Consider the following 113,855-nt stretch of genomic DNA (forward strand, 5'->3'; position numbering starts at 1 on the left):
GCGCTGGGCAATCACATCATGGGGACGCATGGCTATTTGTACCGGTGAATGCTACATGTCACGGGAAAATCAATACCAAGTACTTGCACTCTACTTATCAGACGGGGGATGAATGGCTGGGGGTGGGGGACGACAGCAGGCTCTGGTGAATGTAGGCATGACCCAACTTGACTCTAATAAGTAACTCAGCATAGACCTGGTCGGGGTGCACAATTCTTTCCGCCTTGGGAGTCTATCACCGGCGGTGTTGGAGCAGAGTCGCTTATCTGGGCCAGTAAGCTTCGGTCTAGATCAAGATACAGGTGTAGATACTGGTGCGAATCCATAGGCAGGAGCTTTGCCACCCTATCATCGTGAATGAGCCTCTTGACCCTGGTCTGCGCAAACCTTTTTACCCCGCAAATAGAATGTCTTTTTTATCTCGGTTCCTCAGCCTTGCTGCTGAGGAATAAGTCTCACCGTTGTGCACGTGGCATGTAGCGTGAAGTTCTTGGGAGGCTTGCCAGGAAAAATCTGATCTTACGTGCTCATACGACCATGAACTTTTTCTGATTATAGTTTCGCAGCCGCTCGCTTTTTAGAAGCGCGAACATTATCAAGCACACCTTCACTGTAAAGCATGCTCGCTCCTGAAGGCGGGAATTTGACCCGGAGATGGTGATTAAAGCGGTTTTGAAGGTAACAAAAAAAACAGTAAAACATCAAGAATATGTATAAATGGTTGACGTGTACGAGGATTGCCCATCAGCACCTTCCCTGTCGTTCTGTGAAGTCTGCCGAGAGGATTGATCGTATCAACCTCCAAACGCGATGGTGAAGCCCAGGAAATTTGATACTCGGGAATGAAGTTGCGTTTCCGCCTTATATCCATCGAGAGTGGACAGAGCTAGTCATTGTAGTCCGATCGGCTGAAGGTTCATGCTTCTGTGACGTTCCATGCAACTGCCTAGTCGGCTGTACGGCGCGTAAACCAGATGACAGGTCTATTAGTATAGCATACATGCTGCAAGAATTTGAAACCTTTAAAAACCAGAGAATAAGCAGTGATGGGAAAGACAATTGTGACTAAAATTGTTGACGCTCTGCAGTGCAGTTATACGTCGTTGCTGCAGAATTTCGACTCGTTCAATAGACGAGGCAATTGTAGAGGCGCTAAGCTAAACGATAAAATGAAGTCTACATTATTAGGGCTTTTTGACAATATATTGCTTCTGTTCAATAGCTGCACGAGTTCCACATGCCGGTATCCGTAGAATGTTGGCCCGTTACTGGCCCCTTGCCTAATTCTTCATGCATGGGATCGCCGTGCAGATGGAGGCAGGGCTTTCGAAAAATGCAGGCACTTCTCTCTATATCTGGACTGATGTAAATAATGCTCTCGGTCGGGAAACTCCTCTTCTTCGTCACAGCATTCGGAATATCAACTGAAAGGTTGAAACTGAACAAAGTCTATGATAGCCTGCTACATCCAGGGTAGACAGTGGGTGATTTTTGGTGGACCGTTCAGGCCGGTAGGCTGACCGATGGTCATGGCCATCTGCCAATCACCATGTCTGCTGAACTAAAGATGTATCATTGAAAACTACTTGAAGATATTTGTAAACCGAGACGACGGGGGGGATTTTGGCGTTAGCAACGACGTGCACCACAATAGGTGCGGTGCGCAATATAATTATCAATCCGTAACTTGGACTTGGCTAGAATGAACGATTTGCTAGTCATGAGTTAGCTTGGTGCGGGTTTGTTCGACTCAGTAAGTTATGAGTCCTTGGCTTTCTGTTATTCATATATAATAGCAAGGTGTGATGTTCCATCATTAATAAGTCCCGCGTGCTTGTGCCAATCCACCCAAAGACTACCCTTGTAATCGACAAGCTTCCCAAGTGTCTGCTCATTCCTGACTGCCATGTCCACTGCTTTTGGAATACGGGGTTTCGTTCTCTCAACATCGTAAACACCCATTGCCAGCCTAAGAGTGGGGGCGTAGCCTCGGAGCTGCTACTTTTAGTCGGTAGGCACCCATCTGGTCCGTATGTGGAAATTGCAATGGCAATGTGGGTTAATATGCCCAGAAAGTATCTGGCCAGGGGTATGCTTGCAGTCCCCCCCTGTGAAGGTGGCAAAAGCCCTGGGCGGAATGCAAACTTGAGCACAATTCCCTGCCTTCTGTCTCGAATGGATTGACAGGAGTCGTTAGTCCAAGATCCAGCGAGCAAAACATCACTAGCACAAAAGCTGGTGAAGACTGAGTATCCTTTCGATTGTCTCTTTGACAGGTGGACCCCTCATCAACCCGTAGTTTGTACCCAGTAGTTTGGAGAGCATGAGAATGACATCCAGGAAGATCCACCCATAGTACGGAGTACAGGCTACGGAGTACGGATACGGATTACTGTCGAGTCCGGCAGAGGTTTCCAGATCGGAGGTTGGCGGCCTTGACACGACCTGGCTCTTACTTGTCGACCACCAAAAATGTCCCACGGGTCTCATCTCTCTGGGCATATCTATCTATTTTCATCCGTAGTACCTACAATGACCATCTGTCCGTGCATGCTTAGATATAGACATTAATCGTAGAAAAAATTGACTAAGTAAGCCGTGGGCCAAAAAGGGGGCTCCGCCCCGAGGGTGCATTAGCTTGCGCGGACATTCAGCCCTGACTCGGACTGGAACCTGAGAGCCTCGTAATATATTTGTTTATTATTAGTTGTATGATGGGCTCGCCATTGGGGTAAATTACCAAACAGTACATGACTTTGCCATCTAATTATAGCCCGGATACCTGCCAGTCACGAGTAGTTGGTAATTTTGGTATTCGCGGTTGATAAACAGGCCGGCTTCTACAGTCCTCTCGTTGCCGCCGAAGCCGAAAGGAGGAAAAGTGTTGTTAGTACCAAGGCATGCGAGTCTCCCGGATCGTGTCTACTACTGCACTCGTAACCGCCTCTCTGGTACGCACCTTGTTACTTATGGAGCATAGCTGAAGGGTGCCAGATTGCCACTGTCCAGAACAAAGAACCTGGAGACCCGTTACCAGCGGGCATGAGTGGGCCATTGTGAAAGCCTGGTGGCCAATGCTCTTTGGTAGCGCAGCCTAAGTAGATGGAATATACCATCCGAATAATACACTATTGAGCGCCACCAAAGGTCTATTTTGAACTAGAAAGTCCCTGAGAAGTGAAAATCTGCATTGCGGGTCAGGGGCTTCCACGCGGAGAGCATTGTAATATAACTGGCACGTGCCCTCTTACCAGAAGCGTGAAGCGTACTTGCACCAGATGAGGTTGTGCTGACGGTTTTCTATCCCAGCACTGCGTACTGTGTGATATCTCTGTGTTAGAATCCTCTGTGTCGGAGTCAGAAACATGCCTTCACTAGTGTCTTGCGTTGTGGCAGCGCTCACTATTGCCGGCCGCGCCGCGAGTCGAAGCTATTCCCTGTCCAAGACTTACGATGCTTCCAACTTTTTCAACGAATTCGACTTTCAAACGGTGCGTGAGCCAGATACTATTTCGAGTTACCGCGATATGCGAAACTGACCTCGATCCCAAGACTGGAGTACATACAGGCCAGCCAGATGACAATTGGTCCTGGGTGACGTACCAGACTAAATCGGACGCCATTAACAAGGGACTTGCTGCGATCAAAGACGGTCAAATCTATCTCGGCGTAGATTATACGAATCAATTGCGAGGGCAGCCCGGTGATCCAGGACGACCGACACTACGCGTTCAATCTAAAACCTCGTTCAAGCACGGCCTCGTCATCACGAGGTTCAGCCACCTACCTAAACCTGTCTGCGGCGGTTGGCCAGGCTTGTAAGAATAGGATATCCGCTATAATGAGATGATTACCGGCTAATAAGACATAGCTGGACTGTCGGCACCGGGAATTGGCCCAAGGCCGGTGAGATTGACCTTTACGAGGGCTGGCATCTTGCACCAGCCAATAAAGTTGCGATTCACGTTGGTCCTAGTAGCGCGATCGGACAATGCGTCTTGGAACAGTCTGCGCAAACGGCACAAGTTCTTACCGGAAACTGCGATAATGACTTTGAAGACGGCGTTCATCAATGGAAAAATCAAGGCTGCCAGGCTGAGGAGGTTCAAAATGGAATTTGGGGATCTTCACAGGGTGGAATCCGTAAGTTTAACTGCAACGGCACAGCATCCTGCCTATTTCTAACGCAATTTGTCATAAACCAGAGGCTCTTGAGTGGACAAGCGATTACATCAAAATATACACTTGGCCGATCGGCGCTGCACCAAAGAACATTGTGGATGAGAAGCCTGATACTTCTTCTTGGGGCAAACCATCCGTGCAGCTCCAAAAGTCTTCTTGCGATACAGAGACTGCATTTTCGGATCAGAAGCTTCTATTTACACTGCCGTTCTGCGGCAATCCTCCTGGCAACGATCAGTTCTGGTCCTCGCTGGCTGCGGACGGTAAGAGCGGGCCGACCTGCCAGAGCATCACCGGTGCGCCGAGCTGCGTCGATTACGTGGCCAAAAACCCACAACAGTTCAAAGACTTCTACTTCCAAATCAAGGATATCCGAATCTTCCAGGAAACAACCCAGAACAAGCTTTCACTAGACGGCAACAGCCCTTCGTTTACTTTCGACTATGAAACTAGCCAGCCCGGAGGTGGAAGCTGGATCGGGATCTGGGCCGACAGCGACGCGCAAGCACCCCAGTCTGGTAGCATCGTATGGGCTTACGCAGACAAGAGCTCGGGTTCTATCCGTCTTGCACCCACCAGTTCCATGAGCTCTGGTTATTATAAAGCATATCTGTTGTCCGAGGACAGAACCATCCTTGCCACAGTATCCCGCTTCAACTACAATGGCAACTCGCAAAGTGGCGCCGCATTTAGCGTCAAAACTCATTACAACACCAACTGCGCCGGAGATGTAAACAACAACGTCGAGATCCAGCCGGGCTACGGCACCTGCGTGAACACGAACTGTGGCGTTGGCAGTCTCGAAATCGCAGCGGCAGGAAACTGCCCTAGCGGCCAAGTCCGGATCAGCTATTGGCAGAATGCTAATTGTCAGGGCGATTGGTATGGCTATGGCTATGGAAGCCGAGGTACTTGCCGTGGATTATGGTCGAACGGGTGGAATTTCCAGTCCATGTGGCTGTCGTGTGCCGATCCGAACACCGACTGCGTCAAGCAAGGAACCTGCACGTACGCCCCCGAGCCTGCGGTGGGTGTCTGCCGCGCCGCTTTTCAGCTGAAATCCCGGAGCGGCGCAGACTGCACCGGCAATGTTCACAACGATCTCATCGTCCAGCCGGGCGAAGGCAAGTGCATGGACACGGACTGCGCTGTCGGGGGCCTGGATATCGCCGCGACGGGCAACTGCCCTGACGGGCAGGTACGGATCAGCTATTGGGAGCAGGCTGGATGCAGGGGCAAGTGGTTTGGTTATGGCTATGGCAGCAGGAACACTTGCCGAACCCTATGGTCGGGTGGCAGGAGTTTCAAGTCCCTCTACGTCAGCTGTGCCAAGCAAAGTGACGACTGCGTCAGCCAAAAGACTTGCACATATGACCAGGTACCAAGCTATGCCATTTGCTGATATATCCACACCCAGACATTGCATTCATTGTGATAGCCCTCACGGTACTTTCATATTGCTTTGTGTCGTCAGCGCTGGCAGGCTTAGTCGACGCTGACGTTTTGCTGCAGAGAGGCTCGTCTTTACCAGAAACAACTGTTTATAATAATTGTACATTACATGAGAATAATATGGACATTTCTTTGTCAACGTTGCGCGTAGTGAGCCTGTATACATTGGTAGTCGAAGAGCAGGGCGGCCGTGTCTCTGGCCAGAACGGCCTGGGCTTACGCACTGGAATACCAGGATTGATGCGGCAAGATGGCAAAGTAATCTTCCACCGTTAGACTCGGGCGGAGATTATCCGCAAATTAAAAGGCACGGACTTGGAATGAGGCCGTGATTCATGAGGATCGGAGAGACTGTAGTTGTTGTAGACGGTAGTGCTGCAGAGAAGCGGCGCTTTGGAGGTAAAACACAATTTGGGAGTTGGAGCGACGGAAAAAAAGAAGAAAAAAAAAGAAGAACCAAAGGCTGCGGTGTTGATGTATGGAGACAAGCAGGATTTTTTGTTCTCGCCAACGCTGTGTCAACCCTGCAATTAGAGAGGTGTGTTGGTCGTCTCTGTAACAAGATGGAACCATGCAACCAAGGCGAGGGTCGGTTGCAAAGAGAAACAGTCGAGCCACTGGAGGGTACATGCTCTTGCACGCTAAGTCGAGTGAATCTTTGTTATGTATTTACCATGATCCCGCGCATAATACTCATATCCCGTTGCGGAGGTTAGTTGCGACGATTTGTTCCTCCACCTGTCGACAGCTACGTACGTAAGAGAAATCACCTTCAGACCAGCGTCATACGCCGCCTTTGCATAACAAGAGACGCATATTAGAGGGATCTTTCACCCAAAGAATAATAAATATTGTTCTACCTAGAAATGAAGTGTATTTGTCCAAAAGCTCTAGCATGCATATTTTTTTGATCTTCTCATTTCTGATGGTTTTAAGCGGGTTCTAAGCGGCTCCGCTTCACGCAGTAGGGGCGGCATCAAGAGTGGTTGTAATGGTCGTGGTCTATTGCATCGCGTGAGCAGGAGTGGATTCGGAAACCAGGAACAAGCAAAAAGAAAAAGAAAAAGTACAAAAAAAAATAGCAGGGAATTCGAGGCAGGAGGCCTTACAGGTGTGACGGTGACGACGTCGCCAGGGATGCCCCAGCACGAGCAGGCGCTAGCATAACGGACAGAACCCGAGCAAGCAGAGGCGTACGAAGGAACGACAACGGTGGAGGTGACGGTGCTATGAAAGCAAAGTGTTAGCCAGGTCAATAGGGCGAGGGTGATCATCATCATCATCGGGTTGCTTACACAACAGGGGCGGTGGAAGTCTTCTGCATGAATTGACTGCAGTCGCTTTGAGCCTGAGTGACGGCCAATTCACCACGACGGGTGCCAGTTACTGCTCTGGCGCAGTTGTCGGCGTTGCAGCCCCCAGTTCCAGTTGCGAGAGCGGAAGGCAGCAGGGCCAGTGCAACGAGTCCGAGAAGGCGAGACATGGTGATGAAGAGAGCTGAAGATGATTTGAGAGTTTCAATGGTGTGTAAAGAGAAAGATTGGTGGGATGCAGAGGTTCAGAAGATGGGTTGAATGCGTCGATATTTATATATAAATGTTGATACTCAAGAGGCCCATCATGTCCACATGAGTGTTTGCGCTCCCCGTTGACACGAGGCCGCCGGGGCCGCCCAGGCTTTCCCGTATTCCGCTAGCTGAATTCGCATCGGATGCGTGATAAAAGTCCAATCGGAGTATAAAAATATTTCGTGTTCAAGGATCCTGCCATTCTCCTCGATGCCCTCTCAGCTCAAGCCATGTACGGACAGAAATGTTGTTGCCCAACGGGGTGGGGCTCTCATGCATTGAGACTTTCAAAGTCTAGAACAGGCAAGATTTCATGGGCTGCGCTCTGGAAGCAGGGGATAACAACTGGCAGCAGTGACGGGGCTGGTTTTCAAGGCTTCTCAGCTGGGCTTGATAAAGGGCCCAGGAGAGGGCGGGCGACTACAGATTAGTTTAGGTGGAGCCAATAGTCTGTTTGCGCCTCATCAGCTCACGGCCTGCTCCGTACAATTGCCAACATCACGGGCGGAGTTGGCGGAGCAAACATTGTGCGCCAACGGCGCATTGTGACAGGTTCGTCTGGCGAGGGGTTCGAGCCAGCCAATGAAGAGCGCAGCGCACACACTGCCTTGTCTCTTGTTGGGCCTACGAATCTCCTAGTCAACTCCTAGGAAAAGCGCCGCTTCCAAGTATGGCAGCGACGGACCGAGCGGTGGTGGCGTCCCCTAATAACTAATAACTAACTGCTAACAAAGAGAGGCAGCCACCGCCATGACCCAGCCCGGAATCAAAATGTTGATGAACCACCTGGCGCTGGGGCTGTTGATGATACCGTGCTGAAAGTCGATGATTGCCCGAAATCACACACAACCTGCTTGTAAAGCCCGAACCCTGAGAGACAAATCATCTCACAGAGACCAACGCCTTCAAAGAGCCCCTCCCTCAGTGGCTTCGGCCATGAGCCCAAAATATTGGTGATGGCGGTCAGGCCCAGACTTCGGAGAGTTTTCGTACAACGTGGCCAGCCTCCTTCAGCCACAATATCCAATTGGATTCAAGATTCAATTTTTACTTCAGCCGCTTCCTGGTGCCAGGGCCAGCCGGAGCGATGTGTTACATTGATTCGAGTGCATGCATACGATGTGCGCAGTGATGGATCAAGCCGACGTCACCAGGCATCCAGTTTAAAGTTCGTGATATACTGAGTAGATGCGTACATGTTTCACTCATTTCCACAGACGTGTGGCAAAAAGTCGGGAAATTACCAGTATTATTACATTGAGTCTTTTTTACCTCACTGAAGGTAGTCCTCCTTGGTCTCATGGGCAATCAGGTCAAACATGGGCTTGGCGGAGAACCAGGCGGTCGCGTGTTGGCCGAGCGTCTCGTAGGTTTCCTGCGCCTCGGCATGGCCAACCTCCTTGAGCGTGGTGCCCGGGTGCGCGCAAGCGGCCATGGCGATGAGCTGGGAGTGGCAGAGACTCTCGAGGGCGACGAACCAGAAAACGGCCGCCTCAATGGACGCGCCGGCCGTCAGCAGCCCATGGTTGCGCAGGATGGCAGCCTTCTTGCCGCCGATGGCATCGGCAATGGCATTACCTTCGCTGCCGCCCAGCACAATCCCGTCAAATTGGTCGTAGAGCGCAATGTCATTGTAAAAGGTGCAGGCGTCCTGTGAGATGAATGCCAGAGGAAGGCCGAGGCCGGAAAAGGTCCGGCCGTAGAAGGAGTGCGCATGCGCCGCACATATGACGTCCGGGCGCGCGCGATGCACTGTTCACGAGTTGTTAATAGCTTCCCTGTCGGTCATTCGATTTTGCAGTGTTTCTGGAGGCGCTGCTCACCAGCCGCGTGAATGAGAAAAGCAGATTGATTGACGAGCTTGCAGCTTCCGTGATCAATGACCTTTCCCTCGTCGTCCAGACGTACGAGGTCAGACCGCTTGATCAGTGCGAAGGAGACGCCCAGAGGGTTCACCCAGAACGTGTCGGGCTCGACCGGATCCTGCTCGTATGTATGCGCGTCAGTTTCGGCGGCGAACGAATCCGCTTATAGCTGTGGTAGTGGTCTGCTTTACTCGGAGGGTAATGTGGCCGGCAACGCCCTCGTTGAGGCCGTACTTGGCAAAGATGCGGAAAGCGGCCGTGAGACGGCCCTTGAGGTACTCGCGCTCCTCGTGCTTGTCGTCAAAGGTCAAGGGCTGCGGGAAGCCGCCCTTTGCGGAAAAGTCGTAGCGAAACTTCTTCTCTTCGCCGTCTGCGACCTTTTCGGGGTTGACTGAGGGAGCCATGATGGATTGCGATGCTGCGTGAACGTGTGATGGTGTTTGTGAGGGGTTGCCGCCCGTCACATTGCAGGTGAAGGCACGTCAGCTAATAAGTGATCTAGTAATAAGCACTAATCTATTTGTCGACGACCTCGGGCGCGCACGGCCTCACGGGGGAAAGATTGACAACGAAAGCGGGGTCGATGCTTCGGTCCTGGGGGAGAAATAGACCTGACTCTGCTCTAGAGGCTAAGTGTGCTAGTTCAAAGGAAGGATAAGTACGGAGTAAAGCCGCAGGATACGAAGCAGGTCGCGATCGTCAATAAATGATCTTCATTCACCATGTCTCATTCCGGGGTGACAGGTGGAGATGGAGACCACTCCTGAGTCCTCACAGTCATGGCATTGAGACAATGATAGGCGGTGACCGTGCTGCGAGTCAGCCATATGTTAATAGGAAAGATGGCTGTTATGGAGCTTTACGCCACATTGGTCAAAAATATAGAAGCATTTTGGTCGAGCGCTGGCACTCCAAAGTCTCGAGCCTATGCATCTACATCACATATTACAAGGATAATTAGCGTGCGGCCCCAGAATTGTCATCACTGATTTTAAGAGAACTCGAATTGACTCGTGAAGAGCAGCGGATTATTTTGGGGCCATTATTCAGCGAATGCTAAACCTATCGAAATTATACATCACCCTCTGTGGGAATAAGACATTCCCTCGCTGACCATGTAATTGTGATGGTGACAGGACATTGCATTGTGCACTACGCCGCATAGCATGACTCGTATGTGTGAATGTTCCTGAGAAATAATTTGAACGCTTCGGTAAACGTGAATAAAAACTCCAGGCTAGGTTCGGACGACATGGTATCTGTGAGCCTCGATCCGAGGAATAAAACAAACATTATACTGATAGCATAATTGCCACGAGACTCGCGACAACGACAACTGTACTACCAACACCTTGCCCTGGTCGAGCTGCTGCGCCGAGCCTAGCCCAAGTCTCGCACCCGCCGTGGCCCTTGTTGTAGGAATCGGCCCTGTTGATGGCAAAACTGACAATAGGACCTGGTGTCGACCTGCACTGGCCATCCTTGCTCGTCTGGCAGCTCGTCTCGAACCATGGGTCGGCGCCTTTCTCGGGGTGTCCTTCTCCGAGCTGCCGACAGTCGGGGAACGCATACGTATAGAAGACCCATGGAGCATCCTTGCCCTCCTTGATCTCTGATACGTTGGCCTGTGAATACCACACGCGGCTGTAGTTGGCCTTGGCGTCGTACAGATTCTGGTTCTGAAGAGACCAGGCGACGCCATTGGGCTGCTCGATCTCGCCATGGCTATCATAAACATTGGAGGTTGAGTTCTGAAAGCCTGTGCTGTTGCCTTGCGAGAATATGTCGCTGACGTTGAAGCAGGTATACACAACTGGTACTGAGCTTGTCGTTAGGGAGACCGTGCCGCTGATGTCATTTGCGTTGCATGAGTCGCCAAGCTGGTCGGGAAATAGCGCAATAGTGAGATTCCCATGACTATGCCAATGAACACGTTAGCAGATGGTACTTTCTATAGGGGAAAAGCAACAATAATCGGCCGCATCCATGACAGATGAATCTTACCCAGCTTCCGGCGTCGTGCCAGCCGTTGAGAGGCTAACGGTCGCTAGGATGGGTGCAACAGTAATTAGCTTCATAGCGTATAGACTTGCTCGTAGTTATGGCAAGAATATATTCTTGTGCAGTTGGACTCGAGTCCCAAGGAAGAGGGACATTGGGCCATTTATTCTTTCCTTCATTGACTCAGGGAGGCCAACGCATCGACGAGGGACGTTCATTTAGTTGCCCTGTTGGATCCGAGTGAGCAAGCGCCACAGCGTCATTAGCCAACGCAGTCCACCCCACTGCAGGTACCTCAGCCTTGCGATCGTCCTACCTGAACCTAGAGCGTCATTATGCAGGAGAGATCAGCGGCTCGGAGCCTGAAGCACTACGATGTCAGCCTACGCTGACGCAGCTAACCATGATTCTGCGTTGTGGCACATGCCCCCTTTGCGGCACATGCCGATAAGCTTAATTGTATCTATGGAGAACATATGTACGCAAGGGATTAAATTGCTAAGTACTGTATATGCTATGATAGAACTGTACAGATACTTCATAATCAAGCTGTTTACCACCAGTCTTTTAACTACTAGGCCATTTACCTACACGAAATACGTCTTAGTGTCTAGAAGTTTTTCAAGGGTTATTCTAAACCGACGCTCATGTACTTACCACGGCAAGTAAAAATAGGTGCAGGGTGGCCCACGTTGATGCAGATACCAAGGCATGCATTGCCTTTTTCGTCGCCATCGGCATTTTCCTTCAAGTAGCAATCTTTTTTGCAGTCGGCCTCTGCGAGGCACAGGTCAACAACGACAATTTCTTGATGAGGGCAAAGGTAATGGTCATGCTTACGCTTATCGTAACCGCCGTCAGGGCCTTGGATACCGTCTTTGCACTTTTTAATATCATTCTGTCTTTCGGATATGCTGGGTGCAGCCACTGCCATGACCGCGGCTAGGCCAACAACTAGGGCGCTGGAGAAGACCTTCATTTCGGTAGTAGAAAGTAAAAAAGCTAAAAAAAGATGAGAATTGAGAATAAATAGAGCTTCAGGGAAAAATTGTTCAAGATTTTTCTTTGTGTCGAAAAAAAAAGACCCATGATGTGCTTGCTATTTGTATTTGCGCTTTATCCTTCTATACTACAAAGGCGTTGGCTTATTCTGCCTTGCGAGTTGTAACTTTCTGTAGAGAATTGAGAAAAAACAATATCAAGTGCGTCATGATCTGCGAATAAACGATAGAAGCGTAAGACGCCACATTGCCTGATCACATAGCCTAAGTCATTCCCCTGTTGAAGCTTGGGCAAACTGTAGGCAAGGCTCGCGTGTTCATGGGCTGTGCGTGGTGATCGTAGCCCCTCTCGCTATATGCGGCAACCGCCGGGTTGATTGATCAGCGCCCGCAAATCTGAAAAAGGACTGTTCCGAGTAGTGTGACACCTTGCCTGTAATTGCGATCACTTTATCTATATCGCTCTCGCTTAGAGTAGAAACCGTGCGGCTAACCTGCTACCCTGTCGATCGGGTATTTTGCTTCAGCGCGAGTCAGCCTTTTTCCGTCAGCGGCATGCCATCCTTCCATTGGAAGCTGAAATATCAAACCAAGAGAAACAAAACGTCATAATGATATCACTCAGGTTAATTTTATGCGGAAATTTCCTAAAAGAGTGCTGACGGTAAAGCCCCCTTTGGACATTAAGGCTGTGGTGATGCTTGGCAAGAATTCTCATCGAGTGAGCATCAATCAGCTGTGGATGATCCTTCTATTTCAAGAACAAAAGAGGAACAACAGGCTGACGGAGTCGAAACGTACGGGAGAGTTCACAACCACCTTGAAATTATAAAAGGAACGCAAATACTTCCAAATCCTAAGACACTACCTTTCCACTTCAACACTCGGCCACAGATCACTACTCTTCAAGAAACAAATCACCTCAATCTAAATAATTCAACTCCAAAACAGCAAACATGAGTCCATTCATTGACGGAATCGGTGTTGTAAGCGGAGTTCTAGGTATCATCCAATTTGCCAAAGACAACATCCCGTCCGACCCGCCAGTGGGTGCCGCAATTCGTGTCAAACTTGGCCTCGGTACAAAGGGTGACAGTCATGGAATTGTAAGAATACTACGCAACCATGAGAAAAAAAAACAAGAGACATACTAATTCGCGCAAAGGAGGGAGATGTTGCTGCTACCTATGCTTGGGATACCAATAACGAATATCTCGGCAAGTCTGGCGGAGCTTACATCAAGGCCGGCGATATCCATGACTTTACCATCGACCAGGACTCTGGCGGAACTCGTGCTGAGTACGTGGGAGTATCAGCCGCAAAAGATGCAGTGTGCATCTCATGGATCACAGTGAAGATGCATGATGAGACTGAGGGCGGTTCTTGGACTGGTGATGTTGGCTACCAATGTGGACAACACTGGTACCACCAGTCCGAGAGTGCTGGCTCCATCAAGGAAGGAGGAGAGGATTACATCCCACGATGCACCTGGCTAGACGAAGATCACACAAATGATAAGCCCAGTGCCGCCATGAAGTTCAAGACTACAGCTTACGGCAAAGAAGTCAAGGACACGGTCAAAAACAGCAAAGGTTGCGATTTCACCAAGTGGGGGCCTGACAATGGTCCCATCACAGGTACGTTGGACAATGCACTGATAAAGTATCCAGTCTGGGGAGCAAAGCCTAATCGCTACGTTGAATAGATAAACCTGGCAAACGCGCACTGAAGCCTCGTCAAGCTTGGATGGAGGATCATCTCGTCGTATCCAACGTGACTCAACACTCGGCAGAAGAGCTCTGCTCATCTGCCACGTCTTGGGGCCCGGATTTTATTGGCAGTGATGGTACATTCTGCGACATGAGTACCAAGACGCTATCGACCCTCTGTTCCGCACACGACGTTGCTGGCTGCATTGATCTCCACGACAACGACAAAACTATCACGAAGCGCACCTCTATTTCTGAGAGAATGGTGAATGCGGCACACAAGTCTTACTCGACGGTTACCTACTGGGGTTAACTTGCGGCAGAGGACGAACTAGTCATGGGGGCAGAGTTGGCATTGGCTCTTCGAGTATGAATGCTGCCGGTTTTCGCTAGATGAATCTGTACTTGATGATCCTGTTTCCAATTAGCAGAAAGACGGACACGTATAATTAAATAGAACTCAATAAAGAGCAAAGTTTAAAGGTTTCATTGAAAGTCTAACGTATTGTTAACGAAAGAGTATACAAAATTATAGACTACTTATAACCAAAAGAGTAGCTAAAAATACTGAAATATCAATATTATATTCTCTATAATAACTTCTATTGAAAATACATATGATTCATTTATCAACTGTTTGTTTACCGGGGCCCGCGCGGGGGTCACACGCGGGGCCTGGTGAGACTTTCCAGTCCATCGCTGCCCTCGCAGTATCTTGGGTGCTTTCCTATCAACACGTCAAACATTTGTACAAACTCCTCAACTCATGTTATGACTGATTATGCAATATCAATACACTAATGTCTAATGCATCTCCCGGTTGCGTTGTCGATCCGCAAGGTGTCCGGGTGCCCGGCCTTGATCAGGGACGGATCTTGATCGGGGACGGATGTCGTCGATCCGCAAGGTGTCCAGGTGCCCGGCCTTGATCGGGGACGGATCTTGATCGGGGACGGATGTCCTATGCTCCACAGCTAGTAACGATCTTCTCATGCACTGGCCTGACCCCCCATCCTTCTTCATCCGAACAATTCTACCTAGCGGAATCTCGCGCATCCACGAGCCAGAGACGTGCTGATCTAGCCATGAGCTGCAGTCTTGAGGAAACCAATAAAACACTTGCCGTTATACAGATCCTTGACGCGCATGAATTACAATGTTGTTGTGTTGGCGTCTCGGCCCTCAAATTTTATGGCGCCCGTCGTATGAGAAGTGTGCGTTGTCCTGATACTCCAATGCCCTGCGGCCCTGCGTCGCTGAGATGGCCACTGATCAACCTCTCCAACATGACATGGCAGACCTGGGAGATCTGCGTACCCGCTGGTCTTGTCACGGTAGCCGAGAATCTTTTTCGATCAGACGACGCCTTTGCTTCACTCAAGCCGAAAATCCCTGCGCCAGTTTCTCGGAATCATGCGTATAGTCGATTCGGAACGTGCGGAAGCAACCACGAATTTCTCATTATACCTGACTACGATGTGCATTTGGATTGCCGTTCTATTGATATAACTCGCAGCCTTCGTGGGCTGCCGTACCCCAGTCTGAAAGACTTTGCCCAGAGCTGCATAGACCGCCGCAATCATGTAGAGCTGTGCGATTTCGTTGACGGAACCAATCTAACCGAGGAGTGGGGAGAGGAGAATCTGAATTTGGATGGCATGCACGGTGTTCAGTGGGTGCGGAACATGCAAGCCAAGCCCGACGTCTGCCCGCGGTGGTGGCCGACGCGTCCGAAGGACAAGCGGGAGATCTGGCAGTCGTATGTGCGAACAAAGGAGCAGAGACTGGACTGCTCGCGACCACCGTCAAGGTACGTCACTCAGTATCAGCATATAGGCTCAGAAGACCCCTGGGCTATGCTGTCGGATGCGTCATGAGTGGCGAGTCAGTGACAGTGGAAATACAAGCATAACCCCCAAAGCGCATTTATTTACACGAGCTGCTGTGCTTAGTAGTAGCTAAAACTATGACAGGATAGCTTGTGTTGTCTTTCGGTGGAAGCTGGAATGACAATCGAATCTTTGAGTGATTATATAGATAAGATATTCTGATTAGAATATACTTACAAGTTAACTCTTGTTTTCTACAAAATTTATTTAGACAAGTTTTACTAGAGTTTATAAACATCAAATATTCAAAATTCAATAAAATTCTAAATTATATATTGGTATAAGAGAAAAGATTACTTAGAGATTTCTTCTTCTTCGGTTTTATTTATTATTCTCCTGCATTCAAGGCAATCATATAGGGGTACTCATAGATAGTATAGAAGCTGGAAGACTGATTCTCCGTAACTGCTTTATCAAATACGATATCAGACTAAAAGTAGAGCCTCAATCAATTCAACTCTCTTATCCTATATAACCCCCTAACATGCCGCCAATACTATATATATAGCATCGGATCTCCGACTACACGGAACCAGCTAGAGGCCGTCTTCCGCTGTGCCCCGCCTACTTAGTACATATTCCACCCCCGCTCTGGCTTCTGGTGGCCATGCTGCTTTCAAATCAAGCCGGGCCGTGGCGTTTTGCAAATGATTGATACAGTGCCAGCTGAAAAAGCAATAATTTCGTTTTTGAGGAGCGAAGCAGCAAAGCAGCGCAACCCCGCGTTTTGTCGTTTTCATGATAAAAGTCTTGCGCCGAGACTGAGCGAGCGCGACTTGACCAACACTATACATCCTCATAATAACTTACATTGCATTCGCACAGAGTATGGAATTCTCAAACGAACCATATGAGCCAACCACTACAGACCATTGGTTGGTCTGTACCGCATGTGGCACCCAATTTCCTACAACAGACCGCACTGTTGTCACGACATGCCGCATATGTGATGATCCCCGCCAATTCGTCCCCGAATCCGGACAATCTTTTACCACGGTCGCAACTCTCAAAGACTCTGAAAGCCCACGATACAAGAATATCTTTACGCCGTACACCGCCGACCCGAGAATCACTTATATTCGGACTGAGCCGTCGTTCGGCATCGGCCAGCGTTCAACTCTGATCAAGACGCCAGCTGGCAATATCATGTGGGATTGCATCACGTTTCTAGATGATGAAACAATCCAACGCATCCAGAAAGACGGCGGCTTGAAGGCTATTGTGATAAGCCACCCTCACTTCTACAGCGCCCATGTCGTGTGGGCACGCGCCTTCTCATGCCCCGTGTACATAGCCTCGGATGACGCGAAATGGGCCACCATGAGCTCCTCGCACCGGCAGCTCCTGACCGACGTCGAGACGACAATCTTAGATACTAGTGCTAAAGCTGTCAAGGTTGGTGGGCATTTTCCGGGCTCAATGGTGCTACTCTACGATCAGCATATTTTTGTTGCTGACACCTTCATGCTGACGCTGGCTGGCGTTGGTGACTACGAGGGTGATGCACTTGGTGTTCAACGTCAGGGCCGACCCGAGGGCCTCAACACCTTCACTTTTATGTGGAGCTATCCTAATATGATTCCCCTCGGACCAGATGAGCTGGAACGAATGTGGGCAGTGATACGTCTATACAGCTTTGCTGCGGCTCACGGCAGCTTTATTGGACGCGATCTGGAAGATGTTAGGGTCAAGGCTAGACTGCTAGAGAGCATGCAGCTGCAGGTTCGGGCCATGGGTCATACAGCCCACTCGCTACTACAAGAGATTTTATGAGACGGACTGATTGGAAACTTGAAAGATGTTCTGTTTGACCTTGATACACGGTAGATCTTCTATTCGCTGGCCCAACTCAACAATGCCTCAGACACCAGAATCGTCCTGTATAATATTGTTGTCTCGCTGGAACGATGACCAAGCCTCGCAACCTGCGCTGAGCTCGTCTTTGTCAATAATTGATGGTATTTCGTCAGCTCGTTCGACTATTTGAAGCGAAAACCCCGTTTCCACATGGTATCCAATGTGACAATGCATCAGCCATACGCCAGGGTTGTCAGTGACGAAGCCAAGAACAAGATACCCCGAGCCAGGAAGCAGAGCGGTGTCTCGACGTGGAGGATTTTTGGTTGTCAGAGGTGAAACTCCTGGCAAATAGGGTCCAATACCTTGACCAAGTACAAAAAAGTCGTGCCCATGCAAATGAATCGGGTGAGCCACAAAGAATGGGTTCTTTATCACCATGTAGAAGGTTTTGTTAGCGTTCGGTAGTTCTATAACCGAATCATTTTTTTGAAACGTTGTATCATGGCGCAACAATTTGCTTAGAGTGGGATCATCCCACTCTATCAGCATCGGGGCGTCTTTGAGCGTCCAGTACCAATAACCGTCTATCTTGTTGAAGCTCGTAGTCTCAGAGAGCTTGATGTCCGGTTGCTGGACATCCTCCCTCAGATATGGTATGCCTTGCGTAGTTTGATCACCGCATGATTGCGAGTATCCGTAAGGCCAGGTCTGTGGCTCAACCAAGTCGTCTTCGTAATGTACAATAGCTCGAATATCGTTGAACTTCCAATTCGGGTCACCGCATAATCCGAGAGGCAACGACCGCATCCAGAACTGTTTTGCAACGGCAGCTTGGTTGGCGGTAACTAGTATATCATATCGCTGGCCCATTGTGATGTCCAAAACTTTGGTTGCGTATGGTTTCACAGGAACGAGATCATGTGCGATGACGACCATGACATGATTGTCAATCATGAATTTGAAGTGTGAGATCAGCGCAGCGTTCACCAAGCGCAGGCGGTATGTTTTTCCAGCTTCAAAGCGGATCTTGAGTCGTTGACCACGGTTGTTGTAAACATTTGTGCCATTGATTAGACCTGTTTCGAGTGGCGGCGGGAGAAAATGGCTTTTGTGAAAGGAAGACAGCTGGTTTGCTGTGCTGTGGCCCCAGTCATTCAGGAAGAGAGGGCCCAAGTCAACGTCGTAATTTGCCGTCGCAGGTCCATTGATAACGATTCCACCAAAAACTCCTTCCCATGCCTGTAGTCCAAAATGCGAGTGATACCAGGTCGAGCCATACTGCATTGCCCTCCAAGTGTATGTGATTGTACCATTAACCGGCGTCGGGCATTGTGTCATTGACACTACACCGTCATTTTGGTTATTGAACAATTGGCGTATGCCATGAAAGTGTATACTCGTTCCATTCTTGGAGGTATAGAGAGAGTTTCTCACATGAACAATGACAGTGTCGCCCCAATCGGCAAAGAGAGTAGGACCAGGTATAGTACCGTTTGCAGCTATTTAAAAAAACTGTCAGCGAAGAACCATGACAGACTCTGCAAAGTGTACGCTACCCATTGCTGGCCTTGGAACTCCATCTGGCGCGGTGGTGATGTCCACAATGTCCAGCCAGTATTCCCGCGTTACACCCGTTTCTGGAACTTCGCGAATGTAGTCTGTCTCAATCGAGTGGGCGCACCATGACGATCGATTCGTGGGCGAGTTTCCAGGGCATGCAGTCCCTGATCGCGGCGATTCATGTGAAACGGAGAACGCACTAGCGTGTATAATGCAGATATTCAGAATCGCGACGAGATTAAAGCGCATGACTGCTTGATGTAAAGGGTAAATAAGGTCTGGTAGAAACTTGACATTGATAATTTTCTTGCGCACAACATGGCTCAATCAAAAGAACCTGTTGTGACTATAAATACAATACATTGAACAGATGAATAAGAGAATAACCGTCAACAGGTAATTTAAACTTCATCACGTACAGGCAATTGTCAGCTTGGGTCATTACGATGTCTGTGCAAGTCAAAGCGCGAAACAGATGAATGATTTTCTCACAGGGATGTTAAGACTACCATAGGCTACTTGCTAGTTGCACGTAAACGCTGGGTACCCCAGATTTTACATGATAGTTGTGACATAGCCTACAAAAATCGCAAATAGCCGGGAGCAAAGTATTACTACGAGTACGTTGATGCAAGTCAAGGCCAGGAGAAACAGGCTATAAGAATTGATTATTGTAAGTATTCATGGTTATAAAGACCCGTTCAGGGGTGTTTGCCAAGTTGTCGGCGTTATTATTGCCTATGCATGGTTGGCTAGTGGTCGCACGTGCGCCAATTCTGGCGTTCGTAGACCAACAATCCTCGCGATTCCACCGCTTCGAGCGACCAAGCATGAACAAATTACAAGACAGAAAGTTGCCGGATTCGCTGTTTGCTAGCGTTGTGCTAATCATGGAATGAGAGCCTGGCTCAATGGTTAGATGAATAAACCTGTTCATGTACATGAATTGGGTATCCTTGTCCCACCGCGAGACCAATATATGCAATCGTCTCGCTCGTCGCCAGAAAATAATTGGAGTCAGTGCAGCCAACTATCAACTCGGGTTGCAGATATTATCTCACGGTCGTGTCCATTTCACTCAAATATCTTTGCATTGCCTGCGTGGTAAATATTTGTATTGCCTGCGTGGTAGTATAGTTCAAAAGTCTTTTGTTGAAGGCCGGACGGATTTGAATCAACTGCTTACAGTATGTTTTTTTTAGAAATAGAACGCTAGTACTCGGATCCAAACCATGAGTCTATCTGTAGATATCCTTTATGAGTGGTTGAACCTCTACGGCAATGCATGCAATCGGACTGGTGTTAGTAACATGGTATTGATGCAGCAGCTCTAACGACTAGTTGTCAATTTGACAGAGAAGTGACCTTGCTGACTAAAACTAAGTTGTGGTGAGATATTACCGTAGTTCAACGAACAAAGCTTTTAACGCAGCTTTGCTCGGTTTCCTCCCTGGCTTGGTTTAAGAACTGCTCGCTGGACCTTCGCCGCCGACCAGGGGCCAACCACTGATGATAGTGTTGGTTATTCAAGTGAATATCACCTCAAACCTATGTTATAACCAATCAGGTTTTTTATTGCAGTGCGTATCTGTACTGTCTGTACCTCGGCCGGGCGACAATGCTCAGATTAACATTCTTATCAACATCGCTGCTACCGTCCCAGAAATTAAGAGCAGAGTGAGACTCCAGAGTCTCATGTAGAGATTGGAAGTAAAATGAGAATATGTATTGTAATCAGCTCTTCATCCTACCAGAGCTACTAGATGAAGTATGCTGCTAATATGTAACTCAAGCCAGATATCTGCTCATGCTTGCTATAACATTATCGATATATCTGAGACTATCAAGTCAAGACATATAGACCTTTGAGAGGATCCTGTCTGCTGAGGTGAATGCTTCGCAATGACTCAAGCAGGGTGATTAGATCCTTTGTATTGCCCACCATCGCCTATCAAAGTGCTGCCATTCTTGCTTCGTCTCTCTCTTCATTCACTTCTTTCGATTACAGGCCAGTCTTTTCCTTGATGAAAGATCGGATCTCAGCGCTGGCAACACTAGAGTAAACGCCGGGGTAGTCTGGATCAGCACAACCGATACCGAAGGAGACAATACCGACGACCTTGCCGTTGGCAACCAGAGGACCACCACTGTCGCCAGAGCAAGAGTCCTTGCCACCGTCGGGGTATCCGGCGCAGATCATGTCCTTTGTAATAGGAATTCTGCTCTTGTAGTCGTTGGTGCAGGTATTGTGGTCGTAAATGGGAACATGGACAGCGTACAAATTCTTGGGGTAGTTGTCCTCAGTCCCGCTGAGAGATCCCCAACCAGAAACGACAGTATCTGTGCCAACGGCTGGCTCACTATCGGCCAAGGGAATTGCCTTGACAGTGTTGCCGAACTTGATGGGAGGAGTGATTTCAAGGACAGCAGCATCGTAAGCGTAACCGCTTCTCTTGTACTTGGGGTGCACATAGGCGCGGGACACGTTGTAGTTGGTGCCTTGGCCATTGATTGTATTGCCAACACGAATGTTCAGGCCACGGTAGCCCTCTGTACAGTGAGCAGCGGTCAAGACATAGCGATCGCTGATGATTGTGCCGCCACAGTTGGCTCTGTCAGAAACGCGAAGGTCGACCTGGTAAGGAAAGTCTTCAATTTGGACGGGCTGTCCGCCGACGATCAGTCTATCCTTCTGTGAAGTAGAGGGCACAGCAAGGGCAGTAGCCTGGGTGGCCAGGGCGATCAGGGCAAGTTGGTTTCTCATGATGAAGGAGAAATTAGCAAAATAGGATGCAGGTGAGGTCAGAGTGTCAAGGCCGATGCTGGTGGATGATGAAGTCAGTTTCCAAGGAGACGAGAATGACTTATATAGTCTTGATGTGGTGGCTATCTACTGCGTCAATTGCCTAATCAAGCAAGTCACAATGGAAGTGGCGAAGGTCAGTAGCCAAGCCTAATAGTGAGCTCATGACAAAACAAATTTCCATATAAAAACTTAGTTTTTAGAGCAATAGCGGAAGGTCACATTTTATAAGTAGTCTGTGCTGTAATAAAACCAAATCTAAGCTTATTAGGAAGGTAAGATAGGCCGTAAATCCGACAAGCTTAAAGCAAAGAGAGACTGTGATTAGCTGTGTGAGTGGATAAACGCTAGAAAGGGCCGAGCGATACGAGCGAGTGGGCAATCGAGCAAGCTTCCAAGCATCAAGAAACACAGTAAACATGAATATATGCTCGCTTGCTGAGGAGCGAGAGGACCTCTGCGATGGGCCTAATCTACCCGCAAACTTAGTTTGGGAGGGCTAAGCTCGGGAAAAAGAACGATGTGATAAATATCACGCCGTAGGCAAAGATATATAGAGCAAAATGTGTATACTAAAGTAAACCCGAGTCGTACCCATAGTTCGGCAACGCTTCCATTCTCCACACAAGAAAGCCACGCAGCACAGCCATCTCTGGTGTTCACTATATTTTAGAAACCGTAGCTCAATTAATTCGTGCATAGGATTAACACGGTTCAAGAGGAAATACTCCGTCGGCTCATAGGCTAAGCCCCTCCCTTAGAATTGCAAGCGAGCAATCTAATGTATGCCACTCGAATGAGTTACTAGTTTCTTATTTCCTTTCACATCTTTTTTTTTCCAACCCGCCGTTGTAGTAGTGGCGAGCTGCCACTCTTTACCACTTATAGAATACCCGGCGGGGTATCGCCATGATGCCCCTTGGTTAACGACATGAAATGGTTGCCGGAGCCCACCAAACAGTACTCCGTGGATAACCTTTCATCGCACCACTTCCTGCACGCCAAGCTTCCCTGCCATTGTGTTTTACGACATGCCTATCGTGGGTAGGGCCAGCTGGAAGCATAGTGAGTCCCCGCTTCGCACGTTCTCGGGAGTGAGTACGCTAGGCACGGAATCATGTTTCAGAGAAAGCCATGCTGGTGACGCAGGTGGATAGGCAAATCGCCCTGCAACACACGGCAATTGCATTTTACCACTGTGTAAACCCAGCGGAGGGTTGACATACATGACAAAGAGCTAGCAGCGAGTTTAGTTTAGTTCGGTCACCAAACACTCTATCCGTAGATCTGTAATACATACGGATAGTGCTAGTTCCTTTTCAAGATAAACTTATTAACTAGTCCTACCTGCATCTTCTTTGCCAGGACTCAGACACTAGCCCGAGAAGGAATTTCTGATTCCCTTCCCTGCACTTTCCTATCAAGGTGTTTGTTGAGCAGAGGCATCAGAACAGCTGTGCGCCTTCCTAAAGTAGCGCTCGGCATGCGGCGTGTTCTTCAATAAATCCGACTGCTACGCTAATTTTTTTTTTCTCAGCGCAGCACGCACGGCATCTGAATACATCGCCAAGAAGCTGCTGGTTGACTTTGCCGCGTCAGACTATGTTGCTTAGAATACAAAGTAAAAGAGACGGCAGTAATTTAGCGTTTGGTATGGAATCGCAGGCGAAGATCCGTCGGGTTAACAGACTTCCAGTTTGTGCTTCATTAAATTGATCCGCGCTTACCAAGCCACGATTGTAGACATCAAGGTTCATATGCCCGAGATGGTGGCCCACGTTAGCAGAAGTAAGGAGAGGAGCGTGACTTTTATTGAAAACAATATATGAAGGAGGAAAATGCGACAGAAGAAGTCTGATTATCGCTGGGGGTTCTAGAAATGCCAGTCTACTTTGATCGAGTTTGAATCTTGCTTTTGTTCCAAGTTAGTAGGTAATTGGGGCTGATGGAAATAACTTGGAACAGTATTGCAAAGGAAAGAGTGAACTCGACTATACAGGCCATTTAAACCTCTGTGCTAAGATGTTCACTGAGGTTTATGACTTGCGTCGCGACAAATCTAGCATGCTTCGGCTTTCAAATAACTAGATTCTCTCTTCTGAACTGCCGATAGTCAAAATCATGGGGTACTGGTTATATACATTGGCGGGCGGACCTCAAATCTCGTGGCTTTCCTATTCGTGGGCCACGTAACACACGTTGTACTATTTCGGGGCCTTTACGAGAGAGCGTGGCCGTTTTCTGAGTAATGAGCTTTCCCATTTTTAAATAGCACGAAGAGCCTGGTAATATCTCTTATCAGCGCACGGCAGTCTCACGCGTTACAATGAAGTCGATCCCTACAAAACGGGCGCGTCGACATGACGCAGCCAAATCACGCAGCCGCAATGGTTTCATGTCAGAGAAACTTCTGGAAGGGCAAATCTGAATTGAAAATATTCTCAAGGAAACATCCCCCGTTAGGCACATGCTTTCGTTGTCTTCAATACCATCGATGCTTGCAAGCATAGTACATTCAATCGTCGAGGATCTGAGCCTTTCTACAAATCGTCTCATACCACACCCAGTGGCATTGAGAGAAGGAAAAGCTTATTAAGCGCCTATAGCCGCAGTTTTATGTTTTTTTTTTTTGCTTCTGGATTTTCTACCTAGCACATACCAAGATCGATTCGTGGGTGGGTCGTGAGAGCGCCGTCCACCGAACATTACTCTTGCGCCATTTTGGCAAGCAGACTATGCGAGAGCGGACTCGACTTGGCCAACACCATCAAGAGTAGTTGCGTCGTTAGCGGCTTCTACACGGTGACATGGAGATGCAACGGAGTGTTCGTAATTTTGTAATGCGCGGCTGTTAGACCGCACGTTCAACAGGCTCCTTTCACCGGCAAATTGCGCCATTAAGCTTTTCCTTTTGAACGCCTGGGCGGGGAAGGACTCGAGTGTGCATTGGGTAAACGACAGGTTAGCCAAATAGTCTACAAATAGTGCTTTACCTCTGCGTTAAGAATGGAAGCCCAATTTCGACCCTGCGATTTTTTGAGAATGGTTAACATTGGTATAAGTGTTCTTCGTGCCGGGAATGACGAATTGTTTTGACCGGATATAGACCCTACCCTGGAGAGGCTGTGTGAGGCTGTATGGGGTGATAGCACAGGGGAAATCATTGCGCTAGGCTAAAATTCGTGGAAACGTGTCTGACTATATCCTTTGAGTGAATAGTCATGCTGATCAATTCAGCGAAAATTCTCTCCAGGACCTTGCGTGGTACAGCGGAATTAAGAGAAAGATAATGGCAAGAATCCGGAGTTCACCTTCGGCGGGCGCTTGCCTGGACAGCCACGAATGGCGGATGAAAAAAAAAAGCGGCCGAGCAATAGGATGCTGTTAAATATTTGGCACAGGGAGAAACCCAGTACATCAGCAGACAAAAACGTTCTCACTTCAGGAAAAAAAAAAGAAAAAAAAAAACCCTAAACCGGAACGCATGAAAAGGTCGAAAGCGCACACATTGTGATGACCCTCACCGACCAACGAGTCCGATGCGTTCCTAAATACAGGTCTAGGAGCTCCACAAATGCTCCCGCACGGAAGACCTCCTGCTTAACATCTACAATAAATGTACTCTTTGAATAAATGTACTCTTTGCTCCAGGTCGTAAAACTCCATAGTCTGGAAGGAAATGCTCAGCGTTTCTTTGCTTCTCTGCCCGCTTTACATGTCGTCTTAATAATAGTGCTCAAGATGATGGGATGACGAGGATTTCCGTACACAGAGTCAGGCTGTGTGCCAAGTGAGGCTGAACCAGGGGCCAGTTTCCCGGTTTACCGAATCGAGTAAACCGAGTTTTTTATGCCGTTGTTTAACAGGCTCACAGCCCGTTGTTCTCCATCTTCCATCGGCTGCGTTTGGCTTATGGCTTGCCTGGGTGGCTTAAGCCATATATCCATTCCACTCGATGTGTGCTAAATCCTTGTGGAGAGCTTGAAATTAGCGGAGCCAACGTACAGTTTTGCATGACAATTTCACCAGTATACATGCAAGACGATGCTCTGTCGATGAGACTCGATTTTTTTCCTGTCAAGACAACTGTGGGAGTGCGTTGCATTCCTAACCCTGTATCTGGGGAAAGGGCAACAAAATACGACGCTTGCTGATCAGGAACCCGCCTTGTAAGCTTAAATGTACACGAGTTTCTGGGAACTAGCGTGTGACATCAGTGGCTCATGTGGGCATCCAGTGCAGGCATCAGTGTGTGGAGCAGTTCTCCGTACTCGGCCAGAAGAGTCTCCATGGCGTTGACCTCTGCTTCTTGGCATAAGCCTACTTACATCAATAACAATGCTTTGTGACTCCCGAGCAGATCCCCCCCCCTTCCCCCAGCACAGATGGGCGGACAGAACCGGGCCGAGTTTTGCGTCATGGCACGCAATAATAAAGCACGTTACGCCCACTCGGCCCAACCAAACTGGGGAAGTGGGCTGTGTGGGCTTTCACATTGTTTTCTGTCCCGTGGTCCCCTGTTTCGGGCCAGCCATGTCGTGGGTTGAACGACTGTTGAAAGCTTCTGCGCTCCACAACCCCCGCCGGAAAGAAAATGTGGGAATTTTACAGGCTCAGTTGCCTCTGTTCGGTCGGAAAGATGGGCTGGAGGAACAGGCAGAATGGTGCCGCTGCTGATCGTCAATAAAACCCGACTGCTCCGACTCTCAAAACATATTACCACTTTCTCATTTCTCCCTGCTCCCTATCAGCTTTTCTTGATTCTGCAGTTCGATTGCTGTAAAAGAAACGATGTTTGGATTTCCCAAATATTTTGGCTGGAGAGGCCGAGCCCTCAACTTGGCCATTAGTTCGCTTGGCAGTCTTGACTTCTTGTGAGAGCTTCTTTACATGCCGGACACAACAATTCTGTCAAACTTATACTATGACTTTAGGCTATTTGGATACGACCAAGGTATTACGGGTGGCCTACTCGACCTTCCATCTTTTACGAAATATTTCCCGGATATCTACCTAGACCCGGAGCTCGAAAAGACCAACCTGCCACTGTACCAGAAACGATCAACGTATCAGGGCATTGCGGTAGCATCATATAATTTGGGCTGCTTCTTGGGTGCAATTATTACCATCTTCATCGGAAACCCACTGGGCCGTCGACGTACCATTATGATTGGCTGCTTCACCATGGCCACCGGCGCCCTTTTGCAAAGCACTGCGTTCGAGCTGCCGCATTTCATAATTGGAAGGATTGTCACGGGAGTTGGCAACGGTATCAATACCAGTACTGTTCCGACTTGGCAGTCCGAGTCTGCAAAGTCATCCGACCGTGGAAAGCTGGTCATGATCGAAGGCTCGCTCATCACGGGCGGCATTGCACTGAGTTACTGGATCAACTACGGTGAGCCAAAAGAAGTTTATACGCTGCAGTGTTTCTATCTGCTGACTGCGTGGAAGGGTTTGCTTTTATTGGAGAGAACGAAATTGCCTGGCGCTTTCCGTTGGCTTTTCAAATCCTGTTTGCGGTGGTCATCTTTGTTTCAATCTCGAATCTGCCAGAATCTCCACGCTGGCTAGTTATGGCTGGTAGGGACGATGAGGCTCTCGAGGTTCTCGAGGCCCTCAACGAAAAGCCTGGCACGGATGTCGCCATTCAAAAAGAGCTTGCTGACATCAAAGAGACTGTGGTCGAAATGTCAAAAGGTTCTTATCGCAGTTTATTCGACATGAGCGAATATCGCGAGTTCCACCGAGTCGTTTTAGCCTACGTCAATCAGATGTTTCAGCAAATATCTGGCATCAACCTCATCACTTACTACGCGCCAATCCTCTATAGCAAGGTTGGGCTGCAAGGGAGAAACATCAACAAATTGCTGGCCGCCTGTAATGGCACAGAGTATCTACTTGCTTCCTTTATTCCCATCTTTATCATCGAGAAGACTGGACGTCGACCACTGATGCTTTTCGGCGTGAGTATTACCCACATATCGACTTTTGAGGTGCTTAATGATTGATAATTTACTCTAGGCTTTTGGCATGTCGATTTCCATGGCTGTTCTTGCGGGCTGCAATTGGCGCCTGGAAACGTTGCACGATACAAAGGCCGGCATTGGTCAGGCCGTTTTCCTTTTCGTCTTCAACTCATTCTTTGCTATTGGTTGGCTCGGGATGACTTGGCTGTATCCAGCCGAAATTGTACCCTTGAAAATTCGAGCACCGACAAATGCGCTTTCCACCAGGTGAGATAAAAGCGACTATATGTGAGAGTATGTGACTAATTGCAATTCAGCGGAAATTGGATCTTCAATTTCATGGTGGTCATGATTACCCCTGTTGCGTTCGCCAATATTGGCTACAAAACATATGTCGTCTTCGCGGTCATGTAAGTCTCCTACGACCCCTCAGAAGAAAGAAAAAAGGGAATTAATGAGTCGATTGGTTTTCTAGTAATGCATTTATGGTTCCGTCGGTCTATTTCTTTTTTCCAGAGACTAAACTTAGATCGTTAGAGGAGATGGACGCCATCTTCAAAAAGTCGTCAAACGTTTTTGACGCAGTATCCATCTCTCTGAAAGAACCGTATCGCTATGACCAGCATGGTCAGCTCAAACCAGAGTATTTGGAGCAAGCTGAACATCATGAGTACCAGGAAAAGTCTCAAAGCTCCGGCGAGGAGAATAACAGCGTATTCGTCGGTAACCATACCTCTTAAACGTGGAAAGACTTACCAATAGAGGTAGCCTCAAACTCTATTGAGACATTGCATGGACCAAGCAGATGTTGGCTTTCTTGTTTTGGCGAAACTTGTCTGCTTATTTGACTGCATTCATTCATTCGCTGATAAGCCCTTCCGCGCTTCTTGTTATCTAGAGCTGTGGGTTACGGAGCATTCTCATCAGAGCAGTTGCTCAATAAAATATTTTAATATTTTAGGACAAGAAAACAAGAGTCGACTCGAGTCTCATATAACGTAGTTAGTATTCAACACGTAAATATGAAGCGTGGGCATGACACCCCGGTTTGCCTTCCGACTGAAACGCAGGCCCACGTAAAGCACAGTGCCGACCGCTGCTTCAGCATTATTTCGAGCACCCATCAAAGTAAACAAGTGCGCACTCAGCTCAGTCTGCATTTCGACAACATCCTTGATACGTGATTTGTGCGAAGCTTACTGCTCAAAAGTTTGTACGCCGGGCGCGGTCACTAAATTAATGAACTGCTGCTATAGAAACGCACAATGAGCCAGGCCGTGCCCTCGTAGCGTATCTCTGGGGTACTGAGTAGCCCAATCCCGCCGAGAAACCTCGATCTCTTTCTGTTAATAAAAGGACACGGAAAGGCTGGACTTCCAGTATCAGAAGCGAATTCACTGTCGTATTCTGAAGCGACCTTATCTTAACCTCTCGATTCAGGACTGAAACTGCACTTCGTGCCTCGTTCTTCCTGCCAGCTTCGATGACATGGCTAAGCGTCTCAGCAAAGACCTTTGCTTCCTCTTTCAAGGATGTATGCATGCTATGACACTCAATGCCTCCACAGCGAAAGATGCTGTTTAGCTATTGTTCAAGCAGTCTCACACAAATCTCGCTGACCCCCAATAGCCTCAAGCACACAGTCATCAAGTAATTTACGACTAGGGCAAGCCAAAGCCAGAAATGCGCCAGTGCCTGGTCGCACCAGCGGAACGCTACACCGTGGGTGGGTACTTCACCCGGAGGCTGCTCCCGAAACGAAGTTGACAAAATGAGGGCGATGCCCATTTCCTAGCGATCTCAACGTTCAGAAAACTCCCAGTATACAAACACGAGAAAATGGATACCAAGAGGCGCCCTTTTGCACCTGTGAAAGGCGCGATGTTGCCGCCACCATATGAGACGCTGGCATACCCGACTGAGCCGCCCCGGCATCTTCTAGTCCGAGGGCGGCTGTCACCACGAACTGTCCTGAGCTTGGCAATAACTGCGTGCGTCTTTTTGCTGTGCTTTGGAAATCCATTCGCAACTGGTGTCTTAACTGGCGTAGCCGACCAACAATTTGCTCGTGCCCTTGAACAGTGCCAGGCTCGTCTCCGAATTCCCTCCAAACCTGCGCCCGCATCCAGAACCCAGAACTCTCGATGGGCTGCGGAATACGGCCAACGGCAACGCATCGTTTTAAGAAACGTAACGCTTTTCGATGGGCAGGAATTCATCGATCATGCCGTGGATATCATTTTCTCAAAAGGATTGATTGAGTCGATTCAAAAGTCAACGGGAGAAGACCACTTCGATGATGCTGTTGTCTACCAGCTTCATGGGCGATACGTGACTCCTGGTCTAGTAGACATGCACTCACATCACATGGTAATTCCGTGGCCAGGGACAGAGATGACAGAAGACGGCGCTGAGGTCAACCCTGATACGAAGGCGCTCACAGGGCAGATGCGCGTAGTAGATGCCCTCAAAGCATACGATAAGGCTACGCCAATCATCGCATCCGGTGGTGTCACAACCTCTCTTATTATTCCTGGTTCATCCAACCTCATCGGCGGCGAAGGGGCACCGGTCAAGAATGCGCTTTACAGTGGTGCCAACGGTGAGCCAATCGTTGAAGAAGTGCTGCTTGAGCGTGGGATGCCGCAGCACGAACGCCGCCGGTATATGAAGATGGCATTTGGCGAGAACCCCAAAAGCGTATGGAAGTATAGTCGACTTGGCAATGCGTGGCATCTACGAGAGCACTTCCAAAAGGCTAAAGAGGTACTGCAGTCGCAAGATGACTTTTGCGCGGGCTTGGAATTTGCTCGCAAGGGCAGATCCAAGGCAAAGGTTGGCTTCTTGGCTGAGAATGGAAGGTTCCCGTTCAACTTTGAGCTCGAGAGCATTGTAGCTCTATTGCGCGGCCAAGTGTCGCTGCACAACCACAACTATGAGCCCCAAGACCTAGAGACAATGATCCGCATCAGTGAAGAGTTTGGCTTCGAAATTTCGGGTTTTCACCACGCGATAGAAGCATGGCAGGTCCCCGGCCTCCTGAAAGAGCGAGTGCCCAACATCACAATCGCTACATTCGCCGAATTCAGCCTCTACAAGCATGAGTCGTACTGGCCCAGCCTCTACGCAGGTAACATTCTCGACAAAAGTGGCATCAAAGTGGCATACAAGTCAGACCACGTTGAATCTTTTACCAACGCCAAATACTTGCTTTCGCAAGCCGCTGTTGCTCATGCTTTCAACTTGCCCGCCGAAAAGGCTCTGCAAGCTGTGACCTCTATACCTGCGGCAGCTATTGACCAGGACCACCGCGTTGGGCATTGCAAGGCCGGATATGACGCTGACATCGTTGTCTGGGACGATCATCCCTTGGTCCGTGGTGCAACGCCCCTCCAAGTTTTCATTGACGGTATTGCCCAGCTGAATGATACTTTGGTCAAGAAAAGTATGGGATCTTCTTGGGCCGAGCCTTTGACAGACAGCTCCTCGCGCCAAGCCACGCTCCAAGTGAGATATGAGCCCGACGAGAAAAGTCGTGACGACACTTGTGAGACGATCACTAGAGCCAACGGCAATATCATAATTTCGGGGATCAGCCAGGCTTTTCTCAAAGACTATCCAGAATTGAGCGTTGGGAGGGCTGCGGTTAAGACCGGCTCGCTGCAATTAATTCTCAAGAATGGCAGAATAGTCTGCGCTGGAACCTTGGGAGACTGCAAAGACAGCCGCACCGAAGTTGAAGCGACAGAGGGTTATGCCAGGCTCCAACTCACGAACGGCCACGTTGTTCCAGGAATGAGCGCCCTCACCAACGCACTCGGTGCGAGAGAAATTGCAACGGATCCGGACACGGGCGATGGCAGCGCTGGTGGCCAAAGTCTCAATGACCCCGAAAGTATAGTATACGCCAAGCATGCAGCATTGCTTGATGGTAAGAACTTTGCGCGTGCTCGCTTGGGCGGTGTCACTCGCGCAATCACCGCACCTGTGGCCGATGGGCCTGCCTTTGTATCCGGCGTCAGCGTTGAGATCCTTACCAGTGGTAAAAGAAGCTTGTTGCATGGTGGTATTGTTCAGGAAGAGGTCGCACTTCACATGGCACTCGGCGATGCGGCAATAAAAGACGAGGGAACAGGCAGCAATGGCATAAAAAGTCTGCGAAAAATGTTGAGCGACGGACTGGGCAAAAATAATCAGACCGTGTTTGGGCGAGTAGCCACGGGCCATCTCCCACTGCTCGTATATGCAGATAACAAGGTGTGAAGAAAATCCCGAGGTAGAGCGCATCTGATATGACCGACTAATCTGACTGGCAAGCAGTACGAGATCGAGCAACTCATATGGATAAAGAGAGATCACCCCGACACGAAACTCGTACTTGTCGGGGCAATGGAGGCCCCATTTGTGAGTTCCGACGCGATCTTGGCAGTCTATCGAGGTCATGCTAACAAGATTCCTCTTTCTTCCTCAAAAACAAAATAGGTGGCCCAAGATCTTGCTGATGCAGACATTCCCGTTATATTGACCGAGGACCGAGGCGCTCCGACCAGCTTCCGTACAAGGGACGGCTTCGTAGGGCCACCTCTTAGCCGCAGCATTGCCAGTCATCTCAAGGAGGCCGGTGTGAAGTTTGGCTTGGCTCTTCTTGACTTGGGTAGGCAAGACTCCGTGCTCCCAGGAATATCATTTTGCCAGCTGCTAACCCCTTTCCTGTGCAAGGCATGCCTTCCGATTACAAAATCCATGACCTGCTGCCCGAGGCCGGCTGGACTGCGAAATACGCAGACCTCAGCGATTCCGAGGCCGTGGAGCTCGTAACAAGCAACATTGAAGACATTCTCCATTTGAAGCAAAAAAATAAAGATGTCGTTGTCTACGAGGGAGACCCGTTGCACTATGGAGCTACCGTCGCGATCGTTCTGGCCGCGGATGACAAGGCGGGTACTTCTGAAGTCGTCAGTTGCTTTCCGAGAGAGAACGAGCTGGTTGTTACTAGCGAAAGTGTGTAGTGGTGGAGTTTCTTTGCTAGGAGTCTGCATGCCCATGAGTCTACCACTGCCAACAGAGGGGTGTCCGTATCATTCAACAATGTTGCTCCACGTTGGCCCGCGAGGTAGTCTGCTTTCACCATGCTCCGGAATAACACGTACATTTCTGGCAGCCTAGCCTGCGCTTCGTACAGAAACATCTGACTATTGAGTGTCGTGTCCGGCAGATTGGCGGCTACCAGGCTGCCAACCGCCATCGCGTCTCCCCTGCTGTGTTAGTCAAAAGGGGCAATGGGGGCAGATGCGATGGCGGTTCGTTTAGATGTGGCATCCAAGCGCCTAGCAGGACGATGTTACTGAGCGTCGATCTAGTGCCACAATGAGAGGAGCGAAATTCGTTCCTGCATGGCTACGGTGCCAGGCTAGCAAGTCTCAGGCTAGGCTTATTAGGCCCGGATGAAAAGTAGGGGGTTAATGGCAGAGTAACAAGACAACATCTCTCCATGAAGAGATGGCCAAAACATCACAATCGTAATTTGAAGAGTGAAGTTTTTCTCGCTTCATGCCGCTTTGCCTCATTGCCATGTGGTCTACTTCCAGCTTGCTGTCGGGCTTGCTAATCGCCAGTACGGTTCGCGTTTGCGCCCGTGATTTTAGACTTTCCCACTAACCAAGTCACAGGCACTGCTCTGGCCCAACTCCCTGGCATTCCAACAGTCCCATTCAAAGCCGACGGCAAGAATGCATTTAAGCTCCCCTCAGTGGGTGCCATCATTGTCGATACAAAATACTCCAAGACGGCCGACAAGAGCGGCTTGACCTTGATTCCCCCGACCTTGCACGAGTTTGGTACGACCTTTGCGCAGGACCTCCAAGAGGTGCTCAACAAAACAGTCACAGCCAAGGAGGGCGATACGCGCGAGCCAAACACCATCTTCTTGACCATTGACAGCGACCACACATTCCTCGATGCCGCAGGCCGATCGACCTCCGAAGGGTACACGATTGATGCTGAGGAAGATGGCGTCACCATTCGCGGCGCCAGCGCCCTGGGGGCTTGGTGGGGGACACGAACGCTTCTGCAGCAAGCCATCCTGGGAGACGACGGTGCAGTTCCCGTCGGCCGTGGCGATGACGCTCCAGGCTGGGCAACCCGAGGCATGATGCTTGACTGCGGTCGCCACTTTTACCCCAAGGAGTTTCTCATCGACATGTGTTCCTACATCTCCTTCTTCAAGCAGAATACCTTCCACGTTCATCTTAGCGATAACACGATTGTGCCGACCTATACCCCGGATAACTACAACGACACATATGCACGCTTCCGTCTTTGGTCAGAGAGCAGCGAGCTGTCCGGACTCAATAAGCACGCCAACGAATCGTATACCAAGGATGACTTTGACGATATTCAGACCAAATGCGCGCAGCGCGGTGTTACCGTCATCCCCGAAATCGAAGCGCCAGGTCATTGTCTGCCTATTGTACAGTGGCGCCCGCAGATTGGCTACCAGGGCGACTTGAGCCTGCTCAACATCTCTCACCCTGATACGATTCCGACTATGAAGGCCGTCTGGAAGGAATTTCTGCCCTGGTTCCACTCGTCGGTCGTCTCCATCGGCGCTGATGAATACAAGGGCCCTGAAGAAGATTACAAGAAGTTTGTCAATGAGATGTCAGACTTCATCTACCAGCAAGCTGGCAAGTCAATTCGTATCTGGGGCACATTTCCTGCTGTCAAGCACGCTGGCTCCTCCACGACAGTCAACTCCAATATTACCATTCAGCACTGGGCGTACCTCTTTGACAATCCGTACGAGGACTATATCAAGAACAACTATTCAGTCATCAACTCTGATGAGATGTACTATATCGTTATGAAGGATGGTCCGTATGGCCGAACTGTCAACACCTCCACGACATTCACTGGCAACCCCGACGGACGTAAGCCTTGGTACCCGAACATCTTCAACCTCAGCAATCCGAACCAGAACCCATCGCGGGACAATAAGCTCATTCAAGGCGCTATAGCGCCGTTGTGGAATGACCATGGTGCCAATACCAGTGTCTACTCGGAAGCGTACTACGCCTGGCGAGAGGGTATCCCCGCGCTCGCAGACAAGCACTGGGGCGGTAATCTCACTCAGGAGCAGTACTCCAATTGGTTCTCCAAGCTCCTGGCCAAGATTCCGAATCAAGACCTCGAGCGTCGCATCCCCTCCAAACACAACACCATCTTCTCCTACGACCTCCGCAAGGTGAAGGGTGAGTCGATTGCAGACAAATCCGGTAACAAGTATGACGCAAAAACGACGTGCAAGGCGGCCGACGATGGCATTGTCATGTCCCCCGAGTGCGACATCACGACACCTTGGTCATCCAAGGGTAGAAACTATACACTTTCATTGACCGTCAACGTCGATAAACTCTCCGATGATGGGAACACGACCCTCGTGTCCGGGTCAGACTCCGTCCTCATGCTTACGCCAAATGTCACTTTATTCGCATCTGGAACCTACTACAGACTAAACAAGACCATCCCACTGCAGTCATGGGTTCGCTTAGAGATTAGCGGCGAAGGGCCCAAGACTTTTGCTTCCGCCTTCAACGAGAAAGGCGACAAGCTCTTCTCCCGGGAAGAGTTTCTCACAGAGATGAGCTATTATGGCGCACCGCTACGATGGCATGAGATGGCCATAGAGGCGCCGATCCATCAAATCACGGGCTGGCAAGGCAAAGTGCGCGATTTCACCCTCCGCACAGATGGTACGGGCGACTCGCAGCCCGGGAGCTCGTCCACAACATTGGGCTTGCCTAGCATGCACATAGTGGTCGCACTGTGCATCGTTGTTTCATTCGTCATCTAAAGAGGCCTGGAAGTCACACATATGTAGATTCTATCTTCTTGTATATCTCCGAGTAGTTTTACTTATCAATAGGTGGCCTAGCACCAGTTGCGGTGCCCTGAATTGCCGTCACGGTCGCAAACATGGAGCGAGTATTTCCGAGAGCAAAGTCGTCGACGCAGACCACAATTTTGTGTATTCCGATATCCTCGCACCTTTTTTTAAAAATGTTCCAGGAAGCCAATTGGATACAAAGTCGCATTGGTTGCACTGAGGCGATCGTGTTTATGAGGGCCCGTGAAGCTCTTAGTGTATCCAGCCGATGTGTTTCCAGAACAGCACAATGCCGCTGAGCGCTGCGGTGAAGCCTGTGAAAATAACTAGTGGTCCGTAGACTGTCCCGTATGCGCCGTAGGTCTTTACATGCCAGTAGTCGCCTACCAGCGCCTGGCTGAGAGGTCCCGATAAAACACTCCCGATACCTCTGCCGGCGGCAAGTACTGAGAGCACCATGACCGGATCCGTATCTTGGCAAGAGTACCTGTCGCTGATGGTCTCATCAGTGGTGATTTGACGCATAAGACCCGTCCAAGCCGACGTGTAGGACCCAGCAAACAAGCCGTAGAATACGCAATAGATCAGTAGTGACGGTACCGTCGTTGTGAAGCCCCAAAGAAGAAATGTGGCCAGCGACGCCCCGACCGTCGCGATGAATAAGCACCTGGTGACATGATAGTTATCAGAGAGCCAGCCCATAGTTGGGCATCCGACGGTCGAAGCGAGGTTGAGAAGCAGGATCGTACTTGCGGACACGAGCTCGCTGGCGCCGAGCATTGACCGCGCATAGGTCGGCAGAAATATACTGGGTAGGAAGAATCCTAAAGCCTGGAATATGTTGGCGAGCTGGTGAAGCATGAATGTCTGGCTCAGGGTGAAGCGAAAGTTGAACGGGTTGCCCTGGGTTGTGGTGGTCTGGCTGGACGAGAGTCGAGGTTTGACAAAGTAAACCACGGGAAGAGTGATTGCCACCAGAGCAATAGCACTGACTCGTAATGTGTACTGATACCCGTAAGTTGCCAGGAGGTGTTGGAGAACAAACGGGAGCACCGATCCCGACAGCCCTGTGCCAGCCCACATGATGCCGTACGCCATTCCCTTTCGTCGGTCGAACCAGTCGTTGAGAAACGCGATGCAGGGGCAATACGACAGAGAGCTCCCGATGGCAAAGAGAACTCCCTGCGTGCCTATCAAGTGAGAGACTGACGTGGCGAAGGATGCGGCCACAAGAGCTCCCGCCATGACGAAGATGCCGATAAGAGGCGACCAGGAGCTTAATCGCGGCGAGAGGCGCTGGATCCCCATGGTGACTGGCATGCCTAGATACATAATACCCTATCAAAGGTCAGCAATGAAATAAAAATTTGCATCAATCAATCGGCAAAGTACCATTGCGCAGGTAGAAACTGTTGGTAAGCCTGCAGCATTCTGAAAGGGAGGGTGCGTGCTGTAGTAGTCTTGAAATACACCATAAGCCCCGGGAAACCCTAAAAAAAGAAATAAATCGCAGCGTTAGAATCTCTCTTTTGCTCTCTCTTGTTCAGTATCTCGTGGCAGCTTACCAAGTGCCAGGCCTTCGATCAAAAAAGAGCCTGTGAGGAAGAGCCAAGCGTGCAAGCCAGAATCAGGAGGATGGATCTTCTCGGTCCTCGTCTTCTTGATTAAACCAAGTTTGTCGCTCTCAATCAATGTGGTCGGCTGGTATATACTTGTCTCCTCGTCTGCCCCAGAAGATGTTCTTCTCATCTTGATAACCTCCGGTTTCTGGCTTCTTCAACCAATGACTCGGTATCGCTAAAGTCGAGTCAAGCCCAAGATCGGTCCGAATATGGCCAACTCGGACAATTTTTGCTTTGACAGAGCAGTTTCCAAGTTTAAGATTTTTAGTGTATGATTCTTCCGTGTTTTATTTAATCTCCGATGTACATGCTCTCCAAGGGGTCGGAAGGAGCGCCCACAAGTCAGGAATGACGCACTGTTGGTAAGACATCCTCGAGAGCCATGGCATATCATGCAGTCTTTCTTCTTGGAGAGCTAGCACAAGCTGGAATGATTAGCTGTACTCCTGCTCCTTGTTTATGGCAATCGACAACTCGTCCAGGAATCGACAGGTCACTTGGGAGGGGCAAAACGAGATCAGCATCCGAGGCAGATCACTGTGATGAGGTATCTGAGGATGATTCTTTCCGAACATGAGAGCTCTACCTTCAAGACACCACAAGGTTTGATTTGATACCTATTTCTGACCTTGTGATATTGCACGATGATGTTTAAGCTACTCCTGTGCCCACCGCAGGTTACCCGAACTCTTCGTGCCATGTTAGCTCACAGCGTTCACCAAGGCCGACTGCGTCACCTTGCTCTCCCGAGTCCATCTACACATTTCCGTTCTTACCGGTCGATATCACTGTATTGGCCACTGGTAGGAATTTGAAATGCAATTCCTTGAAGCAAGTTCTGTCTCACGCGCTCTCGTTGGGCAGGATAATTGGCGGGCTGATCCAGCCCCACTGGCGAACTTGGCTCTGTCTCAGTCACAGGAATTCGACACCCCCGGTGGGTGTGATGCAGCGGATATAGGACAGTAAAGTCGATGAAAACTGTAACACAAAGTTCTTTTTGACAGTGAAAGTAGTGTGTATCAGTCTCGTGTAGTTGGTATTGCTGAAGATTCCTAGGTTTCATCATGAGTGTTTGGGGGCAAAACTATCTCGGAATAACCGCGCCGGACTGAGACCCATGTACATGACAGGATAAAATCGTCAAAAAAATTTAGCAATCGTAGCTATTTTCGGATTAGAACCGCTGATGGAAGTTTGCCATGCTTTGGCATTGTTTCATTTTCACCTTGGCGACGCTCGAGCGACAAAATGTCACTGAACTCAAGGCGAGCCTAGCTAAACCCGAGGTGGCTGCAGACTTGTACAAGTTTGATTCGAGCGAAAGGATCTTATACCACTGCAATTACCTCCAAGTCATCTATTTAAGATGCAGAACACTAAATCAATATTGTTTGCTATTTTTGAGTGGCCCAGATCGCCACATCGTAGACTAGCTCTGTCAGTTTCTCTATCGTGTAGCTGTCTCGTCTACTGTCTTTTATAGGTATTCCGTATATTCTTTGGGAATACATCAACAAGTCTAACCGCTTCCCTTCCCCCCATGAAACCAGAGACTCAGGCTCAAAAATGAAAGCCTGTTTTATGCGAGACCCTGAACAGCAGCAGCTACGCGAGCAACCTCACTGATACTGGCGGGACCCATCGTGAAGTTGCCCTGATAGCCGTATTGAGCGACGTAGAAGCTATGAACACCCTTTTTGGTAATAGCGCTGGCATCAGTCTCAAACGTAGACTTGGAAGCAGGCAAGTATGGATTCCAAGTCTCGTAAAAGTCATGAATAATGACAGACGACTTGGCCACCCGGCTGCTGTTGCTGGGCAATGCATCGAGGCTTGCGGGCGTGAAGGGAGTGTACCCGAGATGGCAACGGGGTTCCGTCCCGTCAAAGGCTTGATCATGGTCCTTTGTGTAGCAGGTCTCGAGGTTGAGAATCGAATCGGCAACGTCAAACAGCGACTCGCTGCCTTGCTGTACAGCGACGCCCGGGTTCAAAACGACAGGGCCACCCTTGCCGCCAAAGGCGGATTTAGCATATCTCGTCATGTCGAGATTGCGTTGAAGCTGCGCGACCTCGGTATTGATCTCGTCAAAGAAGATGCCATGAATCGAGATGTCTTGGTCGACTCCGCTCCAGTTTTTTTGCGTCTTCCACTTGGCATAGTCGTCAATCCCCTTCTTGACAAGTGCAACATCGCGCTTGCCAAACCCTGTGTACACATAGCCCACTGTCTTGGCATTTTTGCGCGCGTTCACCTTGCCTAGGTGGTCCGCCCAGTCTATCAGATTTCTGGGGGTCGGGCTTCCGGGATCTGCGTATGTTGAGTTGTACGGAGGTCCGTTGCTGTTGTTGATGATGACGTAAAAGTCCAGGGCAGGATGCCTGTCGATTGTCTCAATCAGCGCGTCCCAATCTGCCTTCCAAGTGTAAGGCGAGATATAGTAGGGCACTAGGAGTGCAGTTTTGGCATAAACGGCTGCCGCAAGAGCGGAGAATACGAGAGAAATTTTCATCTTGTGCTAGAGAGGAGGCTCTGATGATGGTTATTTGCAAAGATCATTCATGCAGAAGCTGAGGAGAAATAGGATCTTTATAGAAACAAAAAGACGCTCACTCAGGAAACACCGGCACTGGCCCATCAGGTAGCTCCGGCGTCCGCCAGCGGAGCAGGCTAGAACACGAATTAGCGCATGAGGCTGATGCAGCCTGGGCTGTGCACCACGATGCAAATCAGGCTCGAGGTAACTCTCGAATTATTTGCCCCCAGTAGGTATGGGACCATCCGTTTCTCACAACTTGTTCCCTCGAAGCGACAAGGCAAGTGAAGTCTAGACCTAGAGCCGATACAATGTTACAGCTGGTTCAGAATTGCAAGGCGATGTTTCCTTTGGAAATTTCGATTTTTTTTTCTTTTCTTTTTTTCATCTACTTATTTATTCTTGCCTTGTTGGCTTTCACAGCCGCATGTCCAGCCCCTTGTGCCGTGTGTAGCTAGCTACTTTCGGCATTTGTCCACCTGGCGCCATGCTCGGACAGCGCCGAAACTATAACTGATCAGGCTGTCAGCAAATTCGACCCCTCATTCGGGTAGCGCTCCTTTGAGCAGAGGGCTATATTCTAGATCCTGACAAATTCGAGTTTTCGCGCCAGCCAGCAGCCAATTGTAACGCTCTTGACCGTGCCACTAGCATCACGACGAGCAACAACGGTCCAATCGCCTGGGGGTGACGAGTCCATGGCTCTGGGACAAGCCAGCGCGAAAACGTCTTGAGCAAGCGGTCGCATCAAATGGATAGGGCCTTTGCCAAGAAATCCGTCAAATGACCCGTATAGCATGCCGTCAGTACCGCTGCAATGGAACGTGGAATCAATCTCGGCGCACTGAAAGCTGCCGTGTAGACCAGAGTAGTTTGCACGGGGCGGGGCGACTGGTACACGATTGGCGCGGAATGTACGGTTGTCCTTGGGAAGAGTAACCTCCAAGACATCTCCGTCCAACACAATGGTGGCGTCGCTGGATAGAGCCTTGTTCGCCTCGACGGGAGTGACATCCACTGCAGCGCGATGGTACCAAAAGGACAGCTTTCCGTCTGCTTCTCCCTTGCCAATAGTGACGGCCAAGTCTGACTCGGGATCCAAGTAGGTGCCGATGAATGCCGAGTTGGGCTCGACGGCGCTGAACTTGACGGCCTGCACACCCAATAGTCGCTCGATAATGTAGTCACACACGGCGCCAGCCTTGGCGTGCTCCTCGTTCAGCAAGGCAACGACGGATACTCTGGCCTCGGGAGCATAGATTCTGTTCAGTCTGTAGCCACGCAGAGCGCCACCATGACCAATCAGCGCAACGTCGCCTACGGTGTGTTGGCTCAAGCCGTAGCCGTAGTCGGAGGGCGTTCCATCCTTGAACTGCTGCTTCTTGCAGTTGAGGCCATACCAGTTCTGGGTGTTGTCGCGATTCTTGTCGACAAATTTCTCGTAGGCAATCATGTCGGACAACGAGGCCACGATGCCAGCATCGCCAGCCCACTCAATGCGGTTGTCGCCGGGATAGAAGCCGTCCTTCTCGGTTCCCTCATGGCCGACGCAAGGACCGGGGTGCTTGAAGGTGTCGGCGCAGAGGTAAGCGGTCTTCATGCCAGCGGGAGCAAAGATTCTGTCATTGAGTAGATTTGCGAGGGGCTGGCCGGTTACGTTTTCCATTACGCGCCCTAGAACGTAAAAGTTTGTGTTGGCATACGAGTACTGCGTTCCAGGCTCAAACTGGAAAGATTTAAGACGCTGCAGCATCTGAGGACCATGACGCTCAATGGAAAAGGGCGTCTCGGGCTGTGCACCCCAAAGCACTGTCAGGGCCCAGTAGTCACGGATGCCAGACTGGTTGTTGCAGAGCAGCTGCAGTGTTACGCCCGTGTCTTGGATCATCTCCTTTGGAAGCACCTTGGTAAGCTCATCGGCAAGCTGCTGCGCTGCCGGCTCGCCTCGAGCGGCCATTTCTGGGGTAGGGTTGAGTTGTAGGTCGGTCAGGAGACCGCAGGTCATTTGCTTGGAGATGGAGCAGATCGGAATCACCGTGTCAATGCCCATCGGGATGCCCTGTCGCAGGTCGGCAAAGCCCCAGACCTTCTCCCCGAGGAGCTCGCCATCCTTGACGACGGCAACAGCACCGCCTGGTCCGCGGTATTTGGCGGGTAGGTCTGCCAGGATCTGCTCGACCGGCTCTGCTATTTGGACCATTTTTTTCGAAAGAGGATGTAGAAAGTTCGGATGGTTACCTAAGGAGAATACAGGCGCGGGGTGAGGTTTTATATAGTCAGGCGAACTAGTACCCCCACCAACCCTTACGGGTCATGATTGACACATGTATTTCGTAATATGTTGCGCAACATTATTAAAGACTTTGAGATTTCCTTTGCTCTCAGCTACCGCCCATAATACAGGTCTTGTAGTCGTAACATCAAAGGTCCTGGATTAGGAAAGTTGCACTCGATATTTGCTTGACGGAAACCGTACCCCGCGCCGCTCGTCGATTCTCTACTACATGCCAGAACTATCTAAACTATCTAGCAAGGCAAGACGTCAGCAGAAAGCAGCCCCGCCCCGTCCTCGATAGCTATTCAAATTTTCAAACAAAGTATGATTATTTTCGTAACTCTTCGATCACACAAAACGCTCAGTGACCTCGATACAAGGTTGTATGATCGCACTGCTTACACTGAAGACGCGGAGTCCGAGCGGGTCAGCAGTACGTGCCCCCTACCCTACACTTGGCCCGGGAGTGTCATACTGAGAATTCGTCCAGCAAGTCAACCAGCGTTGTCATTGGGACTGTGTGCTGGCAAGTCGTTTGACGAAAAGTCTTGCATAGTGTTACCCTGAAAGGATATCGATTGCACCCAACGAACGCGCGGACGACTTCCACCGACGACTTCCACCGACAATAACCGTCCCACGCAGCCGCCGCCCGGGATATCCCCCATGGGGCGCTGTCACATGGCAGCAGCGCAGTGCCTGTCGATCCCGCACCAGCCAAGAATGATTGAAAGTGGACGAAGGGCCTTGATTCCGCGTTTTGTAATAATTTCATATCTTATTGCTACATCTTTACGGTAATGATAATTTCATACCACAAGGTTTGAAGTCCTCCCCGTCATTCTTCTATGTTCAGTATACCATCTCAAATCGGGCAGTGGCAGTTGCCACTGCAGCAAGGAGCCGACACAATGTTGACAGTGAGCTCTCCCTTGGAAACGTCATTGCCAGGCTCGGTAGGGTTACTTCCGCACTGGCTGCAACCTGTGCGAGGACAAAGTGTTAGCAACTTGGCAATTTTTTTAGTTGCGAGGGTGATGTCCATCAGACTCACCATGATCGACTAGTCCCTGCAGAAGCTCGGCCGCGCGGTCGGCCGTTCCCGACGCTCCGTTTTGGTAGAAGGCGCAGATGCTGGCTATGAATTGAACCTTGTTAGCTTGCGCAAACCTTATCGTTGTTACCATTTGGGGGAGTCACTCACAATACTTGCCACCAGAACAAGCCAGTTGAACTAAACCAGTCAGTACTATTCACATAATGCCAATGCACCTCAACAGGTAGCTTTACCTCCTGTGTTATAGTGGTGTCCGCCGTTGCCTTGAGCTTGGATTTGGCGAACTTGGGTGAGAACCTCTTTCAAGCTGGCGTCATTGAGGTTGCAGGCACCGGACCCTCGGCAATTGATGCCCAGGGCAGTGGCGGTAGAAACGAAAGTGAAGACTGTTGCGAAAGACACCATGATGATAAAATGTCGAGTATGTGGGTGATTACTTGATGGTGAGCGAGACGAGCCATCGATGTGCCAATGGGCTCCTCTTATGTAGACCAAGGTTCATCCTCCGAGTACCTTCAACCTCAACATCTGCAGAATATGCTTTCGGTTCTTCCCTTCCAGAAGTGTTCCTAGCTCACAGGGGAAATGCCGTCATTGGAGGAAATTCTCGGGCTCTCTTCGTCGAAGCTTTCCATGATAGCGCAGATCATCATCCAGTCAGCCGTAGCAAGCGGCCGCCGGCGAAGCCTTTGCTGGTTATTTACAAAAGTCAATGATGCAATGCTCGGTCATCGAGGACGTTTATTTGGGTCCTGGGCCAATCCGTATCGAATCGAAACAAGTACCACCTTGATGTCGCTCGAGTATACTAGATCTTGGCGTAAGCAGTAAGCCACGTGTGGGGGGAGGCCAATGGCAATGCGCACCCTATTCCAGAAGATTAAATTAGTGCCGTGATGTATCGAGGAGGGATCGGCATCCTCCGGTCCCAACCTGCCGGTAATAAAATTCCGCCATTCAGTGACGACGTCCCAAGAGTAGCGACAAATCGGATCAATGTACAGGGTGGTCATGATTTAGCAATATTTAGATGGCTTGTATTCCGCGTTTTACTTTGCATTGCTGCACATTAAATACTCTCATTACAAAACTGAACAAGCTCGACACTCTCATCAGTTTCATCATTGCCCATCAATATCGCCCGCAATGAAGACCACAATTTTCATCTCCTCTTTCGCCGCAATTCTGAGCACTGCTACAGCTTTGGGAATCAACTGCCGTGGCTCTGGGCTTTGTCCTTCCGACGGCGCCGCCGGCAACCTCATCAACCTCAAAGCAATCGTGGACAACATTTCAGACCGCAACCGTCACTACAACACCGGTCAGCAAATCGCCTGCACAGGCTCTCTCTGCGCTTTTTATCAAAACGGCGCGTCTGGATCAGCTGGTCAAACATCAGAGTTTCTGCAACAGCTCCTGGACCACGGCTGCAAGAAGTGCGGTTCTGTGCCTACCCAGCCGGGGAATGATGTGTCCAAGGGCGAGCTTACTGTCAACGTTGTTGGAAACCCCAGCTGCCAGGGCGCATGCTAAATGAAAGCCCTCATAGCTGTTCTCAAGGGACAGATTCGGAATACAGACATGTTTTTAGGGGTACTTCTCTAGTGCTAGTCTTTTAGAAGTCAATGCAATGTTCTCTCTCGTTCAGCTTGGCCTGTCGCACTCACAGGTGGCTATAGAACGCTTGTGACTTCATGCTCGGTTGCCTCACCTGTAAAAGCCACTTAGCAAGTAGTCTTGCAATCACGCGTTTAGCGCTGCGCTGCAAGGAAGTAGCTTTATGTCAGTTGACAAGAAATGAACGGACATACAAAATTCTCAAGGTTCGATCCGGAGGAACCGACTATCCGACTATCCTGCAGCACTCCGCCGTGTGCCGATCGGACCTTCTGGGGAAGTTACCTGACCCCCATAGCGGAGTAGTTAAAGCTTGGCCACCTGTTTCTAGTCCTGTTTATACTAGCTATTATTGCGCGCTAGCTTGTTGAGGGGCCCAGCCAACCCCATTTACCAGGCTACTTGCTTACTGCACCAATCTTGTCCACCAACCATCATCGAGGACATTCGACACAACGTCATTATTGTCTTTGGTGGCCTTTTATACATGCTTTCATGATCACTGCTACCGCTACATGTACTGCTATGACAGTCAGGGCTGGGCTTGGTCGACTTTATGTGTCATGTTTCCATACTCTGAACTATAAAGTAGATTCCTCCCGCATCACAATTTGTATGATTTAGATTCAGCACTCAGGACTCAAACATTTTCTCTTTGGCAAAACACACAAAATGAACTTCTTCTCCCTTTCTCTCTTCCTCACCTCTGCTACGGCTCTTGGAATCAATTGCCGCGGCAGTGGCTTCTGCACCATTAACAACGGTGCCTCCTTGCAAGTCGTCCATGACCAGGTTGGCAATCTGGTGGCTTCGGGCGGTGGCGATAGGAGGTTCAACAGCGGAGGTAAGTTGCAGCAAGAAGCCATAACTACTTGCTCCGCCAAAATCTTGGAATTGCATCTCTGCGGACCCTGATGGCAGGCACCAATTGGCTTTCCTTCGCCCACTAGTTACACGAGTTTTTGCTAACAGGCCTGTAAAGACCAAATTGCTTGCTCTCACGGCTCTCAGGGCAGCTTCTGCGCCTTTTACCAGAACGGTGCATCCGGCTCCGCCAAGGACGCCTACAACCAGATTCAACAACTTCTAGACCACGGATGCCGCGGCTGTGGCAGTGTGCCCACGCAGCCTGGTAACGATGTGTCCAAGGGCGAACTCACAGTCAACTATGTATCGAATGCGTGCTGTGAAGGAGACTGCCACTGCTAGAAGGGTCTTGACGGAGACTTTTTCACGTTGTAGATTATTATGAGATTGAACATTCATGTATCCTGGGCGATGCCAGATTTCCTTCCTTAAATACATGTATCTCTCTATGCCGTCTTTCGATCTGTAGTACGAAACGTCCCGGGCTCTCTCCTACGTGACGTGGAACCGGTGAAATTGATTGTTGACGATGCCGCTAGTACCCTAGACTACAGTTTTGAACTCCCGTCCGAACAACATTTCTGTATTGTGCGCAGCCTTTTGTACGTTGGGCTAGGTGCATTGGCCAACTCTGCAACCGCGCGACAAAGACTGCGTACAATGCAATTCGCAATTGTTATTTATGTCTAACAATGAAGAGAACAAACTTGCTTGACAAAGCGGCGAGCGGTCCGCGCTTCGACAGTCACAGTGATTCCCCTCGGTTTCTAGAATCGAGCGCCCAAAATAGCCGTCTAATTTCGCATGGGAAAAGTCTTAGGCAGATGCCAAACGCCATATATGAATCCAAGTTGTCGCCATGGTATATTCCATTGCAAAGAAAAAAAATAACACGCTATCGCTGGCTTCAAACAATTTCGGCTGCCGTGTCACCTGAGGTAGGACGCTTCTCCTCGCTCTTTTTCAGTTTCTGTTGTTGATCCTTGGCCATCTTGTAAAAGATCCAAACACCCCAAAGTTGTGCCGCCGAAAATAATGTATGTAGGAAGGGTGTCGTGACCTTGAGAGAGAGAGACCACTTATCCCAGAGCGACCCGAAAAGGAACATGACGATGATCGTCTCGGTAGTGGTTCCCACAACTTCCAAAATCGCCGTTGCGTAAAAGATTCTGGCTAGTAGCGCGTGATTGTCGTTGTGAACACGGTAGAGGATCATCGCCAAATGCGGCCAAAGTTCAGCAATGACATCAAATGCACCTAGGAGTCGTGTCAGTGATGGCCCTCTTTTAAGCGGTATTACAAGTGCGGCGTACCCCATATGAAACACAAGATAAACTCGTATACGGCATCTCTTTCGTGCCCAAAGTTGATGCTCATCGCAATTGCAGCTTGAGCAATGACAATGGCACCAATATGATGGGCGCAGCTGATGACCGAGACTTTTTCGCGGAAGAAGAGTTCGAAGATGTACATGCCAGTGAAGATTTGGGAAGAGACAATCATCATGTCTCCCAAAGTGACGGCGGAGCCCTTGGCATAGGGAGTGTGTGGTGTTGCGTTTCCACAAATGATTGCAAGAAGAGGATAGCCACAAAGAATCACCAGGAGAATTTTCGTGCCAGCTGCGACGTGGTGGTTCGTGAAGCTGCGCATTTGGGCGCTTGTGATGTCTCGAAGGGCTGCACGAGAGTATACCTTGGGGATGAATGGGTCGAGAACGTAGAGTCGAATAAGAGCAATGACGCAGCATGTGACGGTCAGAATTAAGCCGGAGAACGGTGCGATGGAAGAGATGAGCTCATTAATGAGCTCACCCAAGTGCAGACCATGGTGAGGACCAGCGTGATGGCCTACCATTGTGTGTGCGAGTAGAAGGAAATGTAAATAATTAAAAAGTTGTTATATGGTGAATCGATCGCAGATGAAGAGTAAGACTTCAATTGAGACGAGGCTGGATCGCCAGCCGCGAGCCAAGGGGTGAGGCAGAGCCTAGTTTGGAGTTGCTATCCAACTGGTTGACATGAATGAACAAGGAGATTAATAAAAATTTGTGTTAAAAAGGACTGGTAGATCAAAGGTATTGTAATGAAAGAAAGGCCGGACCAAGAAACGAATCGAGGAAAACAAAGAGGCGGCAAAGGGCTGAGAATGGGCGTCAGCTTCATATTTACGTGGGGAAAGGGGTCACGAATGGCATCCACAGTTGGCTCCCAGCAAATTACTTGTCCACGCAGGTTTATCACGGTGCAAACAGAGAGTAAGTCATCCTAGTAAGCACAGCCCTACTGGCAGGGGGTGGACACTGGAAACCGACGACAAACCGATGTACGAGCACACCTTTTCAGGGTGAGAGAGAGCAAGTGGCATGAGCTAGCCGCTGGGGGTAACCCATAATAATAATGGGCAATCGGCCCAGAGATGCCGCCTTGGGATACGGATGGAGCCGAGGGCGTGGCTTGGCCACAGGGCAGCTGGCGAGACTCGAGTCGGAAGTGCAGTGCCGGGTTGCCAATCTCAATACTTGGTGGGAGACCCAGAGACTGTAGATGAGGCAGGGACTTTTGCGGAACTCCTACCCATTTCAGCTAGTGCAGATCACTGTCCGCGCGTCCTTGCTGCAACTCCAACGCCCGGCCTGTGGGCTAGAACGGCATTGAAGCAGCCTGCAAGAAAGCAGCCCGTTCCCTTTCTGCCCAAACACCGACGCTGAACCCCGCAGGACTCTGAGTCGTTGGCCCATTTGCTGATCGTTCATTGGGCCAGGGTGCGCTCTGCCCGAGTATGGGGACTGCGCCGAGGGAAGAGGAGCCGAAAACGAGAGAGCAACGTAAGCATCGCCCATCGAAACACGGCTTTCGCGAGCCTGAGTTTTGGATCGACTTCGCAAGGCCCGAGTTTTTGTGTCAACTCGCAAAGGCGCTTTCACAAAGCAAAACACGGGCGGAGAAGTGAGCCAGCTTGTTTGCCGTGCCCTCTGGCTTGAGTTCTGTAGCGAAAGCCTAGGTCATCCTCCTCTTGGATGATGAAATGGACTACTGTACGCCTGCAGTACAAGGACGTGGTCTAGAAGGCGAGTAAGCGGGTGGTGGCCTTTCAGCTGTCAGGGTAAGCTGTGTAAGTAATGGCCTCACCACGTGTGGGATTTGGACTTCAAAGCGCCAGCGTGTTACTGGTTTGGCCACCAATCTAGGCAGGTAGGCTCTGCGGATACCGGTGGCGCGAATCGGACCCCTGGAGTCCTAGAAGGCCCCCCCTTGAGTTGGCTATCAGTTATTACTGATAGTGTCGCGACTCGTGAGACACTGGCCCGCCCTCTCTCTCCCCACCATCAACACTGCCTTCATTCTTAACCTCGCAGGGGTATCCACGCAGCCAAAGCAAGAAGCATTGTTGCTCGCATTTTCGTCTTCACGGAAAGAATGTAAACTTTATTTGACCGACCAGGTCATAAGAGCCTCATCCACCGTTCGGGCTCGTCCGATGGTGCGTGGATAGGCGCTTGTGCTGCAGGTGAGATGTCGTGAGAAAGAGGCGCGCGCCGCACATTGTTTGGCCCATCTTTGATGAAGGCTCAAGTGCAAATGAGTTCACTCATTACATTGGTCTGGACCTCCTGCTGCACCTCAGTTCTGCAGTGGAAAGAGTATAGCCGATTAGGCCTTTTGGGCCCAGCGCGACGCCCACGCCCGTGCCGTGGCGAGGCTCGGTCGGCCAACTTTGTCAAGCGTGGCGGCACCTACTTCAATAATGACCAACGCTAAACGGGCCAGTGCACAGCCCTACGCCAGACAAAGAAGCCCTCTCGCGTGCTCTCGTGCAACCGAGCTTCAGCTACGCCCCTACGCAAAGCCACTCGCATGCGTAATCCTATGCTTATCGTACATGGCGATGCAGACAGCTTCTGTTTCCCTTCTCCATCGCGTACACGGCCGAGAACACGGTTCGTAGGGCCGACCACTTGGCCGACTGCCCTATTAGCCTTGAGATGATCAGAGGCTTGGGGCTAGGCTTCTGCCCACCGCAGAGTGTAACGTCCCTGTCTCAATGTGGGTGTCCCATCGCTATTAGTCACAACACTAAAATTCGCTCTCATACACACTACGGAGTAGTGGTCCTAGAATCAGCCTCGGAAAAGGCGGTTTCTGCGGTGTTGTTGTGCTGGTTCAATCACTTGGTTTCATCCAATGTCACTGACTCGCGAACGCAGCCCGAACGACTATCAATCGATAGTTGAACTTTTCATTTACAGTAGATCTATGTGCGGGGAGGGGGCCAAATATGTAAAGACAGAAAGTAAATCCAGAATCCATGCGTAAGAACATGCAGAACTGTCGAATAGAGACGCCGTGCCGACAAGATCGGTCATTGGCTTCATCATGTTTGTCTAGATGCAACACACCTAGTCGTGGTACACATAATCGTAGCCAAGAGGAGAAAACCTGGGACCATTTCCAACCAGCATATCCTTGTTGTTGTTCGCAGTTCCAAAGTAGGCGTAGCGCTCCACACAAGCCTTCTTGTCCAGCCAGGGAAGGGCTTTCTTCATGAATTGACGCTGCTGTTCCTGGTTTCCAAACCCTTTGAACTGTAATGTGTCAGTATAATCCCACTCCAAACACAATTATATCTCCACTTACTTCAGTGATCCAAATCTTACGATTTCCGACAAGAGAACAAATCTTGTTGACCCAATTCTCGAGGTCTCCCTCCAGACTGTGGTCGTTGTACCAATGAACCGGGACAAAATCAATGTGGCAGTCGTGGCACTTGCCTAAGAAGTCCTTGAGCCAGTTGTAGCCGTCGTTGGAAACGGCGGGGGCACCGAGCTTGGCACGGCCGGAAAATTGATTCATGTACCGTCTCCATGCGTCGGAAGCGGCCTGAGGGGAAAGGGCGGCTTGGTCAGGCCTCTCAGGTTCGTTGAAGCCCAGCAGATGCTTGGAACCGCGCGACAGCCAGAGGTTGGTGTTGTTGACCCATTGGTTGGTGTGGTAGCTCTGAGTCCCCCAAAGCATGGGGACGAACTCGGCATAGGGCTGCTTTTTTCTCGTGGTGCTATCCCAGTTATATGTCCAGCTGATCTTGGATTTGAACCCATTCAGAGTGACGCCGCCTTTGCTAACGTCAAGCTCATCATTCACGGCAAATCCACGCTTGGAACCGGAAACCGTCGCAGCAAGCACGGTCAACGCGCTGAGGAGGGAAAAAGAGACCATTGCGTTGAAAGTTGCTGGTAAGCTGCGAGTTGCGGATGCTTTCGAGCAGTTGGTCCGTCACTGAACGGGACGAGGAGGGGACTTAAATAATGAACTCGGAAGCATATTCTCTTTTATACGACAACTTTCATCCAAGTCATCCTGGAACAATAGGCTGGGGCCGCGGCTGATGAAGGATTTCAGTGCATCTATCAGGAGACATTGTTGTTGGCTCAAAGCAATGGCCCTCTCGGCATCTGCCAAATGCGTTCTAATGAGATAGACCATTGCAGAGATTTTGGATCTTTGAATAATATTCAAGGGCTAAAAGCTGACAGGCACACTCTGATCCTAGATTTTATGGCTCAGGCAAGTTACCCATTGGCGCTCGCCAAGTCTTGACTCCAAAGCTGCTTCGGTTACATTGGTCAACGTTACAGGCGGATTGTTCTGGATTGGGGAGGATTTCGGACGATGCTTCTTTGGCTCTGGTACCTGCATGGAGGATTTAAGCGTCAGGAACATTATCTCTACGATGACACTGAGTCAGATGATACTGCCGATTGAGGTATCTTCCTGCCCACAACTTGAGACTGAGCACCGTGCGCAAAGTCCGCAGAAGATGAAAACTGGCTTTCACACAATCAATAAATATGTGATATATCTATCCCGAGAAGCCCACGAGCTCATAGGTTTAGTCAGTGATATTGCCATAACCCTCTGTGCTGACTGCTGATGGTCGAGCAGTATCGACTTTGAAGGCTTTGTGGATAGTTGGCAGCTTAGTTCAGAGACTCAGTAGCGCTGAGTAAGACGCTTAAACCATTCTTCACTCAATAGGTAAATAACTCTTTCTTACATTCCTGAAGGAGCAACGGCTGGTTCCAAATCAGTAAAGTCTCCGATCGCGAGCGCCGATTCGTTCGCTTGTACCCGGTTCGCTGGTCTGTTTTGCCAACAGCCGCCTTTGTTCGAAACGAGGCGTCTTGAATTACAACCAAAGGATCGAATACCCACACAAGCTAATTTCCGGGATCAAACCCGTGTCTGGAAGATAGCTAAGCTACCGAAGACGTATTCTCTAGGCGCGCTGAAGTTGCCAACCGTCCGGGCGCTGGTTCGCAGACCATAGCGTGAGACTTGCCATCGTGTGTTCGCCATCCCCGTGGCACCTGCGCTTTAAGAATGCTTGTCTTGTTTCTCGCGATTTTGAAAGGCTGATTAGATTGCTAAATACCAACTTTTTCGCAGTGCATAGTGGCGTTCCAGCGTCGATCTGCCGGAGCCTTGCCACCTTTTGGGAACGGCAACTTATGATGATCCCGCCAGCGTTTATATGGATAGCAGCTCAAAAACTTGTGACAAAAATTGTAGAGACGGGGCTGGGACTTGTCAAAGAAAAGAAAAAAAAAAGATGCTGCGCAGCTGAATTGATCTTTCTATCGCTTTCGTTCGATTAAACTGCAACTGAAATAGTTGTCACACATCTCTTATATCATCGAATTGGTATTCGCTCCTGCCTGAATCATCAGTAACCTGACCATGTGTAGAGCCGTCATGAAGATTTATTTCGCGAGAAACGGTTGAAAATGTTCTTGATCTGCTTTTTAACCTCGCTGCTCTTGCTCCCCTTTTTCTCGTCTTGGCCATTCTCCTTGGTCATACCGCCATCAAGCTCCCGTGACTGATCCTGCGCCTCGGCCGCTTCCCGAGGCGGAGTGAGCTCGCCGCTCTGCTTGTTCATCTGCTCATGCGCATCCAGTTGCGCCGTATGATCGTTCATGAGCTGCTGTGCCAATCCCACCGTGTTCTCTTCCCCGTCCTCCTCGGGACGTGCAACGCTCGGGGCAGTTCCATCCGGGGGCAGCTGGCCATCCTTGTTGAACAGATCTGCTACCTTGCCGGGACCAAACATGCGGTCATACACGGCGAGGGTGGTGCCGAATTCTTTGCGAGCTCCAACTTTAATCGCGTCGAGCAACTGCAGGGCATAGGTTTGGCAATTATTCGAGATGAGGTTGTACCCGGGTGTCTTTTCGCGAATCGTGGTAATGACCATCTCGCCAGCACGGCGCAACGCATCATCATTGAATCGCGTCTGACCGACGCTAAACGTCTTCCACTCTTCGCGGTTGATCCTGCCGTTAATGTAGATGACGTCAAAGCTCTCGTCCATCCAAAGCTGGTGAACGTAGTCGCCGACGAGGACAGCCCAGTGCTGTGTGGGATCGGGATACTTGTTGATCCTCTCCGTAATCAGCTTGCCTAGGCCAGTATTATTGGCGAACCACTTGCCGGCGAGGCCGCCGACAGGATGCCAACCAATCTCGACAAGGCGCGGCTCACCATCGTGGATCGGGTCACCCTCTGGTACAACATTGGGCTGAGCACCGAGCCCTACAGCCCGCTTCAGCGCCAACTCGCCTTTGTTTATGTTCTTCTGCCTGGCGGCTTGTTAGTAGGGAATACGCAGCAAAAGACTTGCAACGCCGCAAGTCAGCAGTCCGAACAGCATATCAAGAACGTACAAGAACTCGCCCACGTCAAACCCCTCCTTCTCTTTATTCCCTTCCGCAGTGGACATCATACGCCGGGGGTCTGCACGAATCGCGAATTTTGAGGTCAGGCAGCGTTGAGAACGAAGCTCACGGGGAGGGATGGCGATAGCACAAATGGGTGTGGCGTTTCTTTCAGCTCAGCTCTTGGCAAGCGGCCACCTCCACGTGTCGGGTGGCTGGACCGTGGCGCAGTTCACCAAGGAACAGGTCGCACCACGCATGATTTACAGGTGCAGCCTGTACGATTCTGATGATGAAACAGATAAAAAAAAAATGAGAGAGAGAGAAAGCACGAAAAATGAGTATTCAAACTCGATTATGCATATTTATTGCAGAAATAAGATATTTCTACGATGCCGTGGCCCGTTTCATACGTCGTAAGTCATTGTTGTTCTGCTCCAGGGTAGCGAGAACACCCGGGGGCATGTTTCTATTTGACAGCGATCATTCCATCTTTAACAAAGCTCCAATAAACGTATATTCGTGGAAGAAGCCTGCCAGTGTTCTGGACTTAAACCTATTCCACTTGAGCTTCCTGCTTGGCTTCGTATGGGCTTTCATAGCTATCGATTTGACTGCGCAGCCGTGAGCGACTCCAATATGAGCAAACTGTTGGCGTGTTTAGCCGTCACAGGCCAGTCGCTCAATCTACAAAATTCACTCCAAAGTCATAGACAAGATGAAAAAAAGGCAATCAGAAAAAGCAGGATACATGAATTGACTGATGATACAGTAACGAAAGACAGGGGATAATGTCCGTTGCAGCCGCTAAATCCTGTCACGGTCTCTCGATCGGGGTTAACAACATCTCCATGCCGCACGTTTATTAAGCCTCGGGGAATTGGCGCGGTTGAGACCCTTATTATTGGTTGGTGCGGAGCGGACACTCCACAGAAACGTCGCCATCTACGACGGCACTGCGCCGCGTATTGATTGAGCCAAGGTCTCTCGGCTTTAAGCATCGGCAGTACACTAGCAATGTATCAAAATCCACCATTCATGACATCAAATGGGGGGAGGACAAAGGCAAACCACCCCGTTTCTCCGCATTGATTGTGTAATCAAGTACCGCTATTCCAGTGTATATAAAATAATGTCAGTCGCGGGGATGGGAACGACCGTCCTCAGCATACGCACACAGCCCAAGCTCATACGCAACATCACAAACAATTCACATACAATTCCACCATGTCTCTGCCCACAAGAACTCTTGGTCGCAACGGTCCCCAGGTCACCGGCATCGGCCTGGGACTCATGTCGTTTGCGGGTTGGTACAAGCAGCAAGACACGAGCGAGGAGACGGCCCTGGCATTCCTGGATCGTGCCTACGAGCTAGGTGAGCGATTCTGGGATACGGCCGACGTCTATACCAACAGCGAAGCGCGCGTCGGAGCGTGGTTCAAGCGCACCGGAAAGCGCAACGACATCTTTCTGGCAACAAAGTTTGCCTTGCGTCACACGCCCGACGGTCAGCGCGTACTTGATAATGACCCGGCGTATGTCAAGGAGGCGTGCGCCAAGAGCCTCGCGACGCTCGGTGTCGACACCATCGACCTGTACTATTGCCACCGCGTAGATGACAAGACGCCCATTGAACATACCGTCAAGGCCATGGCTGAGCTCAAGGCGTAAGTCTAAACCTCCAGGAATCAACACCTCCGGCTGGGGCTATGGTGCTGACATTTTCACAAAGGGAGGGCAAGATTCGCTACCTTGGCCTGTCCGAATGCTCTGCGGCCACAATCCGCCGCGCGCACGCTGTGCATCCCATCTCTGCGTACCAGGTCGAGTATAACCCTCTCTTCCTAGACATTGAATCCCCCCAGACAGAGATCCTGCAGACGTGTCGGGAGCTGGGCATCGCCATTGTCGCGTACAGCCCCGTGGCGCGTGGGCTGCTGACGGGCGCGGTCAAGTCGCACGCCGACCTGGCGCAGGGAGACTTCCGCGCGGCCGTCCCCAAATTTAGCGAGGAGAATTTCCCCAAGATCTCGGCACTGGTGGATCGCATCCGTGCCATTGGCGAGAAACATGGCGCGACGCCGGCACAGGTCTGCCTGGCGTGGGTGGCGGCGCAGGGTGAAGACTTTATCTCGATCCCGGGAACGACGACAATCAAGTACCTCGAGGACAATGTCAAGGCGATCAATGTGAGGCTCAGCGCTGAGGAGGTTGCCGAGCTGCGAAGATACGCCGAGGCGACGGAGCTTCCTGGCGACCGATATCCTGCCGGGTAAGTATTTCTCCGTGGTTATTTTGGTTCCATGTCATCTGACCATATCTAGCTTCGGGAGTGTGTTCCGAGACGCGGTACCTCTGTAAAGAACGGGGGGATAGGGTAGAGTTCTGATGGTCTCGGGTCCCCCAAGTTCTGCCTGTGACTCGCAGCCTGGAGTGCCTCGCCGATACGTGAGTCACTATATAATGATAGAATAGAGCGGCATAGAATGACGGAATATATTTTGAATGTGAATATGAGATTTTACTTGAAAATGTGACGCAACGAGATCATTCTTGGACTTGCAAATCAGGCTCGGCCGCCCCACGTTGAGTCAGAGTATTCATCAACACGGCTGCAGGGCACAAGCTTTTTCTTTTCTTTTGTCAGCATTCTGTAGCAATATCTTGATTTCTTTGCCATCATCAACCACTGTGCTGTCGGCAGCAGTGTACGCAAACTGTCGCGAAGCATCAGAGTTGCCTGCCAATGCCTGTATTGAACCTAATCGCCGCGACACAGCGTCGAGTAATGGTAAGCTGCACCCAGCACAAATCCAGTTTCCCGAGACTGGCCTTCGGCATTCCCACAATGCCACCATTGTCGCCTGATGACGGTCATTTCGATGAAATACCGCGGCTTATGAGTCTCTCATGTTGCCCTCGAGATACGTCTCGGGATGCATGTACAAGACGCCTGATTACAACCCCTCTCCTGATCTAACGAAACCTCTGTCCTCATAAATCGTACCTGACAGATATTCTTCTTTCGCATGATGCTAATAGTGCAATTATCAGCCTATATATCGACGCGCCGCATCAATAACCGGATATACGACCAATTACATTCTGTGACACCAAACAAATCTCCCATTCGACTCCGCAAGCACTGGAGAATCGATACCCCAACTTGTGCGCCGTGGATCTTGCATCCAGCCCAAACATTACCCACCTGTTTACCTCCGCTTTCAAATCCAGTCCTTTCTTGTAAGCCGTCGTTCATAGTCGTACATTCTCGTAATTGTAGCACATGGATACACGTCACTCATTTGAGCGATTGCTCCCGCCGTCGACCAAGATCAGTACTGTCAACGCGGCTGCATAACACTCGCGAATTGCGCAGGCCATGCTATTTCATGTCAGCGTCATGCTCTTCCAGCGATTGAGCAACTCAAATTGGACTGCTTACCAGGTTTTGCTCACGTCGGCCACCATGGCACTCGCACCCCAGTGCGCGCACCACGCTCTGACAAGCACCTCGTGGTCCGGTACCCCGAATGCTTCGACAACCAACACCTCCTCGTCGTCCTGCTGCTGGATGCTAGCTGCTGCACCACCATCGGAGCTTTTGCCGCCGCGAAACACGGGCATGGGCGTGGATCGCGCGCTCCTTGTGCTGCCAGTCTTGCTGTACAATCCGCCCCAGTCTCTGACGCCCAAAATCTCGTCTGCAGGAACTCTCTTGTAAATGTAATCGAAGAACAGGGGGTGCGGCCCGTCCGAGCATGGCCAGGCATTGACGAACGACACATCGTAGGACAAGCGCAGCGGCCACGACACGCCGTCCACGGCGACCTGGATCGTGGCATCAAACAGCTTTGGCCCCGGCGGCGGCTCTGTCGGATCTGGAACCGGCACCTGACGTAGCGTTAGGAGCTCTAAGCGAGCTGTATCTGGAGGCACGTCTGCGCTGGTCTCGGGCGTCGCCAGCGCATATTCCTCGACAGGATAAATTTCTGACGGCGGACCCAGCGGGTCGGACCTCTCGCCCATACTCTCCACGTCCTCACGCTGAAGCACTTGTTTCGGATTGCGAGCGCGGATGAGCGCAATCTGCGACCTCACGAGATCCGCCGTAGGACACGCAGGCCCGACCCAACCTGCGAGCGCCTGGCACGTTGGCGCAAGCACTTTGCCCACGATGCATGTCGTTGTCCAGTATGTGTAGCTATTACGGTACTGAAAACCGCAGTTGGGATGCCTGTGTGAGAGCAGCGCCAGATCGTCCGTGGCCTCGTCGGGATCGGTGTCGATCAGGGTATTCATGATGATGAATGGAAACGTCGGGCCGGGAAGGACGAGACCGCTAAAGAACGCATAGGCATGGGAGCTGACTGGGTCAGATGCCACCTCGTCCTCCGAGTCCCTGAGGGCGTCGAGTGTCTCGCCGAGATTGGGCCATTTTAACGTTGTCGCAAACTTTTTCAACATTTTGACTTGCCGCTTTCTCAGCTTGAAACGAAGCTTGATGTCATCGGCGGTAGGTCCGTAGCTGTCGACCCGAATGTAGTCGCTCCAACGCCTTGCCAGTGCCAGATCCCATCGTATTGTGGGCGGAATCTGTTGCAAGAGCTTGTCTTTTGCATAGTCGCTGTGCTGCTTGTTGTGTATGCGCACATTCAGCTCCATGCTGAGCAATAATTGGTGAAAGAAGGCCAGGTACTTGCTGTGGTCCTCTGGGAAAGGGTCGAAGATGAATCGCGTCACTACTTGATTTTTTGGGTTGGTAAAGTCGATCCAATCCGGCCGCGACAATGCCAAGATGAGATCGGTAATCTGCTTTTCCAAGCTTTTCCGCGGACTCAGTATCCGATCCGGATCACGCAAGATTCTCTTGTATAATGTACGATACAGAGTTCCCTCGTCAAGGTCCTCACGCTCGACCTGCAACTCCCGCAGCCGCTCAAACACCTGCTCGAGAGTGAGTGCTCGTGGAGCAATGCCCGAATCGCGCAGCGCGATGCTCTCCGGGAACTCGCTCGCCATGGACGCCCAGTGATTCAGAGTGATTGTTCCTGGCCGCGCGCCATACATGAAGGCGCAACTCGGCTGCTCGAGTGTGCTCCAGGGCGAGGTAATCTCCCCCGGCCCCGCCATGCGCAGCGTCATTAGCTGCACCATGCTATCGTGTAGGTTGGCGCGGTCCGTGGTGTCGCTGAGGCGGTTCCCCGAGGATGCCGCGTAGAGGGCATAAAAGTCGCTTGAGACGTGCGGCACGGGGCGTCGGTAGCCCTTGTGAGAGGGCGCGCCGCGCGCAATCAGCGCAATCGCCTGGTCGCGCGATAGCTCCTGTTGAGGCGCCATGCTAGCGGGCGGCCACTCGGTGAGGGGCGTCGGAGGCGACTGCTGACCGGGGGTATCAGCATCGGTGTCATTGTCGTCGCTAAATCTGGCGACTCTGCGCCGACGCTGGCGCGCATCGGAAACGCGTGGCTGGGCCATGGCGGACATCTCTGGCGCTGGACGACGCGGTCGCCGGGCAGCATCACTTGTTCGGCGCACATCATCTTTAGCCTGATGAGGTTGAAAAGCATATCAGCGATTGGTTTCTTATAATTTCGAAGAAGCTCACTTCAAAATCGAGCATACTTTGGTCTTGGTTGTGCCACTGCCTCGCTTCAAGAGGCCTCCCCAGAACCCACTGGGCTTTGTCGTCTTGTCGTCCATTTGATCGGGTTGCAGGTACAAGAATGTCTGCGCTGGAAAAATAAGGCCCGGATCCCCAAGCTCTGAGGCTCAGAGATAATTCTCAGCCTTGAAATTATTTCAGAGTACCAGCCACGACCGAGTGCTGTATTTAAACTTCGCCAGCCTCCCGATGGCGCATGTGGTCTGCCGTCGTCGTGCTGTCATGGCGCGGCGCGCGCAGGTGTACTGATTGCAGGCAAACGCTCACGCGACGGGGCCCGTCGCTACGTCGCACGATCCCAGACCTTTCTCCGGGCTAGGCTTTCTTCCACGTGAAGGGCGATAGAAAACCGGCGATGCGGCGTCGATATGGAGCGAAGCTCGGTACGCCGTGGTGTTGTTTTGCCTTGATAGACCGCGCGGCGGCCACTGGGCTGGTCTTTGGGCTCGAAGCGGCCCACAGTGCACGCTCGTTTGTAAGCTGCATCTGCATGCGCTGGATATTCAGAAAGGGGGCTTGGGGAAACGGTCGACAGAGAAGCGATGATATAGCAGTTGCTTTGCAAGAGTTACAGCTGAAATGCTCGTTATTCAGTGGCCATCGCCACTGCCGCTGGTGAATCGACTGTGTACCCGCGTCGCGACAGCTGCGAGCTGGTCATCCATTTGCAGAAGGGGTTTGTGCTTCTCTACGTTGGCTTGGCAAAGATATGTTCAACCCAGTGGCATATTTATTCGCACATGGTCACTGTGACTCAAATGTTCAGGTGAGTGACTTTCATGCTGCCATTGTAATACCCCGCTCCTCCTTGGACCCATGCTGGCTGTGTCGCGATACAACTACATCAGGGGCAAACAGCCCGGGCAGTGCCCAGCGCTTGAAATTACGTATTTCTTGCAAAATCCAGAATCAATGAAAGAAAAAAAAATCATACCACGTACTATTCCATCGAAGCTAGTAGAGGCTGTTTTACATATCTCACCATCCCACACAAGCCTCCATGTGAATGTTGTGGCTGTCTGAGGTGACACAACTACCAACCGTATTGAACATTTCGACACTTATTGAGCTTCCGGTCAAGTATCTACTCTACAATGGATCGCCAAGCCCCAACAAGAATGACAGAGTTTACTGAACTTCCCTGGCATCCATGTAGCCGTTGCTGTGACCGACACGGCGACGGGAGGCCACAGTACCCGTCCTTTGAGCTGCGACTCCACGGCATCCATCTGCAAATCTCCCCTCCAGAAAGCTAAGAGATTTCCATGCTCAATTTGATGGCAAATTCGATGATTGGGCAGCGTTTTTCGATAGGCGCTGGTATCGCTGCGGCCACAACTCGACGAACTTGTCCGCCACCGCCAGCCAAAGAAAATCTAGCCCTGCTGGACTATTATGTCGAGCCCAGCTGCGTCAATTGGATCATGAAGTGCGAGAAAGATGGCGTTCCCGGCAAACAACAGTACGTCTTATAGGCTCAAGAGTTAAATACATATATTCTTGCTAACTTCTGGATGATGGGCGAGATACTGCTGCGCCACGTGCAGTGCTAGGAGCCGTTTCAGGTCCGGACACAGGCAACATCATCGAGTATTATCTGCGCGGAATAGGCCCTCTACGCACAAGTTCTTTGAGAACGAGAAGAGCAACCAAACGTCATTCGATTCTCAACGTCGATTGCGCTCTCCGTCAAATTTTTCTTTTCAGGTAAAATAATACAGTCACACAAAATGACAAGCGTTCGATTAACGAAGTTCATCCTGTATGGCGGAGCGGATCGGCACAACGGCATCAGGATGGTAATGGCTCATGTTATCAAAAGCCTTGCGGTACTATTACACCAAAGGGTTAGTATTAGCTGGGCGAATTTTGCCTGCGAGAACGGACCTGGATGATAAAGTTGGCAATCAGAGCCACGATTAGGGCGACGCTGATAATGATTGGTCCAACCATGTTGTCAAAATCCTTGCCGCTGCGCTCAATAATCATATTTCGCCGCACACGTAGCATGGCGTACCCCCACACGCCGGCAAAGACGGCGATGCCCGTATACACGACGCCAAAGACGGCAGCGGTGGTGTTTTCACCCGCCGCCGTGTAGAGAGCGAGTGCAAGTGTACCTTGTAGGATACAAATGTGCTGCCATTTGAGAAACGTGCGCTCATTAGCCAGCCACACTTTTGGCTCGACCTTCAGCTCTCCGGCATTCTTGATCCACTCGGTAGGCTCAACAACACCCTCGGGGAGCTTAAAGCGCTGCGCACGTTTGGCCTTGGCGTACTTGGAGAGAGAAAGTGCAGGGAGAACAGAGGAAAGAGTGCCGTATCCGCCGTTGCTATGGCCATTTTGGTGAGCAGAGGAGCCGCTGCCTTCGCCCTCTTCCTCGGGCTGGGCGGGAATGCTACTCCGGTGGTTGAGCGACTTGGCTTGCCGATCGCGTGACTCAGCAGCCATGCGGTCGGCAAGGTACGATTTCCCGACGGACGAGCTCTTAGCAGCCTTGTATGAAGAGGAGGGAACAGTGCCGATTAGGCTACCGACCGCTAGGGCGTCGTCAGCGCGTTGTGCGCGGCGCTGCTCCTCAGCCTCGAAAGCCAGCTGGGGGTCCTTGCGGATGTCCGTCTCCAGATCGCTGAGCCAAAAGGGTAGGGCATTGACGTGGTCCTCGAAGAGGGAGGCTACACCGTGAACGAACTTGGAAAAGCGCGGTACAGCATGGATGAGATGGGAGGCGAGAAGGTCCTCAACCCAGACAGGTCGTTTGCGGTTGGAATCCTCGCGGAGCTTAATCTCAAGGACGGCATAGGGGAACTTGGAGACTTCGCTCTGGTTGATGTTGCGGAAGGGATAGGTCATGTTGCTATCGTCAATGTCGGTGCGATGCCAGTCATCGGGGTTGCGGCAGGGACGCTCGGTATCAAGGGTGTCTTCGCGGATAAATGCCAAATCAGTGTCAATAGAAATTCGAATGCGGTCATCGGCAGGTTTCTGAAAGGCGGTGCGTAGGTAGTTGGCGCGCATGACTGGCGCGAGTTTCTGTTTCTGCTGGAAGCTTTGGATGCTGTCGACGGTTTTCTTATACTCAGCAACGGCATCGGCGGACTGGCCCTGGCGTTCCATTTTGGCGGCTGTCTTTTCCATGGAGTACTCTCCTGCAATGAACGGTGTGACGTATTTGTCCTTGATGCTAAACTTGGACTCACGACTCTCGCCGGTGCCCTCGGCGACCTTTTGCTCGACAAGAATATCAGGTTTAGTGCTGAGCTGGCCGTACCAGCGCAGACGGAGGGATTCGGCACCCTTGCTGCTGTCGACCTTTTTGTTGTAGAGCTCGAACGACTTGTTGTCGAAATAGAGAGAGGTGACGGTAGGTGATTCGCTGCCGTCGAACTCCTTGGAAGTCTGCTGGCTGTAGATGAGAGCAGGGAGATGGCGGAGAATGAGAGTGCGGACTTCGAGGAGGTTGTCGGGGTGTATCCAGACTGCAGAGTATTAGAGACAAAACAGATGAATTTTGGCGACACGATTATTACGTACATTTGTGAGCCGTGTAGCGTTCACCATTGAGGGTCTCGCCTTGCGTCTCCAAGTCAATAGGAATGGTGGGGTCGTCTTCGAGCTGTTGGCGGATGGCATAGTACATGATGGAGAGCTTGTTGAGGAGAGCCGAATAGCCTTGCTCCGAATTGAAGGGACGCTGGGCGAGGCTGTGCTGCATCATGGGGCGAACCTTGTAGCGGTTGCCGCGCTTGCGATCGTGCTTCTTGACAATTTTGAGGAAGCCGGTGTAGTTGATGGAGCTGTACTTTTTGAGCTCCTTGACCTGGTTCATGATGCCGTCGAGCTCGGCCTCGAGCTCCTTGAAGCTCGCTTTGGTGGCATCGTCGGCGGATTCAGGCGCGGAGCCGTCTGCAGGGGCGGGCGGCGCGAGCTTCTTGAGCTTGGCAAAGGCGGCGTCGGCATGGTCTCTGAGGAGGGAGACCTGCTCTTCCTGGAACTTGGCGACCTTTTCCAGCTGGACGTTGAATATCTCCTCGCAGAAGCGGTTCTCATCGTCCTCGGTCCAGACCTCATTGTCGTCGTCAAACTTGTCTTCGCGGAGGAGGGTCTTGAGCTTGTTGTAGTCAATGTACTTGTCCTTCCATGGCCCGTTGATGGACTCGCGGAGAGTCTTGCCGAAGCGCATGGCGCGGGTTGTACTGAAGAGCGATGAGAGCGATGCAGTGCTATGATACGACTCTGATATGTGGCAGCTGCTCAATTGATGCGGGTAAGCGAAGGAGCGACAGTCGTCGTCGCCGCGTACGTGCGAAGCTCGGCTCAACCAAGGTCAAGCTGAAACCGGAACTGCGCGATGGGCGGAAATTGTGGGAGCGAGAGTCGTTCACACAGAACTAGCAAGGAGAGCAGTCGAAGAGCAGTCGAAGAGCAGTCAAAGAGCCCGGTCCTAGCCTGAATATTGAATCGAACGATGGGAGGAAGAAAAAAAAACTGTGCAGGCTGGAAAACCCCACCAAAGCATCTGCAAGCTGTGAGGATATCCCAAAGCTGGTCAAGCTGGTGTTGCGCCCAAGGTCGAGAGCGGAAGGGATCCCATCGTGGTGGGGCTCAGGACGTCGCATTGGCCTATCAACGCGATGCAACTGGCACGTGCTGCATTGGGGCAGAGCCAATCCCCGCCATATTGACGCCACACTGATTTCGGCACCGACGATAGGCTAAGCCACTTTCATGATAAATATTAATACAGCCATTCAGGGATCTCGCTCAAAACCCACTCACGGATTGTCACTGATTGAAACAGCCCCTCAATACTTGTGTATTGCATGTATAAAAGAGAATTATAAGAGGGGCTTGTTGACGAAATTGTTCCAAATGTGAAAAAAAAAAAAAAGAAATGAATTAAAATAAAATAAAAATCAACGGCTGACATGAGTAGATTTTATGGCTCAAGGAGCAGGTAGCAGCATTACCTTTTTTTATCCGTTCCATCGCTCCTCTTGTCTCACTCTATGCCTATTAAAAAATCATGGAAGCTACAGGTTAGTTAGAGGGTGACGTCCTGCGCACGCTCTAGTGGCTCCCTCGCTGCAACCAGCCAGACGGACCATGAACCACCGACCGCCCGGGCCGTATCCATCAGTCATCTGCGCTGTGCGCTGTGCGCTGTGGTTTCTTACCATCGCTCGTTTCCTTTCCACCGGAGTAGGACCCGAAAGAGCATGGGAAATCTGCAGAGGCATTAGCTTCTGCATATCATACCACAACACTCCACAACAGGTCCAACGCCGTGCCTTCTGTACCATTTTTAATTCACATTGCCGCGACGCACTTCACAAGGTCTACTGATACCTACAGCTAGCCAGCTAGCGTGCAGACCCTGAAAAACGGGCAGGGCCTCAGCGCCACGCCGTCACAATGAGACATCACCCCTTCGATGGTTCCATCTCCTAGCTCCGGGACATGCAATGCAATGCTGGCTTCTTACTAGAACCAGGCACCTAATTTTCGACCGGCACGGCCAAACAAAACGCCATTCGCCGTATCATCCATGTATTCAACCCATCATGCTATATTTCCTCTTCGCTCCTTGCCAAGGGGGTCTTACAGACGACAGCGCTGGCGACTACCCATTCGTGCAGTTCTCAGACGCTTTGCAATGACGTTTACGAGGATAAAAGCATCTCTGCAACGGAGGACTTCATCTATATAAATATTGGTAGTCTGCAGGGGATCCGATATCCACCATGGATTGATTGCATTATTGGGCCCATTATGCAGTCTCCCGCACAGGACATGCACATGGCCTTCTTATGGGGGTTACTTAGTATAAGTAGCAACCCTACTCTAGCAAGCTAGGCAAACCTTCTAGAAAAGGAGCATGCGATATTTGCCTCGCTATCATCGGTCCCGAGTCTCTCAATTATCTAGTAATGCCTGATGTTGTTGTCGTCTAGAATGCTATTCTAGGTCATCTGACACCATAGCCGCAATGCAAGTCGAGTACCTGGCTTCCTCTGATCAAGGGCGGCTCGCTTTGATGGCAAAACATTTCGTTAGATCTAGAACTAGACGTTGATCTTTCTCTGATAAAAAGTGACAATGCTACGGCTGCAGACAGCTGTTACCATCTATAAAGCCACGCACTATCACCCGTGATTGCTTCGACGGTGGCTCATATACGAGCATGGTACTCGACTTTGGCCACTCCGAAGTAGACATGTATGGCTGGATCAGCTTGACACTGCCCATGCCCATTTCGGGCCGACCAACTCTTTAATTTCAGCGCAAACACCTTCCCTCCAGCCGGTCAGTACAAAAGTACGGCCAGAATTGTCATCCGCCAGGAAGCATCCATATGACAACAAGACCAGGGCTGCAGGCTCCCTTGCGTCCAGGAGCTGTATGAATTCGTCACCAACTAGAGCCGCCCACTGCAACGAGGCCCTGTGCGCCGGCCACCATTCAGACGTTTGGGCTTTTCCGACCAGCCATTTCAGTAAATCCAGTGCCGCCTGGCAGACGCGCCGGACCTGCATGTTTTCTTCTTTCCCCAGGAAAGACAGAGCCTCGAGACGCTCAATCAACGGGTCGAGAGGTCCGTGGGCTGGTGCTTCAACATCCGTCACGAATAGTATGAGTTCTTTTCTATTCGGCCAAATGACGCCAAAGGCTTCTGCAATGGCTCTGACCCCTCGAGTGAGTCGACAAGTAGTTATGAGGTCACTCAACATTGATGGTGGCTCGTTTTGACCCCGTATCAGCTTTTTAAGTGCCCCTTCTGCGTATGAGCTGATCATCATGAGAACTGAAGCGAGATGGCACACCGCGCCATTCTTCTTAGTTGCTACGGCAACAGTACTTCTCATCAGCCCAACTGCGGTATGATGATACTGAAAGCCTCGGGCTGCGCATATATCCCGTTTCCTTCGATGTGCTTGTATGTTCTTTCGTGAACGATGTGCTGTGTGTGCCTGCTCGAAAGATGAGATGGCTAGCGCAAGATTTAGGATCACTGGGTGGTAAAATGCTAAATACGTCACTTCGTGTTTCCACAGAGCTTCACAGCCCCTTTGATGGACAATTGCTCTGAAAGCGACCTTGTTCCAGTGACACAGTAGCTCTCTGTCCTGCGCTGCCAATCCGTCGGTAGGCGATGGGGCAATACGTTGCAGATGCGAGACGGAGGTGGCCAATACCGACTTTCTGGATGAACATGATTTGGTGCTACGAATTGACTGGCGTGAGACTTCAAGATTGCATTTGGTTCCCCGCCGAACACATGCGGTGCATGGGATGGTCTCGTCGCACTATTGTACTTGTGAGCGCGGCCAGCCTCTTTTGTCTTGGTTCAACTACCTTTACTTTTCTGGCTTTGCAGTGCAAGCAGCCCGTGCGTGTCTTTCTATAAGCCATCTGTTGAATGAAAATGGTATCTGCAATTTCACTGTCATCATCTGCTTGACAGTTGGTGATGATACTAATAAGCTCATAGTCTCGTACATCAAGCGCCATTGTGGGTCTCAATCACATCATTCTTCAAAACGCGTCTTCCACTAACCCCGTCTCAGCGACATACGTGGCCCAGTGTACAAGCATCTCATCCAAGATCTCGGGCCGTGACTTTGCTAGATCATGTTGCTCAGCCGGATCATCTTCGACATTGAATAATTCCCATTCTTCACCGCCCTGCCTCGCCAACAGCACCGCTTTCCAATCCCCCTTCCGGATGGCGCGGTTGCCAAATAGCTCCCATCCGTGAATATGATTTTTGTCCTCGTGCACACTGACATATTGAGAGGGCGCTGAAAGGTGATCGACCCAGGACTTGCCTCGCGGAACAACAACGTTGCGACCCCTGAATGATGTTCCTGGATGCTGCACCTGCGCAAGTTGGAGAATCGTGGGAAGGATGTCCATGACTGTAGTGAAAGAGTGCGAGATTGCGTTCGACGATGTCTGAAGCGGTGGAAATCGAACGACGCATGGGCAGCGGATTCCACCCTCGGTTGACCACCCCTTGAACCCACGAGATGGCGCGGTGGCAGCGCATGCCCATCTCGAGCCATACCAGACATACGAATCATGCTTACCAATGTTTTCCAAGCTATTATCATAGTACGCTGCGATCAGCTCGCCTAGTGTCTTGAACGACGACAATAGCTAATTTGCAGGTTAGCTAATACCGGGACTGGAGGACACTGTCAGACATACTGGCGCTGCCTCCAATGTTGACCCTTCTGCTCCGTTATCCGACATGAACAATATGAATGTATTGTCCAACTCGCCAGAAGTTTCAAGCAGGTCAACCACTTTGCCGATGTTCTGGTCAAGAAGATCAACCATGGCTGCGTACACCTCCATTTTCCTAGCGGAAATGGCCCGCTCGTGGTCTGTGAGATCATCCCATCCTACACCTGACTCAAAGCCAACAGGCGGAGCGGCCTCGACGTCAGACGGTACAAGACCCAATCTTTTCAACTGTTCTAGTCGATCAAGCCTGAGCTTATCTGGTCCCTCATCGTACTTGCCACCTACCAGCTATTAGACAACATTACTAAGGAGGAGGCACTGGAGCAACCCCTGCGATTACTCACGATATTTCTCTATCACTTCCTCTGGTGCCTGCATTGGCCAGTGTGGCGCTGTGTACGCTAGGTAGGAGAAGAACGGTTGCTGTTTCTCGGCTTCTGTTCTGTTGGCGAGCATATCAATGAGCTTGTCCGTGAAAAAATTGCTCGAGTAAAAGTCCTTTGGCAGATCTTTCTTTCTGTCGACCAGTTTTTCATTTTCCATCCAGAAGCCATCAGATGTAAGCAACATGGTATCCTCGCTCTGATCAAACTGCGGCTCGTAGTTGAAGTGATTACCGCATCCGGGCAAGAAGCCAAAGCTCTTCTTAAAACCCCTAGCACTAGGAGAAACATCCGGCGTCATACCCAAGTGCCACTTTCCAGACATGATAGTCAAGTAACCAGCATCTGAGAGGATTTCGGGCAGAGCAGCCACTTTCCAGTTGAGGTAACCTTCATAGCCTGGTTTCCCGACATAGTCGGGAAGTTTTCCAGTAACATTTTTCTTCATCTGAGCCGCCTCCGCCATTTGACCAAGGCCAGCGATATGGTTGTCAGTCCCGGAAAAAAGCATAGACCTCGTAGGCGAACAAGCCTGTGCAGTGTGGAAGTTGGTTAAGCGTATGCCATCCCTAGACAATCGATCAAGCACTGGAGTATCAATCTCGGAGCCATAAGGTTTAGTGTCACTGAAGCCAAGGTCATCAGCTACTATGATGAGAAAGTTTGGTCTCTTGGCGGCAGCCATTGTTGTGAAGTTTCGAAGCAGCGGAAGGATGATGAGAACTTGGCTCTGTTCTGGAAGCTGAGGGGAATTCAAGGAAATTATAGCGTCTAATGAAGCGGGCACCGAGCTGTGCAATTGTCGTACTGGATTGTGACACTGATAGCATTTTGCGACTTGAAGTAATACTACATGGCAACTGTTCACCACGGATTCGGAACCTCGCAGCAGCACGTGGTTGGCGCCAGATTATCAAACTTAAAGAAGTTCGCATCATGGTCTCATTGGACCACCCGATTCCAATGGAGCAAAGCCCGCAAGCACGCAAGATGCTGGCTGAGAGGCGTGAGAAACGACCCACCTCCGATACAAGCCATTGATTTGGCCAGGGCCTGGCATATCGCTCGGACCATGATCTTATTGGCTGAACCCTTTCATAGAATTGTAACGGCTTTGCCCGGTCTCCCGTCACGACTGGTTCTCTTCGAGGGGGCATAGCGCTAATGAAACTGTGGCGTGCCTGTTTCTCGAAGCATATAATTTAATATGACAGTTTGAAGAACAAAAAGAGCTGACAAAATGACAATTATGCGGTCGCTGATATCTGAGCATTGCGCCATTGCGCAATTCCATCACGAGCCGTTTCAAGAACCTGAGCTATTGAAGACAAACGTCGAATATGGCCTCTATTTAAGTCGATACCCGGCAAGGCTACTACCGTGCTCTGTTTCGGCACGATGTCAAATACCAGTCCTCCAACATGCCCACCGAAAAGGAATTGCTCCCGCACACAGTCGCTGCCGCGGCCAAGACCGAGAGGACTCTCGATGGAGTGTCTGAAACGTCTGATCCAGCCTACAGCAGCGACTGGTCCAAGGATGAAGAGAAGGCTATTGTGAAGAAATTGGATCTACTTATTATGCCTCTTCTCATTTCTGGCTTCTTTGTCTTGCAGCTGGATCGCGGAAACATTGGCAACGCACTCACCGACTTTTTTTTAAAAGAAGTTGGTCTCACCCAGTTTCAATTCAATGTCGGCAATCAACTTCTGAGTTTGGGTATCGTTCTTCTCGAGCTACCCAGCAATCTTATTCTTTATCGTGTTGGACCTCAAAGATGGATCAGCTGCCAGATCGTCTGTTGGGGTCTGGTGGCTACCTTCCAAACTTTTCAAAAGGGCAAAGGAGTCGGAGTCTACTACGCTACCAGATTTCTGCTGGGTCTTCTTGAGGCAGGATTCATTCCTGCTGGCTTATACACATTGACGCAGTGGTATAAGCGTAACGAGACCAGCAGGCGGTTCATTGCATTTTTCCTCGGAAACATGTTTGCCTCTGCCGCAAGCGGCCTGATCGCCTACGGCATCCTCCAACTACGGGGTGTTGCTGGCTTATCTGGGTGGCAATGGATGTTTTTGATTGAAGGCATGTTGACCATTGTTGTCGGCATTATCTTTGGCATCCTCATGCCTCACTCACCGGCAAATCCTTCAAACATTTTACGCCACTGTTACTTTACGCCACGAGAAATCTATATTCTGACTCAACGAGTGGCCCATGATAACCTTGCGAGCGAGGCTAAGAGCAAATACGTGAGATGGGCTAACATTAAAGCTGCTTTCACTCGATGGTATATTTACCCTCAATTGACAGTGTCCTTTTGCGCCATCGCCGTCATCTCTCCCCTAGGAACATACCAACCATCCATAATTGCTAGCTATGGCTACGACCGCCTGCAAGCAAACGCACTAGCGTCGGTTGGCAACTGGATCGTTATTGTTCTAAGTCTTTCATTTGGTTGGATTGCTGACAAGAGTGGCAAGAGAGGTGGCTTGGTTCTATTTGCGTCGGTTCTAGGTTTCGCTTTCTGCGTGAGTCAACATGGCCAAAATTCAAGAAGAACGAAGCTTACCATGACTAGCTCGCTACCAGGCAACTTGCCAGCAGTACCAATCGCGATCTTAAATACGGGGTTCTTATCTGCAGTGCGCTTTGGGGATCCATCATGCATCCACTCAACGGCTCGTGGCTGGCCGTGAACGTTCGCAACCCCGCGGAGCGCTCCATCATTATGGCTCTGCTCATCATGACCGTGAACACTGCAGGTCTCGCCGGTGCACAGATTTTTCAGGCTCAGGATGGTCCGCTATACAGGACTGGATTTACAGTAATTGTTAGCTTGGCCTCAGTTGGACTCGTATTTGCTGCTATATCGAATACACAATACCTCTGGCTGAACAGAAAGTTGGACCATAAAGACACTTTTGAGCGGCAAATCCGAGAAGGAGCCGATTTGATTGAGCGCTGGCGCTTCTCATTATAGATCAACTTGTATTCTCTATTCAGGATATGAAATAAATTCATTGAGTCAATCTACGCCAGCATACTTATAAGCCACTGTTCCAATAATAACAGGAAGTAACAACTCATGGACAGAATGTTTTTCGATCTAGGTACAACTTAGATTCCACTATTCATGTGCTACAACCTTCAATGTGTAAATCTTTATAATACTCGCCGTCTCGAAACTCGTCCGCACTCGCCATCAACTCCGTCAGTCCATCCTCCATGGGAAGTACAACAGCATCGCTAGGTCGCTTTGTGTAGAGCCGAAATTTCTCCCACGAATCGTCCAAGTCCATTGAATCACGGAACTTGATCAGCTCATCAAAGTCTCTGCACTGCTTCTTGACGCCGAAATCTGGCCATGGGACGGGGTTACCTTCTCGCCAAACATGCGTCACGACTTCTAGGTCTGAATGGCACATGATGTTCTGCAAAAGGATCGACGTGCAGTGACTCAAATGCCGCTCGCGAAAGGCCTCGGGGCGGAAGCCGAAGGTCTTGCCCCAGTAATAGTGGTAGTTGATGATGAGATTTTGGCGCAGCATGTTTAGGCAGTGCACCTGGTGAAAGGTGTCTAGCACACCGAGATATAGATCCTCGGGACTGTGAATGTTCCATTCCGGATTGTACTTTACCGCCGTTTTAGGATCTTTTCCCAGGCGCAGCACATCGGATTGCGTGAGGCCAAAAATCATGTTGCTCGAAACTCTATGCCATGCTTTGTCAACTGCTGGGCTTGGAGGCGCCGCGAAGATGGCCATAGGATCAGATTCGTTTGGAAACAGCTTTGCTTGGATGTTTTGCGACTGCAGTGGGATCTTGGTATAATTCAAAACTGGGGCTAGCCTGCGCGTCAGAGACTTGTAGCCATTGCGGATCTCATAAGAGCTTACAGAAGTGTCCCCAGGGCTCAGAGATAGATTCGCCGCGAATTGACCGGTTCCACCCAAATAGCACACACCACAGAGCAAAATTTGCGGCAAATATACAAACATAGCCGGATAAGTTGGCGCAGAATCTCGGCACCAGGTGCGCGAGCAGTCGTGACTTGGATGAATTGAACCGACCAAGCCTGTCATGTATGCCACTTGCGATAAGCAGCTCCGCTTCAGCGCAATCTTCCACAGAACTCATTTTGTAGGTATCTAGCATCAAATTCCGGTTGCTGAAGACAGAATTGTTCCTTGGCAGAAGGATCATGACCAAACAATCCACACACGAGGGCCTTTGCTTGCCAACCAGCGCCAGCGTCTCCCTATGGAAGAGGCTTCACTTCAAAGGCCACGTCAAAGCATGCATAAACCAATAATTATAGCATCAAACTATGCAGTAGCCTGACAAAAGACCCTATACTCTGAGTCAAAAATTCCAGGTACTTATGGGTCGTAGGTACCGGTGGCAGGGGGAATAATACTATGGCGTAACGGCTGCAGATAATAAATGCAGGCCTATGTGGCTAATTTACTACGCAATTGGTGAATCTCCCACATACTAGTGTTATAGCTGAGGACATGAAGACGAGGCTTGCCATGTTGTACAATGGGATTCGAGGTTTGCTGATGAAGGAGGCCTTGAGATTTGACAATCACGTGTAGAAATGTCAGAGAGCGCTATTTAAAGAAACGTTGGACCGCAATAGTTGGAAGCTCAGTTTCTGGTCCTCATTCAGCCACCATATCTACACTTCCAGCTTTTACTGTCATCATGCAATACAAGAGCTTCATCCCCGCTTTCTTTGGACTTGTCCACTTTGCAGCCGCTCAGCCTGTTGGTAAGAACAAGGAGTTCTCCTAACTCTCACCACTAATGTCCACTGACGCTCAATTTTCAGACGTCTCCAAAGGCAATGTGCAGCCACGCGGCTGGCTTCTTATTGGCGGGGCAACTTGCGAGCCTAGATGTGTTGAAATGCAGGAGTCAGCAACCAAACTCTAGATGAGCAAGCACAGATAGCATAGCTTCGAATCGAAGTCTAATCCAAGAAGACTACTTCTTGTACCTGACAATCCTAATTCTCTCCTCTTCTCTGGCGCGGTCCCAAGTCCAGACGCGGTTGTAGCGTAACAACAACGTGGCCCAATTCAAATCCTGGCGGGTCAGCGACGGGGCATGCTTTGCACGGAGCCGACCCGCAGCACCGAAGGCGCAGGCTAATAAACGGCGTGGGGCTCATTATGACCGGCCCGATGCTGCCGGCTATCATTCATGCAGAGCATCTCAACGCCGAGGCAAGGCCAGCGTCACCGTCGCGAAAAGTCAGTGGGGTACGGAGGATCAAATCGACGACGCCGTGCCACAGTGTCACGTTGCTCCTTGCCAGACCACGCGCCAACTCACTACAGAGGACATCGATTACCCGGCGGGCTCCGAACCCCACAAAGAAATGGCAAAAGTTCCTCCATACTGCGCCCGCACAGCTATTCAAGCGGAATAATAAAAGCAGGTGAATGCAGCCGGCGGAACAAGAGGATACTTGGTTGCTGCAAGCAGTTTAGGCGTGTCGCCCGTATTATCTCCAGCCTGACTGCAGGCGAGAAAGTTTTGCTCATATCTGGAAGCTTACGGTATTTACACCAAACATCCCCTTGTTGTTGCAACTTCAACCTCAAAGGTCCACCATGAGCCAGGAAATCGACACCCGCTGCGAGAAGGCCATTGAGGGCGGCTGGGTTCACGGTGCCATCTTCTGCGCTACCAACGCCGCGGGTGATTTCTCCTACATGAAGGCCCTTGGCCAGCGCACTCTCATCTCGGGCGACAAGATTCCACAGCGCGCAGATGACTTGCTTTGCCTCGCGTCGGCGACCAGCCTCATCACCACCATCGCCGCCCTGCAATGCGTAGAGGATGGCACCCTCACACTCGCTGGAGACATCTCCCACTTAGCCCCGGAGCTAGCCGGCAAGCAAGTCATAACCGGCCACACAAGGGCAGGCAGCGGCGGCGACGGCGGTGGTAGTAGCCCGAACCCTGTCCTGGAGCCCGTCCAGGGCGCTCCGATGACGCTCGAGATGCTTCTCACTCATAGCTCCGGCGTCGTCTTTGACGCGCTCCACGACCACGTGGGCCGCTGGCGCCGCGCGTTTGCCCCCCAGGATCCTAACGCCCAGCTCACCGTGGAGGAGACGCATGTCGACCCCCTCGGCTTTCACCCGGGCCAGGGCTGGATGTGGGGCCACGGCATAGACTGGGTTGGCCGCATCGTGGAGCGGGTGACGAGCTGCACCTTGGGCAACTTTGTGCAGGAGCGCGTGTTCCAGCCACTGGGCATCACCGATGCGCAGTTTTACCCAGTCACGCGCGAAGAACTTCAGCAGCGACAGGTGGACCGCCACCCGGACGATCCCGAGGGCTACGGAAAAGCGGCGCTAGGTGGTGGCGGGCTGATGAACAAGTGCGCCAAAGGGGATTTTGGCGGCCAGGGCTTGTTCATGACGGCGCCAGACTTTGGCAAGGTGCTGCAGTCGCTGCTGGCCAATGATGGGAAGCTGCTGAAGCCCGCCACTGTGGAGGGCATGTTTAGGGATCATCTGGGACCAGAATCGTCAAAGTGCCTCCACGACACGTTGACAGGCCCCTTGGGTGGTTTCTTCAGTCCAGACCCGGCGGCCAAGGTCGCAACAGGCCACGGCCTTGGTGGTCTGGTGACGCTAGAGGACATCGAGAATGGGTACGGCGCGGGAACGCTGACCTGGCCGGCTGCAATGCCTATTCTGTGGTTCATCGACCGCAAGAATGACTTGTGCGGTTTTGGTTCCATCCAAGCGACACTGGCACCGGGCGGCACGTCCAGGGTGCCTGGTCTCAAGATTGCCTTTCGTAAAGGCATCTATGTCGAACATGCAGCGTGGAAGAAACAGAGGAGTCAAATGTCATAGAATTTTTTTGTTTAAAAAAAAAACTGATATTAGTGTCATTAGCTTTATTAAACAATTTTACAACAACATTTGATTATCGCATCCCACCAATTACAACTCTAGTTTGCTAACGGCGGCCATGATTTCTGAAGCCTTCGAGAACGTTCCATCCCAACAGCCTACTATTATATCCCCTCCAAACAGTCCCTCAACGCTTGGAAATTCTCCACGTGCGAAGCAAGCGTCCAAACTTACTTCGTACTCCTCCATTTCCTCCATCGAGGTAAAAGGTCTTGTATCTGTGCGGAACGGCCAGTGTCCTTTGACGATGGTATACAGGACGGATCCGAGACTGAATATGTCGACCGCAAAAGTTGGTTCCCACGGTAGCTTCGGGTTGAAAAACCCAGAGTCTGGAAGTTTCTTGGCGGAGAGGGCAAGCTCTTCGCATGGGGAACCGCCGAAGTCACAAAGCCATAAGTCGAACGAAATCGGATCTGTACCGTTCACGAGGAAGTTCTCGGGTCGCAAGTCACTATGTATAACGCCTCGGCTGTGGATAAAAGCGATAGATTCGACGGCCTGTATGAACCACTTCTGACGGAGACAGAATGGAATCGAAGTATTGTGGTTATGTAGATAGTGCTGGAGATTCCCATGACTTGCTTCAACAAAGAGTAGACCACTAGGATGAGGACCTAGGAATCTTTAATCGTGTAAGAAAGTATGCACGGGTTTGACAGTAAGCGTATAACAAGCTTTCACTGTACCTAATGATCCTCGGATATGGACCTAGCCTTCGTAGAACTTGCTCCTCAATACTGAAGTAACTGTCAACATTGTGTCGCTTGCGAATGACCTGATCTTCACCAATCTTAACGGCGGCTTTTAGTATGATGCCTCGTCGGGGTCGGAAGAATATCGCCGTCGAGCCAGGGAAATCTGCAGCTGATAATCTTTCCAACTCTGCCAAGCTCGCAAATGGAGTCTCCGCACTTCGATCGCTATTACGAAATACAAGGTTATAAAGCTTCAAAATTAATGGTTTCGCCATGATCGCAGCAGGCAACAATGTTTATACAATGAACGCATCCTTTAGCATATTTTAGCGTTTTTTGTTAGTGTTGACACAAGCTTAGGAGAGACAGAGTCGTTGCGGAAACGAGGACTAATCATACGTGTAAAACGGCTACGGCTTAACAATATTCCGGGAACTAGTACTATTTTGAGCGCGGCGAAAAAGTACGGTCTGTGGAATCCCTTCGCCCCCTGTGTAAGTTACTCAGTACTGCTATCTCGAAATTAACCCTGGCAGCCCCCTGCCTCTCTTGATGCACGGCCTTCCCCTGGTCATGTCACGACCCACATCCGGCGGGTAGAAACCGCCGCCAAAGAAGAGTCTACTATAATGGTGGCAAGTGGGTACAAGGCTGCCACACCGCGATAGAACCAATAAACCCGTGTTAGTCGGTAGCTTTGAAGTTTGTACGTGCTGCTGAGTGAATGCATAAGAAACTATATAACCCACGGCAAACATTTCGGGGATGTTACGTCAGAACAGGAACGCTGAGCACTTACCTGCTATCTTCTACAAAACACTCATGGCCACTTTGCCATGCTGACCACTTCGCCATGGTGACTACTTTGCCCGTGGGGCACGTGTAGTAGGTGTGTGGCACGCGTATAATTCCAAGTCAGCTTGTTACCCCGCACGTAAAATAACGTATATATCGCCCTTTATTTTCCCCCTATTCTATAACGCACATCATTATAATAATACTCAGCGGCTGTATTGACGATGGAAACTCGAACAGTCATTCTTATTGGCCCAGAAGGAGCTGGCAAATCCACTATTGGCAAGCTCCTTGCCAAGGCTCTATCAAAAGAGCTTTTTAGCCTTGACCGCCACCGAAATGAGCTTTACGCACCTTACAACTACAACCAAGCTGAGGCCGAGCAAATTTATAAGGAACAGGGGGAATGGGCTTTTTATTTACATTGGACCGCTTTTGAGTTCAAAGCCGTGTCCCACATTTTACAAAATGCCCTCAATGCACATGATACATTTTATGGCAAGATTCTGGATTTTGGAGCTGGGCATTCAGTCTACGAGAAACCAGAGCAACTTGCAGCGATTGAGGAATACTTGAGACCGTATCCCGATGTCTTCTTAATCTTGCCATGTAAGGATACTGAAGAAGCTATCAGAGTCATGGAAGCCCGGCGAGGCCATAAACTGGGGTTGAACAAGCATTTCCTGGAGCATGAGAGCAATAGGAGGCTCGCGAAGCATATCATATATACAAAAAACAAAACACCCACCGAGAGCTTGGAGGAGCTACTACAAGTTCTGCTCACGAAGTCTACGAGTGGATAGAAAATGCCTTTTTACCCGGCACCCGCCGTGGCGTATTCAGCACCCGGCATTCATTAAGTAAAGAGCTAGAGATCAATTAGCTCTAGCTCTCTGCCTATGATGCTCACCAGGATTTGCCCAATATAATCACAAGAACATAAACTATTGATTAGTTACCACATATCTATGGGCTAAGAAGTAAATCCAAATCCATATGATCAGATTGAGCAAAGTTCATTTATAAGCAAACTATCCAGTAGCTGGACTTATTGCTAATATATTTACATACTTCAATTAGGCTATCAAGCTCTTGATGGACATCGCAGGAATAGTCATCTTTGGCTTCTAATAACGTGACGTTAAGCCCTGTAGCCTACCCGTCGCTCACAACCTAAAGTTCAGGCCGCGGTCTTCTGTGTCCTACATGTTACATGTTCCATCATTATTGATTGCAAGAAACTTAGAATGGCGGACATTAATGAAAAGAAATGCATAGAGCGACTGGCTTTTTCTATCTCGCTCTGCAACTCCATCATCAGTCGCACCACCTACAGCGCCGCCTGCATCGCCTGCATCGCCTGCATCGCCTGCATCGCCTCCTTCACTGAAGCCGATGATGCCGCTGCTTCATCCGAGACGCTGCGTTCGCACCGCAAGCTGCTTACCAAGCTCAGTAACGGGACCTTAGGCTTGGAAAAAGCGCTCAGCAAGGCGCTAATAGTCTCTGCGAGCCTGCAAGAAGCCCTCGAGAGCGCACTGACAACGGGAGATGAGGCCATAGGCAAGATGCACGAACAGCTCATGGAGGTGCAGCTTGAGGATTTATACCTCATTGATGAGGGGTACATGGACAGGAATCGTGATCTTCCGGCGGCTCATGTGCAGACTATTTCCTTTCTCACAAATCTGCTCTCTGCGTAAGTTACTGCTATCTGGAATGATTATGCATAATATAACTATTGGGCTCCAGGCCTAAAAGAGCAGAGTCAGACACGTTTCTCATAAATCGAGGATAATCTAAGCTCTAAAAAGTCGAAAAGGGATAGTTAAAGGCCTCCTAAGTAAGTAGCATTCTCCTATAAAAGGAAGAGGCCTATTATTAATTTTCACTATTAATATACGATACTAACCATTTATTTAGTAGATACTCGAGATCATTTAGAAACAAGTAGAATATATTAATACTTTTTTTATTAAGATGATAATTTCTGGCTGAACAGAAAGTTGGACCATAAAGACACGTTTGAGCAAGAAATGCAAGAAGAAGGTAACGTACAGTAATATGAGATGAATTCCTCGAGAAGCGACTTGAACAACAAAAGTTTCGATCTCTCGTCTGGTCTTGACCATGTTAAATTGTGGCAGGTTCGTGTGTTTCATTCCAACCCCCCCCCCCCTCCTCCGAGACCTTTGCTCATACAAGCGCTTCTATTGCCTTATAGCTGCTTTGTCGGTAGATACTCTAACCCTCCGGTATATCCATCGTTATCTGCGCATTGTAGTAAAGATTCCATGACTGAGCCTCGTACCCATTTGCTCGAACATACTGATCTCTCCGCGAATGTTCGGCCAGTCATTTCGTCCATCAAATCGCGTTGTTTCTGACTGCTTTCGATGAATTCTTGGAACTGCGCTGGAAATTGTGTCGTATAGCTCAGCTTGACTGCTGTGATGTCGATATATATTTTGAGTGCTATGGAGAGGCTACGTATAAGTTGGCAAACTCTTGTAAATTGATCGGGGGGTCATACAGAGACAGACACATTTACACAGGCAGATTATACACAGGCATACACATGCACAGAAACACACATGCAAAGAATTCGGAGTCGCCGTCGTTCAATGTCACAGCTGAAAAGTAGGGTAGCATCGCTAAGTTTCTTTCCCGATAGTAGAACTTGATGCCCGTCGCGGTCACCGATGTCGACCTGAGCGCAAGGTCACCATCGTCGTCGGCGCCAATTACCGCGTCAACCTCGAGATCGCGCGACAGTTCCTCGGTCTCAGTCCAAGTAAGCTCTAATTAGCATCCACAACGAAGGAAAGGGCAACGCCGCCGTCACAGACCAGCAGAGCACTGCTGGCGGTGAGCCATGGAGACGTGGCCAACAGATCTGGCCTCGATTGATTCCGCCATCGCCTTTTCCAAGCGCACAGGGACCCTTGAGCGAATGGACCGCAACGCCGGTATGTCTGCCACCAAATCCTGCATCAACGAGTGCACCGACCACAGCTTGCATATACTGATTGCCTGACAGAGCATACCCGCCTCGTTTAGGGCTCAGTCGGTGGATATCTGCGCTATACCGCCCGCACGACACACAGCCCTTCGTGACTGAGTATTGTACGAGTTCTTGATCCTTCTCAAAATTAGTCATGCGCTGTATCGTGGCGGCCCGCACTTCGACATCGTCTTTATCGCCGTGTTCCAAGCCGTGTCATTCAAGAATTGAAGACGATGCATTCACGAATCTCAAAGAAAATGAATCGTGAAGAGACTGCGACCCTGTGCTTCGTCCAACGACAGCCACTTCTTACGAGTTGAAGCAACATGCGAAATACTCTCTTGGCGCATGCCCGACGACTGTGGCTATATCTTTCCCCCAGGTTGCCCCCGCAATGCCACATATTAGCGGGAAATCGAACGCCGTCCGATACAAAGCTAACGCTGATCGGGCAGAACATCACCCGATCCTCACGTCACTTGTGTGGTCGTGGGCGTTGATCATCATCTATTATGTAATTCGACTCTGATGATTTTTTCTGAAGCCAGAATATAATTTGTGTTTCGTTTTCATCTTTCCTTCTTTTGCCTTTGAACCTGCTCTGCTCATTCTGTCAGCGGGCGGATAATGGGGGGACAAGATGCGTGTGGTAGTGGGATAGGGCATATCGGGTCGCGGAGTGATTGCTCAAATGGCAAGGACCCCGTTGAAAAGAGTTGCAATGACATGACTATCAGCCATCATGCAGACCCATGCAGCTGAAAGCTGAAAATGAAACCGCATGCCGACGCGCCGAAGCTGTCAGTACGCATCCCTTAGCATGAAAGTGGCCGAAGTAGTCAAGAAAGCCGATGAGTAAAACAACGAAACGGAACCGTTGCGTGCAAACGGAGATGGGCAAATCTAAGTGACCAAAATCGACTCGATCTCTTACGGTCCCAGCGAGAGAAAGTGCAGGAGGCCGTTGCAGAGCGAGACGGAGAATTCCCTGGCCACCACTTTTACGGGATGGTGGATAACAGTGCCTCCAGGTGTTATCTCAGGCAGGAAGAAGCGGCCGTCAGCATCCAATGTCTAGCGCTAACCAGTATTACACAGCCTCGCCGCCTTGTGGCGGAGGCTGAGGCGAACCAAGGCAGCGGGTTGCCTAACCAGGCTGTCAAATACATTCATCAAACCTGATCTTTACACTGGCAGGAATCCTTTCACTCCATACCTATAAACTGGGTGTGCGGAATAGGATAAGTCATGTCTTCTACGCGCGTTGAAACCGCAGACGATGGTCACGTAGGCCTGGCAGCAATCAACAGGACAGCCGACGTTGCACCGCTGTTGTACTATGTGAGCCCAGGTTCTGGCCGGCTCGCGCCGCTGGTTATGCAGAGCTTCCAGGATGTGCATTCGTTGCCGCCAACAAGGTTATGGGAGCGCTTGACTAGCAAGCCGCCGTCGCCGACGACGACGCTGGGCAAAATGAGTTATTGGATCGCCGCGCCGGTGCTGGAACAGGGTAGGACGGAGATGAAGTTTGCTGATAAACGGGCTGTTGGGCGAGCAGTGCTGCGACTTGTCATGTCCTGGCCGCTGTCTTGCGTCCTGGTATGGCATTTCGTCGTCTTTGTATTACAAAATGTGTTGCTCACAAAATTTCTAGTGTTACGGTTTCGAGTTTATGGCCTCTCCATTCTCAGACGTCTTGCAACTCAACAGTCTACACTTCACAAAGCGGGATCCTCTGTACCAACCAGCGCGGCAGCTCGGCAGCTCCGTTGAGACCGCAGCGCGACAATCACGAGCAGCAGCAGAGTCGTCATCGAGCGCGCCCATCCCGCAGAGACGTGCCTACACAGATGATATTGACCTGGATACGGATCTTAACGCGTCACCCAGCACTAGCAACGAGGATGCCCACACGATCGTCTTCGAAGGCAGTGGCGATCAGGGAACGGCCTCGCGGCCACGCTACCTCTGCTACATCGCCGACCCGGAGCGTGACGCCGAGTACGAGACAATAAATGTTTCGAACTTCCTGGATAAGGAGGGCGATGACGTGGACATAGAGTTTGTTTTTGTATCGTACACACGTGAGCAGTTCCGCGTGGCGACGGACGAGGAGATTGACAGGTACGCGTATCCCGACGAGGCCACGCGCGAGGCCAACCGCCAGCTGGCACACCAGGATCGGGATGTCCTCACTCGGTGGGGTCTCGACGCCGCGAGGCGAGCGGGAAAGCGTGCGTTCTGGATCGACTTCGAGTGCGTCCGGGACGAGGATGGCGTGGCGCGGTCCTCGAGCAAAAGTGGCGACGTGTATCGCATCTGCGACGTCGTACGCGCCGCGCACTCAATGATCATTGCCATCGGCCCGCCGGCCTCTGAAAAAGTTAATGCCATCTTATGCAATCAAGAGAACTTCTCATCGGCGGCCGGCCAGCAGCAGGCGACGACAAAGTGGCTCCGGCATTGGGGCTCGCGGCTCTGGACGCTTCCCGAGCTGCTGCTCTGCCCCAGCGAGCACCGCGTGAAGCTATACGTTCTCGGCCAGGACGACGCAGCTGAACCTATAGCTCTGGCGAAGCGCAACTTTGCTGAGCGTGCGTGGGACGACGCAGAGCTCGTCAAGGAGCTCGTCAACCACTACGAGGGGTCCGCGATACTCTCCCAGATCCGGCTCATCGAGACGGCGCTACAGTGCTTCGCGCATCGCGGAACGCACCAGTTCAGCCCGGGCGACATCGCTTACGCTCTCATGGGCTTGCTGCCGCTGAGCCAGCGTCCCGCCGTTCATCCGGGAGACACGGGCTTCCAGGCTTTTGCGCGCCTGTGCCTGGCCAACGACGGCGGCGAGTTTCTCAGCCGTATGGTGTGCCTCCTGCCACCAAAACATAGCCGAGACGACGCCGCGTGGTATGAAAATGTCAAGGACTTATGGGGTGCGCGAATCCGCGACGTGCACCCTACCAGCCGCGTCGTCAAGCTCGCCCCGGACGTGCCCGACACGCTAATCTTGGACGGCGCTCCCAGCGCGGCAATTCGTTGGGACGCGTTTGACACGCACGTCATACGCGAGGGCGAGATGCCGAAGAGCAAGTTCCCTGCGTTGCTGCTTATTTGGATGAACATCCTCTCGCTCCTGGCGATTGGCGTGCTGTTTCTGGCCAGCCTTCTCGCCCGGCGGCTTGGGGGCGAGTTTGATGCCAGCGCGCTACCCGGGCTCAGAATGGTAATAGTGGTCATTGGCGCGCCGGCGATACTCTCACCGCTGCTGTATCTGTGGTATCAGCGGAAGAACACGCGACAGCATATGGAGGCGCGGCTGGTGGGCGTGGAGGGGTACGTCGATGCGGGTGTCGTTGAGCGTCATTTCTGGGGGCACGACGGTGGAAGGCTGGCGCTGATCGAGGGGACCGAAACTGGATACCAGGATGACGATGATGCTAACATGGAAGAAGAAACAGGAAATGAGCGCGATAAGACCGATTTTACACTGGTTGACACACACATGATGTCGATCATGCACATCTCGGCTTACAAGCCACCAGTGGCCGTCTTCGCGGTCGGCAGTGTGGCCGGCATGCAGCGTATGTTGCTATGCTCATATGACTGGCGGACTGACACGTTTGAGCGGGAGATTGCGATGCGGGTGGAGAGCAGGATGCTCGAAAAGATGCGACACATTGATCAATTTCGACTGCGTCTACGGTCGTCGCCGGCGGTCGACGACCATGTTGAACCAACAGCTGCTGCAGTGGCGCCCGAAACGCACATTTCGTGGCGTAAGGAGCTGCTCTTTGTCTTTCTCATATTGGTTAGTTAACATTTGTGCTGTACACGCTTGCCAGGCGAGCACTCATCACTGACCTCTGCATAGTTGGCTGTGGATACGCCGACTAGTATCTACGCTATGGTATATGGGCGCCCGAGGCTCATCTGGATTCCCATCAGCGTGGCCTTTATCGTAGCCATGGTACAGTCCTTTTTCATCGCCACGCGCATGTCTCTCGAAAGAACCGTGCCGCAGCTCATCATCATTCGAGGTAATATTACTGCTATTCCCTCACATACCCCCTCTCCTATTGGTTAAGCTGACCAGTGAACACAAATTAAGCATTACTGCCCGGCCTGTTTAGTTTTGTCGAAGACGAGCCGAACACCGCAGCTTGGATCGCGCGGTGGTTCCTCTTCGGCGTCGTCGGCGCCCTGCTGTATCCGCTCCTCGTCGCGCTGCTGTGGCTCTGGTGGTGGCCGTCGCCGGGACATTGCGCCGCGCGCCTCTTGACATTCCATATTTGCGCGTTTATGCTACACACTGTTGGCTTGTACAGTCTCCTTGACGTTCAGATCAGCATGATGCTGCAGCTCGGCATAGCGGCGTTTGGGCGGAGGATCATAGGGGCACCGGCGGAGGTAGGGTGGCTGGATGGCCGTGAGAAGATGGCCCTTGCGATGCCGTCATCGCTCAAAAGCCTTGTACGTTTTGGAAGCCGGATGGCGACTCTGGATAATAGAAGAAAGATTACTAACTGGCAAGCAGCGCTCACTGAGGAAGCAGATTATCCCGCTGATACTGTTTGTTGTGTCTGTGCTGGCGCACCTCGCAACGAATACGGCAATTGGGAGTGCTGGGTTCCACTTATTATTGTTGAATATATCTGGCTATGCTGTCGTAGTGGCGCTTCTCAGTATCTGGGTCTCTAGAAGCCAAAAGAGCATCAGTACGTCCCCCCTTCCCTTAACACAAGCAGGCTACTTACACGTCCCTTTGCTTTTTGAAACAGCGTGTCTTCTAATTATTGTCATTGTCACCTCCCTAGGAGAATCGCTGTGGGTAAATACGCAAGGAACTGGCTGGGGAATGCTGTCAATACTTCTCATGAACATACAGCTTGTGATCATGCCCTGTAAGTTGAAGGCTCACTGCGTTGACTACAAAGAGACGAAGTTGACAATGAAGCAAGTGATCTTAATACTGGCTAACTCACTCGTTGACGAGTGGGCACTCAAGATGCAGACTCTATGTCTCGTTCTGGCAAGCTTGCCGCTGGTCGCGGCGGTCAAGGTGATGGGGGAGCCCATGCACACATGGCAGCTGCAGGCGTTGGCGGGAGCTTTTGCAATTGCGTTGCTCCTTTGTCTTCAAGGTCTTGCTACGTGATACCGAAGATGAATCGGGCTCTTAGTCGCAGTGTATATGATTCGTGCGGCTTTATAACCCTTCTAGACCAACTTTCGTCCGACCGCCAAAAGATGTGACCTGGTTGGGCCTTGATATTGGGCTTTGCCTTAATTCTCGGAAAACAGTGAAAATCTTCGTCATTGTCCCGTTTCAAGAGAATGCAAGCTCTGAGGAGCGCCGAAATGCCATTTTTCTGTGAGCTGTTCTCTTTCAAGGACCATCGGGCAAGGAAGTAGTTTCCCCAGTCATCAAACGGATTTTTCCCGTGATTTCGGCAGCATAGGTCGTCGTCTTCTCGACCGACTTGTCGGCGCTCACTTTTGCGTCAAAACTAACACCAACACCGCCAGTGATGCCCTCGTCCACGGCAATTTTCCACATCTCTGACTGTGTGGTCTGCATCATGACGTGCGTTGCGCAGGGAGCCACTTTCGTCACCGTAGGGCCGTCGCCAGTTGTCACAACGTAGGTGGGCTTGAGCATACCAATGATGATTGATAGGCTCAAATGCGCAGCCGAATCAGAGAGACAAAATGGCACAACAGGATTAAATTACTGTTCCTCAAGAGATTTCAAAAGAGAATTCTAACAAAGGGAAAAGATACCTATTTGCCAAATTGATGTACCTTTGACCTATCATTTGTCGCTGATGGAGAGGGGTGCTGAGGTGGAGGGTGAAGTGGAAGGTGATTGGCGTTGATGTGAGACGGGATACTTAGCTAAATGAAAGACATAAAAATCATGAAAAGCAGCTGAAGTCCACGCTAATAAATCAGATTCGCTGTTAGATACCTGTGCACATGCGTGACTCGATATCAGTAAAGGCAGAACGTTTTCTTCGCATCGAGATGATTGGCACTTTGAGAGCCAGAGCTCCGATACAATCTCCGTAGTTAGGTCGACGCCCGTAACGCTGTGGCCGGGTAGCTCGATTGCTGTGTTGGCGCTCAAACGTGGCGCAAGGCCTATAACTGTCAGGTGGGCTGGCAGGGAGGCCACAATATCTCCCACCCATCCATCCGCTACCTGTTCTGCCCGAATATTCGTTTTGCTGCAATCGCTCCCTTGCTCAGCTTGATAAAAGGCGAGAAGAGAGAAAAAACTTCCCCGGCACACCTGAGCAATTGTCTGACAGAGAAGTAGCATGTCCGGCAATGTGGCAGCACCCAAGAAAACCCGGCCCAGCCAGCGCTGGACCTCATTCGACGATTGGAACTACGGCGGAATGAGGCAGCGCCTTGACATGTTCATGGCCTCCATCAACAAGACGGCTCTGACCGAGCACGCCTCGGCCGTGCTGGGCTCGCCCGCGTCCATGAGCGAGCCCTTCTCTGCTGGCCAGTACTGGTGCTGCTTCGAGCTCGTTGCACCAGACGACCGCTTCCTCATCGCGCGCGTGCGGCTGCCGAAACACCCTCATAATGCCACAGATGCAGCCGAGGAGTACTTGATCCAATGCGAAGTTGCGACAATGAAATTTCTGCGCGAGAACGTCAAGACTGTTCCATCGCCTACGCTCTACGCCTGTGAAGCCCCAGGGTCCGCGAGAGCTCTGAGTGCAGGCGCTGCATACATGCTCATCGAGGGATTCCATGGTAATTCTCTCCAAGATGTCCATCAAAGTATCTACCATCTTCCTGTACGTCACAGCCCTCCATAATCTTGTCATGGCCATGGTTCTAACCCGCAAAAGATCTCGACCCAGGAACACCTCTTCACACAGTGGACGTCGTTTCAGGCCGAACTCGCCGCCTTTACCTTTCCACAAATTGGCTCAATCTCGCAATTCTCCACAGACACGGGCCCTATCATCGGCGCAATCGCTGCATCTTCCATAGAAGGTCTTCCGACTGCCGGCCCATTCCAATCCGGATGGGACTACTTCGTCGCTGTGGCGGAAGGTCTTGTCGACCAGGCACTCCAAAGGAAACGTTTCGGCACTGAGAGCAATCGGTTTACCACTCTTGGGCCTCTCGTCTTTCGAAACATCGTGCGCGACACAAAGCTTTTCAAGAGCAGCCAAGGCCCGTTTCACTTCAATCATATGGACATGGGCATGCAGAACATTCTCATCGATCACGATTATAATTTTGTCGCCGTGATTGACTGGGAACTTGCCCAATCAGCGCCTTGGGAAGTCAACCACTATCCTATGCCGATCCCGCTGATATCTTCTGATAAGGAAACTGCAGAGATTCTTTACGAACCTGGACATATCGCCCATCGCAATGTATCACGGCAGGTTGGGGCAAGAATACTGTACCAGCAGAAGTTTAAGGAGGCCGAACGAGCACTTGCAAAAAGAGGTTATCCATTGCACTGCTCAATTTCTGAAGTTCTTGAGGGAATGGCGTCCAGGATCTACGGCTTGGTTGGAAAGATTGGCCTCTTTCCTGGCATGGAGGAAGAACTCACGTACGAGTTGGTCCGGCTGGGCTACGGGCTTACCGGCCCGGAAGCAGAGCAGTACCTCGAGAAGTTGGGCGCGGAGAGTAGTGTTCTAATTTGATAGGATTGGAGGGCTCATGTGAGGCCATCGCGAACTTGCTTGCGCTGGCTGGATGGCGTGAGAGGTTAAAGGCTGGCCCCTAAAAGCGGCTGTCCATCCTTGGTGAGCACTTCCGTCACCGACCGTCTACAAATGCCCACCTCACATATTCTTCATATAGCATGGAGACGCGGAACTATAGGAACGCGATGGTGGCCGGACGTTGCAATTTGGATGCCGAACGCCTACTCTGCCCCGTTATCTACGGGCCTTCCATTAACCCTCACCTCGCTCCTAGTGCTCATTTCCGCCGACTGCTGAGAGCCTGCTATTTGGCTCAATTTCGTCGTCATCCCCTGTAGGTTTCAATTGTAGCCTTTGTTACTCAGCGCCCTAATGCCATTTAGTGTCAGTATTCGTCAACGTAGCCGCGCAGGCTCGGTGTTGCGTTTCTGCGCCTCCACATGAAAAGTCTCCACCACAAGGCAGTGATTTTCCCCCATACATTAACACCAACATCACCATTTACACAGCCCCATTGCCCAGCATGTACCCCTCATTCGAGGGGCTACGGCAAAACAAGCAGAGGGTGGTCTTCTCTGAGGATTTTTCACGACTATACTGGCCCCTTCGAGGCACGTTCCCTACCGCGCTGTCTGTTATGAAGACCATGCGTGGTGCCCTGCAAGAGATGGAGCCCCTCCAGCACGAGGATGGAAGTTGGCATGAAATCGCCTCTATTCCGCTCACAGAACCCAAGGTTTCCTCTATTAATGCCTTTATTCCTTTGCTAGATGACTATGAAGGTAACTGGGTAGCCTGGCATGAGCACCACGAGGCAGCTGAATATGTCAAAAATTCAAACCTTGGGGCGCGGCACGAGTATCCGTTTGAGACAGACCCGGCCATGGGCTATCTCGTGAAATGCTGTGGCCAGGACAGACCTGAGTACAAGGATAGTCTGACGATACAGGTAACGCCAACTACGAGTAAGGAATTCATAACGATTTATGATTACGTCTCTAGTATGTTAGAGTGTTTACCTAGGTTCTTATCTTAATTTAAGGCTAATAATTTCCTCAGTAGTACATCCGTGGATACTAAGTATGCACGAGGATATTATACAGGCTATGACTGTCGCGGGCGATGGAACGAATATAACACTTGAGACTGCGCGCGCTGAAGGCTGGAAGATTTCCGTACGGTCTAATCAACGGCATAATATTTTGGCGCATAGAGATTGGCTTAGCGACCATACCAAACCTGCGCCGCTGGATGATGCCACGCTATGGAAGCTCCGAGCGGCAGGCACGTGTAGAGATTGGACTAAGCCTTAAGAATAAATACTTGTTAGCAGCCCTATGAAAACTACTCTTACTCGAACCATGTTATCAAAAAGACATTTTTACAGTGAAGAGCTATTCTATACCCGTGATAGTATTATGAAATATAATGGCGCTGGCTGGCCTGCGTAGGTCCTAGCCACTAGTTATATGCTAACCTGACGTTAATATTAGCCTCGAGTATTACTACAGCCCCGCTCACCCGAGCAGGGCAGCTCTCTTGCGCGGACGGGAAAATACCAACGAGAATAGAGCTACAACAGCAATACCTTCTAAAACTTAGATAGAGTAACGCAAGAGAGCAGGCTCCTTCGGCTCTCGAGCCACTATCGCGCCGTTTAACAGCTTAATCACAGCCTATTGGTTCGCCAGTACATCGAGTCCAGGCCACACGCGGTCATCTCTGCCTCTGACCAAGTCAACAGGGCTAAAACCACGATCATCTTTCATCGTTGGGTCAGCCCCTGCGGCCAGCAATCGTCGCACAACCTCTACCTTCCCTATCTGTGCTGCCAACGACAGCGGTATCTTCCGTTTGCTATTTATCGAGTTCAGGTCTATCCTTATGTGCGCTAGTAGTAGCTCAACCACGTTAACATAGCCATTCTCCGCTGCTAACGCCAACGGTGTATCCCCATTCCCATCCCTGTGACCAGCATCGACACCCTCGTACGATAGCAGCGCTTATACAGCTACCACATGCCCTCGCATCCATGCCCATGTTAACGGCGTCCGACTGAGGCCATCTTGATGGTTAGGATTGATATCGGAATCTACAAGCAACAGCCTCACCACCGATTCGTGCCCGTTACGCGATGCTGCTGACAACGCTGTCAGACCACCTAGGCGTGTTGCCTGCCGATCGAATTTCTTCAATGTGGTCAATCTAGAGGCCAGATCATCCGCAAGTTCGGCATTTCCCACGCCGACTGTAAGCAGCAATTGGACAACGGCATGGCGTCCTGCTCCAACCGCGCATATCAGTGCCGTAGTGTCAGAATAGTCCTTATGGCCCGTATCGACGCCTACTAGAAGCAAGTCTATAACCGACTTCACATGTCCGAGAGCGGCCGCCGTGATCAGAAGCGTCCGATAGGCACATCCAGTACCACATCTATTAATAGATAAGATATAGAGTCGCTATAGCGGGCCAGGCCGACCATCCGGGACAATAATAAGAGGACGAGGACCGGCTGTTTATAGCACCATGTAGCACACTAACGTTAGGCATCGTTATGCGCCCTTAAGTGTTCGTTCAGGTAACTATGATATCCTGCCCCCGATCGCTATCGTGGGGCCAAAGTTGTGCTTAAGTCTCTGGCCATCGTCTAGCTTAAGAAATACGTTGGACTATTCGTATTCGATAAAAAAATTATATAATACCATCTTTTAATTCAGCTCGAGTGAGTACCAGTCGGACCATCTGACACCATTTTGCTCGTAGTAATTATGACATGCAAGACGCATCGCATCCTCGTCTACGTCGTCGCAATACCCCCAAAAGTCTGTCCTTGTCATCAACGCTGCGCCCCTTGCAGCGTCAAACACACCATCGACTGCTACGACAAGCTCCAGAGGGTCAGGGCTTTCCGTATGCTGATATTTGAAGTTGCTGTCAAACCCAAAGGAATTATTGTTGTTGTTGTCGCTGCGCAGCATCAGGAGCTCCTGCTGGATAGAACGCCCCATAGACAGGAATCTAGGATCAGTCGTGGCCTCGCCCGCGAGCAGAATCATAAAAGCGACAGTCCTGCGCTGATACCACGCCACAAAGTGAAACATGACCCATGACCTGACGCCGGCCCAGTACTGCTTCGCATCTTGTACTTGTAGCTGCTCAAGGCCGTGGGCCGAGTCCATGTATAAGTTCCGAGCCCAATATGCTTCAAAGACACAGCTGCCTGGTTGCTCGGATATGAAAATGGACTTTTGACCTAGGCTTCAGCGTTCAACATACATTAGTCATTATGTTGTGAACTAAAAGTCATACTTAGACTTACTTGATGTATAAAATGTTTGACCCTTGGCCACTAAATTGGTCGTAAAGCCACGAAGTACAAAAACACCCTTCACAAAGCTTGCGCCCAGCGGCAGCTAGCACCGCGTTTGCTTCGTTTAGATGTGTAGGAATGTTAGTCTTCTGGATATCGTCATATATTAAGGCTGTCTTGAGCCCTAGCTTGCGCATAGCCAATAGAAAGGCGTCATTTTCGTCATCGCGTCGCGGTTGGTGATACTCGGCGACCCAAGGGGTAGCAAAATGAACATGCTCAATCCTGTGCTGTAAAATGGCTTCGGACCGCTCCTTGAGCGTCCGCAGGGCCGGTATAAAGACTTGTTGAAGCTCTTTTGATGTGGCTGTGCCGAAGCGTCCCCCATCATCGAGGAGTGGCCAGTTTTGGTCATACCAAGCTTTGACGGCGTTCGCGCGCCCGATGCGTCTTTGCATGGCGGCTCGATATGCTGCATCGCCATCTACCTTGGCGAGATTGAGCGTGGTGCCATTGCGGAAAAGAGCAACGGCGGCGCTGTCCGTTTTTTTTTTTTCCCTTAGCAAAAGAACTTGCTGGAATTGAATCGGCGCACTCACGTGTAAGAAGGACCAACGTAAAAGCCGACAATAAACTCTACATGACGATGGACCTCTCTCTCTCTTTCAAGTGCCTCATGCGCCAGCCTCGACTGACGCTGATCCCACGCATCTTGGACGGATGGATATAGCAAAACCCCAGATAGAACGAGGCTTAGGAGAGTTATGAGGCACAAGACTATGGTGCGACCTGGTATGGCAGCGGTCGACATGCTCAGGTTGGTCGGTCCGTCCCGTTGTGAGAATTAGCATGGGCGGCTCGAATGTGGGATTATGGCTGGTACTGCAGTTACTGTACGGAGTATGCCTGACGGAAAATCAGGAAATTCTTTCCAAACCAAAACAAATTGACATGTGCCAACGTGACGCGCTTTGAAGTTTGACGGCTTGTTAGGTGGAAATTCGGACCACTTTTTTATCCCAATTTCGTGCAAGTGAAAACTGCATGCACGGAGATGAGTACTTGGCAGGTGGAAATTCGGATCACTTTTCTAACCCAATTTCGTGCAAGTGAAAACTGCATGCACGGAGCTGAGTTCTTGGCAGATGGTCCCTGCGGATCTACGGTTGGTCGTTCTGTATATTCGTACTTCGTGGAAGATCTTTATATTGTGCGGTGTCTGGCGTTGTGTTGTCGGTGGTCACACGACCGGTTTATTAGCGGCGATTCTTAGCCTCTAGACTATGTCCACAGCGGAAGAGTCTGGAAGCTATAGTTAGACTAGTTATAGACTTATAGTACGCGAGGAAAGTATTAATATGGAGACTTTGTTCGTACTTCGTAGACAATACCGGTTAAACCGCTCCGCTCGTTTCCGTACGTTCGCTCCTTTGCTTGATCCTGTCCGCTTCTCACCAGTTGGTCGGTAATCCGTACTGTCCATTTATACTGCGGCATAACAGACAAAGCAGCTCAGGACCCTTCTTCACAGCCAATCAGGGTAATACTAGCGTCGGACATTGAACGGGCATGGCTAATGAGCTCCATAGAGGTCGGTAATTAGACGCAAAAGACGGATTCTAGAACGTCCTGAGGGCAGCTACGGAGACTGTTGGGCAAGTACCACAGCTCCAACTTCCGTAGTTCTACGTGTAGCAAGCAGGCCTCGATTGAAATATTTGCGATACCCTTGAAAAAGTGGAAATGGCACTACTTGCAGGAGCTACTGAGTAATTCTGCTCCGAAATTGTGGAAAAAATGCATTTCATAGAGCTTCTCCGAAGTTGTTGGAAAATGTATCTTATAAAGGTTCCACCTCACGACCTCGGCCGCGTCTACAATTTGACTATATTCTCATCAAGTCGTTAAACCTGTGGTCCCTGCAGAGATGAGAAATCAAAGACTCCTAGCAGCCACTGCTTGGGCGCTCGCCTTCAGTGGAAGCTGTATAGGCCTTTCGCCATCGTACTCGGAAGAAGACCCATGCCCCATTAGATGCGCCGAGGGGGGCATCAGTCCTAGGAATTGGACAGTCTATCATTCTGTTGATCGTCTCAACTACTGCAACTCGTCTCTTCTTTTGTCTTTTTCTGCCTTCAGCCCCTTGGACGACCCCAGCATTGGATATACCTTACGAGCTTGTGTAGCAGATGGCGCGGGAGACAATAACGCGGCGCAGCCTATGCACAACAACCAAGCGCAGAACGGTTCTTCGCTCAACTCGAATCCCAGCGTCCGAGCTCGCTCGGTGAATGAAACGACAACAGCAACGAACTCATTAAGTGCCAAGCAATATGCACCGGCCACGGTGTTTTGGAAGGTTGAGGCGCCGACGCTCGATGCAGCCGACATATCTGGCTTCGCCCAACAGCTACAATCTTTTCTTGATACCATGGACGTTTCAGAAGAAGGCACTGCTCCGAAATTGATGTTTATACATCATCCACTTTCATCCGTCTCCATTGGAATTTATGCTGGAACTGGTGTGGCGACGTCCCCATTAACGAGCGCCTTATCGAGCTTCATCACATCTCAAGGATATTCTGGTGGCGTCCTGGTCCAAGCTTGCGATACTTTTCGCATTAACGGCACCGAAACCTTGAACGCAACTTCTCACGAAGAAGGTGGTCAATCTGTGGCTGCTTCAGTCGGAATCGTCGCAGCCTCCGGCCCGCAAAGCTTGGCCGAAGCACAACGAGCGGTCCGTCAATGGGCCATGTCTGGCTGCGTCAGTGAGGGCTACGCGAAAAAGTCGACGCTCCCAGTCAAGCTTCAAACGGTTGCTATGTCCACGGACAACGAAAAGCAGGCATCGCTCTCTAGAAGAGGCGCATACTCGACAACCACTGTCCAAAGTGGCGATCTTTGCGCAGACCTCGCGAAAAGGTGCGGCATTTCCACGGCTGATTTGCTCAAGTATAACAACAAACCTGACTTTTGCACGACGCTCCGAGTACCTCAGCTGGTTTGTTATACGGGAGGCGCTTTACCTATCCCGGAGCCTGACTCTAACGGAAATTGCAAAGCTCACGAAGTCCATGCCGATGAGAGCTACTAGTCCATTGCCAATGACAGTTCCTTCCTCTTCTCCGTCGATGACCTCGAGGAGTTTAATAAAAACACTTAGGGCTAGGGCGGCTGCAAGAATCTGCAGGCCAGTACCATTATCTGCCTAAGTCCAGGCAGCCCACCGCTCCCCAAGCCCGTCCCCAATGCCATGTGCGGCCCGGTCAAGCCAGGAACTACGGCGCTCCCTCACGGCACGGACATAACCACGCTCAATCCATATCCTTTAAACTCGTGCTACGATGTCTGGGGCTTCTGCGGTACCACGGACGAATTCTGTCAGCCAGTACCAGCTAGGCAGTCTCCCGGGGCTCCGCAGCCCATCGGCGCTCCGAACTGCATCTCGAACTATGGTACTGATGTTATCAACAACGTGAGTCCAGCATTTATAAGCGACCACGACAGAAACGCTAATATTATCATCATTTAGGGATCGCCTCCTTCTTCCTTCATCAGTATTAGCTATTTTGAGGGCTACGGAGTATCTCGGAAATATCAGGCAATCGACATTCGCAATATTAATATAAGCAAATACACCCACATACATTTTGCATTTACCACTATAACACCAGGGAGTTATCAAGTTGATATAGGACCGACGATTAACCAGTACTACTATTTTAAAAGAATAAGTAGTCCAAGGAAGATTTTATCTTTTAGTAGTTAGACTTTTTCTACCGAGTAAGTTTCAGTCCTTTATTTATAGTTCATACTAACTAATAGTATAACTAATAGCCCGGCCACCTATAGAATATTTCGAGAGGGAGTTCTTAACGCACACCGTAATAAACTAGCACAAAACATCGCGGATTTTATTATTAGTGAAGGCTTAGATAGCGTCGATATTGACTAGGAGTACCCTACAGCGCCCGATCTCCTAGACATTCCTACGGCCAACGCGGGCGAAGGTGAAAACTATTACCACTTTTTGAAAAAGCTCCGGTCGCTTCTTCCATCGGAAAAGAGCGTTTCCTTTACGGCGCCTGCTTCTTTTTGGTATCTCCGCGGCTTCCCTATCGCTCAGATTATTAATGTTGTAGACTACGTCGTTTACATGACGTATGATTTACACGGCCAGGTATATTGAACTCGCCTGGCGGACACTTATTATAATTTCGAAGCTAATTTCTAGTAGTGGGATTACAGGAACAAATGGACTGATTCAGGCTGCCCGGGTGGAAACTGTCTACGTTCTCATGTTAATGTCACCAAGACAATGAATACCTTATCTATGATTATAAAAGCTAGTATGCCATCGAATAAAATTGCTATCGGTATTGCAAGCTACGGTCAGTCCTTCCAAATAACAGACGGCCAGTGCGTTGGCCCTATGTGCACTTACACGGGCAAAGCATCCGGAGCTACCCCGGGACAGTGCACGAAAACCGCAGGCTACATCAGCAATGCTAAGATTCGCGAAATACTAGCAAACAACCCAACAGCACGAAAGCTTAGTAATGGCGATGGGGCGGACATCTTGACCTACAACGGAGACCAGTGGGTCTCATACATGGGTGATGACACCAAGGCGAGACGCATCAACATATATCGAAACATGAACTTTTTGGGCACATCAGACTGGGCTGTCAGTCTTGATAACGTTGGTCTTGTGGACGACCCGGACTCTAGCGGCAATGACTCGGACGATGACGACGACGACTCGGGCGACACGAGCGACCTTGGCTTGGGAAGATTTCCTGGACTAGTGTTCAAGGCAAAGAATCGCAAACTTGGAAAAGGCGCGGTGCAGCCAAAATACCACAAGAGCTGTGCCAAGTACAAGGCCTCAATGCAGCAGAGCTGGCGCGAATCCGGCGAGATTGCTGATTCCACCATGAAGTATAAGCCCAACAGCAAGTTCCAGCGCGCGCTCGACATTTATTTTGGGGGGGAATCGGCGGGACACGGACCATTCTTTTTAAGCAAGTCATTTCGCGATGCGGTTGAGCTGGAAGCGGAAGCCTGTCTACACAATCACTTCTTCGTTCGCTCGTCAACGCCTACGCATACCCACGAGAATGTCAAAGTACCCGTGCTAACCAAAATATCTAATGACAGACACTTTCCAGAGACTTTGGGAGTCCCATTGGGGACTCAAGAACTATAAAAATTATAAGACAGACACTGAGAGCTTGGGAATGAATATTCACGCGCAGTTCTTCTGCGGCAGCGGCGTGTATCCGGAAATCTGGACCAACAACAAGGAGTTCAAGGATGTTTGCCGAAAGGACAATAAAGGAGCAACAACCTACCAGTACGATTCGCACCCATTTCAGAGCAGTAATCCTCAGACGGTTTTCTGCGAATTGGCGACACATTCAGACAAAACCTGGTCCCTGGAAGAGGCCGATAACAAAGCGGCCGATTGGGATTACCACTTGCGGGTCATCAACATGTGGAAGCAATCGCGACCGTTTATATTCTACCATGAGAGCATCCATTGGAAACGCGTTACCAAACGCCCGTGGTGTGGTTCTTCGCTCATGGACCCCGATACCGGAGAAGCCACTGACGAAACGTACGATCTAAAAAAGCTTTTAGCTCTCAAGTTCAGCATGAAGATACAAAACGCAGAAAACTGGGTAAGCAGTGCGCTCTAGAAACGTGTTTTCTTGTTTTTCGTTTCCCCTCTTCCGCGTATAGTGGTAAGTGATGACGACTTGCTAATATAAGAAAACATGTAGTCGCTGGCTGCTATGGCCATGTGGATAATGGACACGTGGAACGTGGAAGCCCCCGTGCCAGTTTATCTGGGCTCTAGTACGAAGCGAAGTGATTTTCCCGCAGTCGCGGAAGAGGAGGACGCCGAGCATGACGCCGTGCGGAGATCCGAGTTGGAAGACGACCAAGAGTTCTACCAACAGAGTGCGTGCAATCATCAATATCAGCATTGTCAAAGAAGCCAGCTAACATGGGTTTTCAAGACCACGACCCCGCCCTCGTTGATCTGGCCAATTTCCAGCCTCTCTTCGACGAAGGCGAACTAACTCATGAATTCAAGTATGTATACAATACTCAATTGGCAGTTCACGAGTGGCTAATGCCTGATCGTCTCAAGGTATGAATGTTCGGAGGGTCCTTTGTTCACCACTCTTCAGTGTTCGCTCCTGTGCCAAGGAGGCTTATGTACAGAAACATATGACGGCTACGTCCTCTGCAGCAGCTGCAACACGACGACTCCAGACGAGCCTCTGTACAAAAGAGAAGAATTTAGTGATGCGTTTGACAAGGCCAACATGAGCGACTGGAAGATTTACAGCGGCAAGTTTCAGGTATCGCCTGCTGGACTCAGCGCCGAGGCAGGTATAGAGGGCGAGGCTATTGTGTACGGTCACAAGATGGCCGACTTCATCTTTGAAGTCGACATTACCGTGGCAGCCTCGGGAGCCGGGGCCAGCGGTGATGCCGGGCTCGTGTTTCGCGCGACACACCCGGACCAGGCTTCGCTCGGGCACACTGTCGGCTCTTATTACGCGGGCATCAGCGCCAACGGCGGACGAGTGTTTCTCAACCGCATGCCTGACAATGAGCAGTTGGCCTCGGCCAAAATGAGCATCAATAGCGGGGACAAGATTCACCTCAAGGTGCAAGCCGTCAACGAGACCATCTCTGTGTACGTCGGCGACGATATGACCACGGCAAAACTTGTCAAGAAAGATTTGACCTTTCAAGACGGTTTCAATGGCGTGCAAGTACATAGCGTGGCGGCGACATTCTCCAACGTCAGCATGATTCCCGTCGTCAGGCAGCGAGGAGTCCTAGACAGCTGCAGCAGCTTCTATCGCGCCGTGGCAGACGAAACTTGTCAGTCAATCGTTGCCAAGCATAAATCCATCTCGTTGGCGCAATTGTAAGCAGTATCGGGAACTTTGCCAGGTTCAACCTTTTTTGCATTGTCGACTGCCTTTACTAACGGCCTTTCTTATCCAGACACTCTTGGAACCCTACATTACGAGACGGTACGTTTTAACTTGATTCTCCACGGTAGCAAAGTATTTAGATCCCGAACCACAAAACTGATAACTCCTATCATTTATTTTATTTGTTGGCACGTAGTGCCAATAGTTCCTCTACTAGGATAGGTTTCCCTACTAAAAAATAACTAGCATATACTAATAGTTTCCTAGTAGGATACTAGTAATAATTAATAGAATTACCTATAGAGAGTAGCTAAGATAAAAAAAAAATTACTTTTATAAAATAGAGTATAAATAAAGCTATATTACTTATTTTTATACTCTTATTATTAGAACTATATCTATAATTTACTACCCTAACTTTAGGGTTAATAGAGTATATACCTATATTACTAGTACTCGTAGTAATAGTTTTTTCTATACATATCTAGCCTTATTAAAAAATAACTAGGGTATACTAATAATTATTTATAAGGGTACTTATAATAATTACTTAGATAGTATATAAAGAATAAAGTAATAAGAAAGAAAAAATACTTTTAGGAAATAAAGTATAAAGAGAATTTATTATTATATTTATATACTTATACTATTAGAAATATATATATAATTTATTATATTATATTAATAGTTAATATAGTATATACTTATATTATTAGTACTAGTAATAATAGTTTTCCTTATATATGCCTAGGTATATTTAAAAATAACTAGGGTATACTAATAATTCTAGAGAGGAGTAATAGTAATAATTTATATAATTACTTAATAGACCCTAGATAAGTTACTTAAAAAAATACTATTAAGGAATATAAGAGAAAGAGAGTCTTATTACTTTTTCTTAGCTTCCTATTACTAGAAGTATAACTAATATTTACTATACTAACTTAGTAAAAATTAGGATAGTTACTTACTTAGGGATACTATCTCTACTAACTAAATAATAGTATATATACCCTATAAGAATAATATATAATAGATAAGCTAATTATATATATATAATATAAAGTCCTAATATATAAAATATATTAATATACTATACTAGTAAAGAAGGTTATAAAATACTTCTAATAGCTATTATATAACTTACTAAGGTTATAATACTAGTAGTTATAAGAATAGGTAAGATAATAGCTAGTCTACTAAGATATTACTAATATTATATCTAGTATCTAAATAGAGTATACCTAGCTACTAATTCTAGAACTTAATATACTATATTATAATAAGCTAAAGTATAAGGTATTAGAAGACTATAATTATATTATTAAGGACCTATATTATATTAGGGAATATATTTATTATATATATAACTACTAACTACTTAGCTAAGTAAGTAGATTACCTAAAAACCTAGTACCTAATAATATACCTAACCCCTAGTAAGAAGGGGTCTTCTTCTAGTAGCTCTTCCTATTAGGTATTAGTAGCTAACTATTTAAAGTTAATATCTAGCTAGGACTTAAAGCTAAACCCCCTAACTCTACTAGTATATTTAATAAGTTCTAGGCTATACTATATATTAAGGTTAGGATAAGGGCTAAATAGGTTAAGTAGCTAAACGAGTATATAATACCTAATATATAGCTTATAAGGCTTAGCTCTATAATATACTTTAGTAGCCTTATTATTATAAAAGTAGAGATCCTATCTCTTACTAATGTCTAGCCCCTCTTATACCTACTATCTAAACTAGACTTAACTATTATGATAATAGCCTCCCTATTTAGGTATATTATAGTTATAGTAAAGAAATACTATAAGCCTATACTTATAGGCTAGAATATCCTCTTTAAGGTTAACTATAGAGAGGTAGGTAAGGAGTATACTTACCTATTCGAGTTCTACCTTACCTAGTAGATAAGGTAATAATATATATAACTTAGCTAATAAGCGCTAGTATATATTATTAGGTCTATATAGGATACTAAGGATAATAAGGAAGTCCTACCCTTTAAGACTAGTCTTAAATAGGAGTTAGAACTTATAGTATTACTAAGCTATATAGATAAGGTATAGTATATACTAGATAATAATATAAGAGTATAATACCTATAGTAGGTAGAGTAATATACCCTCTAACTATAAATAAGCTTTATCTACTAATAAGTTTACTCTAAGTATAATAATATACTTATTAGCTTTATATATATACTTAGTATATATAATAATAAGGGCTAGGAGGGCTTTATTAAGTTTATGCCTAAGCTATCTATACTTATAGCTATTATATAGCTTATTATTATAGAGAGTATATACTAGGCTAGGTAATAGGATATTATAACTATAGTATCTACTAGCCTATTTAGGAAAGAATATAAAGAATATATCCCTAGTATTTACTAGAGAGTTAAGGAAAGTATAAAGATATACCTCCTACTAGGTAATAATAACTAGGGTATTACTCTAATATAGTATATATACTAACTCTATAACTATAGGATAATAGTTATAATAAATATAGTAATACCTAGCTACCTATTCTAGGAGGGTAAAGAACTTATTATATATAACCTTTAGTTCTTTATATATAGTATATAGTAATATATTAATATTATTATATAGAATGCCTACTAGCTACTATATATAGACCTACTTATAGCATAGTAGCTAGATAGTACCTCGTACTAGTACTAGTACTAGCCTACCCCGCTAGCTATAGCTAACTAATAGGTAAGTATCCCTACTATACTATAGGAAAAGATATTCGATAATATAACTAATACTATAGTTAGCTACTTTATAACTAATACCTTAAACTAACTAGTACTAGGGGCTAAATACTAGCTATTTAAATAGGTCTAGTATAATAATATCTTCTACTCCTAGTTTATTATATATAATAGGCTAATAGAACTAAAGCTATACCCTAGGGCTACCTTTAGGTATAGCTAGTAAATATCTAGGTTCCTAGAGAACCTACTCTTCCTTATATATATTACCTATAGGTAGCTAGCTAAAGGCCTAGAGCTACTTAGTATATACTATACTAACTTAGTAAATAGTAGGGTATATAATATCTTTATTAATAGGGGTAAGGTTATAATTATTATTATACTTTATAAAGGCTACTCCTAGTTAGTGTAGGAGAAGATTATATATAAGTTCCTCCTTAGACTAGTTAGGGAGCTAGTAATATACTATATCTAGCTTATACTCCTATTCTAGTAAGTATTATAATAGAATATATAGCCCTTATAAGAGCTATTAAACTTCCTATAGCTCTCTAAGGATATTACTAATAGTAATATAAGTAACTAGCTTACCTCCCTAGATATTATAGTATACCTTAACTATACCTTTATTAATAATAATAATAGTACTAATAGTAAAGATAATAAGGACTAGCCTATAGCCTATTAGTAGGCCTAGGTAGCCCTACCTACTAGCTAATACCTAGGCCCCCTTAGGCTATAGTCCTCGTAGAGGGTTAGTTATATCCTTAGTAAGGAGAATATAATAGGGTATAAGAATAGCTTTATACTAAGCTTATAGTACTATATCGCTAAGTGCCTTAACTAATAATACCTTAGGGATATACTCCCTAGTAAGTATACCTTACTAGGCAATAAGATAAGCTCTAGTAAGGAGGATAACCCCCTTAATGCCTAGTCTACTTATATATCTAAGGTTACTAATAATAGATATAACTAGCTTATCTTCTAGGGTAGCTTTAAGATAACCTACTAGCGTATACTATTCTACTAGGCTAGCTTATAGTAGTATAACCTCCTTAGCTTCTATACTAATACCCTAGGCTCTATAAGGAAGAGGAAGAAGGATAAGGTATATAATAAGCTAGTTAGGGTAGTATAAGACTCCTATATAGAGAGGCTATACTTAGTTAGCCTCCTAAGGGTAATATAGGAGATACTTAGTACTAGCATAGTACTCTACTCTAAGTAGATAACTATACTTAAGGATATTATAGCGAACTATAGCCCTATTATTACTATTATAGCTACTAGCGTAGGTAAGAGTATAATCTTTATATTATTAGTATTTATCTTACCTAGGGGTACTACTATTATTATTATATTACTTATTATATTACTAGGTAACCTTACCTACTAGTATAATAAGCTAGGTATTAGCATAGCTAAGTAATACCCTAGGGTTACTAATACTAACCTTACCCTTATCTTTACTATACTAGAGTTAGTAGCTACTAAGTCCTTCTAGGACTATATAAATAGCCTTATAAGATCTATATAGCTTAACTATATTATTATTAATAAGTACTATTATGTTCTTAAGAGTATACCTAGCTTCTACCTAAGGATAGCTAAGCTTAGCTAGTTATCTATACTTAGTGTCTAGCTTATACTCCTTATTACTATACTCTTACTATATAGTATTACTACCTTTACTAAGGTTATTAATATCCTATAGTATATTATTATATATTACTACTTTAGTACCTCTAGGCCCTCTATATTATATAATATTACTACTATGTTTAGGTAGTATGCCTACCTAGGCATACTAGAGATCGCTAGGTCTATTAAGTATATTATCGCTAGTACGTAGACTATATATAAGATTATTATATAGTACTATAGGAGGGCTAATATTAATAAGCTTATTACTATTATAAGTATAACTACGTACTATAGTAATATAGTAGAGAGGGATAAGAAGGCATACTACCTAGTTATATAGGCCTAGGGGAATAAGCTTAACCCTACGTAGTATAGTAATATTATTATAATAACTAGTATACTTAGCCTTAATATTAATATCCCTAATATTACCCTTATATTCTATATAAATATACTATATTCCCTACTTAACTACGTATAGTAGACTAGCTATACTACCTATAGCCTACCTATAGGCACTACCTATATATTTATACTATAACCTAAGCTAAGCGTAGATAATAATATAAGCTAGTTTATTATATATATAGGCTATTACTACTACTTTATTAGCGCGTTTATAGATAGCGAGGTACTAGCGTAGGAGTATAATAGTAGCTTAGCGCCCTATAATAACTATATAGGTAATACCTAGCCTTCCCTACTAGTACTTATACTAACGCCTACTAAGTAGCTAGCTACCTATAACGCTATTACGCTAAGGGTATAGGAGTAGTTATAGCCTAGGATAGATAATAGTAATACCTAGCCTACTTAGCTAGTACTTATACCTATACTTAGTAAGTAGCTAGCTATCCTAAATACTACTATATCTAGGGTATAGAGGTAGTTATAATCGAGGATAGACTACGCTACTAAGCTTATAGTATTAAGGCACCTCCTTAATACCTACCCTAGTTACTTAGTCTACGCTATTATATAACCTAATAAGAGGTAATACTTATATAATATAGCTAACTATAAGTTCTATAATAAGGCTAGGGACTAGTATAACCTTATATATAGGTCTATAACTAGTTACCTTAGAAATATATATTTTAGTATATACTACTTATACTACTTCCTATAGTAGTTTTACCCTACGTAGGAAGAGTTAGTAGGTAATAAGTAGTATATAGCTAAACCCTACCTAGTCCCTAGCTTACTTATAGGTATTATATTTATTATGTCCTATTGCCTAAATAAGCTAGAAGAATAGATAAAGAGGGCTAGCGTGCTAGATAATATAATTAGAGACCTATTACTTATGGGGAGGTAGCTTAGCTAGCTAGCCTAGGGATATCGCGAAGGGGGTATTAACCTAGGGCTAGTAGCTATACTAGTATACGAAGCCTTTAAGGCTAGTATAGCTAGCTTATAAGAGGAGAAGGAAGATATTACCTCCCCTATACTATACTATATAGGTAATATATAGAAGACTATCCATTATTCCAAATGGAGGGTACGTACACTCTATTTTACGACCGTACCAAAATGCCCAGGTAGAGCATCCGCTAGGGGGGGTATACTCTATTTTAATTTCTAAATATAAATAGAGTATATATATTTCTACGTAGTACCCCTTTTTTAAATTAGCTAAAATATTTAGCATAATTTATTTTTATAATCCTAATTATTATATATATTTTATCGTTATTTTATGCCTATACTAAGCGTAACCCTAGATTTATAATTTACTATATAGATTACTAACTAAAACCTACCTAAGCTTATTTTTTAGCCTTATAGATAGCTAGCTAAACTAGGGTAAGGACTTACTATACTATTCTTACTTATACTATAATAATAGAAAAAACACTATAACTAATTAATAAACTTAGAGTATAAAGGATAAAGATAAGATACTAGCTTCTAGCTATAGATCTATTTATATATATACCTAAGTATAGGCTTATTATTTATAAGCTATATTACTACGTAGTTATAATCGTAAAGGTTAAGACCTATTTATAAAACTCCTATAAAGAATATAATAAAAAATAATAGATAAAGGTTAAAGAGGAGGTATAGAAGTATAAGTCTATTATATAGAACTAGGCGTAGATTATAGTAATATTATAGATACTAAGACTAGAATTATAGCCTCTCGAATAGCTAGGGCTACTAAGGGTTAGTAGCTTAAAATGCCTCTTATATTAATAGATTACTAGATCTAGGAGAGCTATGCGCGCGTATTAAGTAGATATCTATAACTAGGTTAATCTTCATAGTAAGGGGTAGTACGTAAAGGAGATTAAGCCCTCTCTACTAGCTAATCTATAGGAGTTAGGTATTATATACTAAAGGTTCTTTACTATATATACTAATAGCTCCTAGTTTAAGGTTAGCTATAGTAGCTATATAAATAGTGACCTAGATATACTAAATCCTTATTAGGTTATTAAAAGGGCTAAGGAAATTACTACCTTTCTTTATACGCTAGAGCTAGGCGTAGTTAAGGACTATTATAATAAGGATAGGCTAAACCCATAGCTATATTATACTAGCTAGGTATCTTACTTTACTAGTATTAAGAAAGATATCCTAATTGGCCTCTAGCGGGCGCTAGACCTAGAGGTTAAGAATTAGATTTAGGACTTAGCTAACTCGACTATATAGGTAATTAAATTAGCTAAAGCCCTAATTAGTTATAACTAACTTAGTATTACTATTCTATTTAAAGTGAATAAAACCTATAGCTTTAGTAAGCTATAGCTACTACTTAGTAAAGTATAGGAAGAATAGACTATAATTTAATATTATAAAGAGTTTATTAGTATTATTATTATCTTAATTAGGATACTACTAGAGTATAAATTTAGCCCTTAAGTTATATATATAATAAAGTACTAGATAGTATGCTAGGATACCCTTCTTAATGAGGTAGATAATTATAAGGAGAGGCTAGTAAAAGGTATTTATAATATATATTAGCTTAACTAGCTATATAGGGAGTAACTATAGTTACTTATTATATATAAGATATAGGGTAGTAAGCTTACTAGTAGACTCCTTACTACGCTTAGAGCTATATCCCTTTCTAATAATAGATCTTAGACTATTATAAATATAATAACTAGGCGCCTATTAGCTATTATTAGGGTAGCTTATATACTTACTATCTAGTAATACTAATAGGAAAGGTAATAGCTAATTAAAAGCCTACCTAAGTAATTATATTACTAGGTAAGTAAATATAATAAGTTAGATAATTATTAGGATAATACTATACTTAGCCTCTTTAGTATAGTTAGGGATTAGATATGCTAATATATAGTTCGTATTAGTAAGTAGGCTAATTTATAACTAATGCCTATAGACTAGATACTTAAGCTTCGTATATATAGCTTTAAGATTAATTTCTTAACCCCTTCTACTAGTTATATATAGTAGGAAGGCTAGATTATCTACTATTATATAATCTACGTATATATAAGTAAGCTATATAATATAATCTTAAACCTAGTCTAGGAGGCCTATATAGCCCTTACTAGGGTATTACTATACGAGGATAAGGGTATCCTAGTACTGCTAGCTATTCTATAGTTAGAAATTGTGGATAATCTAGGCTAGGATAATATAGACTACTACTTCCTTAAGGACTATTATAATAGCTAGGTAGTAGTAAAGAAATACTAGCTCCTTAACTAGGTTAGTAGAAGCCCTATCCTCTATTAGCATTAGATAAAGAAGGATAGTTTTAATAAGAAGACTTTCTAGTAGTAGACTATACTAGCGAATATATTATAAGAGAAGCTTCTCCTAATTATCTACCTATCCTTAATACTAGCTCAAGGGACTAAGCTAATAGGGCTCTAGTACTAGAATATAGCTAACGGGGGGCTTAGAAATATTATTATACTAGATAATATAGTTATTATAATTACTATATATTATAAGGGCTATTAGTACTTAGGTAATATAAAGCTTATCTATTACTTCCTCCCTTAGGAGGTAGGTAAGATTATAATATAGTATCTCTAGCTAGTCCTCCTATTCTAGTAGGTAGTTTAGGCTAGCTAGTCTCTTAATAACTAGGGTAGCCTATTCCTATAGGCGAGCTAGGTTACCTATTAATGTATTTATTATATTACTAAAAGGTTTAATATAACTAGATTAAGCTAGGGTAGGGAGTAAAGTAAGGGAGAGCTAAGATAGAGCTAGGACTAGATCTATACCTTACTAAATAATACTATAGAGTAGTATATAGGCTAGTATATAAATCTAAGTAATTGGCGATAGATGATTAAGCTAATCATAGACTAGTATATTAGCGAGAATATAGCTACCCTATATAAAGAGAACTTAGATAATATTATAGCTAACTCTAATATAGAGGATAACCCTTATAATCTCTAGATAGGATATACTACCTGTATAGTAAACCTAGTCTATGGGAGACCTATAGTGCTTAGCTAGTTAGGACTACTATAGTAGGTATAAGAATTCTATAGTATTAGTTATAAGTAATATACTTTTATTAGATTTACGTTAGCCTTTATATTACCTAGGCTACTATCTCGTAAGAGAAAGATAACTATTAGCTAGTTAGTTTAAGAGGAGGATATTAGGGCCCGTGCTACTAGGATTAGGGCTGTAACGATTACTTCCTAGGTTAAGGTAGTATATAGCCCTAATATAGAGCTCTAGGGTAAGTAGGAGATAATACTTAATATGCTTAAGGTAGGATAGTTACTTATACTTTATGTTATTAGTACTAGTAAGGGTAAGAGTATAATATTCCTACTACTAGCTATGTATATACCTAATAGGGTTAATATTATTATTATACTACTACTACTACTTAAAGTTAATATATAGGAGAACTATACCTACTAGAATATTAATACTACTATATAGAAGGCTAATTAGCCTAACTAGATAAGTACTATTATTATTATTACTATAGAGAGTATAGTTATATAAAGGTTTAACGACTTTATATAGACTATAATACGTAGGGGTAATATTAACTAGGTTATCCTTAATAAGTACTATGTTCTCTTAGATACTAGATTACTATAGGGTAGTAATAGGGGTTTCTATCTAAAGCTACTTAAGCTTATAGATATATTATATATATGGGGACTATAGATAATACTTATAACTATAACTATAATAGCTAAGGACTAGTTAGTAGTAATTAGTAGACTTAGGCTAGGCGTATAGCTACTAACTATTATTTGTGGCTAAACTACCTAGCGTAATATCTAGTATATAGTTCGTGTAGCCTTTAGTAAAGGCGATCCCTAGGCCCTAATTAATACTATAGTTTATTAAGTACTAATAGAGAGCCCTAATAAAAGGGCTATTATCTATGTAAATAGTAAAGTATATGTGGATAAGCTTAGATAATAGCTTAGATACCTTATCTTTTATGCTAATTCTAGTATCTAGGTGGAGAAGGAGAGGCTATATAGCTAGTAGGTAAAGTAAGGTATAGGCTATATTATTACTACTAGCGCGCTTAGCCTAGGGGTTAACGTAAGTAGTATTAGGACTATGATCTATGCTAGACTACTATATAGTATCTAGGACTTTAGTTAGGAGAGTGGCTAGGCTAGTTGAGATAGCTGCCTAGCTACCTCTATGATTATTAATACCTAGGTAGCTATTAGCTAGTAGTTCTAGGCTAGGATAGACGATAAGTAGGCTAGGGTATCGAGGCTTATTAGCTAGGGCTAATATTAATATATTATCCTTAATTAGATTATAAATAGTATTATAGACTAAGATAGGTATAACCCTAGCGTTAAGGAGCTATATAATATATACTAGCTAGCTATATTTATATATTAATATACCTAATAATATTATAAATAGCTATAGTAGCTATAGTAGCTGCCATAATAGCCCGCCAAGTAGTCTACGTAGCTATTACTATACTAATATCTATAATAGCCTCTACTATAGTACCTATAGTATATCCTAGAGTAAACTTTACCTAGGCCTAAGCTAATTATATAAATATAGTAAGAGTAGAATAGCCTTTTAGTAAAGAGGCTATAGTAGTTTACTTATAAGGGACGCTAGGTAATAGCTAGCTAGGCTATAGACCTATCCTCTCGTCTAGCTAGCTAGGCTAATCTCTATATATATTATTATATATCTAGCTAGTAGTATAGTAAGTATAAGGAGAAGGAGTACCCCTACTAGGATTATGTTACCTTCTAGGCATACTAATTATAAGTAAGTTAATCTAATATAAGCTTCTCTAGGGATAATAAGATATAGAATTATACTAGCTACTTTAAGTATAAGCTACTATAGTCCCTCTATACTTAGTATACCCCTATCCTAGGGTAGGAGAATATATTTTAGGCTAATAGCTATATTAGAAACTATATATATCCTTCCTTAGTTAGAAATATCTATATAGTATATACTATAGATCCCTCTAGCTTTAGCTAGGCAATACTAGAAGAGTGTGCTTAATAGGTTAGTAGCTAGGCTAACTATATAGATTTATACTAGCTTAGGTAGAAGAAGAACTTTTCTGGCTAGCTAGACGTATTAAACCTTATATACTTAGTATTATATATTATATAGGGTATTAACTAAAAGGTAAAGGCTCTTTAAAGGATTTATAAAAAGTAAGATAGTAATAAAGCTTTATAATTAAAAAACTTATAAATATACTATACTTCCTACTAGAGTTATAGATTAAGATAATAGTAGTATATAAGGGTCTTATAATATTAAACTAGACTATAAATATATTTAAGATAATTAACTATAGTATAAAAAGCTAGGAGAGTTAGGTAGGGTAGTACTCTAGATTAATTATAAATAAAATACTTTAATATATAGTATATTACCTAGATATATAAGGTATTAATAAGATATATAGGCTATTATTCTCTAAAGCTAGAATTAATATAGAGTATTATAGACTAGCCCTATAATATCTGCGAGTAGGCGTTATAATTATTATTAATTCTCTTAAGGGGGAGAAAGGAAGAGGAAAGGGGCTAGACCTCTCCCTCCTTGCTAGACTCCTCCTTCTGCTATGCTTAGGGGCGTGGGTGGCCTCCTGTTAAATAGGGGTTTCGTAAGCTCTTACGTAAGCTACTTTAGGACGAGTAAAGCCTAAACCCTTTATATAGAGAAATAAATACCCCTAATCCTATCCTTAGAGGAACTTAGCGTAGTTAGTAAAAGAGTTAATTTAAACTAAAGGTAATAGGGTTTAACTTTAAGAATTAATAGAAAAGAAAACTAATACTAACTAAGAACTCCCTTAAGCCTTATAACTAATACGTTAAAGACTTAACTTATACTATTATAAAGGTAAATATACTAGTATAGTTTAATACCTAAAATAATACTAATATCTAATAGATACTAGGTTTTATAATAATTATTATCTACATAATCTAGATAAACCTAATTAAAATCTAGTATATTAAGATCTAGCCTACGGAGGATAATAGTAGTAGTATTAAGGATAATTACGGCGAGGGTAGTAACTATAGGAGTAATCTATCTAAAGATTAGGCCCTAGACTATATATACTAGTTCTCCTATTAGTACTAAAGCCTTTAGTAATTAGGTAAGCCCTATTTACTAATAAAATATTTTTCTTATTAAAATAATATTTATATAAAATTATATAATATAGTAAAAATAATAAATTAAATAAGTATTTTATAGTTAGATCTTTTATTATATTACTATTTAATTAGGTAAATATAATAGTAATAAAAAGTAAGTCTAATAACTACTAAACTATTATATAGTTTATATATATAGTATATAATAGGGTTTAAAATTAAGTAAATAAGTTAGTTAATATTAATATAAAATAATAAATTCTTTTCTAAAGCTTATATTATAAGCTAAACTACTTAAGAATACTTAGTTAATAGTTATATATTAGAAACCTAGCTACTAGCTCTACCTATCTATTAAGTACTAAACTAATATAGTACTTAGTAGTTAGAGAGTTCTTATTATAATAAAACTAATAGTAATTAACCTAATTTGTTAGCTTAATTATAATTTAACGTAGGGTACCCCCTAAACTTATATAGAAGTAATATATAAGATAGGTATATACTTTAGTCTACTTAATTAGATATCTTTATATATCTAGAGCCTCCTTATTATTAGGGTTATTGTCGTAATCGTCTAGGTAGACCTAAAGCTAAAAGTAGCCTAGGTTATAGGCTAGATATTAATAGGCAAACTATAGAGTAAGCTCGTTTAGTACTATTAGGGTAAGATAACTAAGATCTTATATATAGCCTAGGAATATTACCTTAAATAAGCCCTATAGTAAAATAGTTAGTAAGGTAAATAAGAATAAAATTAAGTAGATAAATAAAGAACGAAAATAAACCTAAGGATCTTTATTATATATATTAATTATAGTTTTAATATCTTCGTTATTGATCTTAATTAGCTTAGGATAACCTTTATTAGGGGCGTAGGTAGGATCATAGGTATATAGAATTAATAGCTTCTTAAGTCTTAGGCATAGTATTTAAATAGACTAGTAAGTTCTAGGGTTAAGGTAGGGTAGCTAGCCCTCCTTAGTAACCTCTATATTAATAGATCTATTAGTAGCCTATATCTTAAGATACGTTAGGGTAAGCGTAGTAGTAGTAGGGTAATAATTAGTAAGCTACCTACTATCGTAAGTAATTCGAAGATAGTCTAACGAAAAATGGTTATAATACTAAAGAAGAGTAGTTAAGTTATTATTACTAATATAAAAAGTCACTTATCGTAGATTCTATTAGGGATAATAGCTTAAAACGTTAGAAAGATAGCTAGTTAAGACTTTATTATAGTTACTTATAAAAAGTGACTAAAGATAGGGTATCTTTAAGATAACCTAGGTAATTATATCCTAGTAAAGTACCTAGCTACGAATTTTAAGGCTAAGTTCATTATAATAGGCCTTTAATTAAGGTAGGGTAATAATTAGGGTCCTATAATAGCTAAGATTAGAAAGATTTAATAAAATAATTATAAAAGCTAAGTAAAGAAAGAATAGATATATACTAGATTATCTAACTAGTAGTAGAAAGGATCTATTTAAGACTAGAACTATAAATATTATGTAGATCTATTATAACGTTAATAGTCGTAGAAGTAAGAAGGCTAGGCTATTATAGTATTTATTCTTAATAGTCTTAATCTTTATAGACTAATAAAAGAACTTATAATAGTTAGCTTTATTTATAAACTATTACTTAAAGCTTAGGAGGTAGAATATCGATAATATATTCTACTATAATAAAAACGAGTTTAAGAATAGCATTAATAATAATATTAGTAGTAGTAATAGGCATTCAAGGGGGGGGGGGGGGGGGGGGTAGGCTAGGGGGGGGCGTGCTAGAATAGCGTTAATAAAGGAGGAAGAAAGAGAAGGTACTAGAGGGGGGGGGGGTTCCTTAATATAGGCAGGAAAAGCGGGGCAGGTAATCTAGGAGTACTAACTAATTAGACTATGCCTAATTAGGAAAAAAAGAGAAAAATAAGTATATATTTATTTTTTTCCTAATTTAGACTAGCTAATCTAGACTAGCTAGCTAATCTAGCCTAGCTAGCTAATCTAGCCTAGCTAGCTAATCTAGCCTAGCTAGCTGATCTATAAAAGTAAGGCTAGCTAATATAAGGTAGCTAATAAACTTAATAGGCCCCTTATTTAGCTAGGATTAGTGTTCTTAGGGTTATTAGGGTTACTTAGGGTTACTTAGGGTTACTTAGGGTTAGGGTTACTATCTCTTATATAGCGATAAAATGGGGGCCATTTGGGATTCTTTTGGTGGGCGACAAAGTCTCCACAAAAAAATACAGGGGGCCATTTCGAATTCACAGGTCGACCCCATTTCATGATAGAAAGGCCCGCCCAGAAATAAACCTAACCTAGCCCAGGGTTATAAGCAGGTTAGCCAATAGAGTAGCCCTATCGTATCGTAGTCGTCCGTTATAAATAAGGAGAGAGTGATGGTGTAGAAGATAAAGTTTATATGTGAATTAAGTAAAACTGAGACCGCAATACTAATTTAATTAAACGCGCATCGGAGTAGTTAGCTAGCGTAAATAGCACCTAGCGTTAATGGTAGTACAGGGGGGGTTGAGAATAGGGGGGACAGGGGCACGGATCATATGACCAGCAGCAAAAGGATAGAGAGAAAGAAAAGGAGAGGAAATATATAGATATAGCATATATATAATAAGATAACTAGTGAGCATGTGCCCGTTTATCTACGACCCTAGGTTCCCGTTTTTATTTTGTGGTCTGTGCTGGTGGGTAATAGTTCGGGCCGAGGCGGTGACCTATTTGACGAGACACCACAGTAACATACCGACCGTGGCACGTAAGGCCATTTTATAAGCTATAGAAGATGTCCCGAATATTGTAGACACATAAGCTAAGTTAGTTGAGTATGAGTTACCTGACCAAGAAGAACCTATCCTATATATTAACCCCCCCCGAACTAACGGATTACGATGCCGCACATGCCCGTATGTGGCCCGCACGGTATAGGGCATATAAAAATATTGCCGGGAGTAGCATGGGTAGGTTAATGTCGGGAAAGGGGGTCGTCGCGCCCGTGGTTAGCTAGTAGGCGCCCGCACGTTGCCGTAGAGTACTAGCGTACATTGCCAGAGGTTGTTTACAGGTGGCCTAGCTAGCCATTGGTTTGTGGTCTAGGCAGCGGATAAACAGGGAGAACAGAACAAAATCGCTAGTAGGAGTAGCCTAGATGATCAAGAGAACGTACAAGTGTTTGAACATATGATGAACGACATGGGCACAATATTTGCAGCGATGGCAGCCAACGATAGAATTAGAGAGGATGACTAGAAGAAAGAGGCCAATGCATGGTTAGGCTGGGTCGGATGGGCATAGTATTTGGAAGGATTATATCCGAAGACGTTATTTACTATGGGCGATCTACTAGCCGTGGATGAGGGCACGTTGCAGCAATTATGCGATAGTATTGAACGGGTTATGGAGGTAGCTAAGCGCGTATGCTACCGTCGGATTATCGGATTATCGACCATGTTTGAGATCAACCGGCGTGAGGCTAGCAAAAGAGCTAGCTAGCCATTCGACGCACGAATGGAAAGCGATTCATGGGCATGGTATAAAGAAACATGGATGTAGATTACACGTATCATATACCGCGCCGAGCAAATCGACGACGACAAGCGGCCACCGTATGTTATGACAGAGGAGTAGGGTAACGCATGGGACGCATAGGAGAATAGCGCCTAGGCACGCCATGAGGCCATATGCAGTTAGGCACAAGAGGAGACCTAGACGAGATGGGATCGTGTGTATAGAGAGTTGACCCCCGACGACGCGAGTAGCGTCAGCAGCGTACGTAGCGCTAGTACATCGGGCACTAAGACGGAAGCAGTGGACGATAACGAGTTTAACTGGCAAGGGTTAGTAGCGATGATATATTTGTTAGACTACGATATCAAGGACGACGAGTATAGTAATGCCATTATTAGCGCCATAGCCGTGATAGGCATTGAGGAAGGGGGCGGGTGGTGTAGCCCGTTGAATTATACGCCGAAAATGTCGGCCATTATTAAGGTGGCACGAATGATGGTGGTGTATAGCGCACACTAGGCACGGCAAAAGGATATCTACCGCGTGATTATGGCAGATTAGGCGCGCCCAGCATCTAGGAGTAGGCCCACGGTAGTGTTAATGGAGTAAGACGCTAAGCAGAGGGTAGCGGGGGTATTTCCGCGCGTGCGCAAGATAGTGCGCCAATTTATAACGCGAATTGGGGAGGAAAGCGACTAGTTCCTGGTGCTAATAGAATAGATATTAGAGGCGCGGACATATGGGATACATATCTAGTTCAACACGATAGCGTCGGGCATGGTCGATTGGTAGGGTAAGACGTTGCGTTTCTAAAAGATAAAAGTGGATATGGCCTAGTTGGCGAGTATGTTCTATGGGATAGTGGACGAGGCGCGGACTACGTTAGAGGAGTTAGCATTATTGGGTAAGGGCGAGATTGGGTAGTTGCTGGCGATCCTGTGGGCTAGCGTTAAGGATAATAATAGCGAGTAGCGGGAGGGGTATTGGTTTTTGGCCGACGAGCGAAATGAGTAGGCGTGGAATGGCGATGGGTTTGTGATGTAGCGGGCCGTGGAGTAGGAAGAGCATTGGCGCGCGTGGATCACGACGAAGCGAGGATTGCGGCACCCATTGCGAGAGTAGGCCGTGCGGTAGTACTAGCGGGGGGTTGATTGATTCCGAGAGGTGATTACTTAGGGTTAGGGTTAGGGTTAGGGTTAGGGTTAGGGTTAGGGTTAGGGTTAGGGTTAGGGTTAGGGTTAGGGTTAGGGTTAGGGTTAGGGTTAGGGTTAGGG

At 47.9% G+C, this 113,855-nt stretch overlaps 30 protein-coding genes across 30 annotated transcripts; 14 read left to right on the forward strand and 16 right to left on the reverse strand.

The window, feature by feature from the left end:
- Positions 1-3,365: 3,365 nt before the first annotated feature.
- V2A60_010440 (uncharacterized protein) lies at positions 3,366-5,584 on the forward strand (the record flags this gene model as incomplete). Its single annotated transcript, XM_083261696.1, has 4 exons — positions 3,366-3,491; positions 3,553-3,818; positions 3,872-4,143; positions 4,206-5,584. The coding sequence occupies 4 exons, from the start codon at positions 3,366-3,368 to the stop codon at positions 5,582-5,584; spliced, it is 2,043 nt and encodes a 680-aa protein (XP_083117822.1).
- A 1,007-nt stretch (positions 5,585-6,591) lies between these two features.
- On the reverse strand, positions 6,592-7,117 carry V2A60_010441 (uncharacterized protein; the record flags this gene model as incomplete). Its single annotated transcript, XM_083261697.1, has 3 exons — positions 6,592-6,636; positions 6,744-6,861; positions 6,930-7,117. The coding sequence occupies 3 exons, from the start codon at positions 7,115-7,117 to the stop codon at positions 6,592-6,594; spliced, it is 351 nt and encodes a 116-aa protein (XP_083117823.1).
- Positions 7,118-8,475: 1,358 nt separating this feature from the next.
- Positions 8,476-9,471, reverse strand: V2A60_010442 (class II aldolase/adducin domain protein; the record flags this gene model as incomplete). Its single annotated transcript, XM_083261698.1, has 3 exons — positions 8,476-8,954; positions 9,026-9,185; positions 9,259-9,471. 3 exons carry the CDS (start codon positions 9,469-9,471, stop codon positions 8,476-8,478), a joined length of 852 nt encoding a protein of 283 aa, XP_083117824.1.
- An 888-nt stretch (positions 9,472-10,359) lies between these two features.
- On the reverse strand, positions 10,360-12,047 carry V2A60_010443 (uncharacterized protein; the record flags this gene model as incomplete). The annotated part of the gene is made up of 4 exons (XM_083261699.1): positions 10,360-10,984; positions 11,072-11,114; positions 11,726-11,845; positions 11,909-12,047. 4 exons carry the CDS (start codon positions 12,045-12,047, stop codon positions 10,360-10,362), a joined length of 927 nt encoding a protein of 308 aa, XP_083117825.1.
- Positions 12,048-13,025: 978 nt separating this feature from the next.
- V2A60_010444 (uncharacterized protein) lies at positions 13,026-14,091 on the forward strand (the record flags this gene model as incomplete). The annotated part of the gene is made up of 3 exons (XM_083261700.1): positions 13,026-13,175; positions 13,235-13,706; positions 13,775-14,091. The coding sequence occupies 3 exons, from the start codon at positions 13,026-13,028 to the stop codon at positions 14,089-14,091; spliced, it is 939 nt and encodes a 312-aa protein (XP_083117826.1).
- Positions 14,092-15,064: 973 nt separating this feature from the next.
- On the forward strand, positions 15,065-15,655 carry V2A60_010445 (uncharacterized protein; the record flags this gene model as incomplete). Its single annotated transcript, XM_083261701.1, has 1 exon — positions 15,065-15,655. One exon carries the CDS (start codon positions 15,065-15,067, stop codon positions 15,653-15,655), a length of 591 nt encoding a protein of 196 aa, XP_083117827.1.
- Positions 15,656-16,495: 840 nt separating this feature from the next.
- Positions 16,496-17,440, forward strand: V2A60_010446 (beta-lactamase-like protein; the record flags this gene model as incomplete). Its single annotated transcript, XM_083261702.1, has 1 exon — positions 16,496-17,440. The coding sequence occupies one exon, from the start codon at positions 16,496-16,498 to the stop codon at positions 17,438-17,440; it is 945 nt and encodes a 314-aa protein (XP_083117828.1).
- An 87-nt stretch (positions 17,441-17,527) lies between these two features.
- Positions 17,528-18,751, reverse strand: V2A60_010447 (uncharacterized protein; the record flags this gene model as incomplete). Its single annotated transcript, XM_083261703.1, has 1 exon — positions 17,528-18,751. The coding sequence occupies one exon, from the start codon at positions 18,749-18,751 to the stop codon at positions 17,528-17,530; it is 1,224 nt and encodes a 407-aa protein (XP_083117829.1).
- A 2,278-nt stretch (positions 18,752-21,029) lies between these two features.
- V2A60_010448 (S1 family serine peptidase) lies at positions 21,030-21,791 on the reverse strand (the record flags this gene model as incomplete). The annotated part of the gene is made up of 1 exon (XM_083261704.1): positions 21,030-21,791. The coding sequence occupies one exon, from the start codon at positions 21,789-21,791 to the stop codon at positions 21,030-21,032; it is 762 nt and encodes a 253-aa protein (XP_083117830.1).
- A 4,830-nt stretch (positions 21,792-26,621) lies between these two features.
- Positions 26,622-28,539, forward strand: V2A60_010449 (sugar porter family MFS transporter; the record flags this gene model as incomplete). The annotated part of the gene is made up of 6 exons (XM_083261705.1): positions 26,622-26,704; positions 26,765-27,228; positions 27,285-27,796; positions 27,855-28,066; positions 28,117-28,209; positions 28,329-28,539. The coding sequence occupies 6 exons, from the start codon at positions 26,622-26,624 to the stop codon at positions 28,537-28,539; spliced, it is 1,575 nt and encodes a 524-aa protein (XP_083117831.1).
- Positions 28,540-30,193: 1,654 nt separating this feature from the next.
- V2A60_010450 (uncharacterized protein) lies at positions 30,194-35,651 on the forward strand (the record flags this gene model as incomplete). Its single annotated transcript, XM_083261706.1, has 5 exons — positions 30,194-32,056; positions 32,120-32,203; positions 32,282-32,453; positions 32,519-32,740; positions 33,469-35,651. The coding sequence occupies 5 exons, from the start codon at positions 30,194-30,196 to the stop codon at positions 35,649-35,651; spliced, it is 4,524 nt and encodes a 1,507-aa protein (XP_083117832.1).
- Positions 35,652-35,936: 285 nt separating this feature from the next.
- Positions 35,937-36,992, reverse strand: V2A60_010451 (uncharacterized protein; the record flags this gene model as incomplete). The annotated part of the gene is made up of 1 exon (XM_083261707.1): positions 35,937-36,992. The coding sequence occupies one exon, from the start codon at positions 36,990-36,992 to the stop codon at positions 35,937-35,939; it is 1,056 nt and encodes a 351-aa protein (XP_083117833.1).
- Positions 36,993-38,888: 1,896 nt separating this feature from the next.
- On the reverse strand, positions 38,889-39,821 carry V2A60_010452 (uncharacterized protein; the record flags this gene model as incomplete). The annotated part of the gene is made up of 1 exon (XM_083261708.1): positions 38,889-39,821. One exon carries the CDS (start codon positions 39,819-39,821, stop codon positions 38,889-38,891), a length of 933 nt encoding a protein of 310 aa, XP_083117834.1.
- A 604-nt stretch (positions 39,822-40,425) lies between these two features.
- On the reverse strand, positions 40,426-42,045 carry V2A60_010453 (beta-lactamase/transpeptidase-like protein; the record flags this gene model as incomplete). The annotated part of the gene is made up of 1 exon (XM_083261709.1): positions 40,426-42,045. The coding sequence occupies one exon, from the start codon at positions 42,043-42,045 to the stop codon at positions 40,426-40,428; it is 1,620 nt and encodes a 539-aa protein (XP_083117835.1).
- A 2,278-nt stretch (positions 42,046-44,323) lies between these two features.
- Positions 44,324-44,710, forward strand: V2A60_010454 (uncharacterized protein; the record flags this gene model as incomplete). Its single annotated transcript, XM_083261710.1, has 1 exon — positions 44,324-44,710. One exon carries the CDS (start codon positions 44,324-44,326, stop codon positions 44,708-44,710), a length of 387 nt encoding a protein of 128 aa, XP_083117836.1.
- Positions 44,711-45,466: 756 nt separating this feature from the next.
- V2A60_010455 (uncharacterized protein) lies at positions 45,467-46,003 on the forward strand (the record flags this gene model as incomplete). The annotated part of the gene is made up of 2 exons (XM_083261711.1): positions 45,467-45,638; positions 45,777-46,003. 2 exons carry the CDS (start codon positions 45,467-45,469, stop codon positions 46,001-46,003), a joined length of 399 nt encoding a protein of 132 aa, XP_083117837.1.
- A 565-nt stretch (positions 46,004-46,568) lies between these two features.
- Positions 46,569-47,518, reverse strand: V2A60_010456 (uncharacterized protein; the record flags this gene model as incomplete). Its single annotated transcript, XM_083261712.1, has 2 exons — positions 46,569-46,918; positions 46,975-47,518. The coding sequence occupies 2 exons, from the start codon at positions 47,516-47,518 to the stop codon at positions 46,569-46,571; spliced, it is 894 nt and encodes a 297-aa protein (XP_083117838.1).
- Positions 47,519-50,060: 2,542 nt separating this feature from the next.
- On the reverse strand, positions 50,061-50,877 carry V2A60_010457 (uncharacterized protein; the record flags this gene model as incomplete). The annotated part of the gene is made up of 2 exons (XM_083261713.1): positions 50,061-50,246; positions 50,299-50,877. The coding sequence occupies 2 exons, from the start codon at positions 50,875-50,877 to the stop codon at positions 50,061-50,063; spliced, it is 765 nt and encodes a 254-aa protein (XP_083117839.1).
- Positions 50,878-52,411: 1,534 nt separating this feature from the next.
- Positions 52,412-53,440, reverse strand: V2A60_010458 (uncharacterized protein; the record flags this gene model as incomplete). Its single annotated transcript, XM_083261714.1, has 2 exons — positions 52,412-53,300; positions 53,385-53,440. The coding sequence occupies 2 exons, from the start codon at positions 53,438-53,440 to the stop codon at positions 52,412-52,414; spliced, it is 945 nt and encodes a 314-aa protein (XP_083117840.1).
- A 1,162-nt stretch (positions 53,441-54,602) lies between these two features.
- Positions 54,603-55,736, forward strand: V2A60_010459 (NADP-dependent oxidoreductase domain-containing protein; the record flags this gene model as incomplete). Its single annotated transcript, XM_083261715.1, has 3 exons — positions 54,603-55,042; positions 55,108-55,647; positions 55,700-55,736. The coding sequence occupies 3 exons, from the start codon at positions 54,603-54,605 to the stop codon at positions 55,734-55,736; spliced, it is 1,017 nt and encodes a 338-aa protein (XP_083117841.1).
- A 1,080-nt stretch (positions 55,737-56,816) lies between these two features.
- V2A60_010460 (uncharacterized protein) lies at positions 56,817-59,078 on the reverse strand (the record flags this gene model as incomplete). The annotated part of the gene is made up of 2 exons (XM_083261716.1): positions 56,817-58,925; positions 59,001-59,078. 2 exons carry the CDS (start codon positions 59,076-59,078, stop codon positions 56,817-56,819), a joined length of 2,187 nt encoding a protein of 728 aa, XP_083117842.1.
- A 1,707-nt stretch (positions 59,079-60,785) lies between these two features.
- V2A60_010461 (VTC domain-containing protein) lies at positions 60,786-63,226 on the reverse strand (the record flags this gene model as incomplete). Its single annotated transcript, XM_083261717.1, has 3 exons — positions 60,786-60,872; positions 60,928-62,522; positions 62,578-63,226. The coding sequence occupies 3 exons, from the start codon at positions 63,224-63,226 to the stop codon at positions 60,786-60,788; spliced, it is 2,331 nt and encodes a 776-aa protein (XP_083117843.1).
- Positions 63,227-66,579: 3,353 nt separating this feature from the next.
- Positions 66,580-68,361, reverse strand: V2A60_010462 (arylsulfatase; the record flags this gene model as incomplete). The annotated part of the gene is made up of 3 exons (XM_083261718.1): positions 66,580-67,203; positions 67,255-67,574; positions 67,638-68,361. 3 exons carry the CDS (start codon positions 68,359-68,361, stop codon positions 66,580-66,582), a joined length of 1,668 nt encoding a protein of 555 aa, XP_083117844.1.
- Positions 68,362-69,097: 736 nt separating this feature from the next.
- On the forward strand, positions 69,098-70,659 carry V2A60_010463 (MFS transporter; the record flags this gene model as incomplete). Its single annotated transcript, XM_083261719.1, has 2 exons — positions 69,098-70,207; positions 70,258-70,659. 2 exons carry the CDS (start codon positions 69,098-69,100, stop codon positions 70,657-70,659), a joined length of 1,512 nt encoding a protein of 503 aa, XP_083117845.1.
- A 151-nt stretch (positions 70,660-70,810) lies between these two features.
- V2A60_010464 (oxidase ustYa family protein) lies at positions 70,811-71,677 on the reverse strand (the record flags this gene model as incomplete). Its single annotated transcript, XM_083261720.1, has 1 exon — positions 70,811-71,677. The coding sequence occupies one exon, from the start codon at positions 71,675-71,677 to the stop codon at positions 70,811-70,813; it is 867 nt and encodes a 288-aa protein (XP_083117846.1).
- Positions 71,678-73,300: 1,623 nt separating this feature from the next.
- On the forward strand, positions 73,301-74,560 carry V2A60_010465 (beta-lactamase/transpeptidase-like protein; the record flags this gene model as incomplete). Its single annotated transcript, XM_083261721.1, has 1 exon — positions 73,301-74,560. The coding sequence occupies one exon, from the start codon at positions 73,301-73,303 to the stop codon at positions 74,558-74,560; it is 1,260 nt and encodes a 419-aa protein (XP_083117847.1).
- Positions 74,561-77,360: 2,800 nt separating this feature from the next.
- On the forward strand, positions 77,361-77,816 carry V2A60_010466 (uncharacterized protein; the record flags this gene model as incomplete). The annotated part of the gene is made up of 1 exon (XM_083261722.1): positions 77,361-77,816. The coding sequence occupies one exon, from the start codon at positions 77,361-77,363 to the stop codon at positions 77,814-77,816; it is 456 nt and encodes a 151-aa protein (XP_083117848.1).
- A 2,552-nt stretch (positions 77,817-80,368) lies between these two features.
- On the forward strand, positions 80,369-86,805 carry V2A60_010467 (uncharacterized protein; the record flags this gene model as incomplete). Its single annotated transcript, XM_083261723.1, has 8 exons — positions 80,369-80,719; positions 80,775-82,928; positions 82,992-83,157; positions 83,229-83,590; positions 83,655-83,835; positions 84,647-84,761; positions 85,440-85,935; positions 85,990-86,805. The coding sequence occupies 8 exons, from the start codon at positions 80,369-80,371 to the stop codon at positions 86,803-86,805; spliced, it is 4,641 nt and encodes a 1,546-aa protein (XP_083117849.1).
- Positions 86,806-89,516: 2,711 nt separating this feature from the next.
- Positions 89,517-90,576, reverse strand: V2A60_010468 (uncharacterized protein; the record flags this gene model as incomplete). Its single annotated transcript, XM_083261724.1, has 2 exons — positions 89,517-90,066; positions 90,128-90,576. The coding sequence occupies 2 exons, from the start codon at positions 90,574-90,576 to the stop codon at positions 89,517-89,519; spliced, it is 999 nt and encodes a 332-aa protein (XP_083117850.1).
- A 1,763-nt stretch (positions 90,577-92,339) lies between these two features.
- On the forward strand, positions 92,340-97,077 carry V2A60_010469 (uncharacterized protein; the record flags this gene model as incomplete). Its single annotated transcript, XM_083261725.1, has 8 exons — positions 92,340-93,122; positions 93,291-93,596; positions 94,077-94,301; positions 94,359-95,207; positions 95,293-95,805; positions 95,908-96,088; positions 96,148-96,223; positions 96,282-97,077. The coding sequence occupies 8 exons, from the start codon at positions 92,340-92,342 to the stop codon at positions 97,075-97,077; spliced, it is 3,729 nt and encodes a 1,242-aa protein (XP_083117851.1).
- Between the last annotated feature and the right edge of the window lie 16,778 nt (positions 97,078-113,855).

This window comes from Cordyceps javanica, chromosome 7 (assembly GCF_051103115.1).
Source record: "Cordyceps javanica chromosome 7, complete sequence".
NCBI lineage: Eukaryota > Fungi > Ascomycota > Sordariomycetes > Hypocreales > Cordycipitaceae > Cordyceps > Cordyceps javanica.